At 48.8% G+C, this 131,070-nt stretch overlaps 8 protein-coding genes and 1 long non-coding RNA gene across 23 annotated transcripts in view; 1 reads left to right on the forward strand and 8 right to left on the reverse strand.

Annotated features, from left to right (window-relative positions):
* LOC123465160 (putative killer cell immunoglobulin-like receptor-like protein KIR3DX1) overlaps positions 1-2,632 on the reverse strand; it is a 7,700-nt gene extending 5,068 nt beyond the window's left edge. Inside the window, exons 1-4 of the mRNA XM_045163576.1 lie at positions 2,495-2,632; positions 2,317-2,352; positions 899-1,165; positions 1-27 (exon numbers count right to left, since the gene is read on the reverse strand). The exon at positions 1-27 is cut by the window's left edge and continues 273 nt beyond it. Coding sequence (XP_045019511.1) covers positions 1-27; positions 899-1,165; positions 2,317-2,352; positions 2,495-2,528 — 364 coding nt within the window. The 5' untranslated portion in view covers positions 2,529-2,632. The remainder of the gene's footprint in view (positions 28-898; positions 1,166-2,316; positions 2,353-2,494) is intronic.
* Positions 2,633-8,988: 6,356 nt separating this feature from the next.
* LOC123465158 (putative killer cell immunoglobulin-like receptor-like protein KIR3DX1) lies at positions 8,989-18,439 on the reverse strand. 7 transcript variants are annotated; one of them, XM_045163569.1, is made up of 9 exons: positions 18,058-18,439; positions 17,880-17,915; positions 16,468-16,734; positions 15,270-15,569; positions 13,944-14,243; positions 12,925-12,975; positions 12,064-12,181; positions 11,258-11,310; positions 8,989-9,352 (listed from the first exon to the last, which is right to left on the reverse strand). In XM_045163569.1, exons 1-9 carry the CDS (start codon positions 18,089-18,091, stop codon positions 9,255-9,257), a joined length of 1,257 nt encoding a protein of 418 aa, XP_045019504.1. In that variant the 5' UTR covers positions 18,092-18,439; the 3' UTR covers positions 8,989-9,254. The 7 variants fall into 7 exon arrangements, with proteins under 7 accessions (XP_045019504.1, XP_045019510.1, XP_045019509.1 ...); XM_045163571.1 differs by lacking the exon at positions 8,989-9,352 and adding an exon at positions 10,970-11,146 and having other exon boundaries at positions 18,058-18,437; XM_045163575.1 differs by lacking the exon at positions 12,064-12,181 and having other exon boundaries at positions 9,215-9,352; positions 18,058-18,438.
* A 9,782-nt stretch (positions 18,440-28,221) lies between these two features.
* On the reverse strand, positions 28,222-33,524 carry LOC123465086 (putative killer cell immunoglobulin-like receptor-like protein KIR3DX1). Its single transcript, XM_045163234.1, has 6 exons — positions 33,491-33,524; positions 31,902-32,168; positions 30,706-31,005; positions 30,125-30,363; positions 28,377-28,427; positions 28,222-28,293 (listed from the first exon to the last, which is right to left on the reverse strand). The coding sequence occupies exons 1-6, from the start codon at positions 33,522-33,524 to the stop codon at positions 28,222-28,224; spliced, it is 963 nt and encodes a 320-aa protein (XP_045019169.1).
* Positions 33,525-49,088: 15,564 nt separating this feature from the next.
* On the reverse strand, positions 49,089-64,832 carry LOC102401649 (homeobox protein prophet of Pit-1-like). The gene is made up of 4 exons (XM_045163235.1): positions 64,791-64,832; positions 60,001-60,145; positions 50,639-50,781; positions 49,089-50,201 (listed from the first exon to the last, which is right to left on the reverse strand). Exons 1-4 carry the CDS (start codon positions 64,830-64,832, stop codon positions 49,680-49,682), a joined length of 852 nt encoding a protein of 283 aa, XP_045019170.1. The 3' UTR covers positions 49,089-49,679.
* A 2,138-nt stretch (positions 64,833-66,970) lies between these two features.
* On the reverse strand, positions 66,971-75,902 carry LOC102401331 (leukocyte immunoglobulin-like receptor subfamily A member 2). Of its 4 annotated transcripts, none has more exons than XM_045163578.1 (6): positions 71,049-75,468; positions 70,795-70,830; positions 70,352-70,636; positions 68,823-69,122; positions 67,986-68,036; positions 66,971-67,856 (listed from the first exon to the last, which is right to left on the reverse strand). In XM_045163578.1, exons 1-6 carry the CDS (start codon positions 71,095-71,097, stop codon positions 67,735-67,737), a joined length of 843 nt encoding a protein of 280 aa, XP_045019513.1. In that variant the 5' UTR covers positions 71,098-75,468; the 3' UTR covers positions 66,971-67,734. The 4 variants fall into 4 exon arrangements, 3 of the variants coding, with proteins under 3 accessions (XP_045019513.1, XP_045019514.1, XP_045019515.1); XR_006640285.1 differs by lacking the exons at positions 66,971-67,856; positions 67,986-68,036 and adding exons at positions 69,407-69,684; positions 69,892-70,197 and having other exon boundaries at positions 68,921-69,122; positions 71,049-75,902; XM_045163579.1 differs by lacking the exon at positions 70,795-70,830 and having other exon boundaries at positions 66,972-67,856; positions 71,049-75,467.
* A 153-nt stretch (positions 75,903-76,055) lies between these two features.
* Positions 76,056-80,772, reverse strand: LOC102400303 (leukocyte immunoglobulin-like receptor subfamily A member 6). 5 transcript variants are annotated; one of them, XR_003104739.3, is made up of 9 exons: positions 80,408-80,772; positions 79,880-80,014; positions 79,691-79,726; positions 79,234-79,518; positions 78,818-79,120; positions 78,288-78,599; positions 77,795-78,097; positions 76,585-76,799; positions 76,056-76,150 (listed from the first exon to the last, which is right to left on the reverse strand). XR_003104739.3 is itself a non-coding variant. In XM_025269701.3 (8 exons), the coding sequence occupies exons 1-8, from the start codon at positions 80,412-80,414 to the stop codon at positions 76,678-76,680; spliced, it is 1,503 nt and encodes a 500-aa protein (XP_025125486.3). In that variant the 5' UTR covers positions 80,415-80,771; the 3' UTR covers positions 76,056-76,677. The 5 variants fall into 5 exon arrangements, 4 of the variants coding, with proteins under 4 accessions (XP_025125486.3, XP_025125488.3, XP_044786915.2 ...); XM_025269701.3 differs by having other exon boundaries at positions 76,056-76,799; positions 80,408-80,771; XM_025269703.3 differs by having other exon boundaries at positions 76,056-76,799; positions 78,303-78,599; positions 80,408-80,770.
* Positions 80,773-92,233: 11,461 nt separating this feature from the next.
* Positions 92,234-103,388, reverse strand: LAIR1 (leukocyte associated immunoglobulin like receptor 1). Of its 2 annotated transcripts, XM_025269720.3 has the most exons (9): positions 103,111-103,388; positions 102,662-102,697; positions 97,632-97,693; positions 97,376-97,526; positions 95,544-95,663; positions 95,406-95,448; positions 95,284-95,321; positions 95,020-95,072; positions 92,234-94,620 (listed from the first exon to the last, which is right to left on the reverse strand). In XM_025269720.3, the coding sequence occupies exons 1-9, from the start codon at positions 103,142-103,144 to the stop codon at positions 94,474-94,476; spliced, it is 684 nt and encodes a 227-aa protein (XP_025125505.1). In that variant the 5' UTR covers positions 103,145-103,388; the 3' UTR covers positions 92,234-94,473. The 2 variants fall into 2 exon arrangements, with proteins under 2 accessions (XP_025125505.1, XP_006064045.1); XM_006063983.4 differs by having other exon boundaries at positions 97,376-97,693; positions 103,111-103,362.
* Positions 101,688-118,703, forward strand: LOC102409097. The gene is made up of 3 exons (XR_328038.4): positions 101,688-102,121; positions 104,157-104,321; positions 118,226-118,703. It is a non-coding gene; the product is annotated as an uncharacterized LOC102409097 (long non-coding RNA).
* LOC102408781 (ATP synthase subunit g, mitochondrial) lies at positions 115,572-116,020 on the reverse strand. The gene has a single exon (XM_044930981.1). It carries the CDS (start codon positions 115,985-115,987, stop codon positions 115,676-115,678), a length of 312 nt encoding a protein of 103 aa, XP_044786916.1. The 5' UTR covers positions 115,988-116,020; the 3' UTR covers positions 115,572-115,675.
* Positions 118,704-131,070: the final 12,367 nt, after the last annotated feature.

Genomic DNA, 131,070 nt, shown 5'->3' on the forward strand with positions numbered 1-131,070 from the left:
CTGAGATGGAGGGTTTTGTGAACACACCTAGGAGCAAAGAGGTTGTGAGCTTCAGTGAGTCACCCACCTTGGCCCTTCCCCTGACATCTGAAGGTGTAAAACTCCTCCCCATTTGGCAGCGGAGCTAATTACCCTTCCTGTGTGTTTTGTTGCATTCTCTTTAGCCTTGTTCTCAGGCTCTGGCTCATGTTTCTTTTTGTTCAAGACCTCCGCCTCCTCTGTGCTCATTCTAAGCTCTTAGCTGTTGGATCTGCTCTTGGGTTCATGCATGCTTACTCAGTCACTTCAGTTGAGTCTGTGCAACTCCATGGACTGTAGTCAGCCAGGCTCCTCTGCCCATGGGATTCTCCAGTTGAGAATACTGAGTGGGTTGCCATGCTCTCAGCTTCATCCCATCCCTAATATGCGTGGTGGTGGCTGGGGTGGGTCTGAGGATGATACCCTGGCTCCCTTCACACTCATCTAGAATGTGGGCGATGACTGCAGGACGTTGGGATGGAGGTGGAGAAAAAAGGGAACATTTTCCTATCTGTGACCCCACTTCATGCCTCTGGAGACATTCCTGGGACTCCTCCCTGGGGCTCCAGCTCCTTCATATGGGATTACAGCTCCCTACTGGGTGGCAGGTGCTGGATCAGGGTCGTGCCCCATCCTCCCTGCTGGCAGGCAGTGGCAGCATCCTGTGTAACTCATGCCTAGGGAGGCTCCTCCTTCCTGAGCTGGGGTACCCCATCCCTCTCTTCGACACCCTGAGTTTAAACTCTCAGAGTGGGTTCTCTTTGCCTGGTTCGGTCCTGGCTGGGAGTCCTGAGGAAGTCTTGGGCTGCACTGGGACGTGGACCTAGGGAAGGGTTGCCTGCAGGCATGGCTGTACCCAGCTGGGCTGCACCCCTCCTACCTGTGACCACAATCTGCAGAGGGTCACTGTGTGCAGACCAGTAGGCTCCAGAACACGTGTAGGACCTGGCATGTTCTCTGGTCACAGGGCCAAGGTTGAAGTTGTTGACATAACGTCCCTGGAGCACAGGCAAACGCCTTCTCCCATCTGTTTTGAACAGTATGAATCTCTTAAGTGGAGAACGGGAGTGACAGCGAAGTGTCACAGTCTGTCCTAAGGGAACCACGGGGCTTGGCCAGGCGGACAAAGACAGCTTCTCATATTTACCTAGGAGAGAAGGAGACACAGGCTTTGAGAAGAAAATGGGAACACTCAGCTCTCCCCACTGCCCTCGTGGGTGGGCTTCCCCTTTAATTCTTTGAACTCTCCTCCCCTAAACTGCATCACCCTGATGCTCAAGGACACCTGGGGCTTGGGGACAGACAGAGACACAGTCAATCCAGGACGGACATCATGGAAATTCTCAGGACATGAATCACTCCTTGGGTTGACAAATTGTTGAAAACCGTTCTCTCAAAACACAAAAAACCTGGGGATTCCTGGGTGGCCCAGTGGTTAGGACTTGGCACTTTCTCTGCCAAGGGCCCGAGTTCATCCCTGATCAGGGAACTAAGATCTCGGATCTCACAAGCTGCATGATGAAGGCAAATAAAACACCACAGAAAAATTGATGCATGGACAAGAAGCGAAAGGACTTCACTGTTGTATTTGTTGTAGCTCAAAACAGTAATGAATCCTCCTGCAAGGAAGGAGACCAGGGTTCAGTCCCTGAGATGGCAAGATCCCCTGGAGAAGGAAATGGCAACCACCTCCATATTCTTGCCTGGAGAATTTCATGGACAGAGGAGCCTGGTGAGCTACAGTCTGTGGGGTAGAAAGGACTCAGACACGACCGACTAACACTAACACAACTAAGCAGTGTAAAAGCCACTTGACTAAAAAGAAGGAAGTAAACCTTGAACCTCACTCCTTTGTTAGCTAAACTACAATGACACATCAAATGTGGGACAAGGTCCAGGTGGCCCTGCCTGATGACCAGACCCTTCCCTGGGGTTGGGTCTAGCAGGCGGTCCTGCAGACCCTGTTGTTAAGGGCTGGTTGGAGGTGCCAGGAGCCAGCTTGTAGGGGAGGGTCTGTGGGCTGCAGCCTCTTGCTCCCCTCTCATGATAGAAATGGCACTCAGTGGGCCTAGCTCCCAGCTCCCAGACTTCACACTGTGCCTTCAGGTCCAGAGTCCAGAGCTGGGCTAATCTCTGTGGAGAGTGAAGATGACTATCAAGGCCAATAGGAGGACCTGGGATCCACACGGCATGCAGCTCTCACTGTACTGACAGGTGTCTCACCCCAGCCCCCAGTTTCATCTGCATCAGCCCCAACTGCTCTGCTCAACAGAAAAATAAGGGATGGGGAGGACTCACCCACAGCTGGCCAGATCCTCAGACTCACACAGAATCCTAGAAGGAAAAGCATGTCAGAGATTGCTTGTCCTGATGGACTGCACGCTCCCTTGCACCCTCATCCAGAGAACCTGGTCAGTGGTGTGAGGACCTCCCAATTTCAACCATAACCCTCTCCAACCGATCTTTCTGGACTCACCCAGACTCAGGAGGCTGAGGAGTGTGGGGCGCATGGCTCTGCTTCTGTGAGACAGGAGGCAGAACTGAGCAAAGCTGACCGAGTCACAGGATGCGGAAGCGGGCGGTGTTGATACAGTCTGCCTGGGTCATGTCACATGGGAAGATGGCCAGCCTCTTCTCACTCCAGGGATGGAAGTCTGACCTGAGCTGCATCATGGAGCACGCCTCATGACCCAATCGTCAATTTTTGTTTCCCTAAACACTGTAAACCTAAGAGGATTCAGACAGATCTTGCTGCCTTATGAAGTAGAAACAGTGCTTCAGTGTATACCATGCAGGATGCTTTTCCCAAGCTCATGATAAATCTCATTAACATTAACTCTTCAAAGAAGAGAAATCACATGTTCCCACCTCATATGTCAGGCTCAGTACAGGTTGCCAATTAAAGAGTCATTAATAGAGACTTTTATTCTGCATTCTTATGAGAGGACCAGACATGCATATTATGGCTCTTTGAAAATATGAAAAAATTCTATATTGTAATATATGTGATTAAGAAACTAACTGTGTTAGTTTCAGATGTACAACAAAGTGAATCAGTGTTACATACACATGCATCTATTGCTTTTCAAATTCTTTTCCCACTTTAGGTAGTTACAGAATATTAGGTAGAATTCTCTGTTTTATACAGTAGGTCCCTGTGGTCATGCGTTTTTATTATAGCCGTGTGTATATGTCAGTCCCAAACTTCCAATCTAACCTCCCCCTGACACTATCACCCCTGGTAGCCGTAAGTTCATTCTCTGTGAGTCTGTTTTGTAAATAAGTTCATTTTTTTAGATGTCACAAATAAACGATATCATGTGATATTTGTCTTTCTCTGACTCTTCTTCATCTGAAATTATTTCGTGACTGTGAGTGGAAACTTTGCACACACAACACTCTCTCTGTTTCTCTCTCTCCCTCCCTTTCCAGTCCAAGGACCACACATGTACACAAAGATAACGTGTGTAAAGATGAGTGTGGTGTTTTTTTTGGGAGGGGGATTTGTTCTGCCTGAAAAGGTGGACCACCTTGCTTCCTAGATACTCATGAACACAAAATATGTCAAGTAGGGACTTCCAAGCTGCAGAATGCTTGAGTGAGGGGCGTGTCCACAACAATCAACTCCAAACTGGGGCAAAATGGCCCAGCTGTTTCAGGACTCCAAGGGCAGACATACACCCAGTTCAGCTGTTGTTCATAGACAGGAAAGAGCCTCAGTAAGGTCAGTGATTCCATACCATTTTGCTGGTGGTGGGGGTCGTTAAGATTAGTGATGCTTCATAAGTAATAAATCTGGCCTCCTCTTGGTCATTATGTATGTAATGGAGTAACAGTACAGTCACCCTTCTTAAAATTTCCTCTTATTTACTAAATATCATGTTTCAGAATTGATCTGCATTATTTGTCCTTTCCGTTTGTGCATTATTACTGCCAAGTAATGTTTCATTGCAGATATAGAAACCACAATTATGTAGTTTAAAAATAAAATAAAATTAAAAAAATTATTCAAGTATAGTTCATTTCTTCTGTACAGCAAATTGATTCAGCTTGACATATATATTCTTTTCCAATAAGATGTATGCCAAGATGCTGAATAAAATTCCCTGTGCCATACTGTAGGACCTCATTCTTTATCCATTCTATGTACAAATAGATTTCATCTGCTAATCCCAAGATCCCAGTCCTTCCCCCCTTGGCAACCACAAGCCTGTTCTCTATGTCTGTGAGTCTGTTCCTGTTTCATTGATATGTTCCTTTTAGATTCCACATATGGGTGATATTACAGAAAATTGTCTTTCTCTTTCTGTCCACTTCACTTAATATGTTAATCTCCAGGTTCTTCCATACTGCTGCAAATGGCATGATTTCATTTTTTTAATGTCTGAGTGGTATTCCATTCTCTGTCTGTATAAGCATATACATCTTCTTTATCCATTCATCTGTCAATGGACAATTAGGCTGTTCCCATGTCTTGGCTATTATAAATTTTGCTGCTATGGACATAGGGGTGCATGAATCTTTTCAAGGTATAGTTTCTTTCCAGATATATGCTGGGGACTGGAATTGTTGGATCATATGGAAACTCTGTTTTTGTTTTTTTTGAGGAACGTCCATACTGTTTTCTACAGTGGCTGCACCAGTTTCCACTCCCCCAACAGTGTAAGAGGGTTTCCCTCTTCTCCACACCCTCTCCAGCGTCTATTATTCATCAACTTTCTAATGATGGCCATTCTGATCAGTATGAGGTGGTACCTCCTTGCAGTGTCGATTTGCCTTTCTGTACTAATGAGCAATGCTGAGCATCTTTTCATATGCCTGTTGGCCATCTGCATATCTTCTTATAAACCACAGATATCAATTGTGAGAGTGACGTCTATGGATTTTGTCTAAAATGAACAACATCTCTGCTAATGTCTCATGAATGTGTTCTGAGTCCGACGTCATGTTGTTTGTCAAGGGACAGAGTGATGAGGTCTTCAGGAAGGGAGAGTGACTTTATTTGCAAAGCCAGCAGACCAATGAGATCGTGAACTTGTTTCCCAAAGAATCATCTTACCTGAGTTAGATGGGCTTTTTGGGGAGTGAGAGGGATAGTCAAACAGTGTTTACTGAATGTAAAATAACCCTAGCCCATGGAAAAGATAATTCCAAGGAGAAGAGAGAACAATACAGATGAAATACCCACATGTGAACTCACACTTTCACACTGACACACACACACACTAAAAGAGGAGGAGGTGTGGCTGGTTGTTGCAGTGTTTTAATTAACTAATTAATGGCTGTGCTGGGTCATCAATCTGTGCACAGGCTTTCTCTATTTGCAGGAAGTGAGGGCTGCTCTTTGCTGTGTGTAGGGTCTCTCATCACCAAGGCTTCTCTCGTTGTGGAGCACCCGCTCTAGGCACCTGTGCTTGTGGCCCATGGGCTGAACTGCCCCGAGGCATGTGGAATCTTCCCATTCCCGGGATCGGGCCTGTGTCCCCCACATAGGCAGGCAGATTCTCAACCAGTGGACCACCAGGGAAGTCCTGGTGCAAGCTTTGTTTCCCCTTAATTAATTAATTGTTAAATTTAAATTTATTTATTTTAATTAGAGGCTAATTACTGTACAATATTGTACTGGTTTTACCATACATTAACATGAATCTGCCACGGGTGTACACGTGTTCCCAATCCTAAACCCCCCTGCCACTTCCCTCCCCATACCATCCCTCTGGGTCATCTCTGTGCACCAGCCCCAAGCATCCTGTATCCTGCATCAAACCTGGACTGGTGATTCATTTCTTATGTGATATTACACATGTTTCAATGCCATTCTCCCAAATCATCCCACCCGCGCTCTCCCACAGAGTCCAAAAGGCTCTTCTATATATCTGAGTCTCTTTTGCTGTCTTGCATACAGGGTTATCATTACCATCTTTCTAAATTCCATAGATATGCATTAGAATACTGTATTGGTGTTTTTCTTTCTGGCTTACTTCACTCTGTATAATTGGCTCCAGGACAATTACAATACTGTGATGGCTTCTGCCATACATCCACATGGATCAGCCATAGCTATACTTATGTCCCCTCCACTGCGGAAATCTTTTAAATCTGGAATCCTTTGTTATTGAAGCTGTCCATGCAGGTCTGGTCATAATGTCCCTTTAAGCCCCTGACAAGACAAAAGGTTCTGTCTGTTCTGCCACTTTTTATCTCTATACAAATGGGAAAGTGTTATACCTTTCAAGTTCAGAGCCTTGAGAATAGATTAGTCCCTCAGTCGTGTCTGACTCTTTGTGATCCCATGGGCTGTGACCCGCCAGGCTCCTCTGTCCATGGGGGTTCTCCAGGCAAGAATGCTGGGGTGGGTTGCCATTTCCTTCTCCAGGAGATCTTCCCAACTGAGGAGATGACTCAAGTCTCCTGCATTGCAGGCAGATTCTTTATCCCCTGATTCACCAGGAATGCCCACCAGTAACATAATGCGATTCAGTATTTCCTCCCTCAATTAACATTGCCATTGTTTTCCATTTACTTTAACGTGGACATGGTGGGATTTTGGCATCATGCTTTCACTGTAAGTGTAGCATAACACTGATGTAGAATATACCGTAAATTTAAAAATAGAAGTATGAATACAATGGTAGATGTCTAATTTTAAAAAGATATGCAACAAGCAGTTAAGATTTACTGTATAGCATGGGGAACTATAGTCAATATCTTGTAATAACCTAAAATGGAAAATAATGTGAAAAATAATGTATGTGTGCTTGTATAATTGAAAATCACCTTGCTGTGCACCTGAAACATTGTAAGTCAACTACACTTCAATAAAATATGTGTATGATGAGATTAAAAATAGAACTTTGAGCCTAGTTCTAAACTGAGGTCTCTTTTGTCGCATAGCAAAAGTTCCTAAATAAAATCTGCTTTTACCAAAAAAAAAAAAAATAAATAAATAAAAATAGAACCAGTAAAATAAATAAATTTTAAAATAAAATGAAAGAAAATGAAGTCACTCAGTCATGTCTGATTCATTGTAACCCTATGGACTGTAGGCTGGCAGGCTCCAATGTACATGGGATTTTCCAGGCAAGAATACTGGAATGCATTGCCATTTCCTTTTCCAAGTAATGTGGGCCAACTGCAGCATACTCCCCGATGGTCTGTGTACTCACTCTCATATTCCAACTCTGCATATGGTGTATTCACGTGGGCACCCTGAGCTGCCCAAAAGAGTCTCAGCCCAGATGGTGAGTTTGTGAAAGGTCCCTAGAAGGAAGTCAGAAGCTGAGTCCCAGGACTTCCCCACCACTCACTCCCCAGCTCAGCTCAGGAGCCCTTCCAGATTTTACCAGCATCACTCTAGAATCCGTGTCCCCACCTTGCCCCCCACCAAGTTCCTGGGACTCAAGTGAGATATGGGTCCCAGGAGACCCGGGAGAACACACCTGCATGGTTCAGGGTCCCTTGGCCCAGACTCAGCCCTGGAAGTGAGAGATTTGCCACCAAAAGCTTGGGCTGATTCTCTCCCATAAGGATCCCTGGCCCCTCCACCTGCCCGAGCCCTGTGGTTCCCGTGAACTGGGGGCAGGGTGGGTGTCCTGTGCCCTCCTGCGGTCCCCTCCCTGCCCTGCACATCTGGCCGAGGAGGAGAACCTCAGAGAGGATGGAAGGCATGTCTGCAGCTCTGAGCCCCCAGCTTCCCCTGCCCCCACCCTGTACAGATGAGGAGACCACAAGGCCCTAGAGGACAAACAGGATGTGATCCCTGGGGGGCTGCTGCCACTCCTCGGGGTTCCCATGACTGTGGAGCCGCAGCAGGGGGCGGCCCCTCCATGGACCCAGTGCAGATGTTTCCAGGCAGGGCTCAAGAGGCATCTCAGCCCAGAGCTGAGTTCTCAGCTTTTTCTCTTTCTGCCCAGTCTGACCGTCTGCTCTAGAGGGTGGGACCCAGGTTCTCATCCTGAGTCAGCATGGACAGTCTGGCTCCAACTAGGACTCATGAGTTTATTTTCCCAGTCCCCTCCAGAAATGGAATTTACTTCTTTTCTTCAGTCAGTTCATAAATTTTTTCTTTGGAATTTTATTTTATTTATTAATTTTTTCATTTACTTTGATTCTATTTGATTTTTTTCCACACTGTTTCATCATCTTCTGGACATAGATATGTGCATATCATGTTAGATTTATAATTAGGTATTTGATTTTTTGTTGCTATTGTAAATGGTATTTTTTAAAATTTCATTTCTAAATACCGGGAACCAACATGATATTTTTTGTCAACTATACAATATTGTATTGGCTTTGCCATACATCAACATGAATCCACCACGGGTGTACACATGTTCCCCATCCTGAACCCCCCTCTCACACCTCCCTCCCCATACCATCCCTCTGGGTCATCACAGTGCATCAGCCCCGAGCATCCTGTATCATGCATCGAACCTGGACTGGTGACTCATTTCTTATGTGATACTATACGTTTCACTGCCATTCTCCCAAGTCATCCCACCCTCCCCCTCTCCCAGAGAGTCCAAAGACTGTTCTATACATCTGTGTCTCTTTTGCTGTCTCACATACAGGGTTATTGTTGCCATCTTTTTAAATTCCATATATATGCATTAGTATACTGTATTGGTGTTCTTTTTCCGGCTTACTTCACTCTGTATAATAGGCTCCAGTTTCATCCACCTCATTAGAACGGATTCAAATGTATTCTTTTTAATGGCTGAGTAATACTCCACTGTGTATATGTACCACACCTTTCTTATCCATTCATCTGCTGAGGGACATCTAGGTTGCTTCCATGTCCTAGCTATCATAAACAGTACTGCGATGAACATTGGGGTACATGTGTCTCTTTCAATTTTGGTTTCCTCGGCATGTATGCCCAGCAGTGAGATTGCTGTGTCATAAGGCAGTTCTATTTCCAGTTTTTGAAGGAATCTCCACACGGTTCTGCATAGTGGCTGTACTAGCTTGCATTCCCACCAACAGTGTAAGAGGGTTCCTTTTACTCCACACACTTTCCAGCATTTATTGCTTGTAGACTTGTGGATAGCTCCCGTTCTGATATGGAATTTACTTCTCATCTTCAGTCAGTTCATAAATTATTACAGAGCACCTACTGTGTACCAGGCATTGGTGCCACACAGTAGAAATACACCCATGACCCAGGTAAACCCATTTTCTTTAGTTGCTTGAAGAATTCAGATTCTGCAGAATGTGGCATCAAATGCTAACATTCAAATATATTTTAAAGAAGATATATGAGAATAACTGGGGTTCATGTCTACACTGTGAACATTCAGAAAAATAAAGATCATGACATCTGTTCCTGCACCTAAAGGCCAAAAGAAAAAAAAAAGGTAATTAGGGGGAAAATGGAAACAGTGATAGTAGCAACACAGGAGCCCCACAATGTCTTCACTTTAAGCGATCCTGACATTTCTTGGTAAAAGAGTTCTTGGGCGGTTTAGTTCTAAGCCAGGAGAGACATCACACACAGAGAGCTCAATGAGCAACTAAGGCTCCACAGAGCTTGATTTTCACCCCATTGGCCAGCTCAGTTCACACTGGGGTCCTCATGGTGTTATCCTGTTCAGCCCTCCGCTTGGTTGAGCCAAGCCACATTGTGCCACCAGTTGATAACTTAAAAGGCACAAGATTCTCAAATCCTTGGCTTTGGTGAAAAGAAGCAAAAGAGACAAAACATGCAAGTATCAATGGATTAACACAACATGTGCAAAGCCTCCCTGGGACAAGTGTTCTCTCTGCAGCCCTCAGTGATCTGGCATGGAATGTCCAGTAGAATACTCTGCGATGATGGGACTTTTTAACATCTGCTCTGTCCACACCATGGCACCTGGCCACATGATGCTCCTGAGCACTTGAAATGTGGTGGGTGTGACTAAAGAACTGAATGCTTCACTTCCTATACGTGTAGAGTCATTGTCTGTACCACAAGGATGGGTAACTACTTTATTGGGCAGTGCGGATCCAGACTGAGGGGGATCTTGTTGTCTTGTTTATACCCCTGGAACCCCAATACCCTCAGTGAATACATCTGGGAAATGATTGAGGGGCCTTCCCCGATGACTCAGTGGTAAAGAATCCGCCTGCCAATGCAAGAGACATGAGAGACGTGGGTTCGACCCCTGGGTCAAGAAGATTCCCTCGAAAAGGGAATAGCAACCCACTCCAGGATTCTTGCCTGGAGAATCCTATGCACAGAGGAGCCTAGCGACCTACACAACCTCATAGGTTCGCAAAGAGTCAGACATGACTGAATCGACTTAGAACACAGACATGCAGCCTCATGTGGCAAGTGGCACCACACTGGATATCTCAAACATAATATACTTCATCTTTTTATTTGGCCAACTTGCATTGCTTTTTTTTTCTTGCATTGCTTTTATTGTTGTTTCATGGAAAGCATGTTGTTTTAAATATAGCAGTGTGCACATGTCACTCTTAAACTTCCACTCTATCTCTCCTCTCATCTTTCCCCTTTGTAACTCTAACTTCGTTCTCCAAGTCTACAAGTCTGTTTCTTTCTTGTAAACAAGTTCATCCTTGTAAAAAAGGATTTGTTTTTTTTAAAGGCTTTAACAGGTTTTTTAAAAGGCTTTCTTTTATTTTAAACTGAATAATTTGAAGAATCAACTTGCAATTTTTATGCTTTACTGGAATTTTCAAAAAGGTAGGATGATCATGGTAACCTACCCAGTATGTACAATTGATAAGAATAACTTCCCCCCAAAAGGTTACATAGTTAAAATAGAGTATTAGAATAGCCAGGGGATTACTAAGATTTCGTGGGATTTTTGAAGACGATCCTAAAATTCTTGGAATCCATTCTTGACTGCAGAGCTGTTGGCCTCTTTGGAGGAGGAGAAGGAGTGCCCACGGAGGAACCCCTCTAAAAAGAGATCTAGCTCTTCAATTTATAACACTCTGTGTGCTCAAAGAATGGGGCCAGGTCAGGGTCAGCATGGTCTTGGTTTACATCGAATTCCTCATAGATACTGGTCTCGGTGAAGAAGTGCATGGGGCTCAGGGGAGTGGGAGTGAACAGTATCTCAGAGAGGGTCCTGTAGTTCAAGTGGACGAATATCACATCCTCTGCTGTTGGGTCCTGAGAGGAAGGAGATGTGAATGATGGAATGAAATGTGATCTTTGAAGGCTGAGGCATTGGGCATTGGAGGGGCTCGGGCTATGGGGAGGGTTTAATCTGGGGGGACTCACCTCGCCATTCACTGTTCTGTCTTCCTTGGGCTCTCCTTCCATGATGGCAACATCTGCGAATGGAAGAGAGTCAAGGCTCTTGGGGTGGGGGCGATTCTTCTAGACCTGCATATCTTGGTGGGGACATCAAAGCCTAAAAAGCAAGGGAGTTCCCAAGGTTGGAGTCTGTCTACTCCAGTAAATTAAAAAAAAAAAATCCCATATAAGCCCAGCCACTGACAGACTCTCTCAGGAATCTGTGCAAACACACGGAGCCCATCCTACATCTTCTGTTATGGACCATCCTCTAATGCATATCAGTGGATTCCCAAGATCATACAGGGGAGAAGAACAGATGGTTGTGGTTGAAAGGAAGGACAGGGCTTGGAATGTCCCTGGTGGCCTAGGGAATAAGGGTCAACCTTCCAGTTCAGGGAGCATGAGTTCTATTCCTGGTGGGATAACTGAGATCCCACATGCCTTGAAGCAACTATCCTCAATGCTGAAACTCCTGAGCCCACGAGCTCTGGAGCCTTGAACTGCACCCCAGCACAGCAGTGAGGATCACCCAATCTGCAGCTGAAACCTGATGCAGCTAAGAATAAATGAACACATATTGTCCTAAAAAGAACAGGGCTCCATGGGTCTCTGGAGGATATCATTCAGGGATTACAACAATGGAAATCAGTTTTTAACCTACAGGAAGTGAAAATGCCATTCTCTGCTATGTGGCCGCCTCCCCCTGGGTCAGATGACGCTGTGCTTCCCTCCTTCAGACTTATGATTGTGGGTAGAACACCAGTGAAAGTTTGGCTCTTCATACTTACTTTATGGGTAACCAGTGACAGACAAGAACAGCGAGGAAGATGCTGGTATAGATGAAGGCTACGGAGAGCCTAAGGAGAAGGTGCAGCTGGCTGGAGTGGCCTTGAGGAAGCCGTGCTTCTGCCAACAAGCCAACGGAAGAAGGTCTGGTTATTTGTTGCATACACCCTGCCCCTACACACAGGAGTTATTGTATCCTTGTGTCAAAGTGTGTCAGCAGCTCTCAACCTGATCAGTATAGTCTCCACTTCCCAGGAGGTACCAAAGCATCCAGGAGAGATCCTAGCAGTGGATGAAGTAAAGAGGCCATGCAAGACCAGCAGATGTCTGAACCAAGGTCCCCATGGCACTGATGCAGTTTTTCTCTGCTGCCCCGTATGACACAGCGTGGTGATTTTGCAAGAATGGGGACCGCTTTAATCCTCCATATATTTCCCCCTCCATCCACATATACCTGGAATGGAATCCTCAAGAAGACATGACACTTCTATTTCTGTCTGTGGAATGTTTAATTCATAAAACACTAACAGAGGAATAGCACATATTTAAGGTGCTCCCTAAAATTCTCAGCTTGTCCCCCTGCATCACTCCTTAAGATCCTGGTGATGGAGGGTAAGAATCTCCCTTAAGCATGGGGTCAAGTCACTTGGTCTCGCTTTGTTCAATTTAGAAATTCCCCCTCCAGAGAATGAGAAACTCAATGCCCTCTCAGGTTCTAATACAGACTATGATTTCAAATGCTGACATGACAGGAATATTGAGGAGCCCAAAGTCACAGAACTGGGAGGTGGTAGAACCAACACTCACACAGGGACCCTCTGTCTTCTCAGAAATTTGCTGAGATAGGAGACCATCTTGCTTACCTTCTGTGGTGTCTGGATCCATGGTTGATGGGCAAGTACCTGTAGAGGATCCTAGGGGAAAAAAGCCAGAAGTGGTGAACAGTAACCTTCCTCGCCCCACCAAAGGAGGACTTTTGTTTCTGGAAGGTTGACTTCCTGCCTGTCCTTGATTCAGTCATCCCTCAGAGCACTGATGGGGCAGGGGAGAGCTTCTGGTCCCTCACCGTGAATGCATTGAGTAGACCCTCCATCTCAGAGAAGAGATGGTGGAAGGAGGTGGGAAGGATATGCCTGGTGATGAAAGACAGCTGTAAGCAAGAGAAATCCTCTCTGCACCAGGAATGAGTATCTATGCTCCTTAATTGGCAAATCACCTGTATGTCAGAGGCGCTACTGGGAAGACACTAAGAACAAGGGGCCTATGCAATCTCTGATCCTCCCGAATGAGCCCAGCCTCTCTTCCTCCTGGGTCTACCCTGACCCTTTTCTTTATTTGCCTGGATAGCCAGGACTCTGATGTGGAGCATCCATACAGGATGTTGGAGAGGGTTGAGATGCCATCTACCATCTCTCTTCCTCTCTGGTTCTCATTGCCTCCATTTCTTCAGAAGCCCTACGGTCCCCTCACGGCAGCATGGAGACCTTGACATAGAGCTCAGTGATACAGTAAGATATTATGGAAAAAGCAAACTGCCTTTTGGGCCACTGCAATGTGATTTAGTGTATTGTAAAGCATGGGACTCTCCATGGGTTCTCCAGGCAAGAATACTGGAATGGGCTGCCATTTCCTCCTCCAGGGGACCAGGTTTTGTCAGGACTCTTGACTATGATCCATTGGGCTTGGGTGGCCCTGCACAACTGGATCATAGCTTCACTGAGGTATGAAAGCCCCTTCACCACTACAAGGCTGTGATCCATGTGGAGAAGATAGTGAAGGACAGAGGAGTCTGTCGTGCTGCAGTCCACAGGGTGGCAAAGAGTTGGGCAACATAGCGACTGAACAGGAACAACAAAGCATGGGCCAGGAAGAGGTTCCTCACCTGTGACAGACAGGAACAGTGGGTCGCTGGAGTCTGACCACAAGTAGGGAGAGCGAGTGAAGGATCCGTAGCACCTGTAGACCCCACTGTGGGCTGGGGTCCCAGGACCCAGAGGGAACTCTGCCTGGAGTGCTCCATGGGGGCTCCGCCCTCCAGCAAGTGGGCACCCAAGGTTCTCCCCATCCCTGAGCAGATGGAACTGGTCAAAGGCGCTCTCGGAGCTGCAGACCAAGGTCACGTTCTCTCCTGACCTCACCACGGGGCCCTCCTGGGCTGAGAGAGAGGGTTTCTTGGACAGACCTGGAAGGAAGAGACCTTCATCTTAGAGCACAAAGTAACTCTAGTCCTAAGTATAGGACTAAAGCCCAAAGTGTGCCACAAGATCAGCACTGCAATGAGAAGGCCGCCCACTGCCAGGAGAGAAAGCCCCACAGTAAGGGACACCCAGACAGGGAAAAGTTCAGAAATAACTTTAAAATCGAGTGTCATTTAAAATCCTTTTTTAAAGAAAGAATACGTGTTTATGAATAACTGAATCACTCTGTTGTACAAAAGGAATTAACAACATCTGAAATCAACTAGACTTCAACAAACATAAATAAGATAAAATAAATTTTAAAAATCAACCAGATGTGTGGTTCTCTTGAAATAAACGGAACCTGCTAATTACTGCTGAGGACGATCAGAAAACATGGCATTGACCCAGAAGAAGAGATCATGGAGTGAAAATTGCCAGAATCTCACAGGATCTTTGACCACCTCTTTCTTGAGGGTGTGTTCAGTGCTGCCCTGCACACCCCCAAGGGCTGGAAGGGACTCCTTAGCGCAGAGGGTGGAGGGAACCTCTCCCTCCTCTTTGTGCAGATGATGCGTTAAACCGCGAGCTGAGCAACGTCAGGGTGTCGACCTCCATCTCGATCACCCAGGGGCTGGACTGCAAGTGTGTCTGGCACCACAGTGTGCTGCTGACAGAGGAAGGGAGCTCTGATATGAAAGCAGGAAACCAACCCCTTAACCACCCATCGTTGGCTGCCTGAGTGGGAAATTGCCCGGGTCCCTGCTCTGGTACATTTTCCTCCATTTGGTCGTTCTTTCACATTCTTGCTCCTTCATTCTGTCACCGGCTGTGTCTTCTCCTTAGCACATGGCACGGACTCTGTTCTCTTTTCCCTTCCGTGTTCACACCTCCTCTCTCTGGTTTGTTCCCTCTCCCCAGTTTGTGAGTGTCACTACACTCCTGTCATTCTCTCCCAGTACTGATGCTGGACTGGACACCAGATGTTCTGTGACACAGAGAGCAGAAGGGACTGGTCTGGACACACTCACCTGTGATGACAACGTCCACAGGGTCACTGGGGGCTGACCACTCATAGGGGGAGCCGCTGAGAGAGCCGTAGCATCTGTAGGTGCCCACAGTCGCCAAAGTCATGGGGCCAATGACGAAGTCAGCTGTGGCATGCCCTCCAGTGAGCATCTCTCCACGTCTCTGGAAATGCCCTGTGCTGCTTTCTTGCTGCAGGATAAACTTGTCAAACACAACCGGTGAGTGACAGCGGAGGGTCACATTCTCTCCCCGCTGCATGAGGGGCCCTGGGTGGGCTGAGATGGAGGGTTTTGTGAACACACCTAGGAGCAAAGAGGTTGTGAGCTTCAGTGAGTCACCCCAACTCGGCCCTTCCCCTGACATCTGAAGGTGTAAAACTCCTCCCCATTTACCAGCAGAGCCAATTACCCTTCCTGTGTGTTTTGTTGCATTTTCTTTAGCCTTGTTCTCAGGCTCTGGCTCATATTTTTCTTTCTGGCTCATGTTTCTCTTTGCTCAAGACCTCCAGCCTCCTCTGTGCTCATTCTAAGCTCTTTAGCTGTTGGATCTGCTCTCGGGTTCATGCATGCTTACTCAGTCACTTCCGTTGAGTCCGAGTCTTTGCAACTCCATGGACTGTAGCCAGCCAGGCTCCTCTGCCCATGGGATTCTCCAGTTGAGAATACTGAGTGGATTGCCATGCTCTCAGCTTCATCCCATCCCTAATATGCGTGGTGGGGGCTGGGGTGGGTCTGAGGATGCATACTGTGGCTCCCTTCACACTCATCTAGAATGTGGGCGATGACTGCAGGATGTTGGGGTGGAGGTGGAGAAAAAAGGGAACATTTCCCCACATGAGACCCCACCTCATGCCTCTGGAGACATTCCTGGGACTCCTCCCTGGGGCTCCAGCTCCTTCAAGTGGGATTACAGCTCCCTACTCGCTGGCAGGTGCTGGATCAGGGTCATGCCCCATCCTCCCTGCTGGCAGGCAGTGGCAGCATCCTTTGTAACTCCTGCCTAGGGAGGCTCCTCCTTCCTGCACTGGGGCGCCCCATCCCTCTCTTCAAACCCTTAGTTAAACTCTCAGAGTGGGTTCTCTTTCCCTGGTTTGGTCCTGGCTGGGAGTCCTGAGGAAGTCCTGGGCTGCACTGGGACGTGGACCTAGGGAAGGGTTGCCTGCAGGCACGGCTGTACTGGGCTGGGCTGGACCCCTCCTACCTGTGACCACAATCTGCAGGGGGTCACTGGATGCAATCTGATAGGCTCCAGAACACATGTTGGACCCGGTATGTTCTCTGGTCACAGGGACAAGGGTGACGTTGTTGAAATAATGTCCCTGAAACTCAGGCAAATGCCTGTTCCCATCTCTTTTGAACAGTGTGAATCTCTTAAGTGGAGAACGGGAGTGACACCAAAGAGTTACAGTCTGTCCTAAGGGAACCACGGGGCTTGGCCAGGTGGACAAAGACAGCTTCTCATATTTACCTAGGAGAGAAGGAGACACAGGCTTTGAGAAGAAAATGGGAACACTCAGCTCTCCCCACTGCCCTCGTGGGTGGGCTTCCCCTTTAATTCTTTGAACTCTCCTCCCCTAAACTGCATCACCCTGATGCTCAAGGACACCTGGGGCTTGGGGACAGACAGAGACACATTCAATCCAAGACGGACGTCATGGAAATTCTCAGGACATGAATCACTCCTTGGGTTGACAAAATGTTGAAAACCTTTCTCTCAAAACACAAAAAACCTGGGGATTCCTGGGTGGTCCAGTGGTTAGGACTTGGCAGTTTCTCTACCAAGGGCCCGAGTTCATCCCTGATGAGGGAACTAAGATCCCGCAAGCTGCACAATGAAGGCAAATAAAACACCACAGAAAAATTGATGCATGGACAAGACGCGAAGGGACTTCCCTGTTGCATTTGTTGTAGCTCAAAATGGTAAAGGATCTTCCTGCAAGGCAGCAGACCAGGGTTCCATCCCTCAGTTGCCAAGATCCCCGGGACAAGGCAATGGCAACCCCCTCCAGTATTCTTGCCTGGAGAATCCCATGGACAGAGGAACCTGGTGAGCTACAGTCCGTGGGGTCGAAAGGACTCAGACACGACACTCTAACACTACCACAACTAAGCAGTGAAAAAGGCACTTGACTAAAAAGAAGGAAGTAAACCTTGAACCTCGCTCCTTTGTTAGTTAACCTACAATCACACATCAAATGTGAGACAAGGTCCAGGTGGCCCTGCCTGATGACCAGACCCTTCCCTGGGGTCAGGTCTAGTGGGTGGTCCTGCAGACCCTGTTGTTAAGGGCTGGTTGGAGATGCCAGGAGCCAGCTTGTAGAGGAACGTCTGTGGGCTGCAGCCTCTTGCTCCCCTCTCATGATAGAAATGGCACTCAGTGGGCCTAGCGCCCAGCTCCCAGACTTCACACTGTGCCTTCAGGTCCAGAGTCCAGAGCTGGGCTAACCTCTGTGGAGAGTGAAGATGACTATCAAGGCCAATAGGAGGACCTGGGATCCACATGGCATGTGGCTCTCACTGTACTGACAGGGGTCTCACCCCAGCCCCGAGTGTCATCTGCATCAGCCCCAACTGCTCTGCTCAACAGAGAAATAAGGGATGGGGAGGACTCACCCACAGCTGGCCAGATCCTCAGACTCACACAGAATCCTAGAAGGAAAAGCATGTCAGAGATGGCTTGTCCTGATGGACCCCACGCTCCTTGCACCCTCATCCAGGGAACCTGGTCAGTGGTGTGAGGACCTCCCAATTTCCACCATAACCCTCTCTGACTGTGTTTTTCCGGACTCACCGAGACTCAGGAGGCTGAGGAGTGTGGGGCGCATGGCTCTGCTTCTGTGAGACAGGAGGCAGAACTGAGCAAAGCTGACCGAGTCACAGGATGTGGAAGCGGGCCGTGCTGTTGGAACAGTCAGCCTGGCTCATGTCACGTGGGAAGACGGCCAGCCTCTTCTCACGCCAGGGATGCAAGTCTGACCTGCGCCACATCACAGAGCATGCCTCATGACCCGATTGTCACTTTTTGTTTCCCTAAACACTGTAAACCTAGGAGGATTCAGACAGATCTTGCTGCCTTTAGGAAGTAGAAACGGTGCTTCAGTGTATACCATGCAGGATGGTTTTCCCAAGCTCCTGAGAAATCTCATTAACATTAACTCTTCAAAGAAGAGAAATCACATGTTCACACCTCATAGGTCAGGCTCAGTGCATGTTGCCAATTAAAGACTCATTAATAGAGACTTTTATTCTGCATTCTTATGGGAGACCAGACATGCATATTATGGATCTTGGAAAATATTAAAAAATTCTATATGTAAGATAAGTGATTAAGAAACTAACTGTGTTAGTTTCAGATGTACAACAAAGTGAATCGGTGATACATATACATGCATCTATTGCTTTTCAAATTCTTTTCCCACTTAGGTAGTTATAGAATATTAAGTAGAATTCTCTGTTTTATACAGTAGGTCCCTGTAGTCATGCATTTTTAATATAGCCGTGTGTATATGTAAGTCCCAAACTTCCAGTCTAACCTCCCCCTAACACTATCCCCCCTGGTAACTGTAAGTTCATTCTCTGTGAGTCTGTTTCGTAAATAAGCTCATTTTTTCAGACAAATAAACAATATCATGTGATATTTGTCTTTCTCTGACTCTTCCTCATCTGAAATTATTTCGTAACTGTGTAGGGAAACTTTGCACACACAACACTCTCTCTGTCTCGCTCTCTTCCTCCCTTTCCAGTCCAAGGACCACACATGTACACAAAGATAACGTGCGTAAAGATGACTGTGGTGTTTTTTGGGGAGGGGGATTTGTTCTGCCTGGAAAGGTGGACCACCTTGCTTCCTAGATACTCAGATGAACACAAAATATGTCAAGTAGGGACTTCCAAGCTCCAGAATGCTGGAGTGAGGGGTGTGTCCACAACAGTCAACTCCAAACTGGGGCAAAATTGCCCCGCTGTTCCAGGACTCCAAGGGCAGACATACACCCAGTTCAGCTGTTGTTCATAGACAGGAAAGAGCCTCAGTAAGGGCAGCGATTCCACACCATTTTACTGGGGGTGGGATCATTAAGATTAGTGATGCTTTGTAAGTAATAAATCTGGTCTCCTCTTGATCATTATGTATGTCATAATGAAGTAACAGTACAGTCGCTCTTCTTAAAATTTCCTTTTATTTACTTAGTATCATGTTTCATAATTGATCTGCATTATTTGTCCTTTCAGTTTGTGCGTTATTACTGCCATGTAATGTTTCAATGCAGATATAGAAACCACAAATTTTTAAAAATTAAAAAAAATTATTGAAGTATAGTTCATTTCTGCTCTACAGCAAATTGATTCAGCTCGACATATATATTCTTTTCCAATAAGATGCATGCCAAGATGCTGAATAAAATTCCCTGTGCCATACTGTAGGACCTCATTATTTGTCCAGTCTATGTATAAATAGATTTCATCTGCTAATCCCAAGCTCCCAGTCCTTCCCTCCTTGGCAACCACAAGCCTGTTCTCTATGTCTGTGAGTCTGTTCCTGTTTCCTTGATATGTTCCTTTTAGATTCCACATATGGGTGATATCACAGAAAATTGTTTTTCTCTTTCTGTCTACTTCACTTAATATATTAATCTCCAGGTTCTTCCATGCAGCTGCAAATGGCATGATTTCATTTTTTTAATGTCTGCGTGGTATTCCATTCTCTATGTGTATAAGTATATACATCTTCTTTATTCATTCATCTGTCGATGGACAATTAGGCTGTTCCCATGTCTTGGCTATTGTAAGTTTTGCTGCTATGGACATAGGGGTGCATGAATCTTTTCAAGGTATAGTTTCTTTCCAGATATATGCTGGGGACTGGAATTGTTGGATCATATGGAAACTCTGTTTTTACTTTTTTTGAGGAACTTCCATACTGTTTTCTACAGTGGCTGCACCAGTTTCCACTCTCCCAACAGTGTAAGAGGGTTTCCCTCTTCTCCACACCCTCCAGCATCTATTATTTGTCAACTTTCTAATGATGGCCATTCTGATCGGTATGAGGTGGTACCTCCTTGCAGTGTCAATTTGCCCTTCTCTACAAATGAGCAATGCTGAGCATCTTTTCATATGCCTGTTGGCCATCTGTGTATCTTCTTATAAACCACAGATATCAGTTGTGAGAGTGACATCTATGGATTTTGTCTAAAATGAATGACACCTCTGCTAATCTCATGAATGTGTTCTGAGTCCAACCTCACGTTGTTTGTCAAGGGACAGAGTGATGAGGTCTTCAGAAAAGGAATAGTGACTTTATTTGAAAAGCCAGCAGACCAATGAGATCATGAACTTGTGCCCCAAAGAATCATCTTACCTGAGTTAGATGTGCTTTTTGGGGAGTGAGAGGGATGCTCCAACAGTGTTTACTTAATGTAAAATAACCCTAGCTCATGGGGAAGAAAATTCCAAGGAGAAGAGAGAACAATACAGATTAAATACCCACGTATGAACTCACACTTTCACACTGACACACACACACACTAAAAGAGGAGGTGTGGTTGGTTGTTGCAGTGTTTTAATTAACTAATTAATGGCTGTGCTGGGTCATCAATCTGTGCACAGGCTTTCTCTATTTGCAGGAAGTGGAGGCTGCTCTTTGCTGTGTGCAGGGTCCCTTATCACCGTGGCTTCTCTTGTTGTGGAGCACCTCCTCTATACACATGGGCTTGTGGCCCACGGGCTGAACTGCCCTGAGGCATGTGGAATCTTCCCATTCCTGGGATCGGGCCCGTGTCCCCTGCATAGGCAGGCAGATTCTCAACCAGTGGACCACCAGGGAAGTCCTGTTGCAAGCTTGTTTCCCCTTAATTAATTAATTTTTAAATTTAAATTTATTTATTTTAATTAGAGGCTAATTACTTTACAATATTGTATTGGTTTTGCCATACATTAACATGAATCTGCCATGGGTGTACACGTGTTCCCAATCCTAAATCCCCCTCCCACCTCCTTCCCCATACCATCCCTCTGGCTCATCACAGTGCACCAGCCCCAAGCATCCTGTATCCTGCATCAAACATGGACTGGCAATCCGTTTCTTATATGATATTACACATGTTTCAATGCCATTCTCCCAAATCATCCCACCCGCGCTCTCCCACAGAGTCCAAAAGGCTCTTCTATATATCTGAGTCTCTTTTGCTGTCTTGCATACAGGGTTATCATTACCATCTTTCTAAATTCCATAGATATGCATTAGAATACTGTATTGGTGTTTTTCTTTCTGGCTTACTTCACTCTGTATAATTGGCTCTAGGGCAATTACAATACTGTGATGGCTTCTGCCATACATCCACATGGATCAGCCATAGCTATACTTATGTCCCCTCCACTGCGGAAATCTTTTAAATCTGGAATCCTTTGTTATTGAAGCTGTCCATGCAGGTCTGGTCATAATGTCCCTTTAAGCCCCTGACAAGACAAAAGGTTCTGTCTGTTCTGCCACTTTTTATCTCTATACAAATGGGAAAGTGTTATACCTTTCAAGTTCAGAGCCTTGAGAATAGATTAGTCCCTCAGTCGTGTCTGACTCTTTGTGATCCCATGGGCTGTGATCCGCCAGGCTCCTCTGTCCATGGGGGTTCTCCAGGTAAGAATGCTTGGGTGGGTTGCCATTTCCTTCTCAAGGAGATCTTCCCAACTGAGGGGTTGACTCAAGTCTCCTGCGTTGCAGGCAGATTCTTTATCCCCTGAGTCACCAGAAATGCCCACCAGTAACATAATGCGATTCAGTATTTCCTCCCTCAATTAACATTGCCATTGTTTTCCATTTACTTTAACGTGGACATGGTGAGATTTTGGCATCATGCTTTCACTATAAGTGTAGTATAACACAGATGTGGAATATACCATAAATATAAAAATAGATGTATGAATACAATGCTAGATTTCTAATTTTTAAAAAAGATATGCAACAAGCAGGAAAGATTTACTGTATAGCATGGGGAACTATAGTCAATATCTTGTAATAACCTAAAATGGAAAATAATATGAAAAATAATGTATGCATATTTGTATAATTGAAAATCACCTTACTGTGCACCTGAAACATTGTAAGTCAACTACACTTCAATAAAATATGTATACGATGAGAATTAAAAATAGAACCAGTAAAATAAATAAATTTTAAAATAAAATGAAAGAAAATGAAGTCACTCAGCCGTGTCTGACTCTTTGTAACCCTATGCACTGTAGGCTGGCGGGCTCCAATGTAGATGGGATTTTCCAGGCAAGAATACTGGAATGCATTGCCATTTGCTTCTCCAAATAGCAGACCAACTGCAGCATACTCCCTGATGGTCTGTGTACTCACTCTCACATTCCAACTCTGCATACGGTGTATTCACATGGGCACCCTGACCTACCCAAAAGAGTCTCAGCCCAGATGGTGAGTTTGTGAAAGTTCCCTGGAAGGAAGTCAGAGGCTGAGTCCCAGGACTTCCCCACCCCTCAATCCCCAGCTCAGCTCAGGAGCCCTTCCAGGTTTCACCAGCATCACTCTAGAATCCCAGTGCCCTGCCTTGCCCCCCACTAAGTTCCTGGGAATCAAGTGAGATATGGATCCCAGGAGACCCGGGAGAACACACCTGCATGGTTCCTCGTCCCATGGCCCAGACTCAGCCCTGGAAGTGAGAGATGTGCCACTGAAAGCTTGGGCTGATTCTCTCCCAAAAGGATCCCTGGCCACTCCAGCTGCCTGAGCCCTGTGGTTCCCATGAACTCGGGGCAGGGTGGGTGTCTTGTGCCCTCCTGCAGTCCCATCCCTGCCCTGCACATCTGGCCATGGAGGAGAACCTAGGAGAGGATGGAAGGCATGTCTGTAGCTCTGAGCGCCCAGCCTCCCCCTCCCCCCGCCCTGTACAGATGAGGAGACCACAGGGCCCTAGAGGACAAACAGGATGTGATCCCTGGGGGACTGCTGCCACCCCTTGGGGTTCCCACAGCCGTGGAGCTGCGGCAGGGGCGGCCTCTCCATGGACCCAGTGCAGATGTCTCCAGGCAGGGCTCAGGAGACATCTCAGCCCAGACCTGAGGTCTCAGCTCTTTCTCTTTCTGCCCAGTCTGACCGCCTGCTCTAGAGGCTGGGACCCAGGTTCTCATCCTGAGTCAGAGTCGACAGTCTGGCTCCAATTAGGACTCATTAAGTTTATTTTCCCAGTCCCCTCCAGAAAGGAATTTACTTCTCATCTTGGATCACTTCATAAATTATTATTTTGGGGGGAAATTTAATTTTATTGTTTTTTTTTTCATTTACTTAGATTTTATTTGATTTTTTTCCACACTGTTTCATCGTCTTCTGGACATAGATATGTGCATATCATGTTAGATTTATAATTAGGTATTTCATTTTTTGTTGCTATTGTAAATGGTATTTTTTAAAATTTCAGTTCTAAATACTTGGAACGAACATAATATTTTTTTGTCAACTATACAATATTGTATTGGTTTTGCCATACATCAACATGAATCCACCACGGGTGTACACATGTTCCCCATTCTGAACACCCTTCTCACACCTCCCTCCCCATACCATCATCCCTCTGGGTCATCACAGTGCATCAACCCCGAGCATCCTGTATCATGCATCGAACCTGGACTGGCGATTCATTTCTTATATGATATTATACATGTTTCAATGCCATTCTCCCAAATCATCCCACTCTCCCCCTCTCCCACAGAGTCCAAAGACTGTTCTATACATCTGTGTCTCTTTTGCTGTCTCACATACAGGGTTATTGTTACCATCTTTCTAAATTCCATATATATGCTTTAGTATACTCTATTGGTGTTCTTCTTTCCGGCTTACTTCACTCTGTATAATAGGCTCCAGTTTCATCCACCTCATTAGAATGGATTCAATGTGTTCTTTTTAATGGCTGAGTAATACTCCACTGTGTATATGTACCACAGCTTTCTTATCCATTCATCTGCTGATGGACATCTAGGTTGCTTCCATGTCCTGGCTATATAAACAGTGCTGCGATGAACATTGGGGTACACGTGTCTCTTTCAATTTTGGTTTCCTCGGTGTGTATGCCCAGCAGTGGGATTTCTGGGTCATAAGGCAGTTCTATTTCCAGTTTTTGAAGGAATCTCCACACTGTTCTGCATAGTGGCTGTACTAGCTTGCATTCCCACCAACAGTGTAAGAGGGTTCCATTTACTCAACACCCTCTCCAGCATTTATTGCTTGTAGACTTGTGGATAGCACCCGTTCTGATATGGAATTTACATCTCATCTTCAGTCAGTTCATAAATTATTGCAGAGCACCTACTGTGTACCAGGCATTGGTGCCACAGAGTAGAAAGACACCCATGACCCAGGTAAACCCATCTTCCTTAGTTGTTTGAGGAATTCAGATTCTGCAGAATGCAGCATCAAATGCTAACATTCAAATATATTTTAAAAAGAAGATATATGAGAATAACTGGGGATCATGTCTACACGGTGAACATTCAGAAAAATGAATATCATGACATCTGTTCCTGCACCTAAAGGCTAAAAGAAAAAAAAAAAAAGATAATTAGGGGGAAAATGGAAACAGTGATAGTAGCAACACAGGAGACCCAGAATGTCTTCACTTTAAGCGATCCTGACATTTCTTGGTAAAAGAGTTCTTGGGTGGCTTAGTTCTAAGCCAGGAGAGACATCACACACAGAGAGCTCAATGAGCAGCTAAGGCTCCATGGAGCTTGATTTTTACCCTATTGGCCAGCTCAGTTCACACCGGGGTCCTCATGGTGTTATCCTGTTCAGCCCTCTGCTTGGTTGAGCCAAGCCACATTGTGCCACCAGTTGCTAACTTAAAAGGCACAAGATTCTCAAATCCTTGGCTTTGGTGAAGAGAGGCAAAAGAGACAAAACATGCAAATATCGATGGATTAACACAACACATGCAAAGCCTCCCTGGGGCAAGTGTTCTCTCTGCAGCCCTCAGTGATCTGGAGTGGAATGTCCAGTAGAATATTCTGTAATGACGGGACTTTTAAAATATCTGCTCTGTCCAGCACCATAGCACCTGGCCACATGATGCTCCTGAGCACTTGAAATGTGGTGGTTGTAACTGAAGAACTGAATGCTTTACTTCCTATACGTGTAGAGTCATTGTCTGTACCCCGCGGCTGGGTAAGTACTTTATCGGCCAGTGCGGATCCACACTGAGGGGGATCTTGTTGTCTTGTTTCTACCCCTGGAACCCCAACACCCTCAGTGCACACAGCTGCAAAAGGTTGAAGGGGCTTCCCAGATGGGTCAGTGGTAAAGAATCCGCCTGCCAATGCAAGAGACATGAGAGACGTGGGTTCGACCCCTGGGTCAAGAAGATCCCCTTGAGAACGGCATGGCAACCCACTCCAGGATTCTTGCCTGGAGAATCCCATGCACAGAGGAGCCTAGCCAGCTCCACAACCTCATATGTTCGCAAAGCGTCGGACATGACTGAATCGACTTAGCACGCAGACACACAGCCTCATATGGCAAGTGGCACCACACTGGATATCTCAAACAGAATATACTTCATCTTTTTATTTGGCGAACTTGCATTGCTTTTTTTTTTTCTTGCATTGCTTTTATTATTGTTTCATGGAAAGCATTTTGTTTTAAATATAGCAGTGTGCACATGTCAGTCTTAAACTTCCAATCTATCTCTCCCCTCATCCTTTCCCTCTGTAACTCTAACTTCGTTCTCCAAGTCTACAAGTCTGTTTCTTTCTTGTAAACAAGTTCATCCTTGTAAAAAAGGATTTGTTTTTTTTAAAGGCTTTAACAGGTTTTTTAAAAGGCTTTCTTTTATTTTAAACTGAATAATTTGAAGAATCAACTTGCAATTTTTATGCTTTACTGGAATTTTCAAAAAGGTAGGATGATCATGGTAACCTACCCAGTATGTACAATTGATTAGAATAACTTCCCCCAAAAGGTTACATAGTTAAAATAGAGTATTAGAATAGCCAGGGGATTACTAAGATTTCGAGGGATTTTTGAAGACGATCCTTTAATTCTTGGAATCCGCTCTTGACTTCAGAGCTGTTGGCCTCTTTGGAGGAGGAGAAGGAGTGCCCACGGAGGAACCCCTCTAAAAAGAGATCTAGCTCTTCAATTTATAACACTCTGTGTGCTCAAAGGATGGGGCCAGGTCAGGGTCAGCATGGTCTTGGTTTACATAGAATTCCTCATAGATACTGGTCTCGGTGAAGAAGTGCATGGGGCTCAGGGGAGTGGGAGTGAACAGTATCTCAGAGAGGGTCCTGTAGTTCAAGTGGACGAATATCACATCCTCTGCTGTTGGGTCCTGAGAGGAAGGAGATGTGAATGATGGAATGAAATGTGATCTTTGAAGGCTGGGGCATTGGGCATTGGAGGGGCTCGGGCTATGGCAAGGGTTTAGTCTGGGGGGACTCACCTCGTCATTCACTGTTCTGTCTTCCTTGGGCTCTCCTTCCATGATAGCAACATCTGCGAATGGAAGAGAGTCAAGGCTCTTGGGGTGGGGGCGATTCTTCTAGACCTGCATATCTTGGTGGGGACATCAAAGCCTAAAAAGCAAGGGAGTTCCCAAGGTTGGAGTCTGTCTACTCCAGTAAATTAAAAAAAAAAATCCCATATAAGCCCAGCCACTGACAGACTCTCTCAGGAATCTGTGCAAACACACGGAGCCCATCCTACATCTTCTGTTATGGACCATCCTCTAATGCATATCAGTAGATTCCCAAGATCATACAGGGGAGAAGAACAGATGGCTGTGGTTGAAAGGAAGAACAGGGCTTGGAATGTCCCTGGTGGCCTAGGGAATAAGGGTCAACCTTCCAGTTCAGGGAGCATGAGTTCTATTCCTGGTGGGAGAACTGAGATCCCACATGCCTTGAAGCAACTATCCTCAATGCTGAAACTCCTGAGCCCACGAGCTCTGGAGCCTTGAACTGCACCCCAGCACAGCAGTGAGGATCCCCCAATCTGCAGCTGAAACCTGATTCAGCTAAGAATAAATGAACACATATTGTCCTAAAAAGAACAGGGCTCCATGGGTCTCTGGAGGATATCATTCAGGGATTACAACAATGGAAATCAGTTTTTAACCTACAGGAAGTGAAAATGCCATTCTCTGCTATGTGGCTGCCTCCCCCTGGGTCAGATGACGCTGTGCTTCCCTCCTTCAGACTTATGATTGTGGGTAGAACACCAGTGAAAGTTTGGCTCTTCATACTTACTTTATGGGTAACCAGTGACAGACAAGAACAGCGAGGAAGATGCTGGTATAGATGAAGGCTACGGAGAGCCTAAGGAGAAGGTGCAGCTGGCTGGAGTGGCCTTGAGAAAGCTGTGCTTCTGCCAACAAGCCAACGGAAGAAGGTCTGGTTATTTGTTGCATACACCCTGCCCCTACACACAGGAGTTATTGTATCCTTGTGTCAAAGTGTGTCAGCAGCTCTCAACCTGATCAGTATAGTCTCCACTTCCCAGGAGGTACCAAAGCATCCAGGAGAGGTCCTAGCAGTGGATGAAGTAAAGAGGCCATGCAAGACCAGCACATGTCTGAACCAATGTCCCCATGGCACTGATGCAGTTTTTCTCTGCTGCCCCGTATGACACAGCATGGTGATTTTGCAAGAATGGGGACCGCTTTAATCCTCCATATATTTCCCCCTCCATCCACATATACCTGGAATGGAATCCTCAAGAAGACATGACACTTCTATTTCTGTCTGTGGAATGTTTAGTTCATAAAACACTAACAGAGGAATAGCACATATTTAAGGTGCTCCCTAAAATTCTCAGCTTGTCCCCCTGCATCACTCCTTAAGATCCTGGTGATGGAGGGTAAGAATCTCCCTTAAGCATGGGGTCAAGTCACTTGGTCTCGCTTTGTTCAATTTAGAAATTCCCCCTCCAGAGAATAAGAAACTCAATGCCCTCTCAGGTTCTAATACAGACTATGATTTCAAATGCTGACATGACAGGAACATTGAGGAGCCCAAAGTCACAGAACTGGGAGGTGGTAGAACCAACACTCACACAGGGACCCTCTGTCTTCTCAGAAATTTGCTGAGATAGGAGACCATCTTGCTTACCTTCTGTGGTGTCTGGATCCATGGTTGATGGGCAAGTACCTGTAGAGGATCCTAGGGGAAAAAAGCCAGGAGTGGTGAACAGTAACCTTCCTCGCCCCACCAAAGGAGGACTCTTGTTTCTGGAAGGTTGACCTCCTGCCTGTCCTTGACTCAGTCATCCCTCAGAGCACTGATGGGGGAGGGGAGAGCTTCTGGTCCCTCACCGTGAATGCATTGAGTAGACCCTCCATCCCAGAGAAGAGATGGTGGAAGGATGTGGGAAGGATATGCCTGGTGATGAAAGACAGCTGTAAGCAAGAGAAATCCTCTCTGCACCAGGAATGAGTATCTATGCTCCTTAATTGGAAAATCACCTGTATGTCAGAGGTGCTACTGGGAAGACACTAAGAACAAGGGGCCTATGCAATCTCTGATCCTCCCGAATGAGCCCAGCCTCTCCTCCTCCTGGGTCTACCCTGACCCTTTTCTTTATTTGCCTGGATAGCCAGGACTCTGATGTGGAGCATCCATACAGGATGTTGGAGAGGGTTGAGATGCCATCTACCATCTCTCTTCCTCTCTGGTTCTCATTGCCTCCATTTCTTCAGAAGCCCTACGGTCCCCTGACGCCAGCATGGAGACCTTGACATAGAGTTAGTGATACAGTAAGATATTATGGAAAAAGCAAACTGCCTTTTGGGCCACTGCAATGTGATTTAGTGTATTCTAAAGCATGGGACTCTCCATGGGTTCTCCAGGCAAGAATACTGGAATGGGTTGCCATTTCCTCCTCCAGGGGACCATGTTTTGTCAGGACTCTTCACTATGACCCGTCAGGCTTGGGTGGCCCTGCACGACTGGCTCATAGCTTCCCTGAGGTACGAAGGCCCCTTCACCACTACAAGGCTGTGATCCATGTGGAGGAGATAGTGAAGGACAGAGGAGTCTGTCGTGCTGCAGTCCTCAGGGTTGGACAACATAGTGTTTGAACAGGAACAACAAAGCATGGGCCAGGAAGAGGTTGCTCACCTGTGACAGACAGGAACAGTGGGTCGCTGGAGTCTGACCACGAGTAGGGAGAGCGAGTGAAGGAGCCATAGCACCTGTAGGTCCCGCTGTGGGCTGGTGTCCCTGGACCCAGAGGGAACTCTGCCTGGAGTGCTCCGCGGGGGCCCTGCCCTCCAGCGAGTGGGCGCCCAAGGTCCTCCCCCTCCCTGAGCAGATGGAACTGGTCAAAGACACTTTCAGAGCTGCAGACCAAGGTCACGTTCTCTCCTGATCTCACCACGGGGCACCCCTGGGCTGAGAGAGAGGGTTTCTTGGACAGACCTGGAAGGAGGAGACCTTCATCTTAGAGCACAAAGTAACTCTAGTGCTAAGTATAGGACTAAAGCCCGAAGTGTGCCACAAGATCAGCACTGCAATGAGAAGGCCGCCCACTGCCAGGAGAGAAAGCCCCACAGTAAGGGACACCCAGCACAGGGAAAACTTCAGAAATAACTTTAAAATCGAGTGTCATTTAAAATCCTTTTTTAAAGAAAGAATACGTGTTTATGAATAACTGAATCACTCTGTTGTACAAAAGGAATTAACAACATCTGAAATCAACTAGACTTCAACAAACATAAATAAAATAAATTTTAAAAATCAACCAGATGTGTGGTTCTCTTGAAATAAACGGAACCTACTAATTACTGCTGAGGACCATCAGAAAACATGGCATTGACCCAGAAGAAGAGATCATGGAGTGAAAATTGCCAGAATCTCACAGGATCTTTGACCACCTCTTTCTTGAGGGTGTGTTCAGTGCTGCCCTGCACACCCCCAGGGGCTGGAAGGGACTCCTTAGCGCAGAGGGTGGAGGGACCTCTCCCTCCTCTTTGTGCAGATGATGCGTTAAACCGCGAGCTGAGCAACGTCAGGGTGTCGACCTCCATCTCGATCACCCAGGGGCTGGACTGCAAGTGTGTCTGGTACCACAGTGTGCTGCTGACAGAGGAAGGGAGCTCTGATATGAAAGCAGGAAACCAACCCCTTAACCACCCATCGTTGGCTGCCTGAGTGGGAAATTGCCCGGGTCCCTGCTCTGGTACATTTTCCTCCATTTGGTCGTTCTTTCACATTCTTGCTCCTTCACTCTGTCACCGGCTGTGTCTTCTCCTTAGCACATGGCATGGACTCTGTTCTCTTTTCCCTTCCATGTTCACACCTCCTCTCTCTGGTTTGTTCCCTCTCCCCAGTTTGTGAGTGTCACTACACTCCTGTCATTCTCTCCCAGTACTGATGCTGGACTGGACACCAGACCTTCTGTGACACAGAGAGCAGAAGGGACTGGTCTGGACACACTCACCTGTGATGACAATGTCCACAGGGTCACTGGGGGCTGACCACTCATAGGGGGAGCTGCTGAGAGAGCCGTAGCATCTGTAGCTGCCCACAGTCGCCAAAGTCATGGGGCCAATGACGAAGTCAGCTGTGGCATGCCCACCAGTGAACATCTCTCCACATATCTGGAAATGACCTGTGCTGCTTTCTTGGTGAAGGATAAACTTATCAAACACCACCAGTGAGTGACAGCGGAGGGCCACATTCTCTCCCCGCTGCATGAGGGGCCCTGGGTGGGCTGAGATGGAGGGTTTTGTGAACACACCTAGGAGCAAAAAGGTTGTGAGCTTCAGTGGGTCACCCTGCCTCAGCGCTTCCCTTGAGAGCTGAAGGTGTAAAACTCCTCCCCATTTACCAGAGGAGCCAATTACCCTTCCTGTGTGTTTTGTTGCATTCTCTTTAGCCTTGTTCTCGGGCTTTGGCTCATGCTTTTATGTCTGGCTCATGTTTCTCTTTGTTCAAGACCTCCAGCCTCCTCTGTGCTCATTCTAAGCTCTTTAGCTGTTGGATCTGCTCTCGGGTTCATGCATGCTTACTCAGTCACTTCAGTTGAGTCCGACTCTGTGCAACTCCATGGACTGTAGCCAGCCAGGCTTCTCTGCCCATGGGATTCTCCAGTTGAGAATACGGAAGTGGGTTGCCATGCTCTCAGCTTCATCCCATCCCTAATATGCGTGGTGGGGGCTCGGGTGGGTCTGAGGATGCATACCCTGGCTCCCTTCACACTCATCTAGAAGGTGGGCGCTGACTGCAGGACGTTGGGGTGGAGGTGGAGAAAAGGGAACATTTCCCACCTGTGACCCCACCTCATGACTCTGAGACATTCCTCGGACTCCTCCCTGGGCTCTAGCTCCTTCATATGGGATTACAACTCCCTACTGGGTGGCAGGTGCTGGATCAGGGTCGTGCCCCATCCTCTCTGCCAGTAGGCAGTGGCAGCATCCTGTCTAACTCATGCCTAGGGCAGCTCATCCTTCCTGCGCTGGGGCACCCCATCCCTCTATTCAACACCCTGAGTTTAAACTCTCAGAGTGGGTTCTCTTTCCCTGGTTTGGTCCTGGCTGGGAGTCCTGAGGAAGTCTTGGGCTGCACTGGGATGTGGACCTAGGGAAGGGTTGCCTGCAGGCACAGCTGTCCCGGGCTGGGCTGCACCCCTCCTACCTGAGACCACAATCTGCAGGGGGTCACTGGGTGCAGACCAATAGGCTCGAGAACACATGTAGAACCCAGCATGTTCTCTGGTCACAGGGCCAAGGGTGAAGTTGTTGACATAACGTCCCTGGAGCACAGGCAAATGCCTTCTCTCATCTGTTTTGAACAGTGTGAATCTCTTAAGTGGAGAACGGGAGTGACACCAAAGAGTCACAGTCTGTCCTAAGGGAACCACGGGGCTTGGCCAGGCAGACAAAGACAGCTTCTCATATTCACCTAGGAGAGAAGGAGACACAGGCTTTGTGAAGAAAATTGGAACACTCAGCTCTCCTCACTGCCCTCGTGGGTGGGCTTCCCCTTTAATTCTTCGAACTCTCCTCCCCTAAAGTGCATCACCCTGATGCTCAAGGACACCTGGGGCTTGGGGACAGACAGAGACACAGTCAATCAAGAAGAGACATCATGGAAATTCTCAGGACATGAATCACTCTTTGGGTTGACAAAACGTTGAAAACCTTTCTCTCAAAACACAAAAAACCTGGGGATTCCTGGGCAGTCCAGTGGTTAGGACTTGGCACTTTCTCTGCCAAGGGCCTGAGTTGATCCCTGATCAGGGAACTAAGATCCCACAAGCTGCACGATGAAGGCAAATAAAACACCACAGAAAAATTGATGCATGGACAAGAAGCGAAAGGACTTCCCTGTTGCATTTGTTGTAGCTCAAAACGGTAAAGAATCTTCCTGCAAGGCAGGAGATCAGGGTTCAATCCCTCAGTTGGCAAGATCCCCTGAACAAGGAAATGGCAACCCCCTCCAGTATTCTTGCCTGGAAAATTCCATGGACAGAGGAGCCTGTTGAGCTACAGTCCGTGGGGTCGAAAGGAGTCAGACATGATACTCTAACACTAACACAACTAAGCAGTGAAAAAGGCACTTGACTAAAAAGAAGGAAGTAAACCTTGAACCTCGCTCCTTTGTTAGCTAACCTACAATCACACATCAAATGTGGGACAAGGTCCAGGTGGCCCTGCCTGATGACCAGACCCTTCCCTGGGGTCAGGTCTAGTGGGTGGTCCTGCAGACCCTGTTGTTAAGGGCTGGTTGGAGATGCCAGGAGCCAGCTTGTAGGGGAAGGTCTGTGGGCTGCAGCCTCTTGCTCCCCTCTCATGATAGAAATGGCACTCAGTGGGCCTAGCTCCCAGCTCCCAGACTTCACACTGTGCCTTCAGGTCCAGAGTCCAGAGGTGGGCTAACCTCTGTGGACAGTGAAGATGACTATCAAGGCCAAGAGGAGGACCTGGGATCCACAGGGCACGTGGCTCTCACTGTACTGACAGGGGTCTCACCCCAGCCCCGAGTGTCATCTGCATCAGCCCCAACTGCTCTGCTCAACAGAGAAATAAGGGATGGGGAGGACTCACCCACAGCTGCCCAGATCCTCAGACTCACACAGAATCCTAGAAGGAAAAGCCTGTCAGAGATGGCTTGTCCTGATGGACCCCACGCTCCTTGCACCCTCATCCAGGGAACCTGGTCAGTGGTGCGAAGACCCCCGATTTCCACCATAACCCTCTCTGACTGTGTCTTTCTGGACTCACCGAGACTCAGGAGGCTGAGGAGTGTGGGGCACATGGCTCTGCTTCTGTGAGACAGGAGGCAGAACTGAGCAAATCTGACAGAGTCACAGGATGCAGAAGCGGGCCGTGCTGTTGGTGCAGTCAGCCTGGCTCATGTCACGTGGGAAGATGGCCAGCCTCTTCTCACGCCAGGGATGGAAGTCTGACCTGAGCCGCATCACAGAGCACGCCTCATGACCCGATGGTCACTTTTTGTTTCCCTAAACACTATCGAAGTAAGAGGATTCCAACAGATCTTGCTGCCTTTAGGAAGTAGTAATGGTGATTCAGTGTATACCATGTTGGTGATGGTGGTTTAGTTGCAAAGCGGTGTCCAACTCTTGTGACCCTATGGATTGTAGCCCACAGGGCTCCTCTGTCCATGGGATTTCCCATGCAAGAATACTGGAGTGGGCTGCCATTTCCTTCTCCAGGGGATTTTCCCGACCAGGAATCAAACTCAGGTCTCCTGCACTGCAGGCAGATTCCATACCAATTTAGAGGCTTAATTTCTATGAATATCTTGTTTGAAGAAGATTGATCCAATTCCTTTCCTTCTTTTGATAAAGATTTCTGCTTCAGTTGTGCAGGTCTGGGAATTCCCTGGTGGTCCAGTGGCTACTCCGATTTCACTGCTGAATGCCCAAGTTCAATCCCTGGTTGTGGAACTAAGATGAGAGCCCCCAAGCCACGAAGCCCAGCCAAAAACAAAATTTTAAAAATGTGCAGGGTTACTAAATGGTAAATGGTAACCACAGGAAAAAAAAACCCACTAATTTATTTTCAGCAAAGATGAAAATAAGGCCTCTCTGCTTTTGAATTTAAAACAATTTTTTCCCCAATCATGTAACCTGGAATTAATTTTCCTGGTTGACCTGTTGTTACTCATTCTCTGTGAAACAAACCATGGGGTTCAGTGCAGAGAAAACAGCTATAATTAATATGTATCCTCAACCAGAATGTCCATGAATTCCAATGATCCCCTCATCATTTAAATAAGAGATGGTATGTTGCCCTGATAAAATAAAAATGCTTTAAAAGATGATCTTCATAAGAAAGATAGCCCTTCTGAAGACATTCAGTATATACCATGCAGGATGCTTTTCCCAAGCTCATGATAAATGTCATTAACCTTAACTCTTTGCAGAAGAGAAATCACATGTTCCCACCTCACATTTCAGGCTCAGTGCAGTTTGACAATTAAGGACTCATTAATAGACACTTTGATTCTGCATTCTTACAAGAGAAGAAGACATGCATATTATGGCTCTTTGAACATTTTTTAAAAATTCTATAGTGGAGTATAGGTGATTAAGAAACTAACTGTGTTACTTTCGGGTGTACAACAAAGTGATTTAGTTATACATAGACATGTGTCTATTGCTTTTCAAATTCTTTTCCCACTTAGCTAGTTACGGAATATTAAGCAGAGTTCCCTGTGCTATCCAGTAGATCTTTGTTGGTCATCCATTTTAAATATAGCCATGTGTATATGTCAAACCCAAACTGCCAATCTATCCCTCCCCCCACCCACCATCCCACCTGGTAACCATAAGTTCATTCTCTGTGAATCTGTTTTGTTCAGTTCAGTTCAGTTGCTCAGTCATGTCCGACTCTTTGTGACCCCATGAACTGCAGCATGCCAGGCCTTCCTGTCCATCACCAACACCCGGAGTTCACCCAAACCCATGCCCATTGAGTCGGTGATGCTATCCAACCATCTCATCCTCCGTTGTCCCCTTCTACTCCTGCCCTCAATCTTTCCCAGCATCAGGGTCTTTTCAAATAAGTCAGCTCTTCGCATCAGGTGGCCAAAGCATTGGAGTTTCAGCTTCAATATCAGTCCTTCCAAGAACACTCAGGACTGATCTCCTTTAGGATGGACTAGTTGGATCTCCTTGCAGTCCAAGGGACGCTCAAGAGTCTTCTCCAACACCACAGTTCAAAATAAACTGTTTTGTAAATAAGTTCATTTTTTTAGATGTCACAAATAAGCAATATCATGTGATATTTGTCTTCCCCTGATTCTTCTTTATATCTGAAATTATTTCCTGACTATGAGTGGAAACTTTGCACACACACACTCTCTCTGTCTCTCTCTCTTTCTCCCTTTCCAATCCAAGGACCACACATGTACACAAAAGAAAAATGTGTGTAAGATGTTTTTTTTTGGGGGGGAGGGAATTGTTTTGCTAAAAAAGGTGGACAACCTTGCTTTCTACATAAAAATGTGTAAAGGAGAGACTTCCAAGTTCCAGAATGCTTGAGTCAGGGACATGTCCACAACAATCAGTTCCAAACCAGGACAAAGTTTTCCAGCTGCTTCAAGATTCCATGAAGAAGGAAATGGAAACCCACTCCAGTATTCTTACCTGGAGAATCCCATGGAGATAGGAGCCTTGTGGGCTACAGTCCACGGGGTCGCAGAGAATGGACATGACTGAGAGACTTCACTTTCAGGATTCCAAGGGCAGACACACACCCAGGTCAGCATTTGTTCAAGGACATGATAGAACCTCAGTAATGGCTGTGATTCTGCACCAGTTTGCTAGGGGTGGGGATGTTTAGATTAGTTATGCTCCCTAAGTAATAAATCTGGTCTCCTCTTGATCATTATGTATGTAATGGAGTAAGAGTACAGACAGGGTTCTTAAAATTTCCTTTTATTCACTTAATATCATGTTTCAGAATTGATCAGTATTCTTTGTTTCAGTTTGTGCATTTTTACTGCCACGTAATGTTTCCTTGCAGATATAAAAACCACACATTTTTTTTAATTAAAAAATTTTATTGGAGTATAGTTCATGTCTGCTGTACAGCGAATTGATTCAGCTTGACAAATATATTCTTTTCCATTATGATTTACAGCAAGATACTGAATTGAAGTCCCTGTGCCATACTGTAGGACCTCATTGTTTATCCATTTTATGTGTAAATAGATTTCATCTGCTAATCCAAAGCTCCCAGTCCTTCCCTCCTTGGCAACTACAAGCTTGTTCTCTATGTCTGTGAGTCTGTTCCTGTTTCATTGATACGTTCCTTTTAGATTCCACATATGGGTGATATCACATGAAAATTGTCTTTGTCTTTCTGTCTTACTTCACTTAATATGTTAATCTCCAGGTCCATCCATGCTGCTGAAAATGGCATTATTTAATTTTTTAAATGTCTGAGTGATATTCCATTCTCTGTGTGTATAAGCATATACAACATCTTCTTTATCCATTCATCTGTCGATGGACATTTAGATTGTTTCTATGTCTTGGCTATTGTAAGTTGTGCTGCTATGAATGTAGGGGTGCATGAATCTTTTCAAGGTATAGTTTTGTTATAGATATATGCTCAGGATAGGAATTGTTGGATCATATGGAAACTCTGTTTTTCGTTTTTTTAGGAACTTCCATACTGTTTTCCACAGTGACTGCACCAGCTTCTGCTCCCCCAACAGTGTAAGAGGATTTCCCTCTTCTCCTCATGCTCTCCAGCATCTGTTATTCATCAACTGTTTAATGATGGCCATTCTAATCAGTATGAGGGGGTACCTCATCCCAGTGTCCGTTGGCCTTTCTCTACTAATGAGCAATGCTGGGCATATTTTCATATGCCTGTTGGCCATCTGCATATCTTCTTTTAAACCACAGATATCAATTGTGAGAGTGATGTCTATGGATTTTGTCTAAAATGAACAATACCTCTGCCAGTATCTCATGAATGTGCTCTGATTTCAACCTCATGTTGCTTGATGAGGTCTTTGGGCAAGGACTAGTGACTTTATTTGGAAAGCCAGCCAACCAACAAGATGGTGAACTCATGCCCCAAAGAACCATCTTACCTGAGTTAGACGGGCTTTTTTTGGGGGAGAGGGATGGTCAAACAGTGTTTACTGAATGTAAAATAACCCACGGGGAAGAAAATTCCAAGAAGAGAGAACAATACAGATTAAATACCCAAGTGTGAACTCACACTTTCACACTTACACACACACACACACACACACACTAAAAGAGGAGGAGGTGTAGCTGGTTGTTGCAGTGTTTTAATTAATTAATGGCTGTGATGGGTCTTTGTTGCTGTGCACAGGCTTTCCCTAGTTGTGGGAAGGGGGGCTGCTCTTTGCTGTGGTTCAGGGTCTCTCATCGCTGTGGCTTCTTTTGTTGTGGAGCACCCACTCTAGGCACATGGCCTTGTGGCCCACGGGCTTAACTGCCCCATGGCATGTGGAATCTTCCCAGTCCCGGGATCAGGCCAGTGTACCCCCATCGGCAGGCAGATTCCCAACCACTGGACCACCAGTGAATTTCTGTTGCAAACTTTTTTCCCCATAATTTATTTATTTTTAATTAAAGAACAATTACAATACTGTGATGGCTTCTGCCATACATCCACATGGATCAGCCATAGCTATACTTACGCCCACTCCACTGTGGAAAACTTTTAATGCTGGAATCCTTTGTCCTCAAAGCTGTCCATGCAGGTCTGGTCATAATGTCCCTTTAAGCCCCTGACAAGACAAAAGGTTCTATCTGTTCTTCAACTTTTTATCTCTATACGAATGGGAAAGTATTGTACCTCTCAAGTTCAGAGCCTTGAGAATAGTCTTAGTCCCTCAGACGTGTCTGACTCTTTGAGAGCCTGTGGACTGTAGCCTGCCAGGCTTCTCTGTCCATGGAGTTCTCCAGGCAGGAATACTGGAGTGCATTGCCATTTCCTTCTCCAAATACTGCATGCCAACTGTAGCACGCCCCTTGATGGGCTGTGTACTCACTTGCACATGCCAACTCTGCATGCAGTGTATTTACACGGGCACCTCGAAGCTGCCCAAAAGAGGCTCAACCCAGATGATGGGTTTGTGGAAGGTCCCTGGAAGGAAGTCAGAGGCTGAGTCCCAGGACCTCCCCACCCCTCACTCCCCAGCTCAGGAGCCCTTCCAGGTTTCACCAGCATCACTTTAGAATCCCAGTGCCCCTACCTCGCCCCCCACCAAGTTCCCAGGGCTCAAGTGAGATGTGGGTCCCGGGCGCCCCAGGAGGACTCACCTGCAGGGTTTGGGGTCCTCTGGCCCAGACTCAGCCCTGGAAGTGAGAGATATGCCACCGAAAGCTTGGGCTGATTCTCTCCCCATCAGGATCCCTGGCCCCTCCAGCTGTCTGAGCCTTGAGGTTCCCATGGGCTGGGGGCAAGATGAGCGTCTCATGCCATCCTGTGATCCCCTCCCTGCCCTGCACATCTGGCCGAGAAGAAGAAGCTCAGAGAGGATGGAAGGCATGTCTGCAGTTCTGAGCACCCAGCCCAGCCCACCCCTGCCCCTGCCCTGTACAGATGAGACCACGGGGCCCTAGAGGACAAACAGGATGTGGTCCCTGGGGGGCTGCCACCACCCCTCGGGGTTTCCACAGCCATGGACTCGCAGCAGGGGGCGGCCCCTCTGTGGATCCGGAGCCAATGTCTCTGGGCAGGGCTCAGGAGGCATCTCAGCCCAGACCTGAGGTCTCACCTCTCTCTTTCTGCCTGGTGTGACTGCCTGCTCTAGATGGTGGGACCCAGGTTCTTGACCTGAGTCAGCCCCTGACATTCTGGCTCCAACTAGGACTCAGAACTTTATTTTCCTAGTCCCCTCCAGAAATGGAATTTACTTCTCGTCTTTGGTCAGTTCATAAATTATTGCAGAGCACCTACTGTGTACCAGGCATTGGTGCCACACAGCAGAAATACACCATGACCCAGGTAAACCCATCTTCTGTAGGTGTTTGAAGAACTCAGATTCTGCAGAATGCAGGCATCAAATGCTAATATTCAATTATTTTCTTAAAATAAATGTGAGAATAACTGGAGTCCATGTCTACACTTTCAACATTCAAAACAATGAAGATCATGGCATCTTATCCCAGCACTTCATGGCAAAAAAAAAAAAAATTAGTGAAAAAGTGGAAACTGGCATAATTTCCTTTCCTGGTTTCCAAAATCACTGCCAACAGTGGCTGCAGCCATGAAATTAAAAGACACCTGATCCTTGGAAGAAAAGTTATGACAAACATAGACAGCATATTAGAAAGCAGAAACATCATTTGCTGACAAAGGTCTGTATAGTCAAAGCTATGGTTTTTCCAGTAAGCATGTACAGATGGGAGGAAAGAAAAAGTCAAAGTGAAAGTTGCTCAGTCGTGTCTGACTCTTTGTGACCCCATGGTCTACACAGTCCATGGAATTCTCTAGGCCAGAATACTGGAGTGGGCAGCCTATCCCTTCTCCAGGGGTCTTCCCTACCCAGGAATCAAACTGGGGTCTCCTGCATTGCAGGAGGATTCTTTATCAACTAAGCACTCAGGGAAGAACTACAGATATGACAGTTGGTCATAAAGAAGGCTGAGTGCTGAAGAACTGACGCTTTCAGACTGTGGTGCTGGAGAAGATTCCTGAGAGTCCCTTGGACTGTATGGAGATCAAATCAATCAATCTTAAAGGAAATCGATCCTGAATATTCATTGGAAGGACTGATGCTGAAGTTGAAGCTCCAATAATTTGACCACATGATGCAAAGAGCCAACACATTGGAAAAGACCCTGATGCTGGGAAAGATTGAAGGCAGAGGAGAAGAGGGTGACAGAGGATGAGATGGTTGGATGGCATCAATGACTCAATGGACATGAGTCTGAGCAAATTCCAGGAGATGGTGAAGGACAGGGAAGCCTGGTTTGCTACAGTCCAGGGGGTCGAGAAAGTCAGACGTGATTTAGTGACTGAACAACAACAACAACATGTACACTGTAACTGAGGAAATAGCTGTTTGAAGAGGCAGAGAGCCATGGGGTAGGAGCGAGTACATTCTAAAGAGGAAAGAACATTCCTTAAAACCTTGGGGACCCAGGGACTTTCTGAGGGGGAGCAGAGGGACTTGGTGGTTGTCATGCCAGGTGCTATCTGCTGTGCAAGGCTGTTCAATTTTATTTTTAAGAGAAATGGAATATATAAGCAAAAGACTATGATAAAAATTTATGAAGATCATATTACATTAGCTGCTATAGAAAAAAGGGAAGTGAGAGAAAATTGCTTGGTCGTGTCCAGCTCTTTGCGACCCCATGGACTATACAGTCCATGGAATTCTCCAGGCCAGAATACTGCAGTGGATAGCCTTTCCCTTCTCCAGGGGATCTTCCCAACCCAGGGACTGAACCCAGGTCTCCCACACTGCAGGCAGATTCTTTACCAGCTGAGCCACAAGGAGAGTATAAACTTAAATTTATTTTTTATTTAAAAAGAAATAATGCCAACATGGAGTCTCTCGTAAGTTGGATTCAAATAATCAGCCAGATTTACAGTTAACTGAAGGCTTTACTGAGCCTGGAAGGCCCTAGGATGGTTCGCTTACATGGTTGTGGGTAAGAGGCCTCTCCATAGAGCTGTTTGAGTGCCTTTTCTATATGTCAGGTGGCTTTTTTCAGAGAAAGTGATTCCAAAGAGCAAGATGGAAGTACAGTGCTTTTTTTACGACCTAGTCTCAGAAGTCACCCTCCATCATTTTACAGTATCCTCTATTACATTGGTCAGTCTTAAATCAGCGTGAGAGGGGACTGCACAGGGCATAAATAGCAGGCATTGGGTCTGATTGGGAGCCAGCATACTAAGCAATGGTTTCTAGGTGACCTTTGTTAGATACTTTAAGATATGGTTTTTTTCTCTTATATATTGAGACTTTAATTTTAAAGATAGGTTTTTAACTTATTATTTAGTGAGTTTTGACTTCTGCTTTGTTTGCATGTTTTCTCCTTAAAATGCTGCAGACCTTTTTTTTTTTTTTGCTTCTGTTTATTGTGTGGGTACTTTTGTGTTACAGACTATCTTTTGATGTGAAATGGTTTTCAAGCTGAACTTGAGGGGTTTCTGTCTTTTAATAGAATAAATCTCTATAATTATTAAGGTGTTACAAGGTATTCTTAGTTCCTGCTTTTCAACAATGTACACACAAAAATGAATAGGTTACTCAAAACTATTTATAGATGTTTTCCTCTAAGAATAAAAAGGTATTATTATTCTTGTTTCTCTAATTTATAGGAAGCAATAACAATGATAATAGTAGTAGTTAACTCTTAACATAATAACATAACACTTACATAATAGCATTTATTACTTGCTATCATTGTTCAAAGTTCTTTGCACATATAAACAATTTTAATCTTCACAAAACTATCAACTTGGTATAGTTATTATCTTCATTTTACAAATGATGAAAATAATGGAAAGTCAAGAAGTAACCTGTCCAGGATCACACAAATAGTCATTGACAGCTCTGGGATTTAAACTGTGTGGTCTGGCACCAGAGTCCATTCATTCTATTGATAGTGTTCTATCTCTGCTTATTCTGTATAGATATGAGTGACACATGTCATGTGACATCTTCATGTTCAAGTATTGAGGGCAACCAGGCTGACTCAGAGTTTGCGTATTTATTCATGTTTTGCACGTTCACTCAGTCATGCATTCTTGCATGAACCATGCTTATTTCGCAAATATTTATTGAGTTTCTAAAATAGACCAAATAGAGTATAGCAGTGAAAAAAGATATTAGTCTATAATGCCATGAAATTTGATTTATCATAAGGAAAACAGAATTAATAAATATTTAAATATAGGCTATAATGTCCAGAAGTGATACTTAATTTTTTTTAAGTACATAAGGGGGAAAATAGAAAATAAAACTATAAAACTGTTTTAAGTAGAGTTATCAGGACAGGCTTTTCTGGAAAAGAGCTTTGGAGCAAATACCTGGATGAAATAAGGAAACAGGTTATGCAAGCGATGGTAGTTATTGGTTAATGTGCCATAGAAACATGGCAAAAATGCCATTAGGTTTAAATTGCTTTATACATTTCTTAGGTAAACTGCGTTAGTTATGCTCATCTCATCTTTTACATGTTGTACGTTTTTTGTCTGATATGTTCATTAAGTTTGCAAATGTGATTCTGAATTTATTTTTCTCCATTTAGTTCTGTAATTTTCTGATTTATTAGTATGTATGTATGTGTGTGTACTTGTACATGAATATGTATGTGTGTATCTATATGTATGTAGAAATATATACACACATATGTATGTGTATTTGTTTTTATAAAATTACAGGCATGTAATTTGAGATTATTGTACTTTTTAGTTGGAAATATCCCATTTTAACTCCTATTAAATTTCTTTGTTAAAATTTAAAAAAAATAAAATAAAATAAAAAGAAATAATGCTTGATCTTCAATTATCTCAATATGGGTGTGTCAACCAGCATTCTAAATGATTTATGAGGATTTTTCATATTAAAATTACCCCTTGATAAGGCAAAACCTACTAACAAATGATAGAAATGATAGTCTACCTTTGTGTCTACTTTTGATTGGGAGTTGAAAAGGAACTTGAGTCTGAGTGTTCTCAAAAGAGCTGATATGAGAGAGCACACAAATGTTAAATGGCCCATTTTCTTAGTGTGTCTGTGTGTGTCTGTGTGTGTGTGTGGTGTAACTGCACCACTATCATTTGGAGGGAAGAAGAGGTGAGAGCTGAGGTTGGGGTGTTTGCCTCTGGAGGACCATAAACAGGCTTGAATTCAGATAGAAGAGTTTGGAGTTGGCCCTGAAGATGGTGGGCACCATGGAAGGATTTGGGGCAGAAAGCAGATTCTGAAATGGAAGTTAGAAAGATGAAATGTGGAGAGTGAACTGGAGATGGAGTGTGTCTCTGCACCTCAGAACCCAGGCAGGTTGTGGCTGGGATCCAGGTGTGGCTGTGGGCTGGACTATGTGGATGGAGAGGACAGCAGGGGTCAGGGGGGACCCTGGAGGCTGAATTCTTTTACTGCATGATTGGCTATGAGATGTAAGAGTCAAGGAGTTGAGTGTGACCTTCACTCCCCACCTTGGTTGGGTGGAGGCACCAGCAATGCCCTCAGAGACCTGGTGAACCAAGGGGTGGGGGAGTGAGGAGGGCTGGAGAGTTTTGCACTCTGCTCTCACAAGAAAGCACAACTCTTCCTCTTGGGCCCAGAGAGCAGGCTTTACTTCTCCCAGTGACCGGCCAGGGTGTGTAAGAAGCATTACATGTTTCTGTCCCCTTGAGGTGAAGCATATGAGTCATTTCTGTCTCTTCAAGGCATCCTTTGATGCTGCATGTTGCTCTCCTCTTCAACCAAAGAAGACTCCAGGATTCAGACAAGAATGGTTGTCATCAGAGTTCCTGATCAAGGATGGACACATATTAATATATATAGTATATTTCCATGAAGTGAAATAAGAGAGGAAGTAGCCTGCTAATGTCATCAACCGCCTCAGGAAGTGGTATTGCCACCACTGAAATCTATTGACCTATCTATCTATGTATATCATCATGGAGAATGAAATGCAAACCACTCCAATATTCTTGCCTGGAGAATCCCATGGATAGAAGATCCTGGCGGACTACAGTCCAAAGGGTCACAAAGAGTCGGACGTGACTAAGGACATGTAATCATCCATCTATCCAGTTTCATTGAGTTATAATTGACTTGACTTACATATATTATGAAATGATTACACTTTCAAATATAATGCACAGCAGTGTGGTATATGCTCACTCATAGTAGCAACAAGAAATGAAGCCCCAGCATGTCTTCATTTCTAGCGATCCTGACATTTCTCTTAGTAAAACAGTTCTTGGACGGTTTAGTTCTAAGCCGGGAGAAAGATCACACACAAAGAGGTCAATGAGCAACTAAAGCTCCGTGGAGCTTGATCTTCACCCCATTTGACAGCTCAGTTCACACCGGGGTCCTCATGGTGTTATGCTCTTCAGCCCTCTGCTTGGTTGAGCCAAAGCACATTGTGCCACCAGTTGTTAATTTAAAAGGCGCAAGATTCTCAAATCCTTTTTTTCAGTGAAAACAAGCAAAAATAAACAACAAGCCCAAATATCTATGGATTAACGCAACACATGCAAAGCCTCCCTGGGGCAAGTGTTCTCTTTGCAGCCCTTCAGTGATCTGGAGTGGAATGTCCAGTAGAATTCTCTGTGAGGAGGGGACTTTTCAAACATCTGCTCTGTCCAGCACCATGGCTCCTGGCCACATGACGCTACTGAGCACTTGAAATGTGGTGGGTGTGACTGAAGAACTGAATGCTTTGTTTCATACACTTGTAGAGTCATTGTCTGTACCTCGTGGCTGGGTAACTACTTTATCAGCCAGTGCAGATCCAGACTGAGGGGGATCTTGTTGTCCTCTTTGTACCCCTGGAACCCCAGCACCCTCAGTGCACATGGCTGGGAAAGAGCATAAAGAAGCACGCACTGGCTCTTTAAGATGCCAACCAGGAAGTGACGCATATCACCTCTACTGGAAGCCTATTGGCTAGAACAGATATGCGGCCCCACCCACTTGTAGAACCTGCCTGGGGACTGTGGTCAGAAAGAGGAAGAGAGGTGGAAAAAATGGTAAGCGCTAGAAATATGTACCGGAGAAGGCAGTGGCACCCCACTCCAGTACTCTTGCCTGGAAAATCCCATGGACAGAGGAGCCTGGTAGACTGCAGTCCATGGGGTCGCTAGGAGTTGGACACGACTGTATAACTTTCAAGTAGACAACCTGAGCGACTTCACTTTCACTTTTCACTTTCATGCATTGGAGAAGGAAATGGCAAGCCACTCCAGTGTTCTTGCCTGGAGAATCCCAGGGACGGGGGAGCCTGGTGGGCTGCCGTCTCTGGGGTCGCACAGAGTCGGACAGGACTGAAGTGACTTAGCAGCAGCAGCAGCAGCAGCAGCAGCAGCAGAAATATGTACCATAATCCTTTTATTTTAATTTTACCTCTTCATGGGGGAGAAAGAGAAAGTTCCGTGATCCTAATTTGGCTTAGCTAAGAGAAGGCAATGGCAACCCACTCCAGTTTCCTTGCCTGGAGAATCCCATGGACAGAGGAGCCTGGGGGGCTACAGTTCATGGGGTCGCAAAGAGTCGGACAAGACTGAGCAACTAAACAAGACAAGTCATGCTTTCAAAAAAAGTAGAATTCAGCAAAAAAAAGTAGAATCCCAGGGACGGCGGAGCCTGGTGGGCTGCCGTCTATGGGGTCTCACAGAGTCGGACACGACTGAAGCGACTTAGCAGCAGCAGAATTCAGCAAGAGGCGCACTGACAGTGAATTCTTTCTAACAGCGACACCCTATGGCCGACTGTGAGAACTGCATCTTCCCCGATCCCCTGGGATCACCAGGAATCAATGTGGGAACCCAGTGTGTACTCAGAGAATCGCTTCCCATCTCTAAGATTTACCATAGACAAGTGAATCACCATCTTGGGCTTGGTGATACGATACTTGTCAAAGAAAATAGTTCCCTGTGCTATACTGTGGGACCTTGTTGTTTATCCATCCTGTATATATAATACCTTGCATCCACTAACCCCAAACTCCTAGTCCGTCCCTCCCCCAGCCCCCACCTTGGCAACCATAAGGCTGTAGAGAACTGCTTTTTATTGCTGTCTGACTTTCCTCATTTCTTTCCATCCAGGGAAAAGACTGAGTCCTCCTCTCCTTTCAGCCAGTCCCTTAGCAACTTCACTTTGTGGTACATCGTGACAGGCAGTTCCTCCCATCTTTTTTTTTTTTATTTTTTTAGCTTCAAGGACATTTATTGTTAAGGAGTCTTGTGGTTGGCAGTCAGCTCAACAGTGTAATCAGGGTCTTAGAATTTTTCTGTTCTTTTCATTCTCTGCTTTCGTTAGCTTGTTGAATCTGCTTGTTCTTTTTTTTTTTTTTTTTTTTTTTTTGCCTTATGGTGGCAAGATGGCTATTGCAGTTCCAGACATCACATCTTTGTACAAAACAAGAAATAGGAGAAAGCCACCCTGTCAGCACACCCAACTTTAGTGTCTGTTCTCATGCCATTTTTCAAAATCAAGGTAAGATACACAAAACATAAAATTTACCATTTGAACCATCTTAAACTGTACACTTTATATAGAGTTATATAGAGTTTCCCAGGTGATGCTAGTGGTAAAGAACCTGCCTGCTGATGCTGGAGACATAAGAGGTGCAGGTTCAATTCCTGGGTCAGGAAGATCCCCTGGAGGAGGGCATGGCAACCCACTCCAGTATTCTTGCCTGGAGAATTCCATGGACAGAGGAACCTGGTGGGCTACAGTCCATGGGGTCACAAAGAGTTGAACACGACTGAAGTGACTTAGCACAGCAACACAGTGTTATACAACTATAACCACTTAGTTCTAGAACATTTCATCACTTCCTAAAGAAATTGCGAACCTGTGAAGCAGTCAGTCCCAATTGTCCCTCCCCCCAACCCCCGCGGCCACGGGCAGCCATAAATCCACTTTGTGTCTCTACAGACTTGCCTATTCTGCATATTTCATAGAAATGGAATCATATACTGTGTGCTCTCTTGTGTCTGGTTTCTTTCACTTGGCATGTTTGTTTTCAAGGTTCATCATGTTGTAGCATGAGTCAGTGCTTCATTCCTTTTTATGGTGGAATAATATTCTGTTGTAGAAATGTACCACATTTTGTTTATTCTTTCTTCAGTTGGTGGACACCTAGATGTTTCCGTCTTTTGGCTATTATGACTAATGCTGCTATAAACGTTCATGTACTTTAAAAAAATATTTATTTATTTTAATTGGAGGATAATTACTTTACAATATTGTGATTGTTTTTGCCATACATCAATATGAATTGGCCATAGGCATACCTGTGTCCCCTCCCTCCTGAACCCTCCTCCCACCTCCCTCCCCACCCCATCCCTCCAGGTTGTCACAGAGCACCAGCTTTGGGTGCCCTGTGTCATACAATAAACTCACACTGACTGTCTATTTTGCATAGTGAAATGAAAGTCACTCACTCGTGTCTGACTCTTTGTGACCCCATGGACTATACAGTTCATGGAATTCTCCAGGCCAGAATACTGGAGTGGTTAGCCTGTCCCTTTTCCAGGGGATCTTCCCAACCCAAGGATCAAACCCAGGTATCCCACATTGCCAGCAGATTCTTTAACAGCTGAGCCACAAGGGAAGCCCAAGAATACTAGAGTGGCGTAGCCTGTCCCTTCTTCAGGGGATCTTCCTGACCCAGGAACCAAACCAGCATCACCTGTGTTGTAGGTGGATTCTTTATCAACTGAGCTATCAGGGAAACCCATCTATTTTACATATGGTAATGTATTTTTTTATCTTATTTATTTTGGCTGCATTGGGTCTTCCTTGCCATATACAGGCTGTCTCTGGCTGATGCGTGCATGGGCTTCATGCTATGCAGCATGTGAGATCTTTGTTCCCTGATCAGGGATTGAACCTGAGGCCTGTGCATTGGAAAGCAGATTCTTAGCCACTGGATCACCAGGGAAGTCCCAGTGCTTCTCCTTCTTGGTTTCCTTTCTCTGCTCCTGTCTCCTAGGTGTGCTTGTATATTTTTCCCAACAGGTTCTGTTAGACAAGCAGGAGCAGCTGCTGTTATATCCTGGTAGCCCCCAGGACTGTCCACACTCTCATGTCTGTCCACCCTTGCCAGGTCTTTGACCTGTCATGTGTCTCCCTTCCCTCCCTCCAATCTGATCTAACGCTCTCTCTGCTCAGCTGAGGCTTCCCTGGCTTAAGAGGATTGGAGCATTTGCTAAATGGGACCAGGGCAGGGTCATAGAACCAGCTGTGGGGAGACCCTGGAGCCAAGACTGTCACAGGAGACAGCAGAGAAACTGGAGACAAAGGAGCATATAATTGGTGCAAGGATACCAGACCGTCAATCCCAAATGTAGACTTTGTAGATACTGAGCCCATGCATGAATGGATTTTTGATTTATGACAAGTTAACCAGTCTCTCCATACACTGACAGCAGTAAATTCATGAGGATAAATGAGAAAGGAATCCTTGCCTCACACCACACACACACAATCAATTATAGAAGTCTTAAGACCCAAAGTGGCTCAGATGATAACCTGCCCACAGTGCATGAGACCCAGGTTCAATCCCTGGGTCAGGAAGATCCCCTGGAGAAGGGAAGGGCTACCCATTCAAGTATTCTTGCCTAGGAAATCCCATTTCCAAAGACATTTCCTCTCTCTTGGCTCCCAAAACAGAGCCTGGAGGGCTATAGTCCATGGGGTCGCAAAGCACTGGACCTGACTGAGCAACTAACACTTTCACTAAGACCTAAACATGGAAGATGATACTGGTAAGATTTTAGAGAATACATTTATGACCAATATCTTTCTTATGATAATGAAAGATTTCTTTAAACAATCTTTGAGGTGGATTGAAAGTAGTAGACCAAGGGCCCAGAACTGATACCCCCAACAGACTATTTTCAGTCTGTGATAAGGCAAGTTGACATTGAGTGTCAGGTTTTCTGAATTTTTATGTCAACTTGAGAATGAGGCTTCTAAAGTTTATTTTAAGTCTTTATTAATAAATTCATTTTGTTTTACAGCGTATCAGTGTGCCACTGATGGAGACCAAAAAAAAAAAAAAAAAGGAAAACACTGGTTGACCACAACAGATAAGGAGAAGCACTGAAATAGACAGGAAAATCAGGAAATTCTACTTCCAAAAATCATGAGTGGGAAAAGAAATGTTTGCAACACTTTAATTATCAAAGGGGATAAAACGATAAATTCAAACAAATTAAGAAAAATTAACAAAAAATTTCAAAAAATAAAAAAGGGCACTCTGCAAGTATTCCTAACGCCTAATAAACACGAGTAGGGCTCAGTTTCTCTCTCATCAGGGGATCAATATGAAAAATCAGAGAAGTCGCCAGACAGCAGATGGGCAAACATCACAAAGGCTCACATCCTAAATGTCCCTGGGGATCAGCAGGAGCTCTGGGTGATCGAGGCTGGTCAAGTGTCCCCTGGGAAGTTCCTGCGGGTGGCACCCACCAAAGCCAAGCACACACCGGGAGCAGCAATTCCATGGCTGGCTTAGGAACCAGCTGAACTGCCCTCGTGCGCCCTAAATATAGTGGCGGGGACACTCAGAGCAGCGCGACCCCCGAGGGCCGCTTCTCGGTGAACACAAATGACCCCCTCCGCAGGCTGGATACACGGAGGTGCGTCTCTCCCGACAGTGACTAGCCGTTACTTGGTGATTGGCCAAGCTGCCAGGGTTTCTGCACGCCAGCGCAGGCCAAGGTCTTCAGGACTTTGCTCGGACAGACGACTCTATAAACTCAGAAACTGCTGGGGGCCGGAGTCGTTCTCATCCGCAGAGTCATCTCCCTTTTGGTACTCCGAGAACAAGACGGAGGGAGGTTCGTGGGAGGGTTCTTGGAGCGGGAAGAGGTCTGTGAAATCAAAGATGACAACAGAGTCTGGCCAGGAGTCCGAGGCGGCGCAGGGGTCCTGAACCCAGTCTGGAGTCGGGGCTGAAGTTGGACCTGGGGTCGAGGCTGGAGCTGCCATAGGGAAGTCATCCTGGGCGCCCTGTGCCAGGGCGCAGCTGGCCTGGCCTTGGCTAGGGACGCCGCCGGGCGCTGGTGCACTGAGCATGCTGGCGGGGCTGCGGAACCCCGGGCCCTCTGGGGGCGCAGAGACTTCAGCCGCGGCGGCAGGGATAGAGGCAGTCCTGGGAGCGGGGGCGTCGGGGACTCCTCCGTCGGTGGAAGCGCTGCGGGAACCCTGGCCAGGCCCCTGGGTCAATCGCTTCAGCCGAGCGTTTTTGGCCCGGCGGTTCTTGAACCACACCTGGGGAGACAGTGGGGCCGGGGAGGAGGCGTCAAAGGAGGGGCAGTGCGCATTTGAGGCCTCCGGGGGTGGGTGCGAGGCTGCCCTCCGTTGGAGCGGAAGCCGGCCTCGGTCCCCCCAGGCCCAATTAGAGGCTCCTGGAGTTTTCAAGAGGCCGCAGAGGAGACTGGAAGAGGGCGGGAGTGGCCAGCCTTGGTCATTCAGGAGCTCGAGCGCCAGGAAGGGGGTCTGCCAGAGGGGCTCCCTGGGTTCCCAGAGGCCCTGAGACCCGGACCCCAGGAGAGCCCTTGCTTCCTGAGTGACCCAGGGCCGCGCTCGGGCCCCTTGGACGTCGGAGGGGCGGAAAGCTGGCCCCCAGATGCGGTGCGTGGTAAGTGCCAAGGTGGGAGCTGGCCCTGGTATAGCTGTGGGTACAGTGGGTGGGGGTGGGATCTGACCTGCACTTTGTACTCCTCCAGGTTGAGCCTGGCCGCCAGGTCCTCGCGAGCCCGGTAGCTCGGGTACTGGTTGTTTACAAAGTGTTCCTCAAGTTCGCGTAACTGTTCTTTGTTGAACACCGTGCGCTGCCTCCCTGCAGGTCCTGAGAGCCATTGCGGGAGAAGGAGGGTCAGATGAAGCCCACCTCCAGATGGTCCCCAGCCCGCCTCCCCCGGCCTGGCTCAGGCCCTGGTGAGCGGACGAGGGGGCTCACGCTTGCCGGCAGAGGCCGGTGCAAGGTTAAGCGTGTGGCATCCGGCCCGGCTGCCCCTGGTGCCAGCCTGGCTCTCCTCCCACCCCAGCCCCCACACATCTCTGGGCCTCAGTGTCCACATCCTTGTGATGGGCCTGATCTCAGCCCCAGAGCCTCCAGCCTGCGAAGGCAGGCAGGACGGGCTCTCCTGGGCGCCAGGTCCCCCCACTATCCAAGGGCTGAAGCGACCCTGATGTTTGCAGGGGACCGCGGTGGGCTGGCTCTCTGTTCATCTCGTCCAGATAACGTAATTCCACCCCCCAGACTCTGCAGCATCCTCCCCACCACAGGAAGCCCTCTCGGACAGCTGGGCCTTCCTCTGGGTACCCAGGAGGCCTCCAGCCTCGGCCACGACCCCCAGCCTCTAGCCCAGGCCTTTCGCGCTGGCCCATACTTACCCATGGTAGACTGAGGTTCTTGGTTCCTCACTGCTGCTCTGCTCTCCACCTTTGGGGCTCTGCAGGAAGGTCTGAGGCCAGGGCCCTAGACCCCAGCTTTATATACTGTGCCCACCTTGACACACCCTACAGGATCCACCCTCTTTTGCCCCACCCCCTCGCAGGAGATGCAATTATCGATTAATCCTTTCATTGCTGAGCAATCACTGTTCACTGAGTCCTGTCCTGGGGGCTTCCAGGAAACCTCTGGGGTCCTGCCCCCTTTCCCGTGTAAGTGAATGAGCTGGGTTTCCACATCTGGCTCAGGAGCTTAGGTCCCTGGAGTCCAGCCCCTCCTGGACTCCACAGAGTCCATAGACCTGGGCCTAAACATCAGGTTGAACTCATGGCTTGTGCCAGGGTCTCCTGGGAATTCCTGGACACTCTTGCTCCTGGTCAGAGGAAAGCACAACTTAGGATGCCCATCCCCAGGGACTTTGATTATCAGCAGTGGGATGAAATTAAATAGGTGATCAATACAACATGAAACAGCAAAGAGATCTTGTTATTTATGTCACTGTGAACTGTCACTCGGGGTTGCATTTCACTATAAGTGGACATTTACCTGGCTTCCTTTTTGCCAACATTCTACCATAACTGGACATCTTTTCTGCTTCTTGGGCACCTGGAAACACACTGGTCACCAGGACAGTTGATGGCAGTATTGTCAACAGGGGAGAATCCAATAATTTCCTTGGTGTATAAGATGTGACCAGAGGCCATCTTCTGATGATTTCTTAAAGGAAATTAAGTGTACTTTGTTGATTAGATTGGCAAAGATTGAGAAGAGGGTCCTTGCCTGGGATTGGTAGGGGAAGATGTGGGTATCTGGCTTTCTCATGCTTTGGTAGTGTGGGTTGGTGTTTGGGATGGACTTGATGATATCTTGATGATATGTTGTTTAGTCTCTAAGTTGTGTCCAATTCTTTGTGACCCCATGCACTGTAGTCCACCAAGGCTCCTCTGTTCATGGAATTTCCCAGGCAAGAATACTGGAGTGGCCTGCCATTTCCTTCACCAGGGAATCTTTCCAACCCAAGGACTGAACCCAGGTCTCCTACATTGGCATGAAGATTCTTTACCATTGAGCCAGCAGGAAAGCCCAATACCTGCCAATACCCTTAGCCAGAGGTTATCAGGAAGATGCTGGGGGTGCCTCTGTTCTGGCCAGACAGCTGAGTAGGTGCTCCCATTCTCTTGTGGCCAGACCCTTATGGGGTCAGGGGTCAGAGGAGAGCATGGCTGACAAAGCTTACAGTCCAGAGTGCTGGAAATACATGGAGGATCAAATTCAAAATTAAGTAAAACATATAGACATCTTCAGGCTTCCTAGATGGTGCAGCAGTAAAGAACCTGCCTGCCAGTGCAGGAGATGCAAGAGACGTGGGTTTGATCCCTGGGTCAGGAAGATCCCCTGGAGGAGAGCATGGCAACCCACTCCAGGATTCTTGCCTGGAAAATTCTATGGACAGAGGAACCTGACAGGATACAGTCCCATAGAGTCACAAAGAGTCAGACACGACTGAGCCACTGAAGGTAGATGTCATTATTATAGGTCTTGCTCATTGTTTTGGTGGCTACTTTGGGTTGGATGTAGGGAAGTTTCATAGTCCACCAGCTAGCTCTTTCTCATCTAATATATTTTAATCCTCATAAATATGCCAGTGGAGAGCAGGAAAGTGAGGTCCTTGCCCTCAAAGGTTCTGCGATGCAGCATTTATCCAGCCAAGAAAAGCATGAATAGATGGAGAAACTCACTGATAGTCCCTTATGAAATGATATAATTTATTTATAATATTTATTTACTTGGCTATGCTGGGTCTTAGTTGCAGCATGCAAGATGGTCTTTGCTCATGCGGGATCTTTGGTCACAATGTGCAGAGTCTCTCTAATTGTGTTGCACAGGCTTCAGTAGTTGTGGCACTCAGACTTAGTCACCCTGAGGCGTGTGGGCTCTTACTTCCCTGACCAGGGATCGAACCCACATCCCGTGCATTGCAAGGCAGATTCTTGACCACTGGATCATCAGGAAAATACCAGAAGTATATAATTTAAAGTTGGAAACGTTGATGGCTGCATTACTCACAAGAGCCAAAAGTAGAAGCTAAATGGAAATGACCACGCATTGATGAAGGGATAAGCAAAACATCATACACTCACACAATGGAATACTGTTTAATCATAAGAAGGAATAAAGTACTGATAGAGACTACAACATGGAAGATCCGTGAGAGCATCACACTAAGTGAAAGAAGCCAGACCCCACAGGTCACGAATTGTATGATTCCAATCATAGGTGGTGGCTTAGTCGTTAAGTCGTGTCCAACTCTTGTGACCCCATGGACTTGCGAGCCTGCCTGGCTTCTCTGTCCATGGGATTCTCCAGGCAAGAATGCTGCAGTGGGTTGCCGTTTCCTTCTCCAGGCGATCTTCCCAACCCAGGGATAGAACTCTTGTCTCCTGCATTCCAGAGCAGAAAACCCCAGGGAGAAGACAGACTGGCCGTTTTCAGGAATTGGGGATGCTGGGGGGCAATTGGGGTTCCCCAGTGGTGGGTGTGGGGTTTCTATTTAAGGTGATGAAAAGTTCTAAAATGAATCATGGTGAGGGATACACAACTCTGTGAGTAAAGTGAAAACCATAAAATTGTATACTTTAAAAAGTTTTATTTAGTTAGTTTTAACTGTGCTGGGTCATCAATGTTATGCATAGGCTTTCTCTAGTTACTGCCAGCGGGGGCTACTCTTCCTTGCATGTCCTTTCTCACTGTGGTGACTTCTCTTGTTGCAGAGCACAGGCTCTTGAGCATGTGGGCTTCAGTAGTTTCAGCTCCGGGCTCTAAAGTGTGGGCTCAGTCGTTGTGGTGCACAGGCCTAGTTGTCCTGAGCGAGGCGTTTGAAATCTTCCTGGACCAGGGATTGAACCCGTGTCCCCTGCATGGCAGGCAAATTTTTAACCACTGGGCCACCAAAGAAGTCCCTAAATTATATACTTTAAAGCAGTGGTACCCAACGTTTTTGGCACCAGGGACCAGATTTGTGGAAGACAGTTCTTCCCCAGACTAGGGATGGAAGGCTGGTTTGCAGATGATTCAACTGCGTTACATTTATTGTGCACTTTATTTCTATCATTATTACATCAGCTCCACATCAGGCATTAGATCCTGGAGGTTGGGGATATCCTCTTTAAAGGGGTGAATTTTGTGTTATGTGAATACATACCAATAAAAATATACAAATGAATGTAATGCTAATTTCATTGCCCACTGGATTGATCAAGACAGCTGGGACACAGGAGGAGGAATTTGGCTTTCTCTCCCTGCTGATGGGACATATGCTGGTAAACAATTTTTGGAGGTGTTGAAGACAGAATTGGTAATATTTGATAAGGATCAAATGAGTGCAGTACCCACTGGCTCAGTAGTTTTTATCCTAAGAGATTTCTTCTGGGAGAATTCTTGACTACTGTGAACAAGCATGAATATATTTGCTTGAACTATCAGTCAGCTGAGTTGATTGGATTAATTCATGTCCGGAATAAGAAAATGATTAAACAATTCATAACAACTTCAGAAATGCTAATTAACAGTTAAAGGGAAGGAGGGGTAGAACTTTGAATAGCAATTGATGATTTTCAGTGTAGTTTTTGCTCTGTTTACCTGATGTGTCTTCTTTCTGCTGAAATAGATATGTCTGGAACACATCTTGTTAGACTTTTTATTTTTGCTCCCAAATCCAGTCTAGAAAACTTGAGGTTTATGACTAATGAAGTGTTGCATGATTGAATGAAGGTACAGTTTCTGACATGGTTCAGTTCAGTCGCTCAGTAGTGTCCAACTCTTTGCAACCCCATGGACTGCAGCACACCAGCCCTCCCTGTCCATCACCAATTCCTGGAGATTACTCAAACTCATGTCCATCGAGTCGGTGATGCCATTCAACCATCTCATCCTCTGTTATCCCCTTCTCCTCCTTCCTTCAATCTTTCCCAGCATCAGGGTCTTTTCCAATTATTTAATTCTTCGCATCAGGTGGCCAAACTATTGAGTTTCTGCTTCAACATCAGTCCTTCCAATGAATATTCAGGGCTGATCTCCTTTAGGATGGGCTGGTTGGATCTCCTTGCAGTCCAAGGGATTCTCAAGAGTCTTCTCCAACACCACAGTTCAAAAGCATCAATTCTTCTGTGCTCAGCTTTCTTTATAGTCCAACTCTCACATCCATACATGACTACTGGAAAAACCATAGCCTTGACTAGATGGACGTTTGTTGACAAAGTAATGTCTCTGCTTTTGAATATGCTATCTAGGTTGGTCATAACTTTCCTTCCAAGGAGTAAACGTCTTTTAATTTCATGGCTGCAGTCACCATCTGCAGTGATTTGGGAACCCAGAAAAATAAAGTCAGCCACTGTTTCCACTGTTTCCCCATCTATTTCCCATGAAGTGATGGGACCAGATGCCATGATCTTCATTTTCTGAATGTTGAGCTTTAAGCCAACTTTTTCACTCTCCACTTTCACTTTCATCAAGAGGCTTTTTAGTTCCTCTTCACTTTCTGCCATAAGGGTAGTGTTATCTGCATATCTGAAGTTATTGATATTTCTCCCAGCAATCTTGATTCCAGCTTTTGCTTCCTCCAGCCCAGTGTTTCCCATGATGTACATGGCATAAAAGTTAAATAAGCAGGGTGACAATATACAGCCTTGATGTACTCCTTTTCCCATTTGGAACCAGTCTGTTGTTCCATATCCAGTTCTAATTGTTGCTTCATGACCTGCATATAGGTTTCTCAAGAGGCAGGTCAGGTGGTCTGGTATGCCCATCTCTTTCAGAATTTTCCACAGTTTATTGTGATCCACACAGTCAAAGGCTTTGGCATAGTCAATAAAGCAAAAATAGATGTTTTTCTGGAACTCTCTTGCTTTTTCCATGATCCAGCGGATCTTGCCAATTTGATCTCTGTTCCCTCTGCCTTTTCTAAAACCAGCTTGAACTTCTAGAAGTTCATGGTTCACGTATTGCTGACGCCTGGCTTGGAGAATTTTGAGCATTACTTTACTAGCGTGTGAGATGAGTGCAATTGTGCGGTAGTTTGAGTATTCTTTGGCATTGCTTTTGTTTGAGATTGGAATGAAAACTGATCTTTTCAAGTCCTGTGGCCACTGCTGAGTTTTCCAATTTTGCTGGCATATTGAGTGCAGCACTTTGACAGCATCATCTTTCAGGATTTGAAATAGCTCAACTGGAATTCCATCACCTCCACTAGCTTTGTTCTTAGTGATGCTTCCTAAGGCCCATTTGACTTCACATTCCAGGATGTCTGGCTCTAGGTAGTGATCACACCATTGTGGTTATCTGGATCGTGAAGATCTCTCTTGTACAGTTCTTCTGTGTATTCTTGCCACCTCTTCTTAATATCTTCTGCTTCTGTTAGGTCCATGCCATTTCTGTCCTTTATTGAACCCATCTTTGCATGAAATATTCCCTTGGTATCTCTAATTTTCTTGAAGAGATCTCTAGTCTTTCCCATTCTATTGTTTTCCTCTATTTCTTTGCATTGATCGCTGAGGAAGGCTTTCTTATCTCTCCTTGCTATTCTTTGGAACTCTGCATTCAGATGCTTATATCTTTCCTTTTCTCCTTTGCTTCTTGCTTCTTTTCTTTTCACAGCCCTTTGTAAGGCCTCCTCCAACAGCCATTTTGATTTTTTGTATTTCTTTTTCTTGGGGATGGTCTTGATTCCTGTCTCCTGTACAGTGACACGAACCTCTGTCCATGACATTACATGGAAGTAATGTCAAAAAATGAACAAAGTCAGACACATTGTTCATTTCTGAGGATGTATACATTCAACAAGCAAAAGATCTATAGCATACATCTATAATATATTTAAATTAACAACAAAACATGGGGCAAAAATGAATTACCCAGGGACCATGGCAGATTTTGGGCTTCCCTGGTGGTTTAGTGGTAAAGAATCCACCTGCCAGTGTGGAGATGCAGGAGATGTGGGTTCCATCCCTGGGTTGGGGAAGATCCCCTGGAGGAGGAAGTGGCAGCCCACTCCAGTATTCTTGCCTGGGAAATCCCATGGACAGAGGAGCCTGGTGTGCTGCAGTCCACAGGGCTGCAAAGCATTAGACATGACAGAGAGACTGAGCACACAGGCATGGGGAATGTTAAATGTTCATCTTCTCTCTTTCTTATTGCTTAGTTATTATTATTTTTTTTAATTTGAAAGCAGGAAAACAAGAAAAATGCCTGGTTCTGGATCCTGTTGGATCATGTGGGTGCCCTGTCCTCTGTTCTTCTGACCTGATTCATCCCAGGGCCGGATGGAAATCCAGAGGGCAGAGCCCACCCAGGGACAACTGGAGAGGGATGTAGGGAGAGAGCAAGAGTTCCTGAGAACTCCTCCTTGGACTTCCCAGGCTGCTGTCCAATTCCTAGATTCAGATGGATAGAGAGGTTGCCTGTGGCCCAGAATCTGCTTGGGCAAAAGAGAAGGAGCTGGGAAGAGAGTTGGTAGAACTATGTGCTAAGAGGAAAAAATTAGTTTATTCATTTTGATTCAATCAGAATGAGAAACAATGGCTGTCTCTCCATCCATCTGTTCCTTGACTCCTTCTGCAGCCCTCTCCCTGGCAAGCCCAGACTGGTTGTTCCATCTCTGCCTCCAGCCTCAAGGATGTTCATGGACAGGGAGACTCCCTGTTCTCTCCTCAATGAGAGGCATCACTCCGCATAAGGGATGAAAAAGAGAAAGCTGGATTTTGAAGACAACACTGGGGAGAAGGAGATAAGATGGGAACAGAGAATTGGATCTCTGCTTTCTGGAACCTCTGGCCTGTCTTTCCATCATTGGGCTTCCACTTTGTGTCTCCAGACACTGTTCTCTACCTCCATCTTCATTCTTGAAATACAGTCCATCCCCCATTTTGTGTGTGTGTGTGTGTGTGTGTGTGTGTTGCAGATTCCATATTTGCCAATTTGCCAAACTCATGTCCATTGAGTCAGTGATACCACCCAACTCTCTCATCCTCAGTCACACCCTTCTCCTCTTACCCTCAATCTTTTCCAGCATCAGAGTGTTTTTCAATGAGTCAGCTCTTCATATCACGTGGTCAAAGTGTTGGAGCTTCAGCATCAGTCTTTCCAATCAATATTCAGGGTTGATTTCCTTTAAGATTGACTGGTTTGATCTTCTTGTCCAAGGGACTCTCAAGAGTCTTCTCCAGCACCACAGTTCAAAAGCATCAATTCTTTAGTGCTCAGCCTTCTTTATGTCCAACTCTCACACCAACACACGACTGCTGGAAAAACCATAGCTGTGACAAGGACCTTTGTCACCAAAGTGATGTCCCTGCCTTCTAATACACTCTATGTTTGTCGTAGTTTTTCTTCCAAGGAGCAGACATCTTTTAATTTCATGGCTGCAGTCACCACCCACAGTGATTTTGGAGCCCAAGAAAATGAAATTTGTCACTGAGGCTCTTTAGTTCCTCTTTGCTTTCTGCCATTAGGGTGGTGCCATCTGCATATCTGAGATTATTGATATTTCTCCCAGCAGTCTTGATTCCAGCTTATGCTTCATCCAGCCCAGCATTTCACATAACATACTCTGCATAGAAGTTAAATAAGCAGGGTGACAATATACAGCCTTGATGTCCTCCTTTCCAAATCAGGAACCAATCCATTGTTCCATGTCTGGTTGTAACTGTTGCTTCTTGAGCTGCATACAGGTTTCTCAGGAGGCAGATAAGGTAGTCAGATATTGCCCTCTCTTTAAGAATTTTCCACAGTTTGTTGTGAGCCACACAGTCAAAGGCTTTAGCTTAGCCAGTGAAGGAGATTCCCTTGGTGCCATTGACTCTCAGGCTCCTGGAAATCAGCACCACAGACAGAGGTGAAGAGGCCACCTTCACTCTGCCCTGCACACTGTGGGGCTGGTTCCCTTGGTGCCCTTGACTCTCAGGCTCCAGGAATCAGCACCACGGACGGAGGCAAGGAGGCCACCGCCTCTTCTCTCCCTGCCCAGCTGGGTGGCTTCCCCTTCACGCAATTCTTCTCACTCTGAGCAGCCAGTAGGGACCAGTGAGCTCAGTTATACTTGGGACCTGAAGCCCCCTCCCTTCATCCCCACACCCTAGACCCTGTGGGAAGCAACCTGTAAAGGTTTAGTGGGGAAGGGGGAGCAGGAGGTCGCTCAGGGCCAGGAAAACTCCATCTCCTCTAGGCTAGGAGGACTCAGTTACTCAGCAGATGTGGAGCTCGCACATGTGGGTGGGGTTTGCAGGCCCCAGCTGCTCCCTGGAACAAGGACAGAAGGAGGGTGTGGGGGTGTGTCTGGGTCTTCATGCTGCTTTTAGCTCCACGTCTTCCCTCAAAGCCCAGAGCGTTCCCCTCTTCAGTCCCCTCTCTGCACACCTAGCACTGCCTGGACCCTGGGGAGGGAGTATGTGGAGTAGACGCAGAGGGATCCCCTTGTATTATCCATCCCTCTGTGAGGTGGGGTCACCTGTGGCTGATATCCCCATGTCTCCCTTCTTTGCAAGCATCCCAGAGCTCCCCAGGGGCAGGGCTGACCTGTGGGTCTGACTCCTCAGTGGGTATGGGCAGGGGTCTCCTCACCTGAGGCCTGGAGCTCCAGGGGGTCGCTGGGGAGCAACAGCAGGTGTGGAGCACTGTTGTGTGAGTTGTAGCACCTGTAGGTCCCACTGTGGGCTGAGGTCACAGCACTCAGGGTGAAGTTGGCCTGAACGGGTGGAGCCAGGTTCTGCAGACGAAGGTGCTGGGGAGGAGAGAGCGGCCCCTCTTTGGACAGATGGAAGGTGTCTGACCAGACCTCAGAGCTACTGCAGGGTCACATCCTCTCCCTGGGGCACTGAGGCCCCTGGGCGGGTGGAAAGGGAGGGCTTCCTGTGCATTCTTGGGGGAAGACAGAGGTGATGTGTAGAGAGCCCCTCCCCATACCCCAGACCCTGAGCTGAGGGCCCTTCCAGCTCCTCTAGGTCTGTCTGTGTGGGTCTCCTTAATCTTTGTGCCTCTCACTCCTGTTTTCATGTTCCCTCCCTAGACCCCTGCCCCACCTGAGCCTCTGCTCCAGGACGCTCTCCCTGGACCCGTCACCACCAGGGCTGACCCTGGGTCCAGTGCCCTGAGCAGACAGTCGGGACCTGGGCCAGGACAGGGGTACCTCACCTGTGATCAGGATGCCCAGGGGGGCGCTGGGGGCCGACCACCCATAGGAGAGGTTGTGTCCACTGTAGCATCTGTACCAGCCCCCGTGGGTGCTGGAGAAGGAAATGGCAACCCACTCCAGTATTCTTGCCTGGACAAGTCCATGGACAGCAGAGCCTGGTCAACTACAGTCCATGGGGTCACAAAGAGTCCAATATGGCTGTGTGACTAACACTTTTACTTAATACTTTCCGTGGGTGCTGTTCACATGGCCCAGGGGGAAGTCAGGCTCTTCTGACCTTCTAGATGGAGGGGAGGGCTGAGCCCTTCGTCCTTGGTCAGAGCAAATCTGCCAAAGCCGGCCTCTGAGCAACACCAGAGGGTCATATTGTCTCCAGGGAGCATGAGCAAGCCAGGCTTGGGGGAGAGAGAGGGCACCCTGTACACTCCTGGGGGGAGGGGCTGTGTCAAAGGGGGACCTCCAGCCCACTGACCCTGGGTGTGGGTTGGGAGAAGAGGGGTCCACCTGAGCCCACACTCTGCTCCTCTGCCCATGAGGAGGCTCCCACAGTGGGAGGGACCCCACCCTCCATCTTACCTGTCAGCACCAGGGGCAGGGGGTTGCTCCTCTCTGACCAGCCATTCCTACTCTGACATGCACACTGACACTGCCCACTAGTGCTCGAGCTCCTGGCCTGATGGAGAAGCTGGCCTTGTTACTGGAGTCCTGTGGGGGCCGAGTAACCAGAGGGCTGGTTGGGTGGAAGCAGGAGGTCTGGTGGGGACTCACCTGGTTGTACCTGGTCCCACTGCTCCCAACACAGCCCTGGAAGAGAGTTTCCTGCTAGCACCCATCCTCCACCACACACTGTAGGTGCTCCAGCTCTGGTGTGGGCCCCTGCATACTGCGGTCAGATATGCGGTTGAGTGCATCCCCCTTCCCCTGGAACGTCTTTCCCCTTTAAGACTTCTGTGTCCTGGGGTCTCTCAGGACCCAGGCTTGAGGACAGTGAGGGTCTGTGTTGTGGCACTGCCTCTCATGGTCCCCACTCTTTCCGTACAGTTCAGTTTCAGTTGCTCAGTCATGTCCAACTCTTTGCAACCCCATGAACTGAAGCACACCAGCCCTCCCTGTCCATCACCAACTGTCAGACTTTAACCAAACTCATGTCCATTGAGTCGGTGATGCCATCCAACCACCTCATCCTCTGTTTACCCCTTCTCCTCCTGCCCTCAGGCTTTCACAACATCAGGGTCTTTTCCAATAAGTCAGCTCTTCACATCAGGTGGCCAAAGTATTGGAGTTTCAGCCTCAGCATCAGTCCTTCCAATGAACACCCAGGACTGATCTCCTTTAGGATGGGCTGGTTGGATCTCCTTGCAGTCCAAGGGATTCTCAAGAGTCTTCTCCAACACCACAGTTCAAAAGCATCAATTCTTCTGTGCTCAGCTTTCTTTATAGTCCAATTCTCACATCCATACATGACTACTGGAAAAACCATAGCCTTGACCAAACAGACCTTTGTTGACAAAGTAATGTCTCTGCTTTTGAATATGCTCTCTAGGTTGGTCATAACTTTCCTTCCAAAGAGTAAGCATCTTTTAATTTCATGGCTGAAGTCACCATCTGCAGTTATTTTGGAGCCCAGAAAAATAAAGTCAGCCACTGTTTCCACTGTCTCCCCATCTATTTGCCATGAAGTGATGGGACCAGATGCCATGATCTTAGTTTTCTGAATGTTGAGCTTTAAGCCAACTTTTTCACTCTCTTCCACTTCCATCAAGAGGCTCTTTAGTTCTTCTTCAATTTCTGCCATAAGAGTGGTGTTATCTGCATATCCGAGGTTATTGATATTTCTCCCAGCAATCTTGTTCTAGCTTTTGCTTCCTCCAGCCCAGCATAGAAGTTAAATAAGCAGGGTGACAGTATACAGCCTTGACATACTCCTTTTCCTATTTGGAACCAGTCTGTCGTTCCATGTCCAGTTCTAACTGTTGCTTCATGACCTGCATATAGGTTTCTCAAGAGGCAGGTCAGGTGGTCTGGTATGCCCATCTCTTTCAGAATTTTCCACAGTTTATTGTGATCCACACAGTCAAAGACTTTGGCATAGTCAATAAAGCAAAAATAGATGTTTTTCTGGAACTCTCTTGCTTTTTCAATGATCCAGCAGATCTTGCCAATTTGATCTCTGTTCCCTCTGCCTTTTCTAAAACAAGCTTGAACTTCTGGAAGTTCATGGTTCATGTATTGCTGAAGCCTGGCTTGGAGAATTTTGAGCATTACTTTACTAGCGTGTGAGATGAGTGCAATTGTGTGGTAGTTTGAGCATTCTTTGGCATTGCCTTTCTTTGGGATTGGAATGAAAACTGACCTATTCCAGTCCTGTGGCCACTGCTGTGTTTTCCAAATTTGCTGGCATATTGAGTGCAGTACTTTCACAACATCATCTTTCAGGATTAGAAATAGCTCAACTGGAATTCCATCACTTCCACTAGCTTTGTTCATAGTGATGCTTTCTAAGGTCCACTTGACTTCACATTCCATGATGTCTGGCTCTAGGTGAGTGATCACACCATTGTGATTATCTGGGTCGTGAAGATCTTTTTTGTACAGTTCTTCTGTGTATTCTTGCCACCTCATCTTAAGATCTTTTGCTTCTGTTAGGTCCATACCATTTCTGTCCTTTATTGAGCCCATCTTTGCATGAAATATTCCCTTGGTATCTCTAATTTTCTTGAAGAGATCTCTAGTCTTTCCCATTCTATTATTTTCCTCTATTTCTTTTCACTGATCACTGAGGAAGGCTTTCTTATCTCTCCTTGCTATTCTTTGGAACTCTGTATTCAAATGGATATATCTTTCCTTTTCTCCTTTGCTTTTCACTTCTCTTCTTTTCACAGCTATTTGTAAGGCCTCCCCAGACAGCCATTTTGATTTTTTGTATTTCTTTTTCTTGGGGATGGTCTTGATCCCTGTCTCCTGTACAACGTCACGAACCTCTGTCCATAGTTTTTCAGGCACTCTATCAGATCTAATCCCTTGAATCTATTTGTCACTTCCACTGTATAATTGTAAGGGATTTGATTTATATCATGCCTGAATGCTCTGGTGGTTTTCCCTACTTTCTTCTTTTTAAGTCTGAATTTGGCAATAAGGAATTCATGATCTGAGCCACAGTCAGCTCTTGGTCTTATTTTTGCTGACTGTATAGAGCTTCTCCATCTTTGGCTGCAAAGAATATATAATCAATCTGATTTTGGTGTTGGCCATTTGGTGATGTCCATGTGTAGAGTCTTCTCTTGTGTTGTTGAAGAGGGTGTTTGCTAAGACCAGTGCATTCTCTTGGCAAAACTCTATTAGCCTTTGCCCTGCTTCGTTCTGTACTCCAGGGCAAAATTTGCCTGTTACTCCATGTGTTTCTTGACTTCCTACTTTTGCATTCCAGTCCCCTATAATGAAAGGGACATCTTTTGGGGGGTGTTAGTTTTAAAAGTTCTTGTAGGTCTTCATAGAACCATTCAACTTCAGCTTCTTCAGCATTCCTGGTCAGGGCATATACTTGAATTACTGTGATATTGAATGATTTGCCTCAGTCTTTAGATGACTTAAAAAGCCCACAGACCTAGAAGGACAGACAGACACATGGGGTGTGTGACAAGGTTCAGCCTCTGTGTTACAAGTTCCTCATCGGTGGCCTCACAGGAAGAAAAACAGCCCCAGCCCCACCCAGGGCCAGACTCCACCCTCCCTGCAGGATGGTGCCCAGCAGACAGCAGGCTCTGGAACTTTCCAGAACTTATATGAGTCTCACCACATCCCACACACTCTGCCTACACCTCGCGCCAAATCCAAACCAAAAGAGTGACAGAGGGCTGAGATGCAGGGCAGGGCCCAGGAGCAGCCCTAATTTGATTCTAATTGTTTAATTTTCTTTCTTTCTTTCTTTCTTTCTTTTTTTTTTTTTTTTGCTGTAAAAAGCTTTATTGTTTCCATTTGGTCCAAAGCTTGGGAGAGGGCTCCAAGGTGGTCTACAAGCTGCCTCATGGCTGCAGAGAGGCTTCAGGAAGAAGCCGTGACACCAGAGGGTCTCCTCAAAGACCACTGAGATGAGATGGGAAATGTCCATTTTTCCCAGCACCACTTACTGAAAATATTGTTTTGTCTCTATTGTATATCCTTGCCTCCTTTGTTGAAGATTTTTTTGACCACAGGTGTGTGGCTTTATTTCTAGACTCACTGTTTTGTCCCAGCGACACGTCTGTTTTTGTGCCAATACCATGCTGTTTTGATTAGTGTAGCCTTGTAGTATTGTATCAAGTCCAGGAGAGTTATGCCTCCTGCTTTTTCCTCAGCATTGCTTTGGCAATTTTGAGTCTTTTGTTGTTCCATATAAGTTTTATCATTATTTGTTCTAGTTCTGTTTTTTAAAATGCCATGGGTAACTGGATAGAGATTGCATTATATCTCTAGATTACTTGGGGTTATATGGCTGTTTTAACTACATTAATTCTTCCAATTCAAGAGTAAGGGATATCTTTCCATTTCTTTGAATCATCTTCAATTTCCTTTATTAATGTTTTATAGTTCTCAATGTAGTCTTTCACCTCTTTTGTCAGATTTATTCTTACATATTTTATTATTATTATGCAATCTTTAAAGGGGTTGATTTTTTATTTTCTCTTTCTGATATTTCATTGTTAATGTAAAGAAATGCAACAGATTTCTGTATGTTAGTCTTGTATCCTAATACCTCTTTGAATTCATTTATCAGTTCTAGTATTTTTGTTTGGAGTCTTCAGGGTTTTCATGATATATAAAGTATCATGTCTTCTGCATGTAATGATATATAAATCCCAGCCATAGCAATTAGATGAGAAAAAGAAATAAAAGATATCCAAATTGGGAAGAGACTTCCAATGCTATGTTGAATAAAAGTGGTGGTCATCCTTGACTTGTTCCAGGGTTTAGTGGGAATATTTTTGGGTTTTCATCATTGAGTATTACATTGGTTGTGGTTTGTCATAAATAATTTCCCCCTCTATACCCCTTTGGAAAGAGTTTTTATCATGAATGGATGTTGAATTTTATAAACTGCTTTTTCTGCATCTGTTGAGATGATCATGTGGTTTTTGTCTTTTGTTGTTGTAGTATAGCATTTTGATTTGTGTATATTAAACCATTCTTCTGACCCTGAAATGAATCCAACTTGATCACGGTGTATGATCCTTTTAATGTGTTGTTGGATTCAGTTTGCTAATATTTTGTTGAGGGGTTTTGCATCTATATTCATCAATGATAGAAGTGAGGTGAAAGTCACTCAGTCGTGTCTGACTCTTTGCAATCCCATGGACTATATAGTCTATATAATTCTCCAGGCCAGAATACTGCAGTGGGTAGCTTTGGCCTGTGATTTTTCTTTTTTGGTCCTAGCTTTTTCTAGTTTTGGTTTCAAGGTGACAGTGGCTTCATAGAATGACTTTGGGGTGTGTCCTCCTCTTGAACTTCTGAAAGAGTTTAAGAAGTATCGGTATTATAAATTCTTCTTTGCTTGGTAGAATTCCTCTATGAAGCTATCCAGTTCTGGACTTTTGTTTGCAAGGAGTTTTTATTTTTAATATGATAGAGTCTATTTCACTTCTAGTGACCAGCCTTTTCATATTACCCATGTCTTCTTGATTGAGTTTTGGCAGGCTGTATGTCTCTAGAGACTTGTCTACTTCTTCTAGGTTGTCCAATTTGTTTTTCTTAATATTCTCTTATGAATTTTTGTATTTCTGTGGTATCAATTGTTATTTCTCTTCTCTCATTTCTTACTTTGTTTATTTGGGTCCCTTGTTGTCACCTTTTGAATTTGATGTGATGGAATACGCTCCTATGGTTTTATTTCACTTATTCACCATCATACTTGAAAATTGAACTGTGTTACTGTAGAAGTTTAACTTTGTGAATTTTTCTGTCATATAAAATTTTGTCATATATATACATATATATATATGTATAATCATTCATTTTTGGTGGGACTGATTTCTGTAATTTTTTTCTAATGTGAGCAATCCATCTGTCTGTCCATATGCTCCTGCTCGTACACTCATGGTTATGCAGACATTTTCCTCTAGGTTATACAACTGTGGACCAGACCTGGGTCTCTTCCTTTCAACTAGTAATTGTTATTGACTCTCCAAACTGACTGGAGTAATTAGTACACCTCCCAGTGATGTGCCAGGATTCAGCATACTCAGCATTTTCTCCTACAGTTGTTTTCTCTTCCCTCATTTTATCTTTCCCTCTCTTATAGATGAACTAGGATATTTTGGCATCTGGTTTAATGGAAACTGGAGCAAAAAGTGGAAATTATCTAACCATGATGTTTAATATAAAGGACACATCTGTACACGTGGGGGTCATCAGTGAGGGGCCGACTGGATCAGACTCGCTTCTTGGGGAAAGTCAGTCTGCTCCTTACTTCCCAGCCTGCCTTCAGCACATTCACCTGAGCACCTTGAGGTTGGCCACAAAGAGAGTGTTTACACTGAAGAAACAGACAAAAACCACAAATCTGGGCTTTTTACAAAGTGGATATATTGCTAACACCATTTACCAGCACAACACCTGACTCACTTCAAACGACAACGTGTTTGTTCACACTGATGGTGTCTGCAGAAACAACACCAGGTGCCATCTGACGAGGAGAGAGGGGCTTGAGGGGTTCAGAGGGGGATTCAGGGAAGAGTTTAGTATCTATCTGTTCCAAACGGGGCCCCACTTCCACCCATTTATTCAGTTACTTAAACGACGTTCTGTTTCTGAGAAGGGATGGAGGTCATTGCGCACACCAGAGACGGCGGGCATTAACAATGAGGCTCACGTCCTCCATGAGAGTGGACAGAGCCTGCAGGCGTGCAGCATGAAGACCCGCCCCTGCCATGTGGGATGCACCTCCGGCTGGTGGTGAGAGGAGCCGGGAGTCGGGGCGTCCTCCCCAGGAGGGAGTGGGCCCCCGTGAACAGAGGCCGAGCCCCCCGGGGACACCCGGGCCTCCTCCCGCCCAGCAGCGCATCCCTCCCCTGGGGTCTCTGCAGACAGTGCACGCAGCACACGCCGCAGAGGCTCTTCCAGAAGCTCCCGGGCCGGAAGCTTGTGTCCTGGGCTCCGGCACTCCGGGCGGTGTGGGGCCCCCGTGCTCAGCTCTGGGCCACGTCTCTGGCTCCTCTGCAGTCGTGCCAAGCCTGGCAGAGCAGGACCCCTGGGAGCAGCAGGACCAAGGCCGCGAGGCCCATCCGGATGAGATTCTGCACCGTGTAGTCTGGGGTAAGGGCACACAGGTCAGTGCAGGCCCGTCATTCCCGAACCTGGGCATGGGCCCAGGGCACCTGCCTCCCGGGAGATGATGTGGCCCCCAGCCCAGCCCTGTAACAGACTTTGTCTTACTCACCACTCTTGGAGTCTGACTTGTTTTGTGGTGGGCTGATACTGTCAGGGGCTCCTGAGAAGCATAAAGTGAGTGGTGTGGGTGAGGAGTTGGGGAGACCCCTCTCTTGGTTCTGTGTCTCCCTGTGGTGCCCTATCCCCATGTGTGCTCATTTTGACTGTCTCAGGCATTTTTGAGGACAGGACTCTGAGCTCAGACAGGACAGCATCTGGCCCCTCACCTGAGACCACAAGCTCGAGGGGGTCACTAGCGTGTGACATCTCTGGCCATCATGGACCCACCACCCCCTACCTCACTGACTGCTCTGGGGGCCTGCCCCCTGGGAGAAAGGAGCTGATCCTCAGAGCTCCTGGGGGTCAGGACAGGGGCTGCCCTCCCCCAGGCTGGGCCCTAGCATCACCCCCTGCATGACCCCCACCCTTCATCCACGTCTCATTCCTGGGAGCCCCACGGTCTCCCGGGACACCAACTGAGCCAGGGCCTGTATGCTTGCTCCCTTGGGGGCCGTGGGCTCTGCTAGCCCCTCTCTTGTGCTGCTTTCTGGGCAAGGGGCCATGAAGTCTGGAGACCAGAAGAGGGTGGGGACTGAGGGCTCTGGCCTTGAGTCCTGCTAGTTGACCCCGAGGCCTGTGTAGCTCAGCTCCATCACCAGGAGCGGGTCTGGACACCCTGGATGAGAACAAGGACGGGCAGGGAAGGGAGGCCTCTGGCTCTTTCCATCCCCTTCAGAGTTGATCCCTGCCTTCTGTGACCCCCCACTCCCACTCAGCCCAGAGGTCCCCTGGGAACAGGGCCCTGGCCTGACCTGGAGGACACAGTGGACCATGGCTGAGCCCTCACCTGAGACCTGGAGCTCCAGGGGGTCGCTGGGGATTGACAGCAGGTGGGGGGCGGTGCTGTGTGAGCTGTAGCACCTGTAGGTCCCACTGTGGGCCGAGGTCACAGCACGCAGGGTGAAGTTGGCCTGAATGGGTGGAGCCGGGTTCTGCAGATGAAGGTGCTGGGGAGCAGTGAGCGACCCCTCCTTGGACAGATGGAAGGTGTCTGACTGGACCTCAGAGTGACACTGCAGGGTCACGTCCTCTCCCTGGGGCACTGAGGCCCCCGGGCGGGCAGAGAGGGAGGGTTTCCTGTGCATTCCTGGGGGAGGACAGAGGTGAAGTGTAGAGAGCCCCACCCCACACCCTGGACCCTGAGCTGAGGGTCTCCCTGTGAGCCCTCCCAGCTCCTCTCAGCTCATCTGTGTGCGTCTCCTTAATCTCCGTGCCTCTCATTCCTGTTTTCACGTTCCCTCCCTAGACCCCTGCCCCACGTGGGCCTCTGCTCCAGCACCCTCTCCCTGGACCCATCACCACCAGGGCTGACCCTGGGTCCAGCGCCCTGAGCAGACAGTCGGGACCTGGGCCAGGACAGGGGCGCCTCACCCGTGATCAGGATGTCCAGGGGGGCGCTGGGGGCCGACCACGCATAGGAGTTGTGTCCGCTGTAGCATCTGTACTGGCCCCCGTGGGCGCGGCTCACATGGCCCAGAGGGAAGTCGGGGCTCTGCTGCCCTTCTAGACGGAGGGGCGGGCTGAGCCCCTCGTCCTTGGTCAGAGCGAAGCTGCCAAAGCCAGCCTCTGAGTGACACTGGAGGGTCAGGTTGCTCTGGGGAGCACGAGCGAGCCAGGCTGGGCAGACAGGGAGGGTGCCCTGGACAGGCCTGCAGACAGGGCACAGAGGCACAGGGCTGCACACCAGCCCTGCTCCCAGGGCTGCAGAGAGAGCTCTCCCTGCTCCCTCCCAAGGCTCCCGCCCATGTCCTGCCCCAGGAACCCAGTGTCCCTGCCCCTGTCTCTCCCAGGGCTCATGAGGCATAAGGCTTAGGTCAGGGGTCTGTCTAGGAAATAGACGGGCCTGGGGACCTCACCTGTGACCTGGAGATGCAGAGGTTCACTGGGGCGTGACCACAGATAGGGCTGGGTGCTGGGAGCATCATAGCATCTGTAGGTCCCCCCGTGGGAGGTGGTTACGGGGCCCACAGGGAACACAGCCTGTTCCTGCCCATGGTTCCCATAGTTCTTCGACACCTTGTGTCGGATCGGGTCAGTGCCTCCCTCCTTCAGCAGATGCAGAGAGCCCGCTGCATACTGTGAACTGCACGTGAGGGACACGCTGCCTCCTGCGGCCACCACAGGGCTGGGCTGGGTGGACAGGGAGGGCGCCCTGTACACTCCTGGGGGCGAGGGGCTGTGTTAAAGGGGGACCTCCAGCCCAGTGACCCCAGCAGTGGGCTGGGAGGGAGGGGGTCCACTGAGCCCACACTCTGCTCCTCTGCCCGTGAGGAGGCTCCCATGGGAGGGACCCAGGGACCCACCCCTCCCTCTTACCTGTTATCACCAGGGGCAGGGGATCACTGTGCTCTGACAAGCAGTTTCTGCTCTGATATGCACACTGATACTGCCCAGCATCACTTGAGCTCGCGTATTCAAAGTGGAACCAGGCCTTGTTCCTGGAGCCCTGAGGGGCCTTAGCCTCCCAGTATACAGAGCCCCTCTCTCTATGCAGATGGTAGACATCAGCCAGCAGAGACCCCTGACACCAAATGGTCACTGGGCTCCCCTGGGTGACCAGGGTGCCTGGGTCAGCCCAGATGGAGGGTTTGGGGAGAACCTCTGGAAAGGAATCAGACCCAAAAAGTCAGGGCGCCTTCTCCCCCAGGTTCCCCAGCTGTCACCCAGGCCCCTCCCAGATGGGCCACCAGCAGCCTCGACCCACTGTGCTCCCCAGTGACCAGTGGTGGTGGGTGGAAGCAGGAGGTCTTGGGGCTCACCTGGTTGTCCCTGGTCCCCCAGGCCCCAGCACATCCCTGGAAGAGAGTTCCCTGTGAGCACCCAGCCCCACCACATGTCCTGGACACTCCAGGTCTGCTCTGCACCCTGAGGGCTGGGGTCAGATCCGGGCTGAGGACATTCCCCTCTCGCCCAAGGAAGTCTGTCCCCATGGAACCTCCTGCGTCCTGGGGCCTCTCAAGGACCAGATGTGGGAGGAGAGGAGTTTCCACCCCCTCCCTTCTCGGAAGCTCACCAAGGCAGAGAAGGGTGGTGAAGGTGAGGGTCGTGGCACTGCCTCTCATGGTCCCCAGTGGAACAGGTGACTTACAGAGACCTCAGAGCCCGCAGGACAGACAGACGCACTGGGCGTGAAGGTCCAGGCTTGGTGGCGCGTCTTGGGTTCCTTCCAGAAAGAGGAAGAGCCCCACCCTGCTCACTCTGCTCGCCCTGCCCAGTGGAGCCCAGCAGACAGCAGGCTCAGGAGCCTTCCAGAGCACATGGGAGTCTCACCAGACCCCACCCCAAAACCCAGAGAGTAACATGGTCCCTAGACAGGAGGCTGAGATGCAGGGTGGGGCCTAGCTCAACATTGGTTGCATTTTTTTTTTTTTTTTGAAAAGGCTTTATTGTTTCCATTTGGTCCAAGGCTTGGAAGATGGCTCCATAGTGGTTAACAAGCTGCCTCTTGGTTGCAAAGAGAAGCTTCCCGGAGGACGCTCTGACCCCAAAGGGGCTCCTCATAAGCCGATGGGCTCCAGAGGCTCCTAGCGGCGCTTTGGAGGCTGAAACTTTGCAGGAGAAAGCCATCCAGCCCCAGTGGGGACCAGCTGGCCTGCAGCGCTGGTCAGGTAGGCACCCACCATCGTGATGAATTTCACCCACTTGTCCAGGACATGGCTGCAGGAAGTCACAGAGCTGGAGTCGGATGGGGAGGACCCGGGGCCTGCGGGTCCATGAAGGCCTGTCTCGGGTTCTTTGTGAGCAGGGCAGCCCCACAGCGTTTGGGGTCTGACCCCCTCGTCCTGCCCTGGACGGACATCCTGGAAGTGCTGGCTCGGCAGTTTCATGGAGCTTGGTGCTCCCCCGCCCTGGCTCCCCGTTCCTCCCCGTCCACCGGGAGATGGCCCGCCCTCCAGAGCCGCCTGGTCCTAGTGGATGGAGAAGCCCAGAGAGAGGTCGGGGTGGGAGGCGGAGGCTGCATGTGGATCGGGCGGCCAGGAGTAAGTCTCAAGATACTGGGAGCTCACGGGTGGTCAGCGACAAGGAGCCGAGCTCTGCAAATGGGGTTGGCTGGTCCTGGGAGCCGAGGACATCTGGTTGGTTCCAAGGTTGCCACTGGAAAAATGGTTGGAGGGTGGTCGGAGGCTGAAGGAAGGGGCATCCCTGGGCCTGTTCTGTCCAAGCACGGTGGAAGGAGAGACACGTTCTAGGTGCTGCTTGGTTCCAATTCTGATTCTGCTTTTCATGGAAACGGTGTGACCTTGAGTCACTTCCCTTTTCTGAGACTCTGAAAATGCAAAGTTCCTCCCTCCCTCCCTTCCTGTCTTCCTTCCTTCCACCATCCAGGCCGTCAGCCAGTGTTTACTGAGCAGTTACTATATCCAGACATGAGATTCTTTGGTGAAAGTGACCAGTTCCTTCCCTGGACTCGGGGGGGTTCTGATGATGATAACCGACAGGGTGCACATTTAGACAGTGAATACGGTGGCTCTGGTTTCAGTCAGTTGTAGAGAAGGGGAACCACAGAGGGCAGCGAGACCCAGTAACTGGTGGAGGTCCAGGAAGCTAGTGATGGCGAGTGGGGGCTTCCTGGAGGAGAGACCCAGACTGCTAGCGGGAGCACAGGAGTGGCGAGGGGCCGGGAAGGGGGAGTGGGTTTTCCTAAGAACTAGAGTCATCCAGATGCTGTGCCCTGGTCACACAGGGGCTCATGCTCCCTGCAAGTGTGCCAGGATTGTATCCCTGAGGCAGTAGGCTCATTTTCAGGGACGGAAGGTGTGAACACACAGCTGTTACTGAGCCGGTCACCATCCTGTAGGGACTGGACTTTGGGAGGATGGTGATGGTAATAAACATACAGCGCCAGTGTCAAGTCGACCAGTAGGTGATGAGCGGATCAGTATCTAGGAGGTTTATGGGGTTTTCTCACGTAAGCCATCCACAAATCCTACAGCAAAATATATGCACAGTTAAATGGGATGAGTCAGGAAGACTTGCTTGTCATTATCAGGGCTTAGAAGAAGTCTTGTCAGAAATCAACTGATCATGTGTATAGGTTTATATGTTGGCATTCCAAGCATCAGTATGTCTCTTCTCAAGCCAGCACCACTCTGTTTTGATTCCTGGAACTTTGTAGTAAGTGTTGAAATCACAAAGGGTGCAGTTTCCAACTTTGTTCTTACTTTTCAAGGTTGCTTGGCTTGACTTCAGAGAAATGACTTCCTTTTTTCTGCAAAGATGCCCTTTGGGATTCAGATAGGGATTGAGTTAATTCTGCAGGATGCCTTGAGAGTATTGTCCTCTTTACAACATTAATCTTCCACCCTACCATCCTGGAGTGTCTTCTCATTAATCCAGCTCTTTTCAGATGTTCCTCATGAGATGAAAAAACTAGTGTGTAATTATTGCACCTCCTTCGATAAAGTCATTCCTGTGTATATTTCTCTTTTGGAGGCTGTTAATTTTCACCTAAATGAGTATGTTGAACCTGGCAGCCTCACTTCCTGGGGACGTGACTTTTGGGAAATGGGGTCTTTGCAGTGTCATCGCGTAGAGATCGTACTGCAGGGGGAGGGTCCTCGTGTAATATTTTAGGTGCTCCAGTTGGATTAATTGAAGAGGAACATGGAGAGGCATGCTGAAGACATCAGAGAGGCACCAGGAGCTGCAGCCACGTGGAGTGGAGGAGAATGAGGAGAGGTTCTGCCCCAAACCAGGGGGTGCCTTGGCCAACAGACCCTGGAAAGAGGCAGTCAGGATTGTCCCTAGAACCGCCAAGGGACACCCTAATGCTGGGCTTCTCCTGAACTGTGATCAAATACACGCCTGTTGTCCTAATCCTCCCAGATTGTGGCAATGTCCCCCTGGCCTTTGGACACTAGTGCAAGGTGGAAGAGTATTGTGCTGGCAAGACAGGGCTCTGAGGTCAGCAGACTGGGCTCATTCCTGGACCTGCCCCGCTCTGTAGCTCTGAGCCTGCTGCCTGTTCTCCGAACCTCAGCTTCCTCAAGTGAACACATGGGTGATGGTAGTCACGTCTTCCTGAAGCTTATGAGGGGGACCAGATTGTCCCCTGCCTTGAAAATGTCACACAACTGCAGGTCTCTTTGGTGTCTGGAGGAGATCACACATTGCCGTGGGATATTTCCCCAGGGATCCTGGGAAACTCAGCAACACGATCCGGTCCTGGTCCCTACAGTACTTCTAGGGGACAGAGTTTGATGGGATCTGTGGTGGTGGTGGGGGACGCGGGCCCCTGTCCAGCCTGAGGACAGAAGCAGAGAGCGGGGGAGTGGGCTCGGGGGCCCTGCCCTGTCTGCGCCACCTCCAGTGACACTTTCTGTTGGGGCACTGGCTGTGCCCGTGCTTCAGGGACTGGGGCGGCTGTCCTATTCGGGAGGCTCAGGGTGCCTGGTGCTGCTGGAGCTCGGCGCGCCCCTCCTTCCCCGGCCTGAGTCGTCACCTGCTCTGCTGTACTGCATGTCATCCGAGGCCCCATTTCCCCCTGGGCAGCAGCTCATTGTCTGGCTGGACTCAGTGATGCCAATCGGGCAGCCGAGGCCATGGTGTGTGGAAACACACTGAGAGTGTGTGGAGTGTTTGCTGTGACTGCTGGACAGCCACTTTGCTGTGAATCGGCCCCTACGCAGGGGTTGGCTTTCCCCAGCCTGCTTCAGCCCCGCCTCACTCAGGGGTGAGAACCTAGGGAGGGTGATGGAGCAAAGGGACGGCTCATCAGTAAGGAGCCGCAGACAGGAGTCAGTACCCGTGTGTCAGAAGGGACAGGACCTCATTCCAGCAACCCCTGAGCTTCCCTCTGACACAGCCCCCGCCCCCTCCCCCGTGTGTGAGGACCAGGAGGTCATGTGGGAGCTTTCCATCCTCTAGTCCTAAGATTCGGCAAAGTTCTGCCTCCCCAAGTAACGCGTTTTGTCCCTTTTTGCCCGTGTGAAGTCGCTTCAGTCATGTCTGACTCTTTGCGACCTGATGGACCATAACCTGCCAGGCCCTGCTGTCCATGGGATTTCACAGACAAGAGTACTGGAGTGGCTGCCACGCCGTCATCTGTCTCCTTTTGACTTTTATGCAATGGAGATCCTCGTGCACACACTTACAGCTTTTCTTCACTCATTAAGTAACGTGCCTGAAAGTTGGTCTGGATTACAGTGGCAATTCAACTTTTCTCTCATATAGAAGTCTGTTGCAGGGCTTCCCTGGCAGTCCAGTGCTTAAGAATCCACCTTCCGATGCAGGCAACGTGGATTCCATCCCTGGTCAGGGAACTAAGATCCCACGTGCCAAGGGGCAATTTAAACCCGTGTGCTGTGACTACTGAAGCTCGCGCTCCCTGGAGCCTGCCCACCACAACTAGGGTCTGCAGTGAAAGATCCCACATGAGGCAACGAGATCTCACATGCTGCGACTGGAACCTGACACAGCCAAATAGATCAATAAAATATTTTTTTAATGAAATTTTAAAGCTCCATTGCATGTATACACCAAAGCATTCATGTTTGTGAGGTTGTTTTCTGTGATCTGTCTGTTATGAGCGACCCTCTGTCCTTACTCTCCTGCGTGTGTACTGCTGGTTATGGACAATTTCCCCCTCAGTTACATAAGTCTGGGTGGGGGCTGTGTGTCTCTCCTTTTTAACTGATGGTTGTTATTTCCTCCCCAGATTACTGACACAATTTGCACTCCAAGCTGTAAGGCATTGGAGCCAAAGTGCTCCGTGTTTTATCCCGCAATTGGTACTTGCGTTGTTTTCTCTTTCCCTCTCGTCAAATGGACTAAGGTTTTGGCATCTGATTTCGTGGAAAGTGGGGCTTGAAATTGACATAGAAATGATCTAACCGTGCTGTGTAATGCAAAGGACACATCTGTGCGCCATCGGTGGGGGCTGGCTGGATCAGACTCGCTCCTGTGGGAAAGTCAGCCTGCTCCTTCCTTCCCACCCTGCCTTCAGCAGGTTCACCCTGGCTCCTTGAGGTTGGCCACGGAGAGCGTTTGCACCAAAGGAGACACACAGCTCACACACCTGGGCTCTTTATAAACTGTTGTATTCCTTAGTCTTTTACCAGCACAGCACCTGGCTGTCACTTCAAACGTCAGGGTGTCCCCTCGCAGCGATGGTGTCTGCAGAAACGACACCGGGTGTCATCTGATGAGGAGAGCAGGGTGTGGGGGGGTCCGGGGGATTCAGGGAAGAGTTCTGGATCCATCTGTTCCCAGTGGGGCCCCACTTCCACCCATTTATTCAGTTACTTAAACGACGTTCTGTTTCCGAGCAAAGGGATGGAGGTCATTGCACACACCAGAGACGGCAGGCATTAAAAATGACTCACACATACTTCACGAGAGTGGACAGAGCCTGCCGGCGTGCAGGGTGAGGACCCGCCCCTGCCATTGGGATGAGCCTCAGGCCCGGGGGTGGTAGGAGCCGGGAGTCGGGGCGTCCTCCCCAGGAGGGAGGGGGACCCCCGTGAGCAGAGGCCGAGCCCCCGGGGGCCTCCTCCCGCCCCCGCGGAGAGTCTTGCGTCTCTCCCCCAGGGTCTCTGCAGACAGCGCACCCAGCATGCACCACAGAGGCTCTTCCAGAAGCTCCCGGGCCGGAAGCTGGCGTCCCGGGATACTGCGCTTCGGGCAGTGCGAGGCTTCCGTGCTCAGCTCCGGGCCGCATCTAGGGCTCCTCCGTGGTCGTGCCGAGCCTCGCAGAGCAGGACCCCGAGAAGCAGCAGGACCGAGGCCGCGAGGCCCATCCGGATGAGATTCTGCACCGTGTAGTCTGGGATGAGGACGCACAGGTCAGCTCTGGCCCCGTTACCCGGAAGCGGGGTGTGCACCCAGGGCACCTGCCTCCCGTGAGAGGACGTGGCCCCGAGCCCAGCCCCTGACGGGGACGGTGTCCTCATCCCCACTCGCAGGTCTGACCGCAGTGCTGGGGGAGGGCGTCGGCGGGGCCCGAGGGTCCTGAAGGGAGGCTGTGGGTGGGCCGTGTCCTCCTTGGGAGCGTCTGGGGGCCTCTCTATCTTACTGTCTCAGGTGTTCCTGCTCAGGACCCTGAGCTGACGGAGCTCAGACAGCACAGGGTGGGGCCCGCCTCTTAGCTGTGGTCTGCGGGATCCCTGGGTGGGGGCCGCCCCTGATCAGTGGTATGCGGGGTCCCACGGACCCACCAGCGCCCGCCACAGGCGCTCGCTCAGCCCTCTGCGTCTGCCGGCTTGACTCTGCCTGGGGGAGGGGGCGATACCTGGAGCCTCCGGGGGCAGGATGGGGTGGGGGCGGACCTGCTCCTCCCCAGACTGACCTCCATCCAGCAGCCTCAGGCCCCGGCAGCCTGTGGCTCCCGGGCCATCTCTGCCCGACTCCCCGCCGGCCCTTGACGATTGAGGGGCCTTGCCCCCCCAACAGAATCTCAAAGCGCGCTGGGGTGGGCTGTCTCCCCTGAGCATAGACCCCCGAGACTCCCCAGGTTCGGATCTGGGTCTGTGGCTGGGAGAATGGGTCCTGGGTATGAGCCCAGGAAGGGGTATGCTGAGCTGACCCGGGGTCCCCACCTCACTCCCCTCTGCCCTGCACGGCCCTGTGGCCTCCCTGAGACCCTCGCACTGCCCACCTGGCCCTCCGAGACCCCAGTGCAGGAGGAAGGGGCGGGGCACGGGCTCCGAGGCCCCTCCCTCAGGGGGCCCCTCCCTCAGCAGCCCCTCCTCCATCACCGCCCTGCCCTCCCAGGGCTCAGAGCCCCGAGATGCTGAGTGAGACGGACAGATTGGGCCTCACCTGAGACCACGAGCGCCAGGGGCTCACTGGGCTGTGACAGCAGGTAGGGGTCTGTGCTGAGTGAGCGGTAGCACCTGTAGGTGCCCCCGTGGGCTGAGGTCACAGGGCTCAAGAAGAACTCGGCCTGGTACCGCCCGTCTTGGTCCTGGGAGCGCAGACGCAGAGGACGATGGGTTGCCCCCTCTTTGGACAGAAGGAAAGTGTCCGTCCTGTTTCCTGACTGACACAGCAGGGTCACATTCTCCCCGGGGGCCACCGAGGGGCCCGGCCGCACCGAGAGGGAGGGGCTGTCTCTGAGCCGTCCTGCAGAGAGGAAGGGGGTGCGGGCGCCAGCCCGGGTTCTGAGCAAGACTCTGCGGGCCTCTCTGGCCCCTCAGTGCTGTCTCTGTTTCTCTGAGTCTCTCTGTCCCTCCCTGGGACCCCTCTCCCTGGTCCCAGCATCACCCCTGGGGCTTCCAGTTGGGGCCTGTGCAGAGTCTGGTCCCCGACTGACCCGCTGGCTCCTCACCTGCCACCAGCAGCTCCAGAGGGTCGCTGGGGGCCGACCACTCGGAGGAGAGGCCGTGTCCACCGTAGCATCTGTACCAGCCCCTGTGGACAGTGCCCACCGGGCCCAGGGGGAAGTCAGCCTGAGCGAGCCCCCCCTGGGGCCTCCGGGCAGGGCGCTGGGGGAGGTCCTGTCCCCAATCCTTGGACAGAGCGAATCTGGTGTAGCCGACATCAGAGCGACACTGGAGGGTCAGGTTCTGTCCAGAGGTGACGACAGGGCCCTGCGGGGTCAGAAGGGAGGGCTTCCCAGACAGCCCTGGGGAGAGACACGCGCTGGGTTGTAGGGACCGCTTCCCTTGTGGATGCCCCTCTCCAGTCCCGGCCCCAGGCCTCGCCGTGTGTCAGTCTGTGTGTCTGTCCTGTGAGCCCCACGCTCCTCTCCCCACCCTTTCACAGGGGCTCCCCTGGGAGCAGAGACCCCAGTACGTTGTCTTGTTTGCACAAATGTATGCAGTCAGGACGGGACTTCCCCACCTGGGACCAGGAGCTCCAGGGGGTCGCTGGGGGCCGACCACACCCGAGGGGTGTCCCTGTTAAAGCCGTAGCATCTGAACATCCACTCGTGCCCAGGGGTCACGGGGCCCACGGGGAACAGGGCCTGGGTCTGCCCGTCGGGGGTTCGCTGTCCATCCAGGGTCCGAGAGGACTCGTCTTCTCCTTCCTTGGTCAGAAGGAATCTGTTAAATCCCTGACGGGAGGCACACTGGAGGGTCACGTTCCCTCCTGAGGTCACCACAGGGCTCGGCAGGGCTGAGAGGCTGGGTTTGCCATAGGACCCTAGGAGAGAAGGAGGCAGCTGGTTCCGTGGGGCCCCCACCCTCCCCTCCCCTCCCCAGAGCTGGGCTGTGAGAGGGACAGCCCCTGACAGCAGACCCCCGAGAGTCCCTCACGTGTCACCACCAGCTGCAGGGGGTCACTGGGCTCTGACCAGCCAGTGGGGGTGCTGTGGTAGCACTGATAGCTGCCTGCGTGGTCCTGCCCCAAGTAGTGGATGGAGAACTTGGCCTTGTCCCTGGGCTCCAGGGGTTTCTGTCTGTCCCAGAGGACTGAGGTTCCCTCTTTATCCAGACGGAACTCCAGGGCTCCCAGGGTCCCCCGGCACCAGATGGTCACAGGACTCCCCCAGGGGACCACAGAGCCCGGCTCAGCCCAGATGGTGGGTTTGGGGAGGGTCCCTGGAAGGAAATCAGAAGTGGGCTCACCAGGCGTCCCCCCCAGGTCCTGGCTCTCAGCCCAGACCTCCCAGACTCCCCCTCCATGAGCCCCGAGCTGCCCTCCCCCTCCCCGGGGCCTGGGGGTGACCTTGTCCCCACGAGAGGAGGGAGCTGGGCCCCTGGACAGACTCACCGGCCTGCACCTGGGTCCTCAGGCCCACACTCAGTCCTGGAAGAGAGTGCCCTGTGAGAGGTCTGCCTTCAGATTTGAGCAGTGCCTGTCCTCCCCGGGAGCCTCCTGGGCCCTGGGGTCCCCTGAAGGAGCAGGCTGGCTGGGGGGGTCCCTCCAGACCAGGGCTTCCCCTGCCCCTCCTCATCTCACCGAGGCAGAGCAGGGCGGGGAGCACGGGGGCCATGGCGTCTCCTCCCTGCGGTTCAGGCTGTGAGGATGGAGGAGACCTGGGTGTCCTCCGGACAGACAGACCACAGGGTGTGTCCTCTCCAGGGCTGGGGCTTCCTGTCACGCAATTGTCACATCAGCATCCCCGCAGAAAGGGGACCGACCCTCCCCAGAGATGGGCCCTGGTTTCTGAAGGCTGAGGCTGGAGTGGGCAGTGGGTTCGACAGACATTTCAGACCACTTCTTGGGCCTCCCGTAACTCTAAACTTCCCTAAGACTTCCTGGTCTGATGGCTTTTCTCCCCCCAAGCATCTGCACCTATTTCTCGGTGTTGGCCATGTGCCTGGCTTAGAGATACACGACAGATTTCAGACCCTGAGCTTGCAGAGTTCAGACTGGCAAACAAAGAAGCAAACAGCTACGGCCACCAAAACCCCCTCGGATACTCAGCTTCCTGTGGCTACAGAGCAGCTGCTGGAAGTCACCGCGTTAAACCGACACAGTAATTACCTTCCATTCTGGAGGTCAGAAGTCCAAACTGGAAACTCCGGCACTAAAACCGCAGTGTTGTCAGGCTGCGTTCCTCCCAATCGCTCGGGGGAAATGTCTCCCCTCACCTTCTCAAGCTTCTACAAACGACCCTCTCCCTGGCCTCACCCCTCCCATCTTCAAAGCCGGCAGTCACAGCTCTCCAGCTTCCGCTTTCAAGTCACATGTGTTCTGGCTGTGTCTTCCCTGCCTCCTTGTTTCACCCATAAGGACCTTGGTGGTGACAGGGGACCCCCTGTTTCCCGGATAATCCAGGACTGTCTCCCCATCTCCACCACTGAGAAGGCGTGTTAGGGGATCTGAAAGGGAAATTCAAGGCTCATCCTCAAATAACTAAATGATGATAATAAACATATGACTCACTCTCCTCCCCCATGGAGTGGGGCTGAGCAGGGTGACGAGTGCTGAAATCACAGCGACTCTCCTGCCCACCCTGGACTGATCAGAGGGACAGGATGACAGAGCCTGGGAGGCCGCGCTGACCATGAGGATGCCATGGGCAGGTGCCTGTCACCCCCAGCATGTGTTTCAATGCTGAAATTTTCACCAGAAGCCAAGCAGCTCTTCCCCTACATGTCAGTCTCCAAGGCCATCCCACAGAAGACGTAAGAATCCTTTTTGTTCAGCAAACAATTTCTGCCCATCATAAACCCAGACATGTGCTCCAGGCATGGTCCAAATGTGCCATCAGGTGATGAGAGCCCGATGTTGGGCTTAGGGCTGGACGGTCAGAAGATCAGCGGCTCCTGCCCAAGGTCTGAGCCCCTCCTGGTCTTGAATGGCTTGTGTTCATCTCGAGTCTCTGGCTCAGGGCCACCTGTATGGATACAGTGAAGTTTCCATCAGTCTCCCAACCAGAGACCCGGGCTCCTCCCCTCACAAGGGTGATGAGAGCGGTGCCCGTGCTGGGTGCTGGGCGCTGGGGAAGGGGGAGCCACCGAGAAAGGAGGCGTGAGGCATACAGCACAGGAGCCAGAGCGCTCTGGTCAGATGCGGGCTGTGCACTGGGGGCGGAGTACCAGCCAAGCTGTGCTGCCCTTGTTTCTCCTTATCAGTGATTGTGGGTGAACTCGGCGTGCCCTGGGTTTCCCCAGAGTGAAGCTGTGGTTTGCCCTTTGTGATCAGTCACTGGGGTGCGGGGAGATATTGATACTCTGAGAGTTTGAATATACCATGTTCCTCATTAAACATTCATTTAATAATTTTAGCAGCTACTGACCTTATGCTGTAGCCACATGTCTTCTCCCAGAGCATCCGTTTGCATGTAAACCACACTGTGTATAATACCCCACTGCTTTGAAATGCCTGAGGAATACGGCTGATTCTTTTTTTGTTTCTTTTCCCAGACTAAGGAGATGCACCTAGGCTTTCTTACTGCCTCATGACTCAGAGGCTCTATTGTGTATGTGCTATTTAAAAAAATGTTTAAAAAAATTTTTAATGTGAACCATTTTTAAAGCCTTTGTTGAATTTGTTGCAATATTGTCTCTTTTTCTGTTTTGGCTTTTTGGCTGTTGGGCATATGGGATCTTAACTGCTCAACAAAGGATGGAACCCGGGGCATTGGAAGGCGAAGTCTAACCACTCGGCCAGCAGAGAAGTCCCTGTGTGGTGTGTTTTAACTTCTGGTTGAGCTCATCCCTTCTGCCTGTATACTGCTTCTCTTTGGGTGTTTCCTAGTTGTTATTTTTCCATATAAAGTTTATTATCAATTTGTCTAGTTTTTGAAAAAATGCTTGTTAGTGCATTTTGAAGACTGGGGCTCATTTATAAATTAGCTGAAGAAGAACTGACATATTTGTCATGTCCAAGGATGCTGTCCAAGGATCAGATGTAGCTCTTCATTTCTTCAAATCTGATTTTTGTGCCACTCAGGAATGTTTGAGAGATAGACACTTACATGGGCTCAGTTTTGCATGGTTTGTATTACATTTATCCCTTGGAATTTTCCTCTGCTCTTGTTTTGGTTGTTCCTACTCAGGGGAAGCTGGGATTTCTTTGTGGATCTGAAAGTGGTTGGTTCATAGAAATTAATTCTATAGTGACTACAAGTCTGACTTTTTGATGGCTGAGTGACTCTCACCGTGGTGTCTCGAGGACTCTCCAGTCCGCTTCCCTCTGCTCCCCGCACCACTCAGCCCCCCTCCCCCTCCCCTCCCCCTCCCCCTCCCCTGGTGGCCCAGCTCCCCGGGGTCTACACATACAAGTTCTCCCTGGTGTCCAGGGTCTTGCAAGAACTGTCTCATCCTGCCTCTCCCGCTCTGTTTGCCCCTCAATGTCCCCACCAGAGAAGAACACATCGAATTCCTGTGAGGACAGGGCTTGCACTGCCAAAAATTCAGTGAAAACAAGCAAGCAAAAACAAGTGGTGACGGGCCTGAGTCTTCTAATATTGCCCTTTTTTTGTTTGTTTGTTTGTTTTGGCAGGGAGGGGACAACTGGCCTGGTTTCCTGGCACCTAGAGAACAGTGAAAATTCTGTGTAAATGCAAGAATTGTAAAGATATGTCTAATTTGGGGAGCCTGTAACAGTACAAAATAAGAATCTAAAAGTGTAAAACCATCATGAAAACAACAGGAATGAGCTCTTTCTCTGTGGCCAGGATTCGGGACATTTCCTTAAGGGCTGATGGAACCAAATGACGCCCTGACACGCAGCCCTTTGGTTACTGCCCGTCTTCCCATTGGCCTTCCAGAATGTTCTTGCATGTTGCTCCCTCCATCCAGCAGGCCAGCTCCCCTCGAGGCCCCTCTCATCTGGGCTCTGCGCCCCTAGTTGGGGCAGGGACCCAGGCCACTCCCAGTGTGTTAACTGCTGCTGACCTCCGAGGCTAGACTTTCAGCAGTTTCTACTGGTACGGCCTGAAGTGACCTAGAGTTGTGGTCTGATCTAGGAGGTTAGTAACCATCGCTCTACTTTGTTCTCCTCAAAGGGTGAGAAGACCGTCTGACTTCAGAACTGAAACGCTGGCTGGGAGGGAAAAGAGGAAGTAGGGATTGAAAGAGGCATTGTGTTCCGGTCCAGAAGGCAAAGATGCAGAGGCTTTCAGAAGGGGTGAAGTCAAGTTCACAGACTGGATTCAATCCGTTGAACAGAGGTTTTCAAGCATGTGTTTTTAGCCTCTGGTTCAGATCCCTGTGGTGACCTGCTCTTTCATTTTTGATGTGGTTGATGGCTCTGTAGGTGTCAGAACCACTTTCAGCCCCGACCTTGAAGATTGTAGCCATCCCTGGGACAATTCCAAGCAGTGAGGAACAGAAACCCATGAATACATTCCCAAGTGTCACCGCCTGTGGAGGGAAGACCCTGCAGGGCGTTCTCTACACTCTCCGAGGTCCTGGTGGAGTCCCGTGCCATTACTTCCTGCACAGACCTCCGGCTTCTCTACCAGGAATTCCTTTCCTTCACACTCTCCCTGCCGCACTCCGCCTTCTTGCTTCTCAGATAAACTACCTACACTTCCATCCTTGTCTTGGGTCGTGCTTCCAGGGTAACTCACAGCAATTCGGGGACTGGAAAATGCCATGAGGTGTTTTGGGTTTGTTTTTTCCAATGACATCATCTCTTCTCTGACTGCTCAAGATCACTCACTTTAACCATTCCATGAGTGCTTGGACTTGCCCTTTTGTTCATCCTTCACCATTCAGCAATCTTATCCCTGTTCACTAAAGAAATACTTAAGCATGTCAACCCATGGCCATCCCAGGAAATGAGGAGATAAAATTGAGAAAAAAACCATGTATTCCCTGCCCTCAAGCAAGGTCTGGTGTCATAGAAAAATGAAATGAACAAAACAATTACACAGATAAGTGTTTCTAGCAAGATCTGTCATAACCAGACTCAACCTGAGTCTGGATGAAGCAGGCATAGTATTAACTCATCATAGATAGAAACATGATAGGTAGATAAATAGGTGAATTGATTGATAAGTAGCTAGATCATGCATAGACACTTAAATATACAGATAGTTACATAGACACATAGGTAAAAAGCTACACAGAAACATACATAGCTATATAGGTAAATACACAGATGCGTGGTTACATAGATACATAGATAATTACATAAATAACCAGACCACAAGGTCAGGTATTGGTGGAGAAACTTCCCTGCACCACTTCTGGTCCTAACAGGCTGACAATACTCAAAGCGCTCATTTTCTCGCTCAAACACTTAGATTTCCCAGCGCAAAAGGAGAAAGAAAACTCTCCTGTCAACGACACGTTGTTCCATCAGGAGACGCCCAGACAGGCTCTGGGTCCCGCCTCCCTCACGCCCTCCGGGGTAGGTGCACACCTTAACTGTGAAGCTTGCTCTCTGCCAGCCCCCACCCACCCCACCCCCGGTATCCTGTGACCCTGGGCTGCGCTCTCCACACTCACCCTGCCTCCCAGCTGGCTCAGATCACTTCTAAACTGAAAGCCTTCAGTCTACAGGTGTGGGTGAACTAAGGAAACAACTACGTTTGGCCAACGTGGGTGGGCGGGACTTCTTGGACCGGCGAGTGTGCAGAGAACCCGAAGGGTCTGGGACGGTGGCTGGATTCTTGCCTGCACCCCACGGGGCTCATAGGACACGGGCCCTATGACGAGGCAGGGGTGGCCTGGCGTCCCCGCCCCCTGAGTCCTACCATCACGACACCCAGGGGAGGGGCCAGCCTTGTGAGGAGGACACTGGGGAGGGGGGTCCGACGCGGAGGGAGGGAGAGACCTGGGGTTTCTCAGAGTCACAGCCCCAGAGAGGGGCTGGTTGAGCCCAGGGCACCAAAGCCAGGCTCACAGGCAGAGCTAGGTGTTCAGGAAGGGACCTCTTCCGGATGCTGGGGTCAGCAAGGCAAGGTCTGATAGAGATGGAGGGCAGTGATGTCCTGTCCAAGGGGTCAGTCTGTCCCAGCGCTCAGACCTGTGGCTGGTCCCAAGCCTTGCTGCATTCAAGCCCGCGGGGCCCTCAGCCCCAGTGGTTGCTTCTGTTCAAGGAGAAGACAGCCAGGCTGTTGGTGTCTGAAATCCTTCCCAGCATCAAGGTCCTCGTGCCTTAGGAGTCTTGACCAAGCCCCCACATCTGCCCAGACCGCACCCTAGCGCCCCCAGCCCAGCTGACCAGCTCCTTCAAGAAACAGGAAGCGCAGAGCCCCAAGCTCTGCGCCAAAAGGGCACCCAGGAAAGGGGCGGCGTAGCTGCCGCAGAAGGCCCCCAGTAGGCTGCAGGAAGCCAGGCTCTGCAGTCAGTCACTGTCCTCTGAAAAGCACTTCCCTTTCTGCATGAAAACAGCCATCCGCCTCATTTCCTCCCTCGAATCAGGATGAGATCGGCCACACACCCTGTGTCAAAACTCACCCACTTGCAGACACTCAGACAAGGCAACCCTGCCCACCGTTGACTGCCGACCAGACCTGTCACTCATTTTTAAACCATGTCACCCCAGGTAGGAAAGTCAGTTGGGGGGGGGGGGCGCGGGGGGGCATTATTGGCAGAGGGCAGGGCCTGGTGGAACCTGCCATAAACCTATGCATGTTGTCATGGAAGGAGCATGCATGCAAGGTGCTGTGGGTGGATTTTTAAGTGAAAAAGCAGTAAACGTGGCCTCCCAATTATTTTTCTTGTTGGGAAAGAAAACAATGATACATATGTTCAAAAAAACGGGATGCAGGCATGCTAAGTCGCTTCAGTCCGACTCTTTGCGGCCGCATGGACTGTAGCCCGCCAGGCTCCTCTGGTGAGATTCTCCAGGGATTCTCCACCATGGGATTCTCCAGGCAAGAATACTGGAGTGGGTGGCCATTTCCTTCTCCAGGGGATCTTCCTGACCCAGGGACTGAACCTGCATCTCTTACATCTCCTGCATTGGTAGGCAAGTTCTTACCACTAGCGCCACCTGGGAAGCTCCCCCCCAAAAAAAGGGGGGGTAAATAATAACAAGAGTTTGCATTTGTCTAGCTGTTTCTCCACCCCCTCCCCTTTTTTGGCTGAATGTTATAACCTTTACTCTGTGGTCTGGTTCGGATTCAGATTCAGGAAGCGACCCAACCTCACTGTCACCCACATTCTGCCCCCAGACCTCCTGAGTAGGTTCTGTTCTCACCAGCTCTGAGAGTTCAGACAACACGGTTGCTTATTCAACAAGCCCTGTTAGAATGTGTGTTTTTGTTGTTGTTGTTCAATCGCTAAGTCATGTGCAACTCTTTTCAACCCCATGGACTGTAGCCTGCCAGGTTCCTCTGTCCATGGGATTCTCCAGGCAAGAATACTGGGGTGGGTTGCCATTTCCTTCTCCGGGGGATCATCCAAACCCAGGGATCGAACCCGTGTCTCCTGAATTGGCAGGCGAACTGTTTACTATCTGAGCCACCAGGGAAGCCCTTATGATATCCCATCTATTATTCAAACTGGGTGTCTCTTCATTAAGTCATTCAGATTTTGAATAATTTGATTCTAAACTCGCCATTAATCACTAACTCTAAAATTTTTTCATTGAAGTATAGTTGACTTGCAATGTCGCGTTAGTTTCAGGTATTACAAAGTGAAGTGAACACCTGAAAAGTGACTCGGACATGTATCTTTTTCAGGTTCTCCTCCGTTATACATTATTACCAGATATTGAATATAGTTCCCTGTGCTCTACAGTAGGTCCTTGTTGTCTATCTCTTTTTTTATAATCTTGTCTATTGATTCGTGGCTGCACTGGGTCTTTACTGCGGTGCGGACTTTCTCTAGTCGTGGTAAGCAGGGGGCCCTCTAGTGGTGCGCGGGCTTAGTTGCCTCGCCGCACGTGTAATCTTCCCAGACCAGGGATGGAACCCGTGTCCCTGCACTGGCAGGCAGATTCTTAACCCCTAGACCGCCAGGGACGCCCCGGATATCTATTTTATAGAATACTGTGTGTCTGCTAATCCAAGTCTCCCATTTTATCCCCTCCCCTAATCACTAGTTCTTTATCAGGAGGCTCCAGGTTTTGATAAGAGATTCTGTCAGTGAGCGCTCGGAACCATTAGAACAAAACACAAACCCCTCCGGAAAAGGAATTTTTATACAATTTTCTATGATTCTTGACTTTTTTATAATTCAGAGAATCATTCATTTTGACATACCACCTTTCTATTCATGGGGTCGCAAAGTCGGACACGACTGAGCGACTGATCTGATCTGATCTGATCTTTCTGGCATCAATGGTTTCCCACTGATGGGACTCTGCTATGTAAAATCAAAGTGCCGTTAGAGGCCTTAGGGGGGATGGCATTCCTTAGGAAATTAAAATATGGAGACATTAGATAGTACTGCATGTAAATGAATGTATCATCATTGGCATGTATTAGTTTTGGGTGAGTGTGCATATGTGTGCAAGCCCATGTGCATGTGTGTGCGTGTATTTGTGTGCATGGGTGTGTACACATGTGTGCATGTGTATGTAGATTATTAGCAGTGCAGTTCAGTAGAAGAAATGAAATGGAATTATTTTTAATTAATTAAAAGAAATAAATTAATTTCTTTTAATTAATTAAAAGAAAATTTTAAATTTTAAGTTAAATTTATTTATTTTCAGTTGAAGGGTAATTGCTTTACAGTACTGCATTGATTTCTGCCAAACATCAACAAGAATCAGAGAAATGGCTTTTTTGATATTTATTTATCTGGTTGCGCCAGGTCTTAGCTGCAACACGAGGGATCTTCGGTCTTCTTTGGGACACGGGATTTTCGGTCTTATTGCAGCTTGCAGGACCTTTGACTGTCCCACGTGAACTCCTAATCGCGCCATGCCGGGTCTAGCTCCCTGACCAGGGGTGGAACGCGGGCCCCCTGCATCGAGAGTGCTGAGTCCTACCCGCCGGACCAGCAGGAAGTCCCTGAAACGTCTTTACTTGTCTGGCACTGATCTGGTCCCCGGAGCGGCCCCCGCTTAATGGCAGCACACGCGCGCACACACACACACATACACTCACACACTCACACACACTCACACACACTCACACACACACACACCCTGCCAGAGTTTGATACTTAGCCCCTGCCAAGCAGTATAAACACACCCCGTGGCATTTATTCCACCTCGGTGTTTCCCTGTCAACACTCCACCAGGAAGGTACCCAGGGGAGAGGGAGCAGTCATTCGCACCGCAGGGAAGACTCAGGGCCCCCGCTGGCACTGCGTCCGAGCTGACCAGCCGTGCGGGCCTGGCTCACAGGCTGCTGGAGGCTGACGTCTGCGGACGGCGGTCAAGGGGGGTTCCATCCTCGCTCGGCTCCCTAGGGGCCTGGGGACCCTTCAGGTCATCGAGGTGAGCTCTTCGTCCCCGGGAGCTCAGCGTCTGAGCATCTGTCTCTGCCCTCTCGCAACCAGGCGACGTCTCTCCTCCAACCACGAGGGGGCCCACTGTGACCCCCCGTCACTCACCCCCGTGAACACACCGGAGCGGGCAGGGTGGGAGCGCGAGGTAGAGCCTCGCTGCCTGACCACGCAGCACTGCCCGGCTAGTCCTCCAGGTGGCGCCCGAGGGCCTCAGAGCAGTAGGGGCCGCCCTCCCCGCGGGAACGTCCTTGCACCGCAGGGCCCTGAGTCCATCCCCGGCTCGGGAGGCCACAGGATCAGGAAGAAGAGACTATCCCTGACTTCCTGTTTCCTGTCCTCTCTCCGGGCCAGTCTTCGCTTCCCACCTGCTTCCCAGGTGGGAAAGGTTTTTCTTTTACCTTTGTCTTTATTTCTCCTAAACCCTGTCTGCTCCCCACTGTGGGCTGGACTCATAAAAATCGTTTTCAGTGGGGCAGACAGCACCATGTCAACCATCCATTAACCGGGCGGGGGCATAGAATATTCAGGAACGTCTCCAGGAATGCCAGCCCTCCACACTTCTCTCTGCTAAGCGCCCACCTGTCGGCGAGTCTGCCTGCAGTCAGGGTCAGGCCATGTTTTAGGGGAAATGCACCATTCTAACTGTGATCATTAACATATGTGTCAACCTGCCTGGGCTAAGGAGCCTCGAGAGCTGGTAAAACAGTATTTCTGGGCGTGACTGCGAAGCAGACTCTGGAAGAGATGAGCTGGGTTTAGTGGCTGAGAGAAGGGGTCCACCCTCACAATGTGGGCATCTCCAGCCCTCAGACTCAGAGCCCCTGGTTCCCGCCTCCCCAGCCCCAGGCTGGGCCTGACACCTCCGCCCTCCCGGTCTCGGCCTTCACACCCACACTGACGCTGTCACACACCCACACTGATGCTGTCCCAATGCACACTGACGCTGTCACACACCCACACTGATGATGTCACCCGCTTTTCTGGGTCTGCAGCAGGTCCTGCAGCAGGTGGACTCTCCACCTCCTGAACCCTGAGAGTCTGTTCCCATGATGGCCTCCTCTCAGAAATCCCCATACAACCGTGTGATGAAGTGTCGGTCCTGGAAAGTCCTGAATAATACGGTAATGGTGGGAAAATAACAGACAGAGACAGAGAGGAACACAGAGAGAGGCAGAGAGAGAGTGAAACAGGGAAACAGCACAAGAATGGAACCAGAGGAAACCAAGATGAAGACCACCGAGTTAGGACGCAGGTCTCTGCAGGAACTAACCGCGAGTGTGAATAAGAAATGAAAGATCAGTACTAATAATGAGCTGGGGGCTGGGCACCCTCCTCTGAGCCAGGACAGAAACCTCCTGGCTGTCGAGATACAGCCCGCCCTGAGGTCAGGGCAGGGTGTCAGGTGTTCACGTAGGTCTGTGGCCCCGTCACTCAGAGCTGGCTGACCTTGGGCAAGTTATCTAATGTTTCAGTCCCTGGTTCTTGCAAAAAAGGGGAGGAGAGAGTAGGACATTCTGTGGAGGATTCTTACCATGGTTAAATGTGCCAATGTTTGTGCAGAACTAAAATAGCCATTGTAGGAGCTGGCTGAGGAGAAGGAAATGGCAACCCACTCCAGTATTCTTGCCTGGAGAATCCCGTGGACAGGGGAGCCTGGTGGGCTGCTGTCCATAGGGTCACACAGAGTCGGACACGACTGAAGCGACTTAGCAGCATCAGCAGGAGCTGGCTAAATCTTGTATGAATTATTAAAATATGCTTAAAATGTATAAGGACATTTAAAAATACCAGGCCTGTAAGAGGCATGCAGGTTTCTTGTGTTTCTGCTGCTGCTGCTAAGTTGCTTCAGTTGTGTCTGACTCTGTGCGACCCCACAGATGGCAGCCCACCAGGCTCCCCCATCCCTGGAATTTTCCAGGCAAGAACACTGGAGTGAGTTGCCATTTCCTTCTCCAATGCATGAAAGTGAAAAGGGAAAGTGAAGTCGCTCAGTCGTGTCCGACTCTTTACGACCCCATGGACTGCAGCCCACCAGGCTCCTCTGCCCATGGGATTTTCCAGGCAAGGGTACTGGAGTGGGGTGCCAGTGCCTTCTCCGTCTTATGTTTTTGCTGCTGCTACTGCTGCTAAGTCGCTTCAGTCATGTCCAACTCTGTGCGACCCCGTAGACGGCAGCCCACCAGGCTCCCCCATCCCTGGGATTCTCCAGGCAAGAACACTGTAGTGAGTTGCCATTTCCTCCTCCAAAGCATGAAAGTGGAAAGTTAAAGTGAAGTTGCTCAGTCGTGTCCGACTCTTAGCGACCCCATGGACTGCAGCCCACCAGGCTCCTCCTTCCATGGGATTTTCCAGGCAAGAGTACTGGAGTGGGGTGCCATTTCTTATGTTTCTATTAAGAACTAAAAACGAAAATATTGATAACTGGACGCTGCTGCCCCTTAGCGGGATTTTGGGGTAAAGTTTCTGTTTTAATCCAAGTGGGAATGACAGTCTGACCCCATTAAGCAGGGCGGTGACCACGCACACGGCTCAGTGGAATCGCTCTCCTGGCTCGTTCTGGGGTGGAGGGGGTGTCCCTAGTTAGCCTATACCTTGACCTGGGGTGACAAGGGCAAGTGGATAGTGGCCCAGATTGTGGACCCGCATAAAGGAGGTGGTTAGGGGTGTGGACCCTGGATTCACTGGTTTGTGTTTGATATGTGCACCCGAGGAAGAGGATTCTTGCTCAGATATTGGGGGAGGGGCACAATGAGAGAGGCAGGAGACCTGTACAGTTGACTCAGGCATATTATCAGCTCATCCAGGAAAAGAGATGTCCTGTGTCAACCTTAAAATTCAATGTGCAGTTTTCGGTTGTTTTTTTAACCATTACTGCTAAGTCACTTCAGTCGTGTCCGACTCTGTGCGACCCCATAGACGGCAGCTCACCAGGCTCCCCCGTCCCTGGGATTCTCCAGGCAAGAACACTGGAGTGGGTTGCCGTTTCCTTCTCCAATGCATGAAAGTGAAAAGTTAAAGTGAAGTCGCTCAGTCGTGTCCGACTCTTAGCGACCCCATGGACTGCAGCCCAACAGGCTCCTCTGTCCATGGGATTTTCCAGGCAAGAGTATTGGAGTGGGGTGCCATTGCCTTCTACTTTTTAACCATTAGTATGAGTTTATTTAGGAATGGCAGAGGAATTGCAATTCAGGACATTCTAACTATGGCAAACCACAGTCAAATTCAGAGAACAAATGAGAGGAATATTACTTAATAGAGAAATAAGAGGAAGCTGAAAGAGGCTGCTTTGAATCAAAGCCCCTTGAAGAAAAGCAAGCGTTCAAGGCAGTGATGGTTTCTCATTGGCTGAGCTGTGGCTGCTTCTCATTGGCTGGGCTGTTGGTGGGCAAGGAGAAAATCATCCTTCCGCTGCTGTCTAGTAAGGTAACTGCCTTCCTGCCCAGAAATGTAAAGTAAGCTGCAACAGAGGGGAGAGGCAAGAGAGCGCACCCTTAGGCTTCCCAACTCCGTTTTAAAGGTTTCCCTTTATTAATGTGCACACCAGAATATGCCTGTATCACACATGTTAAAGCATCAACTTTACAGAAACCTGAAGCAGGACTAATGCAAAGAGGTACAGAGAGCTCTACTCCACTGTCATCCTGGGAGCCAGGCACCACTCTCAGTGTGCTGCCAAGGTTGCCCAGGGCATCCGCATCCACCAGCAGAATGACCAACAGTGAGGATCTTGTGAGGGAGGGTTTGGGGCCAGGCCTGGAAGCAGCTCCGTGCATCCTGCTCACTGTGAACGTCATCCCATCCCTTGCAGGACACATAACTGCAAGGAGGCTGGGAGACCATCTCGCTGGGCGCCCAGGAAGGGAGGACACGGTGCTGTGGGCAGCCACAGTCCTGTCACACAGGGGCCACCTGTCCTTATGGGCATGTGGGGGTCACACGGTGGGGGTGTTTCTAGTCTCCACTGCTTCCTACCCGACCTCCTCTTACACAGAGGTTCTAGGACACAGGACATAGACTCTCAAGAATTCATTATTTCACAAGCTAGTGGAAACAGAAGGAAACATCCCTGCAAGGAGATGCGTAGAATTTAGAGTGAGGCATTCAAGCCCAGAGGAGCCCATGAACGGAGGTGGTGCTGCGGATGGACACCCACTCAGGTAGACAGGAACCAGCTGCTGTGTTACCTTAGGTGCAAAAGGGGTCTTTGCAAGTGTGACTGAGTTAAGGCTCTTGAGAAGGGGAGATGACCTTGGATATTCTAGGTGGACCCAATGTAATCACCAGAGCCCTTATAAGAGAAGCAGGCGGGTCAGAGAGTGAGAAGATGAGATGTGACCACAGAAGCAGGAGTCCTAGTCAGAGGGAGGATCCGAGGATGGAGGAAGGGGCCATGAGCCAAGGAGTGCGGATGGCCCCCAGACGCTGCAAAAGGTAAAGGAATGGAGCCTCCTGTGGAGCCTCCAGAAGGAACACAGCCCTGCCCACCCCGGATTTCAGCCTCGTGTAACTGATCTCAGACTTCTGACTTCCTGAACTGTAGGGAAATAAGCTGCGTTGTTTGGTGCTGCCATGTGAGTGGTAATTTGTTACAGCAGCAGTTGTGTGCTTGTTGGGATGAATGGCCTCCAATCCCAAACCTGACAGGCATTAGCCCGGTGAGGGGTGAAGGTCAGGTCAAGGACAGTGTCCTACAGCTGCTGGGCCCTCTCGTGTTTGGGGAATGCATGGCGTCCAGTGGGAATGAACTGGGGTGGGGTGGGAGACGGGGGCCTGCCGGTTCCTCGGGGTGGACCTAAAGCCTGAGGGGCCCTCCCTGTGCAGTCATGGCCTCACCAAATCCCTCAGCCAGTCCACTGTGCCCACACATGTGGGTGTCTGCATGAGTGTATGTGTGTGTACAGTGTGTGCATGTGTGTATCTGTGTGTGCGTGTCTCCATGGACCTGTGCATGCAGGGGATGGGAGCTGTATGCAGGTGGGGCAGCTCTGTGCCTTCACCCAGACACAAGTCCCCTCAGACACACTCTTGGGTCAGAAAACACTGATTGTCTTGTTTTTGTCTTGTTTCCCTCACTGAGTTTTGGGGGATGGTGGAGCAGAGACTGGGACCTAGAAGCTGTGTACCCAGCGCCACATGTGGGGCTGACACTATTGGACCTGTGAGAACATTGACTGACGAACAAGGTGAAATGTGATCCAGAAAACTGGGTATCAGCTATCAGCTGCATAAGTGCAGCCCAGATTCAAGATCACCACCCGCACTCTAGGAAGGTTTGCAGAGTCAGCTCAGAAGACAAAATGGTTCTCCAGGGGCAGTGGAAGATTATCACAGGACACATCAGGAATTCACTGGGCAACTGTAGGAACATAGCTGGGTCTCTGGAAACAGCCATGCACCATAGCTGGGTCTCTTGAAACAGCCAAGTGCCAAAGCTGGGTCTCTAGAAACAGCCAAGAACTAGAGCTGGGTCTCTGGAAACAGGCAACAAACACCATAGCTGGGTCTCTTGAAACAAGTGCTACACCTTCTCTCTGAGGAGCTAGTTGGTTGTGGGAGGGATCACATGGTTAATGAATCTCCTAGAAGATAATGTGGGATCTCAGGACTTCAGCTCTTGCCTGCAGGAGGATCGACTAGATGTCTTTCCAGAAAGGAATGATTCCACAGGGAAACCCAATGTCCACTTCGGGCTTTTGCAAGTGTGACTTCCTGCATCTTTAGTGCAGAAGCCAGGTGGGCATGCGGTCAATGTCTGGCAATGGTTGCATACGTGCTGGACTTGGCCAGGGGCTCTGTGGACGGCGGGGACACAGCTCTGGCCGCTCTCTGGGTGAGGAGCTTGTGATTCAGCTGGGCGTAAGTCACCTCCTGGGAGCCTCCTGCAGCAGGGGTCTGAGGATAAAGACACAGGGTGAGTTTGGGTGGCAGAGTGAGGGCATGTCACCTCCACAGTGAGGACACAGAAAGACATTGTGGCTTCTGTCCCTCTCTCTTAGGGTCCCTCCCTCTGGGGGAGTCTGACCACCATGAAAAGCCCATGTGGTGAGGATGTGAGATCCTGCCTGCTGCCAGGGGACTGAGCATCGTGGAAGTGGATCTTCCAGCCCCGGTCAAGCCTCTTATGAGTACAGCCCTGCTCAGCATCTTGACGGTAACCTCAGACGGTGAGCCAGAACTACCCAGCCGATCCAATTCCAAGTTCCTGGCCCAAGAAACTGAGATGATTCTGTTAAGCTGCTAAATTGCAGGGGCGTTGGTTCATAGCATTAGCTGATGAATGCAAACACTTACCAAGGCGCCCACCTCTCCATCCACATCAGGAAATCTGTCAACGCTGGCCACACCTGAATGGGAGGAGGACCAGGGCTCAGTTCTCTGAGGTGGAGCTTAGGAGACAAATATGCCTGACCTCACAGCTTCATATTTCGTCTCCACCCCACCTGGAACGTCCTGGAATGCTTCACCACCACCACCCCCCACCCCCCACCACTGCTTCCTGCATGGCACCGAACCCCTGCTTCCCCTCCCAGACCTGTCCCCCATCCTTGTCTTTACCTGGGGTCCCATCTAGGACATCCACAGCTGGGCTGAGCCTGAGGAGAAAGAACATGTGAGCCCTGAGGGCTGCTTGGGGGCAGAGGACGGGCAGTCTGAGAGGTCATCCCCAGGGCCCTCACCTCCCCTGGCATCTCTGCTCCTCGTCTTTGCTTCTGGGAGGCCCTGAGGAGAGTCAGGTGTGAATTAAGAAGAGAAGGCTTCTTTCCAGCACCCCCAAACGGCCTGTCCAGTCACCCCATCCTGTCCCTGAGACCTACCTCGTTTTCTCCGGAGCTGACGATGGAGGAGGAGAAGGACCAGGAGGGAGAGACAAAGGAGAAAGGCCACAGAGACCCCAATGAGAATATAAACCTGCTCTGTCGACAGGCCTGTGGGAGCTGGGAGGGTGGAATCAGATTATCAGCAGTATGCCCTTATGAAGCACCTGCTGCATACCACCCACACACACACATGCTGGGTGTTTATGGTGTTCACACTCAGATATAAAGAAAGCTCTCACACACACACCAGTCCTGTGGCTTTGGACTTGCTCTCCCCTGCTTTACAAAGCCGGGTCTGAGCGCTGAAGCCTTGGGTCCACAGCACATTGGCAGAGCTGGAATAATACCAACACCAAAGCCCATTCTCTCCCTCTTTCCCCAAAGAGCACACTCCACGAGGAGGGAAGAAAATATTTCCTCGTATGAATAAGATTAACACTTCTCCAGGCTCAGGCAGTGCTGCGGGGTCGGTGCATTTATTCCTGGTTTTGCACACGAGCAACGAGGAACGTGGAAGGATTGGGTGATTCGATTTAATCCGGGGCACAGAGCTGGGGAGGGCGGACTGGATCCAGGCAGTCTCGGTGATGGGTTCTTCTCTGGACATGAGTCTCCACGACATGAAATGGGAGTTGGGGAGCGAGATAAAAGGGGGCTGAGCTGGACTCCTACCCGCGGCGGGTTCAGGGCCTTCAAGAGGGCAGGTCTGCCTTCTAGGCTGCTCAGGCGTAACCATCAATGGTCCCTTCCCTTCGGCTCCTAGCCCCTCTGTCCCTCTCTCAGCGGGAGCCGGGCCCTCCTTTACACCCTGACCGCAAGGGGGCGGTGCGGAGCTGCAGCCAAACCCCTGAGTCTGGGGTCCAGTCGGGCTGCCCTGGGCTGGTTCCTCCCTTCCAATCCCTGTCCCTTTGGACAAGAACCTGTAAGCTCCTTTCTGCATAGGAAAAGGGGCGGAGGCTCTGAGAAGGTCCGGGAAGTGCCGCCCACGATGGGCCGTCCTGGCATTACTACCATCAGGCGCCCGGTGCAGGGTCATCTAGCCAGGTGGGTGCTGTTCCCGGGGTCCTTATGAGTGTCAGAGACACCCTGGTGCCCTGCGCCTGCCAGCCCCGTGCTGCGCTCTCACAGTCTCTGAGCCAAGTCCAGGAGAGGGCTGCGCCCTGATCCCAGCACAGAGCCCCCCCAAGACACCCCTCCAGGCGGGGGTCAGCTACTCAGCAGCCGAGGAGCAGCACTGAGTGGTGGGGGAGCTGATGCCTCCAGGGGGTCCTGTGATGGTGGGGGGAAACGAGAAGGACTGGTGCTGTGTGGGGGCTGCCCAGGGTCTGTCCCACTCAGCCTGGCACCTCTCCATCCTGAGCATCCAACCATGGGCCACGCACGGGCTTCACTCAACCCCGGACAACACCCTGAGATTCCTGAGAAAAGGGGCCTGGGGCCAGACAAGGCGGAGCCCCCTGCTCCATCGTGCTGTGGTCACACCCTCTGCACCTCCGGGAGCTGTGCCCCGCATTACTGCCCAGACTCTTCATGGTGACCTTCTCTGGAGGTGGGGGGTCAGAATGTGCTGGATGGATCCCGACTCCAGGACACCCTGAGGCTGACCACACACAGGACAGGCATGGCCTCACCCCAAGAGTCCCCTGAAGCACCATCCAGCCCTGGTCAGGGGTCCCCTGGACCTTGTGACTTGCCTGGTGAGACCAGGCTCAGGGAGCTGAGCCAGGTGTGGAGGCAGGGGAGGCGTGGGCAGAGGAGACAGAAGCAGAGGGCTCGGGGGGCGGGGATGGGGGCCAGTGGGCAGAGGGCACAGGGGGGCCCAGGCACACCTGCAGGCAGGGCAGAGACGGCCTCTGCAGTCCCCTCCAGGCTCAGGGCCTCGCTGAGCGCTGACCAGGTGGACTCTTTTCGATAGATGCAGTGATAACGCCCGACAGCATCTTCACGCAGAGCAGTGATGTGGAATCTGGCCTCGGTCACCTGTTCACCTCGGAACGTGACACCCACATCCTTATAGTCCTTTCTATTACCCTTCTCCAGGCGGAAGCTCATAACCCCGGCAGGGCCCCGGCACACGATGCTCACCGGCCGCCCCCAGGGCACCACGGAGCCCGGCTCAGCTGAGATGGAGGGTCTGGGCAGGGTCCCTAGGAGGGGAGAGCAGGGCCACAGGGTCTGTCCTGAGAAGACCAGCACACGACGCAGTTCTCTCATCTTAGTGGAGACCACCACACAGCACAATTCTCTCATCTTAGCAGAGACCACCATACGACACAATTCTCTCATCTTAGTGGAGATCACCACCTGACACAATTCTCTCATCTTAGTGGAGACCACCACACAACACAATTCTCTCATCTTAGTGGAGAATCACCACACAACACAACCCACTCGTCTTAGTGGACAATCACCACACAGCACAATGCACACATCTTAGTGGAGACCACCACACAACACAATTCTCTCATCTTCGTGGAGAATCACCACACAACACAATTCTCTCATCTTCGTGGAGAATCACCACACCACACAACCCACTCATCTTAGTGGACAACTACCACAAACACAATTCTCTCATCTTAGCGGAGAATCACCACACAGCACAACGCATGCACCTTAGTGGAGACCACCACACAACACAACCCACTCATCTTAGTGGAGAATCACCACACAACACAATTCTCTCATCTTTGTGGAGAATCACCACACCACACAACCTACTCATCTTAGTGGACAACTACCACAAACACAATTCTCTCATCTTAGCGGAGAATCACCACACAGCACAACGCATGCACCTTAGTGGAGACCACCACACAACACAACCCACTCATCTTAGTGGAGAATCACCACACAACACAATTCTCTCATCTTTGTGGAGAATCACCACACCACACAACCTACTCATCTTAGTGGACAACTACCACAAACACAATTCTCTCATCTTAGCGGAGAATCACCACACAGCACAACGCACGCATCTTAGTGGAGACCACCACACAACACAACCCACTCATCTTAGTGGAGAATCACCACACAACACAATTCTCTCATCTTAGCAGAGACCACCACACGACACAATTCTCTCATCTTAGTGGAGATCACCACACAGCACAATTCTCTCATCTTAGTGGAGATCACCACACAACACAACCCACTCATCTTAGTGGAGACCACCACACAGCACAATTCTCTCATCTTAGCAGAGACCACCACACGACACAATTCTCTCATCTTAGTTGAGAATCACCACACAGCACAATTCTCTCATCTTAGTGGAGATCACCACACGACACAATTCTCTCATCTTAGTGGAGAATCACCACACGACCCAATTCTCTCATCTTAGTGGAGACCACCACACAGCACAATTCTTTCATCTTAGTGGAGAATCACCACACGACCCAATTCTCTCATCTTAGCAGAGACCACCACACGACACAATTCTCTCATCTTAGTGGAGATCACCACACAGCACAATTCTCTCATCTTAGTGGAGATCACCACACAACACAACCCACTCATCTTAGTGGAGACCACCACACAGCACAATTCTCTCATCTTAGCAGAGACCACCACACGACACAATTCTCTCATCTTAGTTGAGAATCACCACACAGCACAATTCTCTCATCTTAGTGGAGATCACCACACGACACAATTCTCTCATCTTAGTGGAGAATCACCACACGACCCAATTCTCTCATCTTAGTGGAGACCACCACACAGCACAATTCTTTCATCTTAGTGGAGAATCACCACACGACCCAATTCTCTCATCTTAGTGGAGACCACCACACAGCACAATTCTTTCATCTTAGTGGAGAATCACCACACAACATAATTCTCTCAGTGGAAATCACCACACAGAACAATTTACTCTCTCGCTTCTTTTACTTGTTGGAAGCTTGCAAAGTTGCACAGCCCTCACCCGCATCCAGTTTGGGAATGCTCCCGTCACCCCCGCAGTGGACAGCCCCACCCCCCGCCCGTCCCAGGGGCAGGTGACTTCCCGCCACTGTGGTTAGTCTCCCCACTGACGTAAGGACCCTGAGACTTGGTCACATCTTGCTCAGGATGACATGGGAGGTGACAGAGCAGCTGGGGGCGGCTCCCTCCCTGCCCACGGCCACTCCAGAGACAGGGGCAGGGGGACACAGCGGGGGATGCCCGGCTCATTCCTGGGACGAGGAAAGCAGGGCTCTGAGTGGGTGGGAGTGACCTGCGCTGGGTCTGAAGGGACGGGTCGCTGCCTGTGCTTGGAAAGATTGTGTTGGGGGGTAGGTGTATGTGCAGGTGTGTGTGTGTGGGTGTATATATGTGTGTGCATATGCGGGTGTGTGTGGGGAGTATGTGTGTGTGTGCAGGTATATATGTGTGTGGGTGTGTGTGGGGAGTGTGTATGTGTGTGGGGGTGTGTATGGGTGTGTGTCTGTGTGCAGTATATATGTGTGTGGGTGTGTATGTGTGTGGGTGTGTGTATGGGTATGTATGTATGTGTATGTGTTTGTGCAGGTATATATGTGTGTGGGTGTGTGTGGGGTGTGTACGTGTGTGGGGGTGTGTATGGTATGTATGTGTGTGTGTGTGTAGGTATATATGTGTGTGGGTGTGTGGGGGGTGTGTATGTCGGGGGGTGTGTATGGGTATGTATGTGTGTGTGTGCAGGTATATATGTGTGTGGGGGTGTGGGGGTGTGTGTACATGTATGGGTATGTGTCTGTGTGTGTGTGTGCAGGTATATATGTGTGTGGGTGTGTGTATGTGGGGGGGGTGTGTATGGGTATGTGTGTATGTGCAGGTATATATGTGTGTGCATGTGTGTGGGGGGTGTGTATGTGTGCATGTGCATGGGGGGGATGTAGGTGGGTGTATGTGTATGAGTGTGTGTATGTATGTGGGGGGGTTGGGGTGTGGGTATGAATGTGTGGGGGCTGTGGGTGTGTGTGTGTGTATGTGGGGGGTGGTGTGTGTGTGTGTGTTCAGGTATGTGTGTATGCATGTGTGCAGGTGTGTGTGTGGGTGTATGTGTGCGGGTGTGTGCAGGTATATGTGTGCATGTGTGTGGGTGTGTATGGGTGTGGGTGTGTGCAGGTGTGGGGGATGTGCAGGGGTGTGTGTGTGTGGAGGACCTGGAGCACAGATCTGGCCCCACAGATCCCAGGGGCTGAGGGTCCCTGTGTCCGCTTTGCAGCACCCAGGCAAGCCCAGAATCGGACGGGTGGGCGCCGACTGGAGACCAGGAGAGCTGGTGCTGCAGTTCAGGTTCAGAGGCAGTCTGCTGGCACAGCCCCGTCGCTCAGGGGAGGTCAGCCTTTTGTTCAGTTCAGGCCATCAGCGGATGGATGAGGTCCACCAACATTGTGGAGGACAATCTGCTTTGCTCAAAACGCAATGATCTAAACGTTAATACCATCCCAAAACATCCTTACAGACACACCCAGAATGTTTGACCATGTAAATGACCATGGGCCAGCCGAGGAGACACAAAATTAAATACCACAAATTCTACCACACCTACAGCATCAACTTGACACCTGTGTGCACATCCTGAAACCACAGCTGACCTCCAGATAAAGACAACAATGTGAGTGAGTGAGGAGCGCACTCTGCCGGCCCCTGCCTCTGTGGGGACTTTGCTGACTCTGAAGCCAACTTCCTGCTTCAGGGCTGCAAGTCCTCCTCGACCCCCCGACTCTCCACCACGACCCCCACCGCGCCCCTGCCTAGTTGAGACACGTGGGGTTTCCAGAAGCCTCAGTGACAAAGACATGGAAATACACTGGGATGGAGGAAGAGAATACTGAGAAAACCCAGGGATGGTCCCTGCAGACTCACCCTGGACACAGCGACCCTCACCTGCCAGGGAATGTGGGACCAGACCTGTGCTCCAACTCCTCCACAAACATACACACACTCATGCACATACATGCACACACACACACGTGCACACACCCACCCACATATACACATGCACATACACACACACCCACACATCCCTGCACACACATGCACCCGTGTACACACACATACACATGTGCACGCACATATACAGACACACGTGCACATACACACACTCACATACACCTGCACACACACACACCTGCCCACATACACACACACTCATATACACACACATGCACCCACATATACACAAACACACATACACACCACACACACACACACCTATATACGCACCCGCCCAAATACACACACACACACCTGCCTACATGCACACACACACACACCCTTCACTTCCCCGTTCTGCAGACTGCTCCTCTCACCTCACACTTTCACAACCAGGACAGGCAGCTTGCCCTTGAGACTCAGCAACACAGACTGGGAGAGCTCCCCCTCCCTCATCCCTCACCCCTCACCCCCTCCCTCTTTCCACCACATCTAGTTCCGGTCCATCCGTCCATCCATTTACTGAGGCCTCCATGTGCCTCTGGCTCCACAAATACGGGAAACACCCCAGCGCCTGCTCCCTTGGGGCTGACAGTCCAGAGGGACGACAGACGTTCACAGACAGTTGTGCGAACCCATGGGTACCAACGGTGATGCGTGCCCTCGGGGTGAGTGTGGGAATCTCGGGGAGGCGAGCAGCGGGAGGCTGAGCTGCCCACCGGGGGTCGAGGGAGGGGGTTCCTGAGCTAAGAGCAGACGTGGAGGACGGTCCCCGGGCTGAGGGGCAGGGCGGAGAAGTCACCGTGGGGAGGGCTGGGCTGGGCGGCGAGATTCAGAAAGTGAAAGAAAACCCAGTGAGCGAGCAGCCTCACAGCGGGTGGGCAGTGGATGCTGGAGGAGGAGGCTGGAGGAGACGGCCGGGCTGGTCCTCAGCGAGCGCTGTTTGCACGGAGCTGCGGGGCTGAGGGGGCGGTCTGGGCTCGCGGGGGCGGGGGTTGGGGGGGGCGAGCTGGCGGGCTCAGCCCGGTCCTGAGGGTCGGGTCGTCCCTGAGGGGCCATCGAGGGCAGAGGGGGGACAGGGGAGACTCGGGCCAGGGTCGGCCCTGGTGCTGTTAGCAGCTCGGGGTATAAGCCAGGGTCCCCAGGCCCCCGGGTCGGCTCCGCTCTCATCTAGGTCTTGGGGAGGCGGGGGTTTTGGGGAGACTCACCCTGCTGGGTCCGGGCCGTCTGGGCCAGACAGAGCGCTGGAAGAGAAGCTCTAGTGAGAAGATGCCCGCCTCGCGGTTTCCTCACGGGCTGCAGTCCCGGATCCCTCGAGGAGCCGTGGGGTGGCCAGATGTCTTTCCATAATTTCCCAACACCGCCCCCCACAACATTACGTCTGAGTGCAAGCCCTTTCCTCACTCTGAAGTAATCTCAGACAACCCGACCCGCTCCTCCAGGCCAGCCTGGCTCAGTCTGCACTCACCCCACACCCGGCCCGTGTCCAGGACCGAACCCTCCCTGTCACTTGGGTCTGGGCCAAAGGTGAGGGAGCAGCCCGGGGGATGGAGGGGGAACCACGTTTTCCCCCAGGATTCCAGCGTCTCCTGGGCTGGAGTCAGGGCTGAGTGCAGCCCCTCTGCCCCTGGAATCGTCCCGGCACCCCCAGACTCACCCAGGCCCAGGAGGATGGAGAACCCAGGCGCCATGGCCCAGCCCTGTCCCTACGCGCCCTGGAGTCGGTGCTGAGGGACGGAGCCTGCAGTCCACACAGAAGGGGATGTGCCCCCGGGCCTTTATGGGGCGGTTTTCAACCAACAGCCTCACACAAAGGGGAAGAGCGCCCTCCCCGCTCGTCACACTTCCCCCCAAGGGGACCCAGGGGTGGCTCCCAGCTGTTCCTCCCTCTGAGCTCCCATGAGGCTCAACTCCTCTCCGGGTGCACCCTGAGGGGGGAGCCCCATTCTCCACCCGTGAGCAGAACACTCTTTGTGCAGCACACCGACTTGACCGTCGGTCCCAACTCTGTTCTTGGGCAAAAGTTGCATCACTTTATGCCAACGGTTCCTTGTATTGAAAATGGAAAACTCCGAAATCCTCCTCTGAGTGTTTAATATTGCGATATATGTTACATTCCCAGGAGGTGTCAAGCGCATTAAAAATATCTTATCACATGTATTCTCTGCCCCTTTCCCCAGGCGGTGCTGGAACCGGGGGAGGAAGGGCTGGCCGGTGAGCACAAACAAAATCCCAGAGCTGAGTGATGGGGGAGACAGACCTTGGGACCTGGCCCTGGGCTTGGGACCCGGTGGGGCCCTCAGCTGGGAGCTGAAATGAGAACAGGGCTTGGGGGTTGGAGGCGTGTGTCACACGGAGCCTGCAGGACAGGAGCCCCGTCATGGAATCCCTTGTCCTCTGTCCCTGAGGCCAGGGAACAGCCGCTTCTCCCGGGAGGAACTCCACCAGACGGTGATGGTGGTCTACACAGCACCGGTGCTCAGTCTTCCTATTAACAGAAACCTAGTTCTATCTGAGGGGCTGTGTTCCAACCCTGGACTAGAGAAGAGGGAGTGGAGCGGATGCGGTATGGGGCTAAGGCAATCCAACAATCCCATTTGAAGTGACTGTCCAGAGGGGGCCACAAGACCATGGATAGTCAATGACACTTAATGTGGAATATATCAGGGTTTCTGGAATCACATTTCTCTCTTATTAACAAAGGGTCTCATAAGACGTTTGGCTCCTTTAATCCTGTCCATGGGCAGCTATATGATGATGATGTGATATCTGGAGCAGCAACAGCCATATTGCAACCATGAGGCAACAAGCTTGACTACAATAGCAGAGATACTGAACATACTGAGGTGAAAGAATACAAGATCTAAGGTTTGTAGAAACTCCTGGAATTGCTGAAAAAGCCCTGTGACTGCCTACCCCTGGAATTCTTAATAAGTAAAGAATAACTGTACTAGATTTTCTGTCAAATATCAGACTAAATCTGTGGACCACACTGCATAAAATAATAACTGTCTTAAAATAATAACTGTTTTATTGATAGCTCAGTGGTAAAGAATCCACCTGCCAATGCAAAAGACATGGGTTCAATCCCTGGTCCGGGATGATCCCACATACAGCAGAGCAGCTAAGCCCGTGTGCCATTACTATTGAGCCTGTGCCCTAGAGTCTGTATTCCGGAACAAGAGAAGCCACCACAAAGAGGGCATCACAACTAGAGAGTAGCCCCCTGTTACCGGAACTAGAGAAAAACCAACACAGCATCAAAGACCTAGCACAGCCAAAAATAAATAAATGATTTAAAAAATAATAATAATTACCTAAAAAAAATAAAACTGCTTTATAGCATATTTTAAAGGTTGTCTTAAATGCCTCAAAGAAATGAAAACTCAGCAAAGGTCACATGGTCAAAAATGAAAAGATGAGATTCCCTGGAGCCAAATTGAATGCTGAACATGGCTGTCACCTTGACAGTGATGAATTAAGTTTTAGTTTCATGGCCTGACCGAGGGTAGCAGCTAAAGGCTAAAGTGTGAGGCTAGTAAAGTCAAGGCTAGAGTAAAGTCAACCAGGGTCACCCTGGCTGACTAGGACGAACACTAACACAGCCCCGTGTAACCACCTTTCTGACCTCTCTCTGTGTGTGTCTCCCTCGCTCATGGTCATTAGTGGCTTTTATCAGCTTTATTAACAGATAACTTGCAGACAGTTAACCACAACCATTAAATACGGGCGTGTCCACTGTGGATCTGTGGGCCTACAGTACAGAATCTGAGTAAACAGTGCTGAGGTGTCTGGGGGCATGCTCCCTGCTTCCAGGAGACTCTGCTGCAAAGCTCACCTCAAGTTTTCCAGACTAGCCCACACCTCTGTTTTCCCCTCAGGGCTTCCCTGGTGGCTCAAACAGTAAAGATTCTGTCTGCAATGCAGGAGACCTAGGTTCAGTCCCTAGGTTGGGAAGTTCCCCTGGAGGAGGGCACAGCAACCCACTCTAGTATTCTGGCCTAGAGAATCCCATGGACAGAGGAGCCTGGCAGGTGACAGTCCATGGGGTCGCAAAGAGTCGGACATGACTGAGCGACTCAACGACAACACACCAGAGGCAGAAATAAAGCAAGCTGAAAAATGTGCTGTCTGTGGTGTGTGGGACCAGAACACAGGCTGACAGTTCTGTATCTCAGCGAGTACGTAGGACCAAGCAGTTTTCTTTGTGCTCTGTGTGGGTCTCTCTGTTCTACCCTGGGCTGGGCTGGGCTGAGAAAAGAACAGGGCTTCCTGAAACTGTTCTACAGGAAACCCGATGCTATATTAGGCAGCCCTCATCCCCTAACTACTCCCTGACATGAACTACACCTTGGCCCCAAGCCTCCTATCCAAACTGGCCATGATTTGGTTTTACAAATGCTATACTCATATCAAAGCTTTTAAAGACTTTTTTACTTTTCTTCTTTCCTCAACTACCAGGTCTTATGACGATGGTGATATATAATACTCCTTTACCTACTAAATACATAAGTACATTATTCTTGTTAAAAAAAAAATTATGGAGCTTCCCTGGTGGTCCAGTGGTTAAGGATCTGCTTGTCAATGCCAGGGACATTTGGTCCCTAGTTTGGTCCCGATATCTCCCATAATTGAGAGCTTCTGGTGCTGTCCATTTAATGGGAATCTGCTTTAAATCAGAAGATGAATACATACCACCATCCTCTTGACGAGACAGTCCAAAGTCACTGGTTTTCAGAACATTATTTTCACCTACAGGCAGTTTCTTGCAGCAAGGTCCCTGTGTATACAGTTTTTACCTGAGATTTGCCGTCCAGAAGCAGCATCTAATAAAAAATGTCACTGTTTTAGGTCATCCTTCTTTCTCACAAAGGAGAGGAAATCACGTCCTGGAACAAGTCCCTTAATTTTGTAGATAGGCTGTATTTGTGTGCTAACTTTTATGAATTTTACAATATTGGTATGATTATATTGCTTGAGGATTTTGGCTTCTTGTAAAAATTTTAATTTCAGTTCCTGGGAAAGATCATCTTCACATGTTCTAACAGTGATACCAATTTTATGTTTTAATGTACCCCTAAATGTGTCATCAAAATTTCCCTTGCCCAGTAATTATGACAGCTTCATAATCGAGATGGAGAAGGCAGTGGCACCCCACTCCAGTGTTCTTGCCTGGAAAATCCCATGGATGGAGGAGCCTGGTGGGCTGCAGTCCATGGGGTCGCTAAGAGTCAGACACGACTGAGCGACTTCAGTTTCACTTTTGGTCCCTAGTCTGGGAAGATCCCACACGCCACGAAGCAACTAAGCCCGTGCAACACAGCTTCAGCCTGCCTACCGCAACTGCTGAAACCCAAGCACGCCTAGAGCCCGGGTTCCACACAGGAGCAGCCACTGCATGAAGAGTCCCGCACAGTTAGAGAGAGCCTGCACCGCAGCCACGACCCAGGGCAACCAAAACCAGCGACACATACAGACTCACACAATTATTCCAACCAGAATTTTGACTCAGTATCACTTACAGAGATAATAATTTCCTTGGTGAAAGTCAGTGAGTTGCTGAATGTATCTTGCAATTCTGTATAATGAGCAATGTAAGATACATATGAAAACTATTTCTTGAGGGCTTTATCTAAAATCCTCTTATTTGTTGACTGAATAAAATTTCTCCCTTTCCCTCTGTCTCTCTCTCTCTGTATTTCTGTCTCTGTCCGTGTCTGTCTCTCCCTGTCTTTCTATCTCTCCCTCTGTCTCTCATTGTCTCTGTGTCTCAATCGCTCTGTCTCTGCCTCTCTCCCTCCTGCCCTCTGGCTTGCTCTCTCTTCCTGCTAACCCGTCCTGAACTTTACTTCCTTAAAGGCAGCCCTGCAGCCCTAGGCCCCTGGAGGCCTACAATTTCACTTGGCAACTACACTCAGTGGTGTGTGGAGCACCCAGCTCAAGCCGGTTCCCGACACCTGACTGTGAACATCCCTCCCCCACTGCAGGCTTAGTGATCTCACTTTTTTTTAATTATTGGATATATTTATTTATTTATTTAGTGTTTTTTTTTTAATTGGAGGCTAATTACTTTACAATATTGTATTGGTTTTGCCATACATCAACATGATTCTGCCACAGGTATACATGTGTTCCCCATCCTGAACCCCCCTCCCACATCCCTCCCTGTACCATCCCTCTGGGTCATCCCAGTGCACCAGCCCCAACCATCCTATATCATGCATTGAACCTGGACTGGCAATTCGTTTCATATATAATATTCTACATGTTTCAATGCCACTCTCCCAAATCATCCCACCGTCTCCCTCTCCCAGAGTCCAAAAGACTGTTCTATACATCTGTGTCTCTTTTGCTGTCTCGCATACAGGGTTATTGTTACCATCTTTCTAAATTCCATAGATATGTATTAGTATACTGTATTGGTGTTTTTCTTTCTGTCTTACTTCATTCTATATAATAGGCTCCAGTTTCATCCACTTCATTATAACTGATTCAAATGTATTCTTTTTAATGGCTGAGTAATACTCCATTGTGTATATGTACCACACCTTTCTTATCCATTCATCTACTGATGGACATCTAGGTTGCTTCCATCCTGGCTGTTATAAACAGTGCTGCGATGAACATTGGGGTACATGTGTCTCTTTCAATTCTGGTTTCCTCGGTGTGTATGCCCAGCAGTGGGATTGCTGGGTCATAAGGCAGTTCTATTTCCAGTTTTTTAAGGAATCTCCACACTGTTCTCCATAGTGGCTGTACTAGTTTGCATTCCCACCAACAGTGTAAGAGGGTTCCCTTTTCTCCACATCCTCTCCGGCATTTATTGCTTGTAGACTTTTGGATCGCAGCCATTCTGACTGGCATGAAATGGTACCTCATTGCGGTTTTGATTTGCATTTCTCTGATAATGAGTGATCTTGAGCATCTTTTCATGTGTTGTTAGCCATCTGTATGTCTTCTTTGCAGAAATGTCTGTTTAATTCTTTGGCCCACTTTTTGATTGGGTCATTTATTTTTCTGGAATTGAGCTGTAGGAGTTGCTTGTATATTTTTTAGATTAGTTGTTTGTCAGTTGCTTCATTTGCTATTATTTTCTCCCATTCTGAAGGCTGTCTTTTCATCTTGCTTATAGTTTCCTTTCTTGTGCAGAAGCTTTTAAGCTTAATTAGGTCCCATTTGTTTATTTTTGCTTTTATTTCCAATATTCTGGGAGGTGGGTCATAGAGGATCCTGCTGTGATTTATATTGGAGAGTGTTTTGCCTATGTTCTCCTCTAGGAGTTTTATAGTTTCTGGTCTTACATTTAGATCTTTAATCCATTTTGAGTTTATTTTTGTGTATGGTGTTAGAAAGTGTTCTAGTTTCATTCTTTTATAAGTGGTTGACCACTTTTCCCAGCACCACTTGTTAAAGAGATTGTCTTTTCTCCATTGTATATTCTTGCCTCCATTGTCAAAGATAAGGTGTCCATATGTGCATGGATTTATCTCTGGGCTTTCTATTTTGTTCCATTGATCTATATTTCTGTCTTTGTGCCAGTACCATACTGTCTTGATGACTGTGGCTTTGTAATAGAGCCTGAAGTCAGGTAGGTTGATTCCTCCAGTTCCATTCTTCTTTCTCAAGATCGCTTTGGCTATTCGAGGTTTTTTGTATTTCCATACAAATTGTGAAATTATTTGTCTAGCTCTGTGAAAAATACTGTTGGTAGCTTGATAGGGATTGCATTGAATCTATAGACTGCTTTAGGTAGTATACGCATTTTCACCATATTGATTCTTCCAATCCATGAACATGGTATATTTCTCCATCTATTAGAGTCCTCTTTGATTTCTTTCACCAGTGTTTTATAGTTTTCTATATATAGGTCTTTAGTTTCTTTAGGTAGAAATATTCCTAAGTATTTTATTCTTTTTGTTGCAATAGTGAATGGAATTGTTTCTTTAATTTCTTTTTCTATTTGCTCATTATTAGTGTATAGGAATGCAAGGGATTTCTGTGTGTTGATTTTATATCCTGCAACTTTACTATATTCATTGATTAGTTCTAGTAATTTTCTGGTGGAATCTTTAGGGTTTTCTATGTAGAGGATCATGTCATCTGCAAACAGTGAGAGTTTTACTTCTTATTTTCTAATTTGGATTCCTTTTATTTCTTTTTCTCTCTGATTGCTGTGGCCAAAACTTCCAAAACTATGTTGAATAGTAATGGTGAAAGTGGGCACCCTTGTCTTGTTGCTGACGTTAGAGGAAATGCTTTCAATTTTTCACCATTGATAATGTTTGCTGTGGGTTTGTCATATACAGCTTTTATTATGTTGAGGTATGTTCCTTCTGTTCCTGCTTTCTGGAGGGTTTTTATCATAAATGGATGTTGAATTTTGTCAAAGGCTGAAGCTTGCAATGAGCCACACTGTATTCACTCCCCAGAAACTGGCGAGTGCTACAGATCGGTTGCCTTCTCTCATAGCTGTAACTGTTACATATTTCCCATCACACTGCTGGGCAGTTTCCAAAGGCCACCTGAAAGAAAGTTAGACAGGACAGGGAGGACTTCCCTGGCGGTCCAGTGGGTAATGAACCTGGCTTGCAATGCAAGGGACACGGGTTCCATCCCTGGTCCAGGAAGATCCCACAGGCAACTAAGCCCATGAACAACAACTACTGAAGCCCACATGCCCTAGAGCCTGTGCTCCACAGCAAGAGAAGCCACCGCAATGAAAAAAAAAAAAATAAGAACATGGAAAGAAACACTCTGTGATCCCCATCCGAAAGGAAAACTGACAAAATCCTGTCTATATCCACGGTGTCCCACAGCAGGCTTCACTCCTTCACCACCTAAAGCAGCCAACATCCAAAATCGTGTGTCCAAGTTTCTCTTGCATTTTTGTAAATACAGTGTGACCACATATATATTTATTTGCATGCGTATTATATACATACGTGTGTTCATTGTTGTTTTTAACTTTATGACCCAATAGAGTTTTGAAAATGATTTTTGAAATCAGATATGGAGTAAGCGTAGACTAATGTTCTATTCCTTTGACTACAAGATGGCAGAGTAGAAGGACGAGTGCTCATCTCCTCTGAGAACTCCACAGATTACAACTCGCTGCTGAACAACCATCGACAGGAGAATGTTGGATCCCACCCAAAAAAGACACTTTGCCAACAAAGGTCCATCTAGTCAAGGCTATGGTTTTTCCAGGAGTCATGTATGGGTGTGAGAGTTGGGCTATAAAGAAAGCTGAGTGCCAAAGAATTGATGCTTTTAAACCATGCTGTTGGAGAGAACTCTTGAGAGTCCCTGGTTGCAAGGAGATCCAACCAGTCCATTCTAAAGGAGATCAGTCCTGAGTGTTCATTGGAAGGACTGATGTTGAAGCTGAAACTCCAGTACTTTGGCCACCTGATGCAAAGAACTGACCCATTGGAAAACCCTGATGCTTGGAAAGATTGAGGGCAAGAGCAGAAGGGAACAACAGAGGATGAGATGGTTGGGTGGCATCACCGACTCAATGGACATGAGTTTCAGTAAACTCCAGGAGTTGGTGATGGACAGGGAGAACTGGAGTGCTGCAGTCCATGGGGTTGCAAAGAGTTGGACATGACTGAGTGACTGAACTGAACTGAATGTTCTATTTATTAATTATGTAACCACCTTTTGAAATTCCTGTCTTTACTCAAGTATTTACCTTTCCATTATCCTTTGTTCCCTCCTGCATGTCTTTCCACTGGGATTATTTTCCTTTTACCTGAAACCACCTACAATGCAGAAGACGCAGTTTCAATCACCGGGTTGGGAAGATCACCTGGAGAAGGGCACGGCTACCCACTCCAGTATTTTTGCCTGGAGAATCCCAGGGACAGAGGAGCCTGACAGGCTATGGTCTATAGGGCTTGAAAGAGTTGGACACAACTGAAGCAAAGAACACACTTCCTTCTTTTGGTGCCCATGTGTTGGTGAAGAATTCAGTTTTTCGTTGCCTGAAATTAATGTATTTCTCTCACCTCCAATTTTGAAGTTTTCTCCTGTTGTAGAGTTCTAGGTTGGCATTTATTTTTTAGCGCTTAAATATAGCATTAATCATTTCTGTTGCAAATGAACTGCAGATCTTCTCATTGCTCCTTTGAAAATAGTGTGTCTTTTTTCTCTCAGTGCTTTTAAGATTTTGCCTTTGGAGTTCAGCAATTTTCCTCTGATGTGTCTCAGCATATGTGTGTGTGTTGAATTTTACAGAAGTGTAATCGATTAAAAGTGCACATATCGAATGCACAGCTTGATGAATCCTCAGATTGAGCACTCCTAGGTTTGCCAGTAACTTTTCTCCCAAGGTAATGACTTTGCTGACTTCTAACAGCATGGGTTAAATTTGCGTGTTTTGGTTCTTTATCTCAGGGTGAATATTCTCTGCAGCCTCTTTGTGTGTGTGTGTGTGTGTGTGTGACTTCCTCTGCTCAACCTAATATTTTAAGATTTGTCTAACACTCTGGGTGCTGTGGAGTATTTTATCGTGTGAATCACCATCATGCGTACATCCCCCCTAGTGTAAAAAGGCATTTGCTTAGCTTCCAGTTTACGTTAGGATGGAAAGTGTTGCTTTGAATGTCTTAATTCATGTCCAGTGAGGAGAGTATATGTGCGTTTCTGTTGGAATAAACCTCAGGGTGTAATTGCCGTGTGTTGTGCTGTGCATTTATTCAGTTCTACTAGGTACTTATGAATATGTTTCGAAGTGATGCCATCAGTTCACACTCTGAGCATTCTGGCTACCTCACATCCTCACCTGCCCCTCTGCTTTCCCACCTTCTTATTTTTGCCCCCCTGTGAGGGGTGGTGGTACCTTTGTGGTTTTACTTTGCATGTCTCGGGTAACTAATGCATTTGGAAACATTTTCCTATGGCTTTTGGTCATTTGAATAGTCATCCAACTTTTTGAAATGTCTGTTTGAGTCATTTTTCTCATTTCCTCATTTTAGAAAATTGAGTTGACTTTTTTTTTTAACTAAACAGTAGGAAGCTTTCTCTTTTTCTTATTATGCTCGAGTCCTTTATCAGATGTGTTCCTTTTGAATATTTGTTCCTCCTCTAGCTGAGGGTCACTCTCTTGTTGCTGCATTTTGAAAAAGATTATTTCTGAATCTTATTAGAGCCCATTTATCTAATTTTATTTTATGTTTATTGCTGCTGCAAAGGATGAAGAAATTTTCTGTATGTTCCTCCCAGAGCTAGAGATGTACTTTTTGGATTTATATCTCCAGTCCTTGGGACATAATGCTGTGTGTGTGTGTGGGTGGGTGGGTGTTGTGTGCTAACAGTCCACATGCATTTTTCATATGGAAATCCGATTAATACAGCACAGTTTATTGGAAGGACCATCCTTTCCTCACTGAGCTGTTGGATATCCTGTACTGTATCGCAGGAGAGCTCTCTGTTCTAATGATTAGTGTGTGTATGTGTGCCCAGTAACACATGGACCAGACACTCTAGCCCCATAGTGAGGCTTGACACCTAGGAGTGTGTGTCTTCCAGCTTTGTCTTTCTATTTCAAGGTATCATTAAATAATTTTGGCCCTCAGTATGTCTAACAACAACAAAAAAACCTCTCTGTTTTGTTGCTGTTGTGTTGTTGTTTATATAGCAGTTTGTATCTGCTCAGGCTTCCCAGGTGGGGCGTTAGTAAAGAATCCGCCTGCCAATGCAGGAGATGCAAGAGACCCAGGTTCAACCCCCAGTTGGAAAGATCCCCTGGAGAAGGAAATAGCAACCCACTGCAGTATTCTTGCCTGGAGAATCCCGTGGACAGAGGAGCCTGATGGGCTACAGTCCATGGGGTCTCAGAGTCAGACACAACTGAGCAACTAACACTTAACTTGATAAATAAATAGACAAATAAATACATGGGATATAAGTTATAGTCTCTCTTTTTCCTCAGCAATGTGTTTTTCATAAGATTGATGTTATTTTTCCTTTGTAGTTTGGATGAATTCACTATGAAGTACTGAACACTTTTATTTGTACTTATCTTGGGTTTCTCTGAGCTTCTGGAAGCAGTGACTTGAAGGCTGATCCAACTTGCGAAACAAATATGGATCATATTGGATAATTAGAAGCCGGATAGAATTCAAATTGGAGTATGACAAAGGGGGCACAGACCAGGGCTCTGTGACAACCTAGAGCAGTGGGATGGGGGTGGGAGGCGGGAGGGAGGTTCAAGAGGGAGGGGACACGTGTATACCTGTGGCTGATTCATGTAGATGTATGGCAGAAATCATCACAAAACTGCAAAGCAATTATCGTTCAACTAAAAATAAATAAAGTTTTAAAATAAAAATAAATGTAAAAGGAAAGATGAAATCACACAAAAAATTTCAATTAGACAAGACTGGACAATTTCTAGGTCACGATTTCCTCAAATATTGCTCTTCCTTGGCTCTCTCTCTTCTTCGCCCTCAGACTGCCAATTAATCACATATAGAAGCTTCTTTCTGTGTCCCACAAGCTTCTGAGACTTTCCCCCATGGGTGTTCCATTTTTCTCTTCTGAGGACTGCAATTTGGGTATATTTACCTTATGTCCAGTTTATTGTTTTTGTCTTCTGTAGTGTTCCAGCCCCCCATGACCATGAAGTCAGAGTCCAGAAATCGTTAGGATCAAATAACAATGAGAGGTCACTGTCAGAAAAACCATCTTGTCTGAAAGATGTCTTCAGTGACTGAAATCACAAATTTCAAGGGAAGTCAGAAAAGCCACCGTCTGCTAAGCAAGACTTGGAAAGTTAGCTTATCTCTGGGGACAGAAAGAATAGGTCACACGAGGTCTCTGACTAATGCCGCTTGGCCACATGCTCTCTGGAGATTCTATCAGAGTCTGCTTAAGGGGGAATGCCCATTTTCTTCTGAATCTCCTTTGCAAAGACTGTGGGTTGTTAAGGCGGCCAGTCAGCTTTCTAAATCAGCACGGTCCAACAAAGACACAGCATAAACCACAAATAGTAGCCACCAAGGCACTTTTACTGGAGAAGGCAATGGCACCCCACTCCAGTACTCTTGCCTTGAAAATCCCATGGATGGAGGAGCCTGGAAGGCTGCAGTCCATGGGGTCGCTGAGGGTCGGACATGACTGAGCGACTTCACTTTCACTTTTCACTTTCATGCACTGGAGAAGGAAATGGCAACCCACTCCAGTGTTCTTGCCTGGAGAATCCCAGGGATGGGGGAGCCTGGTGGGCTGCTGTCTATGGGATCGCACAGAGTCAGACACGACTGAAGTGACTTAGCAGCAAGGCACTTTTACACATCTACATTAAAAAAAATAAAAAGAAACTGACGGAAATTAATTATACTTATGTTTCATTTAACCCAATCTATTTTTTAATTGAAGGATTATTGCTTTACAGAATTTTGTCCTTCTCTGTCAAACACCAACATAACCTTGTCTATTTTATTTATTTTTTTTTATACCAATCACTTACATTTATTTCAGGACATAATATACTATTTAGACCCAAGGACAGTACTAAATCATAACCCTGTTAAATACCTACAGGATATTTTATTTTTGCAAAGATAGGTCCTTAAAAACTGGACAGATTAATAATATAACAAATATCAAAACCAGATGAAAAATACATTATTGCTCTCATTCACTCTGTCCTAATGTTAAAGATGTTACAAAGATATACAGATTATCATCATGCTGTTCTTTTGGGAGCCTATATTCAAGCTGACAATAAGGTGTTGTCAAAGGGATCATTCTCTGATTTTTGCAAAGAAAAAACAGCCCAAATTGTATTCTTAATGCTACATGATTTAACTGTATCATGCTTGGCACATGGTACTATTTCTCCTACTGGAGCAAGTTCTCATTTTCTCAAGGCCTTCCCCCCAGCTTTTCTAGAAATAAAGCTTAAATATCATTTATTTTAAGCTTTCAAAATAAAGTTAACCTCATTTATACAGGTACCAGGTTGGTGTACTCATATATATCTTTTCCAACTGCAGGCTAAGCCAAGGCATGCATTTAGAACTGTATTAATATATTAAAGCAAAAGACAAACCGACTTAATATCAAGAGAAATTGTGACCTTCCATGTAGTGTTTGATAGAGAAACACTGATTCTGACACATTGTCTTATTTTATTCAAATAGCAGTCTGCTCACACATGGTCCAAGAACACTTGAATAATAAAGCAAATATAATCACATGTTAAAAACTGGTCTTCAAACATCATAGCCAATGATGCCACGCTTGCCTATGATCTCGCCAACATAAAACCACATCCACACCTCAGTGGCCACCAAACCATTCAGTAGAGCTTCCTTAACAGTGAGCTGTTTGAAGCTACCGGTTTTAGCACTGTTGATAATTTTTTTCAAGCTCTGAATTGCTGTAGGGATCTCAGCAGGGGTTGGAGGAACCAGCTCAACCTTGGCATAGTACCAAAACGTGGCCAATCGAGGCTTCGAGTAAGTCACAGCAGCGTTGACCAGTGCCGGGGTCTTTTCCGCGAGGTTACGGACAAACTGGGCCATGATCCTAGGACGGAGAGCCCGTCACCCCGACTGCAACCTTGTCTATTTTAAAATGGTGTCTTTTCAGCATAAGAAATGACCAGCAAGATAGCTCACGCTCTTTCTCATATTATGTATTCAAGGTCCAGGGAGTATTTTGCCACTGAGTTCAGTTCAGTTCAGTTCAGTCGCTCAGTCGTGTCCGACTCTTTGCGACCCCATGAATCGCAGCATGCCAGGCCTCCCTGTCCATCACCAACTCCCGGAGTTCACTCAGACTCACGTCCATCGAGTCAGTCATGCCATCCAGCCATCTCATCCTCTGTCATCCCCTTCTCCTCCTGCCCCCAATCCCTCCCAGCATCAGGGTCTTTTCCAATGAGTCAACTCTTCGCATGAAGTGGCCAAAGTACTGGAGTTTCAGCTTTAGCATCATTCCTTCCAAAGAAATCCCAGGGCTGATCTCCTTTAGAATGGACTGGTTGGATCTCCTTGAAGTCCAACGGACTCTCAAGAGTCTTCTCCAACACCACAGTTCAAAAGCATCAATTCTTCGGCACTCAGCCTTCTTCACAGTCCAACTCTCACATCCATACATGACCACAGGAAAAACCATAGCCTTGACTGAAGCGCATCCCAATTGGGCTTCCCAGGTGGCTCAGTGTTAAAGAACCCACCTGCAAATGCAGGAGCCGCAGGGGACATGGGTTTGGTCCTTGGGTTGGGAAGATCCCCTGGAGGAGGGCATGGGAACCCACTCCAGTATTCTTGCCTGGAAAATCCATGGAGAGAGGAGCCTGGCGGGCTACAGCCCATGGGGTCGCAAAGAGTCGGGTGCAACTGAGCAACTGAGCACTCGGGCACACACATGCGCACTTCCAGATTGAGACTGGCTTTATGTCAGTTGATCAACAAGCTCCTGTGGGTAGCAGCCACCACTCTGGGTGGAGCAGCTCTAAGCCCACCCTTGGTATCCGAGGTAAGCTGGGGTCTCCTTCACTCAGCACGTCTGTCCCTGTCTGTGCCTCTTCGTCTCTTCTGCCTCGCTTAGTCTGACTTCATGCAAATTCTCTGTCTCCTTTTTTTTCTCTCTGTCTCCATCAATGAGTCTGGAGGGCCTCTGTGTGTCACTATGTCCCCAAGAACCCCAGGGGCCCCTCCCATATACGTCACTCACTGGATTAAAAAGCTTAAAACAAGACTTCTGGGGTGGTCCAGTGGTTAAGAATCTGCCGGCCAGTGCAGGAGATGCGAGTTTGATCCCTGGTCTGGGAAGATTCCACATGCTGCAGGGCAACTAAGCCTGTGTCCCACAACTACTGAAGCTTGTGTGCCTAAAGCCTGTGGACTTTCCTAGTGGTTAAGAATCCACCTGCCAGTGCAGGGGACCTGGGTTCGATCCCTGGTCCGGGAAGATTCCAAACACTGCGGAAGCTACTAAGCCACAATTACCAAAGCCTGCGTGTCTGGAGCCTGCACTCTGCAGCAAGAGAAGCCCTTGCTTGCCACAACTAGAGAAAGCCCACTGCAACGGTGAAGGCCTATCGCAGCCAAAACTAAATACATCCATTAATTTTAGAAAAAAAGCTTAAAACCGCCCATCTAAGCCCCAAAGAGGACCAGGGCCAGCCGGACATGCTCACACATGACCACAAGCCCTGGGAACATCAGCCGGGCACATTTCCACGTGATCACAAGCCCTGGGGGTCAGTCGAGCCCATCCATGATTGCTCGCCATCAGTCGGGAGCATCTGGACGTCCTTGCAGGGGCGGCTTCCCAGAGCCTGGGGAGAAGCCAGCCCAGGATGCATGCTCGTCCCCACGGGGGGGCGCTCTCACAGGAGGAGGGACAGGGAGGGGGAACCAGGCCAGGCATGGCTCCATCCGGGGCCAGCCCGGCCGAACGGAGGAGGTGATACAACCCAACTGGACACCAGTTGTACAGGGCACCAGTTGTACAGGCAGTGGAGCCCGACTCCACAGACAGACATGCAGGGTGTGATGCCCAGAAGCTTAACTCCAAGTATATTTCAGTTTCCCTGTCGGTTTTATTGCAGTGAAAAGGAAAAGAAGAGGATTAAATTAATCACCTATGGGTGATTTTTTTTCTTTCACTTTCCTGAGAACAAAGATAAAGAGAACAGTGAGCAGCAGGCCTGAACATTCCTAGTTTTTTTTTTTGTTTGTTTGTTTTTTGACTTTGCTCCTAACTCTGAGTGTCTGTAACTAAGTTTGCATCTCTGCCCCGTAACTCTGCAGGAGCTACACTTCGCACCTGGTTTCCTTGGACTCTGTGCTAAACACGTCCCCTAGCTGGTGTTGACCCTTGCAACACCCTGCCCCTTGTTACATATCAGAAAGAAGACGGCAGAGCCACCAAGCTGCCAGACTCCATTACTGGGTTACTGACACCCGCCGATGACTGCCTTTGAAACAATGCAAGAGCAAGAAATCAAGACCCTATCATCTTCGCTCCTCATCACCAACCCCTGCAAGCCCTTGTCTTATATAAGCCCCTATACCCTTCGTGGGGGTTTGGGGGCACATTCTTGAGGCACAAGCCTACTGCGTTCCCCTCTCTGCCAGCTGAGAATAAAAGCCCCCTTTCTATTTCCTCCAAACTGTCTTCACATTTTTTCATTTGGCTTCACTGGGCCGAGAAGGCCAAGTTTTGGCCGGCAACAGTTTTCTCTCGAGAAGGGAAGTAACTCCTTTCCTTGAGGTTTTGTTTCTCCTCACTGCCAACCCCGTCCGCAGGGAGGGACATTTCATAGCAGATGTTTCAACTGCTTTGCAAGTAAACTGCTGCTCACTTAGCTGAGAGGGCTTCCCTGGTGGCTCAGCAGTGAAGAATCCACCTGCCAATGCAGGAGATGTGGGTTCAATCCCTGGGTTGGGTAGGCCCCTGGAGAAGGAAACGGCAACCCACTCCAGTATTCTTGTCTGGAGAATCCAACGGACAGAGGAGCCTGGCAGGCTACAGTCCATGGGGTCACAAAAGAGTCGGGCACAAGTGAGCAATTCAACAACATGCAAAACAGCTTGGCCCAGGGTTAGCACTGAGGGCTTCCCTGGTGGCTCAGATGATTAAGAATCTGCCTGCAGTGCAGGAGATCTGGGTTCAATCCCTGGGTCAGGAAGATCCCCCTGAGAAGGAAATGGCAACCCACTCCAGTATTCTTGCCTGGGAATTCCCATGGACAGAGGAGTCTGGCAGTTCCTGGGGTCACAAAGAGTCTAGGATATGACTTAGCAACTAAGCAACAACATTTATCTGAAACACCGTCCACCACCTATGGGTAATTTGGGTTTTTTCGTAAGTAAATTTTATTTCCTAGACTAGCTTTAGGCTCACAGTGAAACCAAGCAGAAGAGGGATTCCCTGGATGCCCAGTGGTTAGGACTCTGCACTCTCACTGCCGAGGAGCCTGGGTTCGATTCCTTGTTGCAGAACTAAGATCCCACAAGCTGCACAGTATGGAAAAAAGGCGAGGGGAAATGATCAGAAGATGCCAAGGTCTCCCGTACACCGCCTGCCCCACCCCCAACAGGCACAGTGTCCCCCATTATCAGCAGGCTGGCATCAGGGTGGTGCGTGTGCTACAGCTGATGAACTCACACTGACATCAGAACCCCCCAAAGCCCATAGTTTACATTCGGGCTCACCCTTGGGGTACCTTTTATGGGTCTGGACCAATGTGTAACACTGTGAATCCGCACTACAGACCCATACAGGGTAGCTTCACTATCCAAAAATGCCTCTGCTCCATATGTTCATCCCCTCCCCCTCCCTAACCCCTGGCAGCCCCGATCCTTTTACAGTACCCATAGTTTCTCCTTCTCCAGAATGTCATGGAGTTGGAATCATACGGCGTGTAGCCTATTCAGAGTGACTGCTTCCACTGGGTAACAAGCACTTAAAGTTTCTCGGTGTCTATATGCACACCCTGCTATCTTTACAATGGATGACCAACAGGGACCTACTGTGGAGCCCAGGGAACTCTGCTCAGTGTGAGGTGGGAGCCTGGAGGGGAGCTGGGGGGAGAATGGACACCTGTATAAGGATAGCGAGTCCCTTTGCCATTCACCTGAAATTATCACCGCATGGTGCATTGGCTATATCCCAATACAAAATAAAAATAAAAGTTTTTTTAAAAAATAAATTCTTCCATGTTTTTTCATGAGCTTGCTAGCTCCTATCTTTTTAGCACAGAATACACTACTGTGGATGGACCTCTGTTTATTCATCTGTTCACCAGCTGATCAGCATCTTGGTTGCTTCCAACTTTGGGCAGTTATGAAAAAAGCAGCTGTTCTACACATTTGAAGTTGAAGCTCCCATTCTTTGACCACCTGATGCAAAGAGCCGACTCATCAGAAAAGACCTTGATGCTGGGAAAGACTGAGGGCCTGAGGAGAAAGGGACGACAGAGGATGAGATGGTTGGATGGCATCATCGACTCGATGGACATGAATTTGAGCAAGCTCCGGGAGTTGGTGATAGACAGGGAAGTCTGGTGTGCTGCGGTCCATGGGATCACAAAGAGTCAAAAAGGACTGAGCGACTGAACAACAATACACATCTGTGTTCAGCTTTTTTGTGCAGACATAAGTTTTCAGTCCATTTAGGTAAATACCAAGGAGCACAATTGCTGGATCACATGGGAAGCAGGGCTAGTTTTGTAAGAAACTGCCAGTCTTTCATCAAAGCAGCTGTCCCATTTTGCATTTCCCACCAGCCAAGAATGAGAGTTTCTCTCACTCCACATTCCTCACCAGCATTTGGCTTCCTCGGCATTTTGGATTTTGGCCACTCTGAGTAGGTGTGTATTGGAAACTTGTTCCCTGAAATATTGAAAGATGTGCAGAGTGTGGGCTGAGAAGTCAGACGGAATAAGGTTTTCCTCTGACCCTGTCTCCACCAGCAACCTTGGACACGTCGCTTCCCCCATGAACTTTCATAAATATGAGCTCATCAGTTCCCTTTCTTCAGAAGCCAGTTGACCACTATTTACACACTGCCTGCCATGTGCTCAGCGTCTGGCACGCAGGAGCAAATGAAGCAGATAGGGTCCCTATGTCCAGAGCTCCCATCCAACCAGGGGACAGACTCAAAGGGCTAACCATCAACTATTTAATGATGCTGTGATATCAAACAAACAAACAGAGAGTATCACTCACCACTGCAGGTCAACTGCAGGTCAACCCTGAGATACCAGTGTCTTAACACAGCGGAAGTTTGTTTCTCACTTATGCAAATAACCAACATGGGTTTTCCTGGGTGAAATTCTAATTTCCTCGCTAGGAGTTTTCAGGAACTACAGTCAGTTCCATCTGTGGCCCGACCATCTTCATGGGCAGCAGTGCCCTCTGCCTCCAACCAAAACCAAGAGAAAGAGAAAGCAGAGAGTGGGGGTCCACCTGTAAAATGGCTGGCCCGGAAAGGATACATGTTATTTCTGCCCAAATTTCTTGGCTGTAAATACTTACTTCAGTCACAAGTGAATGCACCTGAGACCAGACAGTAGATTCCCTTGTGAGTAGTCACCTCCCAGAGAGACCACACCACTGCGAAAGGGGAACGCTTTCCTGGGAACAGCCAGATGAGCTCTGCCTCTGGCCGTTCCCAGGAAAGCGTTCCACACAGGAGGACGGGTGGCAAAGGAGTGTGTTGTTATGACCCCTCCAACCGAAGCACCAGGCTTCCCTGGTGGCTCAGGCAGTAAAGAAGCTGCCTGCCAATGCAGGAGACACGGGTTCCATCCCTGGGTTGGGAAGATTCCCCTGGAGGAGGGCAAGGGAACCCTTGCCAACCACTCCAGAATTTTTGCCTGGGAAATCCCATGGACAGAGGAGCCTGGTGGGCTGCAGTCCGTGGGGTTGTAAAGAGTCAGACACGACTGAGAGAGTGAACAAGAGCAACAACTCATGCAGAATATGGCACCTTAGGTGCGTTACCTCCCTAGGGAGGCGTACCTGGTGCCTCTCTTTTGTTGCTGTTGTTCGACCAATCGCGTGTCTCTTAAAAGACCCGAATCTTTTGAAATATGCAAATTAACGGAGCTCCCAGCCTAGTGAAGGAGACACACATCACAGCTCTCCAGTAGTCACGTGATTTCAGGGGTGCTGAATAACCACTAGGAACACTAGATTTTTTTTTTCTTTTTTTTTCACACATCAACCTCAAAAGCTCAGTAATGTGTCTCAACAGGATGTCTATTTCTCACTCATGTGACCCTCCGTAGGGGTGTCTCCAGGTCTGCAGTTGGGGTCCCTCCCACAGGGTGACCCGTTCTCCCAGGACTCTTCCAAATTTGGGGGCTTCTGCATCCACTAAGACCTCTCTGCTACCAGAGAGGCGAAGGAGAATGAGAGAGTGAAAATGACGCATCCATTTCTTGAAGGAAAAAACAAAACAAAACACTGAGCGGCAGGTATTACGTGTCCTCTGGTTGCAGTGATGAGAATCAGTCACAGGTTCCCAGTGGAGGGTAAGAAAGGCTGGAAATACCGTGCCGGGAAGGACTGCTGCCTCCACCAACAACACAGCCGGACAGGGACTGCCCGTGGCCCAGCGGTTAAGACTCCGCCTTCCAACGCAGGGGGCGGGGCTTCGATCCCGGGCTGGGGAACTACGACCCCACGTGCCAGGAGGCCAAACGATTAAATAAACAATACACAGCGCAATAAAGAGAAGCCATGAAAGTCTGGAGCACTTAGCTGCTCACCCAGCAGGCGCTCTGAGGGAAACAGTGGCTCAGGCTCTGGGTCGAGAGGGGACTTGACCTTGACTGCTCACCCCAGGGAGGGCCCCTGGGTGACGCTGAGCTTTGGTAGGCGTTTGAAGACAGATGAACTGTCAACGTGGGAAAGCACGGCAGAGGGCCGGGGAGAAGCCTGGCAGAACCTTGACTCCAGCCCCGGGTCAGGAACTAATTTTACTGGTGGTTCTAAGAAGCTGACACAACTTCCGAAGCCCTGGAGATGGGAACACATCGCGGAGACGCTGCAGTAGAGACTGAACGTGTAGCGCTTCCTAAAAGGCTATGTAAAGACTTGTGATTGTATCTTTAGGACAATGGGAAAGGTTTTGTTTCATCTTATTTTTATATATATATATATTTAAATATATTGAATATTTATTTTGGTCGCTTGGAGTTTTAGTTCCCGTGAGCGGACTTAGGTGCACCAGGGCAATGTGGAATCTTGGTTCCCCGACCAGGGATCGAACCCATGTCCCATGCGTCGGCATGCAGGTTCCTAAGCACTGGGAAGTCCCAGAGAAAGGTTTTAAATGTAAGTCTGGCATAACCAGATATTTGTCTAGGATACATCTGTGCGGCCACTTCATGGAGACAAAATCGGAAAAGACAACAAAAATAACAGCTTAAGAGACTTCCCTGGTGGTCCAGTGGTTAAGACTCTGCATTTCCAATGCAGGAAGCGTAGGTGCAATACCTGGTCTGGGAACTAGGATTCCACAAGTCATTCGGTGTGGCCAAAAAAAAAAAAAAAAAAAGGAAACAAGACAAAAAACAGCTCACATTTTCTGGGCACTGATAAGCCAGTCACTGTTTTCAGTTCTGCATATGGATAGTTGGCTTAATTCCCAGAAGACTCAGTAAAGGAGTTTCCTTTATCAGATCCATTTTAGAGATGAGGACAGTGGGGCTCAGAGGGGTAACCGATTGGATTGTGCTGTGCATCTAGCGAGTGGTGGAGCTGGCTTTCAACCTGGGAAGGCCCTTTGTGGTCACCTATTATTGTGATACTATATTTAGCAATAATATATAATATCAATGTACATTTTGTGTTTATTAAAGAAAACAAAACTTGGGTGGATAGACTGACTACTTAAGAAGCTCTTGTCCTCCAGGAAAGAGATGAGTTGCTTGGGGTAAGATGGTGACTGTTAGAATGCCAGGGATTCCCATGTGGCTCCGGGGTAAACCATCCACATGCCAGTGCAGGAGACCCAGGTTTGATCCCTGGGTTGGGAAGATCCCCTGGAGAAGGAAACGGCAACCCACCCCAGTATTCTTGCCTGGGAAATCCCATGGACACAGGAGCCTGGCGGGCTACAGTCCATTGGGTCACAAAGTGTCGGACACAACTGAACTACTGAGGACACTCACACTCACACACACACACACTCACACACACACACTCTCACACACACTCACACACACACTCTCTCTCACACGCACGCGCACACACACTCACACACACACATGCACACACACTCACACACACACACTCAGTCTCACACACACTCTCACACACACTCACACACACACACTCACACAGATTTGAGACTGGGAAGTAAGCTCAAAAGAAATGCTGATTGAAGTTTGGTTTCCAAAACTGACTGACTAGGTTGTTTTAGGTTAAACTTCCCATTTGCAAAAGAAAAAATGAAACAAACAAAAAAAACAGGGACAAACCATAAAGAACATCTGCTTGCCAGCCCTGGAGTGTTTCCAAGGCAAGAGAGAATTTTTGGTTCCAAATTGCGAAAAGAGAAGGAAACCAAGACGGGGATTTATCACTTGCTGATAGTCCTATGTTGACAGTTTGCTGAATCTAGACAGTAGAAGCAGCGGAGAAGACAGCGAAAAGCTGGATAGAAATTTCGGCCATCTCATTAAACAGAACTTCCAAATTGGGGTATCAAGCAGAAGGCTCCATCGTGGAGAAAGGACCCCATGAACATCCACCAAGGGCCACATCCTGGGATGAAGGTGGACTGGGCATTAGCAAGGCTCAAAAGGATAGAAACCCCAGTTTTAAATGATGAAGAGGACTGGTCTCTAGCCCATCTGCCTGCTGGAGGCAAACATCTATCCTCTCTGCTGATTTTTTGTTTCATTTTGGGTTTTTTACAGTCTTCTTTATATTCTTTTCCATCATGGTTTGTCCCATGATATTGAACATAAGTCCCTATGCTCTACAGCGGGACCTTGTTGTTTATCCAGTCGATATGGAACAGTTTGCATCCACTGACCCCAAACCCCCAGCCCTTCTCTCCCCCAATCCCAGCCCACTGCAACCACAATCCGTTTGCTATATCTGTCAGTCTGTCTCTGTCTGTAGATATGTTGATTAGTGTCATATTTTAGGCTGCACATATAAGTGATGCCCTATGCTGCTGTCTTTCTCCCGCTGCTCGTCTTTAACCTCCTCACCTTTGATCTAATCTCAACTGAGCAGCAGTATCACCCTGTTAAACATAACAGCTCCCCGCTCCCCCAGCATCGGGGCTAAGCCTGGCAGATAGCGGAAGACGGACACAGTCTTGACTGCCAAGGCACTAGGAATGCCGGCCAAGCTCGTGTCTGGAGCTTGGGCTGATCAACACGAGAGAAAATGACTTGCCAACGTTATGGCTGTCATTCTAGGAGCTCACTGCCTTGCGAGGAAAACTCTATTACAGGAAAAAGGTGGATCCTATTAAAAAAAATGTTGAAGGGCCAACCGAGAAAATCTTGCCAAGGACCCCCCTGGTGGCGCAGTGGATGAGAGCCTGCCTACCAATGCAGGCGACACGGGTTCGATCCCTGGTCTGGGAAGATTCCACCTGCCACGGAGCAGCTAAGCCCACGTGCCACAACCACTAAGCGCACACCTGGAGCTGGGGAGCTGGGACTACAGACGCCTGCATGCTCCAGGGCCTTCGGGCCACAAACTACAGACGCCTGCACGCCCTAGGGCCCACGGGCCACAAACTACTGAACGCCTGTGTCCTAGAGCCGATGCTCTGCAAGGAGAGAGTGGCCCCCACTCTCTGCAACTAGAGAAAGCCCACATGCCGGCAGCAAAGATGCAGCGCAGCCAAAAATAAATAAAATAAATAAAAAATAAATAGCCCTGTGTACGTCTCAAAAAATAATAATAATAATAAAAAGAAAAGCTAGTCAAGAGCTGATTACTATGGAATGTTTTATTATTCCTGGGAAATTATGAGATAAAATACGACTCTGGTTTTGGGTAGAGGCATCTACTGAGAAGAGGAGCAGGAGCGCTCTCATCAGGAGAGGCACTGCCTGCTGACCCCCGGCCCCCAGAGCAGTCCCACCAGTCAAGGCTGGAGCCGAACAGGAAGGACGCCTCTGGTCCCTAGACCCGGGAGGAGGCTCTCGTGTGAGACCCAGGTCGGGCTCCTGTATGAGAGGGAAGGGCTGCAGCTTCTGCCACTAGTTCCCAATTGCCAGCCCTCGGGATGCAGGTGGGAGGGTGATGCCCGGGTGTCCACACAGGGATGTCCCCCAGACGGCTGAAGGCGGCTCACCTGAGCTGGTTGGTACCCTTTCCATACACACCTGCGTTTGCATGAAAACCAGAATCACTCCTTCCTCAAAAAAAAAAAAAAAAAAAAAAAAAAAAACTATCCTGTGATCCAGCGATCCCACCCCTGAGTCTTTTTCCAAAGGAAACGAAAGCTTGATCTTTAAGAGAGACGAACACCCCTGTGTTCTTTGCAGCACTATTCACAATATGCATGAGAGAAGGAAACAACATGTGTCTGCAGTGGAGTGCTTAGTCACTCAGCCAAGTCTCACTGTCTGTGACCCCATGGACTGTGGCTCCTAGGTCCTTGGGTTCTTCAGGCAAGATTACTGGCACGTGTTGCCATTTCCTCCCCCAAGAGATCTTCCTGACCCAGGAATCGAACCCGCATTTCCCGAATTGCAGGTTCTTTACCTGCTGAGCCACGGGGAAAGCCCTAGGTGTGTCTGGCTGCTGCTGCTGCTAAGTCGCTTCAGTTGTGTCCAACTCTGTGCGACCCCAGAGATGGCAGCCCACCAGGCTCCCCCGTCCCTGGGATTCTCCAGGCAAGAACACTGGAGTGGGTTGCCATTTCCTTCTCCAATGCATGAAAGTGAAAAGTGAAAGTGAAGTCGCTCATTCGTGTCCAACTCTTTGCAACCCAGTGGACTGCAGCCTACCAGGCTCCTCCATCCATGGGATTCTCCAGGCAAGAGTACTGGAGTGGGGTGCCATTGCCTTCTCTGCTAGGTATCTGGGGCTGCAGAGAATTAACTTGTATCTTGGGCTCCCTCTTGCGACCACAGAGAAGAAGTTCCCTTCCTGCTGGAAGGGAAGGGAAAAAAAAATTTTTTTTAATCTGACAAATTCATTTCTCCATTCAATAAGGATTCGTTGATCCTCTGTGTATCAGACACTCTTCAAGGCTCTTGAGGTCCATCAGTAAACCAAAACAAAAACCCCTGCCCTCGAGGATCTTATCTTCTTGCGGAGGAAGTGTTGTTCAGTCTCTTAGTGAGTCTCTTTATGACCCCAGGGACTGCAGCACGCCAGGCCTCCCTGACCATCACCAACTCCCAGAGCTTGCTCAAACCAGTGTCCAATGAATCGGTAATGCCATCCAGACTTCTCATGCTCTGTTGTCCCCTTTTCCTCCTGCCCTCTATCTTTCCCGGCATCAGGGTCTTTCCAATGAGCTGGCTCTTTACGTCAGGTGGCCAATATATTGGAGCTTCAGCTTCAGCCCTTCCAATGAATATTCAGAGGTTGATTTCCTTTAGGATTGACTGGCTTGATCATCTTGCTGACCAAGGGACTCTCAAGAGTCTTCTCAATAAGTAAATCCATTCCTTTTCAAAGAGGAAAAGTGATTTGGAAAAACAAGAATGTGGAGGGAAGGTCTGGGAGATCTACAATGCCTGGGGGGTGGGGAGCAGGCTGAGATGTTTATAAGATGGTCTGAGGAGGAGGAGTTGAGGATACGCGTTTGAGCAAGGGTTAGAATGAGCGACGAAGTTGGTCATTGTTCATCTGGGAGAGCACAGCTCCAAGCGGAGGGGCAGTGGGAACAAAGGCGGCAGGGTGGGCCTGTGCAGCAGCTCATTCAAAGACCAGCAGGGAGCCCAGTGCTGCTGCTGGGGAGAGGAAAGTGCAGGGGTTAGTTCAGAGAGGCAAGGGCTGGAGGCAATAGTCACAGAGTCACTGCGATCACCCCAAAGTGAGGTGGAAAGTGACAAGGGTGAGTCTAAAATGAAGACATCCTGGAGTGTGGAGTCAAGTGGGCCTCAGGAAGCATCTCTATGAACAAAGCTGGTGGAAGTGATGGAGTTCCAGTTGAGCTATTTCAAATCCAAGCTGTTAAAGTGCTGCACTCAGTATGCCAGCAAATTTTGGAAAACTCTGCAGTAGCCACAGGACTGAAGAAGGTCAGTTTTCTTTCCAATCCCAGAGCACCAGAGTGCTTCCTTTGAGATTATCCTTCAGGCCAAAGACGAGGACCATGTTGTGGGTTCAGAGTTCCCATCCCTTCCTCCCCCACATCGGTTCTGGTTTCCCTTCTCTCTGCTTTGTCTTCTGTGCAGGATTTCCTGTTAAGCGTGAATTGAGTTTCACTCCCTGCCCTCCATCCCCCCAAAAGACAGTGAGTATAAATACCAAGAACTAGGGCTTCCCCAGTAGCTCAGCTGGTATAGAATCCACCTGCAGTGCAGGAAACCCAGTTTGATTCCTGGATCAGGAAGATCCCCCGGAGAATGGATAGGCTACCCGCTCCAGTATTCATGGGCTTCCCTGGTGGCTCAGACGGTAACGAATCTGCCTGCAATGCAGAAGACCTGGGTTCGATGCTCCGGTTGGGAAGATCTCCTGGAGAAGGGAACGGATACCCACTCCAATATTCTTGCCTACGGAGAATATTGAATCCCCACGGATAGAATTCACAAAAAGTCAGACGTGACTGAATGACTAAGCAAACACACAAACACACATACACACACACAAAGAAAGGAAAAAGAGGAAAGAGAAAAAAACAAAGTGAAAAATCCCTGCCTGTCCAGGTGAGACATACCTGCTCAGAGGGGATCCCGGGAGCCTCGAGGTTATGCTGTCTTCCTAGCTGTGTGGCTTTCATGCAATCAACAAACTGGCTTGACTTTTGTCCCACCGGCTAGATCTAAACACATCTCTAGCATCTGGACACACATACCATTTCCTGTCAAACTCCATTCACAGCCACAATGCCACGCCCAGGTTTGCTTAAACCCCACCCCTACCCGTGGCTCTGTTGCCTGAAAATAAGCTCTAAGATGCCTCTCAGACTTCAGACCCTGGGAGAGCTGGCCTGCCCACCTCTCCAATCTTGTCCTCCAGAACACCCCTTCCCTTGCTCCCACCAGCCACCCCCCAACACACACGCACACACGTATTGGTTCTCAGTCTGCTCCTCCAAGTTTAAGCTTGTCTCTGCCTCAGGACCTTTGCACAGGCTATTATTTCTGTCTGAAACTCTCTCCCCACAGCTTCTTCTCATCCTTCAGGGACCATCTTCTATCATTTCCTCCAAAATACCTCCCCACCATACCAAATAAAGTAGGTTTCTTGTTGCACCCAAGGGCTTCCCTGGTGATTCAGTTGGTAAAGAATCCACCAGCAATGCAGGAGACGGGTTTGATCCTGGGTTGGGAAGATCCTCTGGAAAAGGAAATGGCAACCAACTCGAGTATTCTTGCCAGGGAAATCCCATGGACAGGGGAGCCTGGAGGGCTGCAGTCCATGGGGTCGCAAAAGAGTCGGACACAACTTAGGGATTAAGCAACAAAGCTCTGGTTATGTAAGATGTTAACATCAGGAAGCTTAAGCAAAAGGTCTGTGTACCACCTTTACAGCTCTTGTGTAGATCTAAAGTCATTTCAAAATGACAGTGTAGGGAGTTCTCTGGTGGTCCAGTGGTTGGGACTCAGAACTTTCACTGCCAAGAGCGAAACCCTGGTCAGGGAACTAAGATCCTGCATGCAGACAAAAAAATAAAAGAGAAAGCCTTCTCAAAGGAGAGCATAAAAGGATGTTAAAAGAGGGAACAAGAAGAGCCTGGGAGGTGTCAGAAATGTACATTGCCTTGATGGGGGTAATGCTTTTACACTGTATGAGTTTTTCCCAAAGTCACCGAATGGCACATATTAAATATGTGTGCTTTCTGTATATCACTTATATCTCAGTAAAGCTGTTCAAAACACAGCAGGGGGGATTTCCTCTATTTCTGCAGTTTGAGGCCCCAGGGGGAAAGCCCATGGACGGTAAACGCATGCGAGTCCTAAAGAGTAGCTTCACGAGACTTCCCTGGGGATCCAGGGGTTAAGACTCTGTGCTTCCACAGCAGGGGGCTCAGGTTCCATCCCTGGTCTGGGGATTAAGATCCTGCAAGCTGGTGGTTGGAGAAGGAAATGGCAACCCACTCCAGTACTCTTGCCTTGAGAATCCTATGGACAGAGCAGCCCATGGGGTTGCAAAGAGCTGGACACGACTGAGCAACCAACGCACACGCCGGTGGTGCGTCTAATAAATACACAGAAGCATCAGACATGCAGCGGCCTGTATTCTAAGACATCTCAGAGCCTCCCCCGGTTGGAGATGCGGCATGGTGGAAGAAGGCCGATCCTCTGGATTTTGAGGGTGTGAGGTTGAGGTGTTAGTCACTCAGTCGTGTCCGACTCTTTGCAACCCCATGGACTGTAGCCCACCAGGCTCCTTTGTCCGTGGGATGGTCCAGGCAAGAATACCGGAATGGGCTGCCATGCCCTCCTCCTCTTCCCAGATCCAAGGATGGAACCCCGGTCTCCTGCATTGCAGACGGATTCTTTATCGACTGAGCCACCAGGGAAGTGGAAGTTAGGGTGAGGGGAGGTAAAGCTTAGCGGCTGGCATGCACGCACACACACACACACACACACACAGCAGAAGCAGGTGTGATGCCGAGGACGCCGCCAGGCAGTCAGAACACCCCAGAGGCCTGCCCGAGGGGGCGAGGGCCCCGGAGGTGCCAAGGTGGAGAACAGGGGCCAGCAGGGCCAGGGCAGGACAGGAGCCAGCGAGTGTGAGGGACAGGTGAGGCACGGGTGGCTTGGGCTGGAACTGCGACAGGCAGACTCCCACCACGGAGTCTGTCACCGTCTAAGTTACTCCTCCCTCGTGTCCGGGTCTGCTGCGGGCCTCCCCGGACCCGAGGGGGCATCCCACACAGGACCCGGGAGACACGGGCCAAGCCTGGAGGAAGTTTAGTGAGGCTGGTCATGGCTGCAGATACCGCACTGGTCAGAAGCGATCATGCCCATCAGGGTGAAAAA

Source organism: Bubalus bubalis, chromosome 18 (assembly GCF_019923935.1).
Source record: "Bubalus bubalis isolate 160015118507 breed Murrah chromosome 18, NDDB_SH_1, whole genome shotgun sequence".
Classification (NCBI taxonomy): Eukaryota; Metazoa; Chordata; class Mammalia; order Artiodactyla; family Bovidae; genus Bubalus; species Bubalus bubalis.

Coding starts and splice junctions, on each gene's coding strand:
- LAIR1 (XM_006063983.4), bottom strand. CDS start 103,144: ATGGCGCCTGGGTTCTCCATCCTCCTGGGCCTGG. Junction 97,694..102,661: donor GACGGCCCGGACCCAGCAGG/GTGAGTCTCCCC, acceptor CTCCCCTCCTAG/GGACCCTGCCCAGACCCTCC. Junction 95,664..97,375: donor CGTCTCTGCCCTGCCTGCAG/GTGTGCCTGGGC, acceptor CCACCCTCCCAG/CTCCCACAGGCCTGTCGACA.
- LOC102401331 (XM_045163578.1), bottom strand. CDS start 71,097: ATGAGAGGCAGTGCCACGACCCTCACCTTCACCACCCTTCTCTGCCTT. Junction 69,123..70,351: donor CCTGCCCCTGGTGATAACAG/GTAAGAGGGAGG, acceptor GTCCTCCCCCAG/GAATGCACAGGAAACCCTCC. Junction 67,857..67,985: donor CAAGTCAGACTCCAAGAGTG/GTGAGTAAGACA, acceptor CCCTTACCCCAG/ACTACACGGTGCAGAATCTC.
- LOC123465158 (XM_045163569.1), bottom strand. CDS start 18,091: ATGCGCCCCACACTCCTCAGCCTCCTGAGTCTCG. Junction 14,244..15,269: donor TGTGGACGTTGTCATCACAG/GTGAGTGTGTCC, acceptor TCTTCCTTCCAG/GTCTGTCCAAGAAACCCTCT. Junction 12,976..13,943: donor ACTGTTCCTGTCTGTCACAG/GTGAGGAACCTC, acceptor TTTTTCCCCTAG/GATCCTCTACAGGTACTTGC.
- LOC102400303 (XM_025269701.3), bottom strand. Junction 79,121..79,233: donor CCTGCAGCTGGTGGTGACAC/GTGAGGGACTCT, acceptor CTTCTCTCCTAG/GGTCCTATGGCAAACCCAGC. Junction 78,600..78,817: donor CCTGGAGCTCCTGGTCCCAG/GTGGGGAAGTCC, acceptor GTCTCTCCCCAG/GGCTGTCTGGGAAGCCCTCC.
- LOC102408781 (XM_044930981.1), bottom strand. CDS start 115,987: ATGGCCCAGTTTGTCCGTAACCTCGCGGAAAAGACCCCGGCACTGGTC.
- LOC102401649 (XM_045163235.1), bottom strand. CDS start 64,832: ATGGTATTGGCACAAAAACAGACGTGTCGCTGGGACAAAACA. Junction 60,146..64,790: donor CGTGTCGCTGGGACAAAACA/GTGAGTCTAGAA, acceptor CTTCGTCTGCAG/AACCTGGCTCCACCCGTTCA. Junction 50,202..50,638: donor TGGAGGAGTACAAAGTGCAG/GTCAGATCCCAC, acceptor CTGTCTCCCCAG/GTGTGGTTCAAGAACCGCCG.
- LOC123465086 (XM_045163234.1), bottom strand. CDS start 33,524: ATGTGCCCCACACTCCTCAGCCTCCTGAGTCTCG. Junction 31,006..31,901: donor CCTGCAGATTGTGGTCTCAG/GTAGGAGGGGTG, acceptor TTTTGCTCCTAG/GTGTGTTCACAAAACCCTCC. Junction 30,364..30,705: donor TGTGGACATTGTCATCACAG/GTGAGTGTGTCC, acceptor CTTTCATATCAG/AGCTCCCTTCCTCTGTCAGC.